This window comes from Ammospiza nelsoni, chromosome 4 (genome assembly GCF_027579445.1).
Source record: "Ammospiza nelsoni isolate bAmmNel1 chromosome 4, bAmmNel1.pri, whole genome shotgun sequence".
Classification (NCBI taxonomy): Eukaryota; Metazoa; Chordata; class Aves; order Passeriformes; family Passerellidae; genus Ammospiza; species Ammospiza nelsoni.
In genome coordinates, this window is record NC_080636.1 from 69,419,263 (window position 1) to 69,545,682 (window position 126,420).

General features: G+C 39.4%; 1 protein-coding gene across 1 annotated transcript; it reads right to left on the bottom strand.

The window, feature by feature from the left end:
- Window positions 1-2,950: 2,950 nt before the first annotated feature.
- On the bottom strand, window positions 2,951-107,728 carry DCHS2 (dachsous cadherin-related 2). Its single transcript, XM_059471223.1, has 20 exons — window positions 105,917-107,728; window positions 64,505-64,696; window positions 58,108-58,339; window positions 44,841-45,077; window positions 42,504-43,523; window positions 40,957-41,132; window positions 40,065-40,164; window positions 34,527-34,684; window positions 32,601-33,435; window positions 31,444-31,683; window positions 27,412-27,546; window positions 26,962-27,171; window positions 24,855-25,712; window positions 20,034-20,141; window positions 17,030-17,241; window positions 15,396-15,547; window positions 12,437-12,567; window positions 10,691-10,977; window positions 7,874-8,012; window positions 2,951-6,470 (listed from the first exon to the last, which is right to left on the bottom strand). Exons 1-20 carry the CDS (start codon window positions 107,726-107,728, stop codon window positions 3,844-3,846), a joined length of 9,861 nt encoding a protein of 3,286 aa, XP_059327206.1. The 3' UTR covers window positions 2,951-3,843.
- Between the last annotated feature and the right edge of the window lie 18,692 nt (window positions 107,729-126,420).

The window sequence follows — 126,420 nt, forward strand, 5'->3', positions numbered from 1 at the left end:
CCCTTTTCTTTTGCTTAGGCATCCACATTTTTTCCAGTGTTTTTTAAATGTTGTATGTATTTATGGAGGAATTTTCAAAGCCACCACAAGGATTTTGGTGTCAGACTGCAGCTTTTTGAATGAGTTCTGAACATACAAAGCCATGCACAGACTGAATATACATTAGGCTTTCCATACGTGCTAGCAAACAGCTAACAGAACTAGCAACTATGAGGCACCCAAATCTATACTCAATTTGATTCTGCAACACTTTATTTATTGCAACCAGATCATCTACAAGCAACTGAGCCACATATTGCCATGGTGAGTCCGTTCTGTTGTGACAGACATTAAGAGCAAGAAGCTCCAAAGTGATTTCACTTGCCAAGCAAGCCAAATCCTAAAAATAAACCTCCCACCACAGTATATTCAATTACAAAGTCACAACTGCCTCCTATTCCAATTAGTGCTTTTACAAGGTTTTAGGGAACACCCCCTTCCATTTGCAGCCAACCAGTGCAATTCCCTTCCTGCAAGGATTCAATTCCTCTGTGTTGTTCACCCCCAGAGGGCTGATTTTCAGGGAGCAATGTAGGCATCGCCATTGGAGGAGGTCTAATCCCACTGGCCTCACACATGCCTATGGTGGCCAACTGGATTGTCAACTGGTCTTTGTGCTGGAGAAGTATAAAGCTATAATATATTATTGGGCACAATTGTCAGTCTGGTACTAGCTGATGTTCTAGTAACTTTTTTTTTTGGTCAGGACAGCATGTTTGCAGTTAATAGATGTCCCAAAGAGAACAGTTAAATATAGTTTTCAGCAAGCTACATGTCAGTTATAGAAAAGAAGTGACATGCAGCACAGAGGATGGATGGCTACCAAATGTAAATGATACTGTTGTCAGTGCAATAGACTTAGCAACAAAGGTTCATTTTTATCACAACTATTTTAACCTAAAACTGCTTTAGAAATAATATTTGTCGCCAGCTGAAGATAAAATACAAAATAAATACAGACTTGTGTAGGTAACTGGTGTTTTTAGTATCATTTTAGAAAACAGGCCTACAATGTTATAATCTGTAAATAATGGGTTCCCCAAAAATATGAAGGTTTTTTCCCTTTGCACAGAAATCTGCTTGAATGTCTATAGAACAATTACTACCGGTAGATGGAATTTTTATATCCATTTGGTAGTGATTTACACCAGTGTTTTCAAGGCTGCCAACAAGCAAATCCAGAAGGCAGGCAGCCAAAATTCCAGAAGAGACAACAGTCTTTTATTTTATAGCTTATGCTTTTTGAGCTTAATATGATTTTCCACTAACAAGTTCTGTACCTTCTCCAAAGTGCTAAAACTGGTGTGCAGAATTGCAAAGTAACACAGCCTCTTCAAGGCAAGCTAATATTAAAGTCATGGTAAATTATAAAAGTTATACTGTTTACTTACGGAAAAAAACAGTAGGGTTAAAAGAACTGTGCATGGTTTATTGCAGGCACTTGTTTCAATGTTCAAGTTTTGGAGCTTGACTATATATGACAAAACAATATATCAGCTAAGCATTGTTTCCCATTCGATAAAAAAGAAAATCAATACATTCTTAAGAAACAATGAACAGATTGCTGTAACACTTAAATGGAGCACAAAGTTTTCATTGGTTATATCATGCGCTTGATAAATAGGATGCAAATCATATCTAATCTTCTTAGAAAGGCATCAAAAACAAGTTGAATTTGAAGGAGCTAAAAATGCACAAACAAAATTTTCTTGTTTTTCAAGAACTCTAGGAGGTGGGCACCCATTAGCAAGGTGAGGTCCAAATATTTTCCCCTAAATATGATTAGTGATGCTTTCTAATGATTTCTAATGCTAATAGCATTAGAACATTTGTAAGAGCCATATTAGCAAAGAAAAAGCTACTCATCCATTAGCCTAGACTGTATACATGAAATGAAGGCCTTGTTACCTGCTTCATATCCACCAATGTGAAGGATGAAACAATTTTGCCGTATAAAGCATTCATTCTTCCACTGATCCCATGCTGAAAAGGTGACCTCTCTAAGAATGGCACGTGCTCATTGCTCACCAGAGCAATAGCTGCCACTTGTCCATGACCATCTGAAACTAAAATCAAATTAGTGAAGTTGTTGACTTCACAGAAAAGGTAGCTCTGTGTGCCTCCTGATACTTTAACTGCACAGAAGTCAACAGCCAAAGGACACCTTTCAGTATATTAGAAATTACTTTACAACTTCACACATATAAGTTAAAGCCAATCAGGCTGTATACAACATAATGCCAACAGGCAGAGTGCTGACAGCAGAGAACAACATTCATTCTGAAATTATGTCCTTTAATTGAATCTCTGTGTTTAGATATGAACAGGTAATGAATTCCTCTTTTTTCTTTCTTCTCCCTAGCACAGTTTTTTGTCTGACTACAAAACTTACCATCCCATCTTCTTTCTTAGTAAAATTTGTCTGTCCTAATGAATTCCTAAGCTCATTGCCAACTCCATGGCAGTACAAAGAACAAATGCCAGCTTTAAAAGACACATAGCATCGTGGATCCTGTTGCGTGTGCAAGATGTACAGTGACAGTGTAGCCTCAGAAATAGGATCTTATTCAAAGACTGGTTATGAGCCCACAGGCTGCAATTGTTGACATGCATGCTTGAGGAAAAGCAGCCACACATGCTACTGATCCCACAAAATCACACAGCCTAACCACATTGCATGCTTTCCCTCCTCCTGTTATGACCTGTACAATATATAACTCTGTATACATCCAGCTTGTAGCAGCAGACTCCTATAGGTACCAATTACACACGTCTACGTGTGATGCAAAGGACATTGGAACATACATTGAAGAAAAACCAGAGTTATTCTAGATGTATTGTCTGTGTATTTTATTGATCAATATACAAGCATATACAGCACGTGTATGTGTCTGGATATACATACGTACACAAAATGCCATATGTATGATACATACAACAAACAAGGCCAGATTATCTGGTCTTGCAGAGATCTTTGGTCCAGCACAGAACCAAGACCAGGGTGGAGGCATACCCAACCTTCAGGACTGTAACACTGTTCTTACAGCTGCCTGAGCCCCAGGGTACCCCCTGTAATGCAACAAAATAGTAATAGAGAAGATGATTGCTTTTATCTTTTCACTGATTATTCTGTTTTCCAAAGGTCATCCATTATTCAGATTATTGTGACTTGCTGGCATTAAACCAGGAGATAAAACAAAAGGTGCACAGAACCTGGGTTCCACAAAGATAGCTAAGAAAGCCCACTGAGGAGCCATTGCCACACCAGACCAAACAGATCGTTGGGACCCACAGGCTGAAATGTGGGAAACCCGGGTAAACACTAGAGAAAGAGCTCAGTAGGTACCCAAGTTTTATCCTTTTTCCACCCCCACACCTGTACTGTACTTGCACATCCCTCCAGTACTCTCCTCTAACACCACCACAGAATCAGTCAGAACCCACCAGTATGCTAACAAATGCTTTCCACAATAGATAATTGCTTCCATTTGTTTGTTATTCATGTATTTTATAAGAAAAATGGTAAAATGGGTCAAATTGGTTATCAGGCACTTGGCTGTGTGTTTTACATAGAAACCACAGTTGTGAACTGAAAGAGAAGCCTCATGGTCTCTCAGCGTATTCTGGGAAGAACAAGAAGTATAGTTACCAAATTTCTGACTACTTTATATTTTAACTTTTTAGGCTCATGAAAACAGAAAGAATACTGGTGGTGAAGTTCTGACAGGCATATTTTGCTGTTAAAAAGTAACAAAATACATTTTAAGCCATATTTTTTACCATTAAATACTGTCAGTTAATAACCTAGACCTGAATTTCTTCTTCTGTTGCAAGTTCGTAGCTTGGATCAATAAGACATGTTCCTATAATTTTCCCATCAGACATTACTGGAGAAGCAGAAGGTGTCTGCATGGTAAGTAAAGAGAGAGTAGGAGAAAACCTGGGGGTCATGGTTGGTGGAGGGTATCCATGATAATGGATAATGGGAGAATAAGGGCATTTCTTAAAAGCTTGCCCTGATGTTATATTTGGCATTCTTGGTGGCACTGTCCTTATGCCAGGCTGTGCTACTGATGTTATCAAGGGAGGAGGGAAAACAAGAGATTTCTTCTCCTGAGAGAAGCTGTGAATATGAACATTTTCATCTTTCAGTTCTGCAATATCATTAAACACTGAAGCAAGAGGTTGAAATCTGGGTTCACAGCTGAGCACATAATCCCAGTTATAACCACCTCTGAGATCCTCATCTGAGGTGCCAACAGTTGCAAGCAAATCATACCCAGAGTCTTTCCTATCTGGCATGAGGACATAGTCTCTTGTGAGGTCTGTCATCGTGCCTTCCTCTTTTATTCCAATTTCCGTAAGTTTTTGAGACAAAATTTTGTGTGCATAGGCTGTGTCACAGGCTTCTTCTCTGCTTTCTCCTTCAATGGTCTGCACATTCTCCATGCTTTGCATGGTTGCTGTGACATCTGTTTCTCCAGAATGATAGGAGAACTGATCAGACTGCCTTGGGATCCCTGAATCTGGCATCTGCGAGCCGTGCTTGCTCAGTGCTGAGCCAATGCCTTTTCTGCAAGGACACTCAGAGATCCGTTTGATTTCCTCGTCCTCTGCAGTCTCTCCTTCAGCAGAACCATGGCCACTGGAGTCTGAATGCCTGCAGGAAACATCATCATCTTTCCCCTCTCCAAGTCCTGCTAGGCTCAGCCATTTTGCTATAGCACCCATGGGAAGCATACTGCTCTCCGTACTTTGGATTTTCTGGCAGTCCTCGTCTTCTCTTATTGAATTCACATCAGCAGCTGAGGAGGATACTGGGTTTCTTTTCACACAAGCATTCATCAGATCTTTCTGCTTAAGTCTCAGAGTAAGCGTGATAAGAGTGATGGCAAGCAGCAGAAACACCATCAGTGAGATGGAAACACTCACTGTCAGGCTGTGTGCTGACACTGTGGGATCACTCTCAGGAGAATTGGAAACATTCACAAAAACAGTGCATGCTGTGAACCTTGACACAATTTTAGGGCTATGAGCTCTTACCAACAATTTCAGAGTATCATCATTCCTTTTGATGCCATTTTTCCTTCTGTGAACAGTCTGAGTCAAATAAATATGGCCACTGGTTTGATTCACAGAAAAGAATGGAGAAGGTTTTAGAAGGGAGTAATGAACAACTCCATCCAGTCCACCATCACTGTCTGACGCTGTCACTCTACCGATCAACTGGCCTGCTTCATTCTTCTCAGGAAGATTAAAGAAATAATGTTCTTGTGTAAACACTGGATCAAATTCATCTCTCCCCTCAATATCTACCTGAACTGTAGTGGTAGCCAGTGCATCACCTTTGTCTTTTGCTTGGATTATGAGACAGTACGTATTTTGACTTTCATAGTCAAACATTTGCTTTGTATGAATATCTCCTGTTAAAGGATCAATGAAGAACATGTCATGGTCTCCAGCAGCTTCACGATGAGTCAAACATGAAGACTGAATGGAGTAGGTAAGGTGCCCATAGGAGCCTTTATCAAAATCCAATGCACAAACAGCACACACAAAAGAAAAGGTAGGCAGATTTTCACTGACAGTGCAGCTCAGACTGGGAAACAAAAAAAGCGGGGCATAATCATTGTCATCTAGGACACTAACAAGAATGACAGCAAAAGCCATATTTTTTACATCAGTTCCTCCATCTGTGGCTTGGATAACCAAAGTGAATTTCACGGTATCCTCATAATCCAGCGTTTTTGTCAAATTTACAGATCCTGTTCTACCATCCAAGTAAAAATGCCCTCTGTCATTTCCAGAGATGATAGCATAAGTGATTTCTGCATTAGTGCCTGCATCAGAGTCTTCTGCTGAAACTTCCATGATATGACTGCCTATGGGGATGCTTTCTTTGACATGAACATGATACTCTGGGCTGCTAAATACTGGAGGGTTATCATTAATATCCAGCACAGTTATTAGCACTGTAGCAGTTGAATTCAAGGAGGGTGTTCCACGATCAGAGGCAAGGAGAACCAACTGGTGACAAGCAGCTGTTTCCCTGTCAAGAGCACTGCTCAAAACAAGACTGCCGACAAGTTTGTAGGATGTTTCTGACCCCATGACACTTGTTTCTACGGAGAATAAATTCTCAGCATTGCCACCAATAATAGAATATTCAACAAACGTGTTGTCACGTGTCCAGTCGCAGTCGATGGCTGAGAACAGGAGGACACTTTCTCCAACTGAGGCATTCTCACTCACACTGAGATTGTACAGAGCCTTTGTGAAGCGAGGGGCACAGTTATTGACATCTTCTACCTGCACTTCTATGGAGGTAAGTGCACTCAGAGGGGGACTGCCACCATCTGTGGCCTCTATCAGGAGATGAATAATGGAAATATTTTTCAGCTGCATAATTAGTTCCGTGGAAAACAGTGAACCTGAAAATAAAACAGAATTAACAAAAGCCCACACTTCACAGGCAAATAAATGAGATTCCAGAAGCTGATTCTAAACAGTCATATTTGAAAATGACCCCAGCTGTAATGGCTGTACACAACAAAATTACTCTCTTGCATCTGGAGAGTAGTGGGTCAATGTCTGGATGAACATCAGTGACAAGTGGCATACCCCAGGGGTCTGAGACCAGTACTGTTTAATACCAGTGACACAGACAGTGGGGATAGAGTGCATCCTCAGCAAGTTTGCAGATTACACCAAGTGAGTGCTGCAGCTGACATGCTTGAGGGATGGGATGCCATCCAGGTGGACCTGGACAAGCTGCGGAAGTTGGTCCATGAACCTCATGAAGTTTAATAAAGATGAGTGTAAGGTCCTGCACATGAATCAAGGCAACTTTTGACTTTTGATATTGACAGGGGGTGGGGGAGGAAGGGATTGAGAGCAGGCATGTGAACAAGGACTTGAAGGTACCAGTAGGTGGAAAACTGGACACGACCCATCAATGTGCACTTACAGCCCAGAAAGCCAATTGTATCCTGGGCTGTACCAAAAGCAGTGTGGGCAGCAGGGAGGAGGACATGATTCAATCCCTCTGCTCTTGTTAAAGTCCAGCTGGAGTGCTCCATCCAGCTATGGAGTTCTCAGCAAACAAAACACATGGACCTGTTGGAGCAAGTCCAGAGGAGAGCCATAAAAATGATCAGAGGACTGGATCTCCTCTCCTGAGAAAAGGCTGAGATAGTTCAGCCCAGAGAAGGCTCCAGAGAGACCTTATTTTGGCCCTAAAGGGGGTTTGTAAGGATGGGAACAGACATTTTAGTAAGGCCTTTCATGATAGGACTAAAGATAATGGTTTTCAACCAAAAGAGTGTAAATTCACATCAGATCTGAGGAACATTTTTTTTTGATGAGGATGATGAAACACTGGAACAGATTGCCCAGAAAGGTGGTAGATGCCTCATCCCCAGAAACATTCAAGGTCAGGTTGGACAGGACACTGAGCAACCTGGCCTATTTGAAGATGTCTCTGCTCATTGTAGGGGGGTTGAACTAGATGACAATTAAAGATCATGTCCAAACTATTTGATGATTCTAAGAAATCACAATGCTGTGAAGGCAAGATCTCTCCTCAATGATGCAGTATCAAATACACATACTGCATTTAGACCAGAAAAAATATGCATGGTTTGGGGACAAACTGAGAACTCCAGTCTTTGATGCAATAGTCCCCCACTGATAATGGCAGATTTAGCAAAAACACAATGGACTTCGGCCACCACAAATTCCCAGAACTCAAGTAACCACTGGCAACAGGTGAGAAAGGAATAGGACTCTTTGATTTATACTTAAAAAGCTGAAATAATATACCATGCAGACTCACCATTCTTGTGATCAATGGAAAATCCCTCACAGGAAGAGAGGATTTTGTAGGAAATCATTCCATTATGTTCAGAATCCCTGTCTATGGCAGAGAGTGTCAGAACAGTAGCATTCATAGAAATGAGCTCTGGCAAGTTCACCTGATACAAAAAGCAAAAATAGAGCTTAATAGAAGATTTTAAATATTAAAAGAATTTGCCTTTATTTGAGCTTATCAGTAAAACCTACACAGTTCCCAGCTTTGGAAGAAGTTTTACCTACCCATTTTCTTCTGGGACAAAACCAGAAAGAGTTGAGATATTGAAAACTATGCCTTCATTATGGCCAAAATTCATAGTAAGCTTTTAACAGTAGTAAAATCCATCTAGTTCATTATGACAGCAAGTTCAGAAAATAAATGAATCACTTTTTTCAAGAGTACACTTATGGACTGCAACTAAAAGCTTTTCCCTTTGCTTTCAAAACCCCCTTCATTTCCATACATGGAATACAGTCTGCAGTATATGACTGAATGCTAAAAAAGTCAATATGTGCACCCTGAAAAGTCCAGCACTAGACCACTTAATTACCACTGGATTATTTCTAGAATTTGACTTTTCAAAATACTTCCTTTTTTTTCTTCTAGGAAACCAAGAAAATCCATTCCCTTTTTAAGAATTTTCATTGTTTCAAGTTTCATACAGCACTTTTGTGACCAAAGTTTCCTTCCACCTTATAAATCAAATTTCAAATTAACAGTATGCTATAGCAGCTACCTCTGTCATAACTCGAAGAGTTAGTTTAATTTAAACAGAGAGATTATATGTATATAATAATCACATACATATATTAAGCTATATATGAGGAGCATAAATATGAAAACATTTGAAGGAACAATAAAAGGGTAAAAATACAGGATGATGAATATGGAATTACACACATCATCAACCAAAAAAGAAGCAGTGTATCTTACTTGCCAAGCAACACATCAAAATATCAGGACTGTGGAAAGAGAAGCTCAGCAGTTTACATTAAAATAGTAAATAAAGCTACACAGTTTTGAATCAATTAATAATGCTCCCTACAAGGTCTGCTCCAATCTACAAAAAAAAAAAATTCTGGCACTTGCACAAGCAAGTACTTGCCTAAACTACTCTCCAAAATTAGACACATATGAGGATTGAGGAAAATAAAAGTCTAAATATCATTGAGTAACTAATAATGCATTTTTTCCAGAATGTGGATTTATGATTTTTAGTGGAAAATTTACACAAATTCTGTCCACTCAGGCACCCAAAAGTTTCACAGGTGTCTACAATTTGTCACAGAGGTATCGAAGTGACTAAACTACTGTGCCTGCAAATGCTCAGAGGTAGAAAAATTCTTTACTAGGCCAAATGTTTAGACTTGTTTCTTTACTCAAACTGTCTGAGACTTACAAATGGAGCATTATTAAAACCAAGTCTTCTGTGGTGCCTCATATTTTTGGCTCTGAGGACATCTACCACACACAAAAAGCACCAAGTCAAACAGCTCAGTTCCAGAATGGCCGGGGTTGTTGGGTACCTGCAAGGTGTAATCCTTGGTCAGAGTAGGGTCACCTGAAACAGGGTGCCCACGACTACATACTGCTGAGTTTTGAATCTCTCCAGAGATAGAGATGCCCCAACCTCTCTGGACAACCTGTGCCAATGCTTAATCACTGTCGAGTTTGAAGGAAAAAAAAAAAGTTTCCTGATGTTTAAACAGAACTTCTTGTGCATCCATTTGAGCCCACTGCCTCCTGTCCTTCAACAGAGAAGACTTTAGTTTGCCCATCTTTACTTGCCCACACTAGTATTTAAACAGATTGGTAAAACTGAGCCTCCTCTTCCTGAGGCTGAAATATTTCTTTACAGAGAGGGTGGTCAAGCACAGGAACAGGTTTCCTCAAGAGGTGGTCAATGCCTCAAGCCTGTCCTTGTTTAAGAGGCATTTGGCCAATGCCCTTAACAGCATGCTTCAGCTTTTGGTCAGCCCCGAAGCAGTCAGGCACTTGGACTAGATAATGTTTGTAGATGCCATGCATCCCAAACTATTCTACGATTCAATGATTCTATTTTATATATGCTCCACTTTCTTTAATCTGCACTTTTCTTTATGGCCCACAGCCATCCATAGTCACAAAAAGATTTGCTTTCACTGTTGCACAGTCTCACTTCTACAACAGTACCAGTTCAAATGCTTGTCCAGGAGTCCAAAAGCAGAGCTCTGTACCCTCCTCAGTCTCAAGGGATGTTGGGGAGGTCAAAACTCATATCCTTCACTCCCTAGGTGAGTGCCATAGCCATAAGACAGCATTACACATTGCAAACTTGACATGCATCATCTACCACAAAGGCAATTACTACACCTGTGGAGCTGTGTAACTGAAAATGAAGAAATTCATGCCCTAGTAAGTGGGCCGGTATAAAGGTACCAAATTGATTAGCATTCTCTCAGAAGAAAGAAGTTCTGAACACTGGACTCTGCTCCCCAAACTGGATTGGGTTGTATCCAGTAACTCCTACTGATTAATGCATGGTTTATGAGCTAGCATTCACACCAATTGCCTTCTGAAGACAGAGACCACAAACATTGAAACTAAGCAGTTTCCTCAGTGCTTTTAGCAGAATTCTTAGGAAGGGGCTGGAGGTCCCTAAAAGAGCTCTGCTCTGTTTCTGCTCAGTAATAGTTTGCAGAGACCTTTATTCTCAGTGCTCACATGCATTCAAAGACAAATATGAACAAGCACTCCTACTATTTATCATCCTATATGGAAAGATACCACATGCAGATTGTTCATTTGCCATGTTCCCACCTGATAAAAATCTTGAATAAACACTGGAGGGTTATCATTGATGTCCAAAACAAGGATGGTGAGTTCTGCTTCTGTTTGATGCACAGAATCTGAAACTATGATATGCAGCGTATACACAGCAGTTTCTTCAAAATCTAATGGTTCCACCACTATGATGACACCAGTATGCTGATCGATGGCAAATTTCATTTCAGGACTCTTATCATAAATAAAACCAAACTGAAGTGCTGGCCTGGAGTCTGCATCACTTGCTGACACTTGAGTCACTATAAAACCAGGCAGGGCATCTGAAACAATCATTTTGAGAATAAGTCAGAGTTAAAAGATAATGTTACCATTTCTGAAGATTTTGCCTATTTCAATATTGGATCTTGGATAGATTTAATTTTTCTGTATAGCTTATGGTATATTCCGACTTTGTGTATTACAATAATCACAGTATCCAGAAAAGCCATGGAAACAGTAGTGTATTTCTTCAAAGATATGCACTGTATCCCAATTTTAATTTGGATTTACTTTAGACTTTCCCAGATCCAGTGTAGTCATAACAGTTTTTTCACCAGGAGCAGGAACTTAGATGGTTTTCCACAAGCATTTACGTGACATGTATTTACTGAACAACGCCACAAGAATATTTAACTGAGGCATTAGACACACTGATCTGTGTAGAACCAGCAAATGCAATTCTGGAGCTTTTCCAAATGAAGAGAAGGCCACTAGAGAGAAACAAGGCCTTCAGACAGACCTACATGGCACAAAAATATGAAGAGATCAAGGTATAATCCTACAAGATTGAGAAACTGGATACAGACAGCTTTTGTCATGGGCCAATTTGACAGTACCAGAGATTGCAAACTGAACATATTAGTGATCATTTCATAAAGCCTGGAACTAACAGAAGCAAAACCATTTCTCATTTACATGCCTTGGGCATGAAGCCTCAAAAATACTGTGCCATGTCCTAAAGCAAGTTCTTATGTGGAATACAAAATATTAATTAAGTAACCTGTAGTTTAGAGCTGCTGTGCATCTATGAATTCTGTACTTGTCATTACCACTGGCAGGTAAACTTAGGAAAGACTAATATATCAGAAAAGACAAACTTGATATCATTTGTTAAGAGGAGTACTGTTGTTTATAATTTTTCTGCTGTGTATCTTAATGCATTCACTTGTAAGATGCCTGTATTTGAAAATTACAGGCCCAGGACTCAAGCTGTGCAGATTTGAGCTAATGTCACACAACACACAAGATGCATGCTGGGTTGAGAACTCAGGAGGTTCTGAGTCCTTCTCTTAATGATCATCAATTGGACTTAGCTATAGAGCTTATGTAACACTACATTCAAATTTATAGGAAGTATTTTTTCGTAACAGTGAAGTTCAAAACGTCTCATTTCTAGCAATGCTGGTTTTAACACCAAACATTTTTAGTGGAGAAGAGCAGAAATCAAAGACATACGAAGAATACAATAATGAAAATTAACAGATTCAAGTTGTATTTCTGCAGATTTTTCACTCCTTTTAAATAGCCTATGGTTTTATTCCAAACTATCCACAATATATAAAGATTAAAAATAATGACTCTGAGAATAAAAGCAGATCAAAATTTGCTTTGATATTTCAGCTTTAATATAATTTTTACTGCAGTTGTTTGGTTACACAAATCACCAAAAGCACTAAATCACTATCTGAGAATTCCTAGCCATAGGAGTTAGGAAGGAAACAGCTGTACATTCACACTTACTTTCTGGGACCTCGACTTCACCTAGTGGTTGTACAACTGGAGCATTGTCATTAACATCTAACACTTGTATCCTCACAATAGTTGTAGAAGAGAGTCTGGGGTTTCCTTTATCAGCAGCTTGTACAACCAACCTACAATTAAAGGAGGCACTAATTGTCACTTTTGATCAGAAATCACTGAATTATGCACCACTATTATAAGCACGGGAAGTTTTAAACCCAAAAAGAATAGTCACTTCTGTTCCTCACTGCAACTCTTAAATTCCATCTTTATTTCTTTCTGTAAGGTTGACTGTGCACCATTTTACGTTTTGGTTTTGCAGGAAAAATGTCCAGGAGATTCTACATGGAAAAAGAATAATAAAATCATACAAAGAAAAGGAAGTGTTTGTCTGTACTAATTTAATCCAGTTTCATACCAAATGTAAGTGGCTGAGCAACTCTTTCAAATAAGACACAGTTCTTCCATTGGTAATTCAGAGCAGGAATTAAAACCTTAGTACTAACTTATCATTTGCAACAACTTGACTCTCTTTGTTGTTTATAAAGGGGCAAAAGGGATGTGGAAATTGGAAAATACAAAAACATCCAAAATGGTATTCAGCCAGAATGCCTGCAGACACAGAGTAGCCCTTCAATTACATTATAAATGCAAGTGATAAAGTGAAAACCCTGAATACGTGCACCATTTGACAATGGCAAAGTTCCCACTGATTTTAATGGGATCAGAATCATGCTGTCAGATTAGAAGAGTTTTGACTTTAAACTTCCATTTCACATCTAAATAAGGATGGGTTGTGTATTCTGTAAACAACCTTTCCACAAAAAATGAAGCAAATAAATGGTGAACAGCAACATGATAAACATGGATAAAATGTTTACTCTTTATGGAAAGCAGCTTCTGAACAATAAAAAGCAAATGTAAACTGAGATTATTTGGAAGACTTTACCACTTCCTAGTGGGGGAGATTCCAGAAATGAATTCAAAATTAAATCTAACTCAAGAGGTGATCTTAAAAAGAAAAAAGAAAAAAAGGAAACAATGAGTTAGGCTAAAGGATATACAGGTCAAAGTTGAGCATCTTAATTAAATGTTTTATGTACTAACAACTGTTTTCATGTTGCACCACTTTTTTTTTTTTTTGCCTCCCCAAACCTCTTCTGAACATCTTATTTCTCCATCTTTCTTCTAAGTAACAATTAAAAAGTGTCAAAGAGATATTTTACTTCCTAAATGTTCACTTGACAATACAGAATGCCAAGGCTGTAACTCAAACTGTGGCTTACAGGATTTCCATTCCTTGACCACACCACCACTACTCTGGGTATCCTTGTGGTTTCTGATCCAACAGAAGATAACTTAAATTGCAGGCTAGTATTCAATCAGTGACCATGCATAATTCCATATAGAAAGTGTAGTTTTTCTAGAATGAAAATTGGTAGGTATACATATGGAAATATTTTACTAAAAATAATCACTTTCTAAGGTTTCAGGAAAAAAAGCCTCTCATAAAAACATTTTAGCCATGGCATTAAAATTAAGGTTCTGTCAACACTTTCATTATAAACCATGTTGTAAGGGACTTAGAACTTCTGGGGATGAAAATGTTCAATTCAGATATATAAACAACCCCTTGCAAATTGGAAAAAAACAGTAACATTTTGACATCAAACAGGAAATACTTTTGAAAGTTTCTTTTGCTATTCACTTTTCACCTAACAATGTCCAGATTAATAACTTGTTTTAGAGAGAAGGAATATGAAGCCACAGATTCCCTGAACAAACTGTCAAACTGACAGTCTAGAATTTTAACATAGATAGGGAAATAAATCAGGCTCCCACTTAAAGTGAGATATGAGAATTATTATGCTCCCATGTTGAACATTTCACCAACAGTAAACATCCTTCATTTGAAGGACTTAATCCAGGTGTTCTTTTAAAGTATTAGTTACAAATAAAATGCATTAAGTTTATGAAAATCAGGTTTGATGTATTTGATTCAGTGAAAAACTGAAAAAAATCCTCCAAAATAAGTGTCCTTTGTATTAAGTTAAAACAAAGTATTTTGGGGACATTCTTATCAAATCAGCCTGATACTAAAAAAACCCCCACATACTCTATCAATATTCTTGAATGTGGTTTTCTACAAGTTATTCTCATTCATAAGAATTCTTACTTATGAATTATGAGTTTAAAACTTTGAGGTCCCACAGGACAGGAAAACGTGCAAATATTTTAATTGATACCAGATGGGAAAAAAAAAATAATTTTTACTGACATATACACAGAAATACTACTTTTTGTGGAGACTGCAGTACTTAAAATCAGTCTGTTAATGAATCTTCATAGTAATATTTTCTCTTCAAGGCATTATTTATTTGCTTTCTGATTCCAACCATGGCGTGACCCATAAAGGAAATTTGTCATGTCCACTTGGCCATATTTATTCAGAGTTTCAGAAAAACTGGAAAAAGTTAATACTTAGTGCAGGACAGGTTATAGATAGAAATAGTTTAAAAAGAGTCTTTATCACATTATTGAATAGAAACTTTTAACTCTCTATCAAATAAAAATGAGAAAATATCCCTATTTCTTGGATTTGATTTGAGTGTTTTCACTGTGTCTTTATAAAGTACATTTCCAGAGAGGGAATGGTTGTATAGTTATTAATAAACTAAAATCCAGGAACTGTCATTGTTCCTATAGTGAATAATCACACTTAATCATACGTGTTGTCATTGATTAAACTAGACTATATTTCTTTCTCTAAATTTGGTAACTACACAAGAATCTATAGTACAAATAGGCAGCTTTAGAGCTGTTCTCAGTGCTGTCTGGCTTTCACCCAGGTTCTGTGGGTAATGGATATCAACAGGAAACTTTGAAATATGTAACATTAATATTCTCAAATTAGACTAGACAAAAAAAATACATTTTTATGGGAACCTTAAATACAAACCTGTAAGATGAAGCGTTTTCATAATCTAGGCCTGTATTAGTTGCTAGAATTCCTCGTGCTGAATCAATTAGAAATGTCGCATTTTCATTACCAGATACAATTGAGTATTCAGTTTCTCCATTCAGCCCACTGTCAAGGTCAGTTGCAAATACCTGTTTGTGAGCAAACCTGAGGCTTAATTAAAAACAGTAGAACATGATTTCAGAAGGAAAACCCTTATACTACAGTCAGATATTTCTGATTACTTTCCTTTCAACTGCAAGTATTTAAATAAATTATCTTTGTCCCCAGTTTGAGTGTTGTGTAAGGTCACAAAATCTGCTTGTGAACTGCAATGGGCTGCACATGAATGAATAATTTGAAATTCAGCTACATAAAGCATTAGGGCTGAATGCAATCATTTTACTATTAGGTTGCTGTTAGAATGCTCTCCCTGCTGAGCACATAAAAATGCACTTTTCTCAGTGGTACAGAACTGACCTTTAAAGTATTGCTGCTATGCAAACAGACAAAGGATAAAATAATTAAACTACTATATTTTCAGAGATTTCATAGAATAGTTCAATAATTACCTCTTAAAAATACCAACCAGAAAATGTAAAAAGGGCAGAGGCAATCTGTAAAGATTTGCCAACAGAATAAGGAACATTCAGCAGCAGTGAACAGGTTACTCAGAGTCCTCTTATTCTTTGAAGAGTCATCTTTGTATTTTTTTGTTGCTGAACAAGCATTATAATGAGTCTGGGATCCAAAACATAGCAGAGGCAACAAGTCAGATTGAATAAAAGAAACATAATAGAATGTATTCTGTCATAAAATTTTGATTACACATCTGGCTTGACTGCCTTTCAATTTTTCTCCATTCCTGGACATATGTTTCTCTGAATAGAATGTCCATCAGTTTCTAATCACTTTGCCCTGGAGGCATTTGTAGCTTTTCATTTATTTATTCTCTAGAGAGGGAATATCTTTAGTACCTAACATGACCCTCACCGTGACCTGACTTGCAATGCAAGAACACGTACTGAGGAAATTATATGTTCTTCTAGTCCAACTGATGTCTTCTTTTGCCTTAACACAGCCAGCTGGAAACATTTTGGGAGAATGGACCCATTCAGAGGAAGAAGTGTTTGCACATTTAAATTAAGACAAGCTGCTCTTTAGGCAGCAGATTTCAAATTGAACACTTGGGTTTGACTCTACTAGTCTGATGAGTAGAAAGTATTCTTTTTATTGCTATAGTCCTTTCAGTAGAGGCATTAATACAAGACCCAGCCTATATTGTAACCAGAACCACAGATTTGAATGGTATTTTTCAATTGCTTGAAGATAGAAACAGAATTTTTTTAAAAAGAGAATTTAAATTCCAGGTGCACAGTTGCCCAGAAGATACAGAATTCTCTTTCAGCTCAACAGACCTGATTGAATTATCTGATCTGAAATATAGTCTAGAAGAAAGAATCATGTAATATTTTAGATATCCAAGCAGACTAGTAGCAACACCAAGATCCTTACTCCCAGTTTTTAAGACAGAATGGTCCAAGACAGAGCTAACAGGATTGTAGTGATTAACAGATCAGCCAAACTTCTTTTGAACTACAGCACTGTGCTTGGGAAGATATACTTTCACTTACCTGTATGATGTCTGTTTTAGGACTCTGGCCTTCCCATACTGATGCTTTGTAATAGCTTTGCTCAAATTTAGGTGTATTGTCATTCACATCTTGAATCAAAACTGTCACTCCACAGAACACTGAACGGAAGCTATTTTCAGCCACAACTGTAAGATGTATTTTACATTTATCTTCATAATCAAGGTACTTTGGGTCTTTTACTGTGATTGTGCCTGGTTTATTATAAGAAGAAAAAAATCTCAAAATGTGACATACTCATTCAGGAAAAAACATGTACAAATGCAGTTATGTCCAAACATACATGGTCATGGTCACAGGACAGAATTCCAGCAAGCTTGCCATTGTGTCCTTTTTCTACCTACTATCACCCCAACATCCTAGGAACTGAATAAATCTTGGATAGCTAAATTTTTACCAACCACTGCTACAATGGCATTTTCCAAAAACTAAGCCAATTTGCTAGCAGAAGAATAGAGACAAAGTGTCTGCATGATGTTTCCTCCTCAGCACACGACAGTGAGACAGTCACATCAGGAGAGACTCTTGTCCTTCATCTGACAGTGGCTACATCTTGTCCTCCACCAAAATCCACATCAGGCAACAGCTGTAGCAATTTCTGTATCTGACTGACACACAGGCAAAACACTCACTCCTTCTGAAGCAGTGAGCCTCCTTCCCCTGAGCTGTTACTCCATCAAAAATAAACAAAGAATGAGATTTATTGAGATGACAAGCACAACTGGCCACCTCCACGTTAAACATGAAATGTTTTTGGAAATCCATAGACAGTTTCAGTGTTCTAGAAACATACTCATAATTCTCCATTACATCTAAGCATAAAACATACTTCATTTGTATATTAATTTTAATTAGAATTCAAATTCAGTTTTGCATGACTTTCAGTAATGATGTCATGAATCTTGTTATCCCAAACTTCGGCTATCTTAAGAATGTATCAACTGTGGCTCCCCAAACTAGTGCATTTTATTTTTTATTTTCTAGGATAAGTAAACATTAACTATTGTTTATAGACCTGTGTCTTGAACATAAAGATTTCAAAGGTGTTTTATTTTCAGCACAACACTTCAAAATATCACATTCTGTTTACAGAGATAAGAAAACAGACAGTGGTAGAAGAAATACATTTCCAGATGACAGAGAACAAACTGAAAGGCTCTAGTGAAGACTGAAACAAATAATCAGTTTATCAAGTTTGAGGTACACCACCTAGGAGGAACATGTGAAAGAACCAGAACATTCTTCAGAAGTGCACTTGAAGAAAAAACAGCGTAACAATCTTAAAATATGCAAATAAAAGGGGGGTTGCCTTTGTCTTAGGTCTACTCTTACTAGATTAAGAAGTAACAAGTTTAAAACATTTCAGCAAACATTCAGACAAATATGAATAAAAACTTTCCAATTGTCAAGACTTTTGCAGACTTTTGAGAGGGTTTGCAGAATCACTGTCCCTGATGGTTTTTAAGGACAGTACAAATTCCTGTCATATTTTGGCACAATCGATTCCCCTCCTGCATCGGAGGGACAGACTAGTTCATGTCTTTGAGTCATCTCCTACTCTTTCTACAACTCTACATCATAATAAAAAATTTGAAAATGGTATAGAGTCTTCTCCAAAGTGTGGTTAATTAACATCAGTGCTAGAAAAGGCAAGTAGAGCAGATCTTTGGCTGTTCAGAATATGAATTACAGACAGGGAAAAATTTTGGTACGGCTCATAATACTTCTGCTGTAGAAGCAAGAGGTAGAGAATTACTGGCGTCAAAATTATGTTATGCAAGCACTGCTCTTCAAAAGTCCTTAAAGGTTGAACTTCAACTAATTTTTTCTAAGAAACACAAGAAAGGCTTCAGAGGAAAAGAAACAGAAGAAACCACAATGGATCAAAGGTCTCAAAAGAAGGCTTGTGACATTCACTGCTATAGAAATTCCACTCCTGTTGGTGAAGACAGTGCTTATGAGACCCTTCAAAGCATCACATAACCATTTTTCAGCCCAGCTTGATAAAAAAAGAGAAAATACCATTTGAATTTTCTTTTTTTTTGAGGTGATATTGGAAAAGATCCACTTCCTCAGTAAAAAGCCTGTCTGGGTCTAAGATGTTCTTTAAGGCCAATCTCTCTAGTTTTATTTCAGTGAAATAAGAAAGACTTGAAAATCAAAAGTATGCACTTCAAGCACCCCTCATCTAAAAAAATTATTCTAGTGGTACGCCATTTGTTGCCTGGAGAAATCATGATAATCAGAGGTAAAGTCTTCAGAATCTCAGGGATAAAGCTATTTATTAAGGGTACAAGTATTTACACTGTTTCTGAGGAAAAGTGCTTACACTGTCTATATGCCATCCAAAAAAGAGAGACTGCAACTATTCAGAAGGCAAACATATTGCAGATGTTTAGGAGCTGAGAGGTAACCAGGGTAGCTGTGCCCTCTTAGGAGTCTTAGAGGAGAAAATATAAATGCACACGGGGAACACGTCACCCTCCTGCACCTGGAATTCCTGACAAAAGAGCAGGTGAAAGCAGAACTGCTGCAGAACACAAGTACAATCACAAAAAAAAATAAACAGGCTTGACTTTAAAACATGTTGATGTTTGCCTGAAACAAAGAGCATTAAAATCAACAAGAGTCTAATGCTTCTACTTTAGAAGTGTTTTGAAGGATTTTGTTTATTGAGTTTTTGGGAAACTGTATGATGAGAAACAAGTTAGAATCTCAGCTTGAATGACAAAGCAGTAGTTTATCAACTCCCAACACTTGGTGATCAAGAGTAAATCAGAACTGAGTGTTTTAAACAGGTATACTGGTGCTCAATTCCTTTTTACCTCAAGTCTACAATAGTGCCTGGATTTATTAATGACCTGCTCATTGCTACAGAATTATTACTAGGGAGTACTTTTACGATATCTAGCCCTTGATCTTGTGGTAGGAACTTGCTAATGCTCCAAAATACACACAGACACTCAAAACAAATTATAAAATGTACCTGTAACAGGGTGTATGGAAAATATTTCCTGGTCATTGAAGATGATATATTTTATGTCTTCTCCTGTAAATTTGTGTTCATAGGCTTCTACTGTTAGAAGTGATGTACCTATGGAAGCAATAAGACATTTTCATAGTGCTAACCTAGAAGGTTTTGTTCTAATATTATAGTGTTGATATAAATAGCAGAAACACAACTTCGTACTAGGTTAGGTGCTCATTCATTAGTTTAGTAGACAATAAGTCTCCATTATTTTTCCTATATAACAAATTCATAGACAAAGCACTGTCTATACCTTCTTCCTCAGTAAATTACACATCTGATAACAACTTTACCTGCCTAAATAAAATTATGAGATTTAACTTTTCCTAATTGCAAACTCACAGGAATCATTTTCTCTCTTACCTGAAGTCATATCTAATTCTTTTTTGGTTTGTGGTGCATCATGTCACCCACAAATAACAATGTTTATTTTTTTTTCTCCATTTATCAGGATTCAATTTGGCTTTTTAAACAGTACCTTAAATTAAATATCCTTCAGAATTTTAATTAGCCACCTTTTGATCAAGAGAAAGAAAAGATGAAACTATGTGCGTAGCTATGTGTCAATTCACAGATAATCCAAATTCCATTAAAAGACCAATAATTTAACATAGAATGCAGGAGACATGATTTAGAAATCCTGTTTGGAGTAAAATAAAAGGGGAAACGTGGAACTCAAATTATCCTGCTCAGAACCAACACATTTAACAAAAATATAGTAAATTCAAAAGGCATTATCACAACTTCCAAATAATTATTATTTTCAAGTGATTTTAAAAATTGTCTAGCATATATGGCCATTGATTTTAATGTTTTTAATTATTTAATTAAATTGTAATTGTTTCCATGCAGCTGTAATGGAACGAGGCATCATGAGCTCTTTCAAAATGCATTAGAGGTAACTAGTTATTTTATTGTATCACAAAGGTCATAGTCAGTGTTCGGGATGCCACAGGAAAAGACTTTAGTATAAAAAATGAGAGGAAACCTTGCTATTACAATAATCTGATACCTTTTTTACTTCAGCAGTTACATATTATATTTTAGAAACCAAAATTTTTCTATTAAGGGTTTACTATTTGCTTTCAAAATCTGTCTGCCGAAAGAAAAAGCATGCCAATTTTGACATGTGATTTTCTGTACTTGTCAATATACTTGTAAGATATTTACTAGAAAAGCTCTGGAATCAACATCTATCTGTTCAATATGTAAAGAGAGATATATGAATGCTGGCCTAGAGCTTTTTAGGAACTAAAAAAAGGGCCTGTAGGTTGAATTTTCATTGCCAAGCAACTTGGGTTTACTACAGAAAGCTGCAAGGACAATCATTCACACCATCCTCACAGCAGAGTTAGAGATAAAAAACCCCAAGGTCTGAAGAATATCCCTCTTTATCTTTTAACACTCTCCGCATCTTTTTGTTTGTTTGTGTGTTTAAGAATAAATACTATCAGAAACAAAGGAAGCAGCAGCATTTCTACTTGTATCCTTGTTTTTCAGAGGTTAGGTTAATAAACTCTTTGTCTGAGTCCTCCTATCCTAATCTTTAAGCTCCACATTTTTCAGGCAGATAGAATTGTTTACAGCTTCTTTTTAGCAGAGTACAAATCTCTTGCTCTGATACCCTTCACAGAAAACAATTACTCCCAACAGTGAATTTTTACAGTTCATTGTCAGAAAAATATGACCAAAGTGTGAGGTCAGCTGTGGCATAAACAGGCCCTATACAGATAAAGAGCAATAGAAAATGTCCATCTGCTGAACCTGCCATTCCAATCACACCCAATTCAGACATTGCCTCAAGCAGAGGTCACATCATGTAACTCTTAACAGAGAGAAATCAGTGAAAGGGAGCTTTCTCTCTGCAAAACACATTCAGCACTGAAGATAGAGCAAGGCAGCACGAAGATCAGGTCTGAAAGCAAAAGCAGTCAGATTGGCCTGAAAAGCTAGGCAATTGACCTCTGAATTAGTAAAAAATATTGAAAGACATGAAGAGTGATGTAAAATATGTAAAATCCAGGGTTTTTTCAATGTTTTTTTTCTGCATACCTTCTGACTGCATATGGAAGTATCTCAAACTGTTTTATACAGCCTAGATCCCACCATTACGCCTGCAGACTCAAACCCAAAATATGGCAGAGTGAACAGCATTTGCCTACCTGGCCAAATCAGCTCCAAAACACTTGCTGAATTCTTTGTTAGGGCATATATGTTTTATATATAGGGCTTTTTTTATATATATGTCCTAACACCAGCATCACACAGAGCTGCTGTATCACTGTAGCACTTTCTTCATTCCTCATTATAGTAGTCTCTTTTCACTGTCCTCTGCCATCTAACCTGTGTTCATCCTTGCCATTATTTCTTCAGACCTCTTAATTGCCATGAAATGAAAAGCTGAGCACGGAGATAACAATTCAAGAACCGTCTGGACACAATCCTGTGCCATGCGCTCTGTGATAACCCTGCTTGAGCAGGGAGGTGGCACCAGATGACCCTTTTGGTCCCTAACCCTAACCCAACCTCAGCCATTCTGTGATTCTTTGACTTAAAGAATGAGAGGATACATATCTGATATCTAATAGAAAAAGAAAATAGAGGAGTCAAGAAGTTTTACTGGTGAATCCATCTCCAAGTGTTATGCAAACAACCATTCAACTAAAAGTTGGGTAAATAATAAAGGTTTTTTACCCTCTGAAGAGCACAGTCACTTGATTATTTATTGATTAGCTTCTAAGTGCCTGCTGTAGAACAATTTATAGTATTTAAAGACATTAAATATTCAATATTAAACAAAAAAATATTAGAAAAGTGGGGTTTTCTAAAGGTCATTAAACTTGGAAGTTAAACACTTAAAGAAAATGTGACCACAAGGACCAGTTCCTGAGGCACTTGCCCATTTGATGGGTTTAGACTAAATTAAAACTAAGGACCCTTGGCTTTGGTTTTTTGTTGTTTAAATTATTCACATTTTTTATTCTTTTTAAAATAAACGTAGCATTTTTCCCCTCCATCAGTTAAGGCAGAAATAAAATTATGAAGAGAAGCCACATTTATTAATACCAGTTCTACAAATAATCAGTATGTAATGTAAATCTTCCCTGGACTGAATACACTGGTACCATTCACGTTTGTAGGGGTCCCAGGATCACGTCTATCCTATAAGCTAACTTCTATGAGAGTTTTAATTACAATCATACTTTTCTTCCCCACTGAAATGTAAAATATTTGATATTTATTTATACTTATGAAAAAAGGAAAATAGTATAAACAAAGACAAGCGGTACTAGTATTTGGTAAAATCTCTTATATTCTTAGAAGAGTTTGATCTTCTTAGCAAATAAGAGTATTATTAAACACAAACTAACATTTTGTGATCAAATCCGCCTGTTTACCCTGAAGCTTTGCTAAATTTCCGTTAATCAAAACAACTTAAATTGAATCTTAATTATATTTCTATAGATTGAATGGGAGAACACATTGGCATTCTGATACCACAGTTCCTTGGGGCATTTCTCTGATTTCAGGCTGGCTTTTTAGCCTGATCCAGGAACACATCTACACTTAAAAAAATCTAGGATCAGAGCAGTTTATCTATTGCCATAAAGCTCTGATCTTTATTTTCTTTCATTAAATGTAACAATTAAAAAATTTGGCTTGTAGTCCCAAACAAGCACAGAGGAAGGAATGGCTGAATAATCACAGCAGTAATTACTGCAACCATCAGTTGCATGAAGCCATTTTCACCCTTCACTCTCTCTTCTGTTTGTAATCATCCAACAATATTGATTGGTTTTCCAAAATTACTAACACACTTCTTATTTACTGATTCATAATCCAATATATAGGCTGTTACTCAAGATCTAGGAATCCACTAGTCTCACAAAACCTTTAGGATATAAGGGAATACTGCTTTTGTTTTACTGAGTGAAGTTTGAATTATAAAAGAGAAATTACTTGTTCAAGGTGAATCTCATGGGCTGTTTTAATTGAGAATATAGTGCAAGTCAGATCTTTAAATACATCTGGCCAGTTATATAGTGAGATTTGTGGACAGAAATACGCAAAAGCCATTCCTTTCTGCCCCTCATCGGGACAGAGCCAATCCCTGATGCAGGAGAAGATACCACATCTAATTGTCTGGAGGGATAACTATTAATGTTCTTTGAATGATAAAAAGTAGCGCAGTAATTGTCATCAATATCCAGAACAAATCCAAATAAATCTGTAAGCACCTTGTGACTGAAGCTGGTTGGTCTGTAGGTGGCATTCCATAGTGCAGTCTCTACCTAGAGAGACACTGTAGAAGCATGTCCAAGTGACCACGTATCAATAGCCTCCGACCTTCTCTACCCCATCCTACTCCCCTTTCTCCTTCTTCTGCAAAGTCTAAAACTTCAGCAAGGTATTTATGAAAGCTACAGTTTGTGAAGGGTTTTGTGAAAACAAGAAATGTCAGGTTGCAACTGGTTCCCAACACCCAGCTCCTCTGAGCTTGTGTGCACTGCCCAGCAAAACAACAAGTAAATGCTGTCCACCCATCATTAAAGCAATTTTGCTAAATGAATGAACCCACTGATGATGAGACAATGCCTCCTCCATTGCATCTTTTTCATGCTGGTGCATTTGAAAGGGGCAAACGGGTATTGGCTACATCCACATTAACTTTTCCCTGCTGCTGCACATAAAAAAAGGTTTCCCTATACTATTCATTACAATTTCAATTCCAAAAAGAGAGGAGATTGGCGACTACAAGAAGACAGATTTCATGCCCACCTGCTGCACTGTTCTCAGGCACACTTGCTTCATACAGGCTGTGGCTGAATGAGATCAACTCCTCTTGCTCTTCTGTAAAGATAATGACCACAGCTGTGGCTGTTCGAGGTGTGATGCCTTGATCTGAAGCTGTCACTAGCAGCTGGGTACTGAAGTTCTTGGAAGCCAAGGGCTCCCGAAGAATGATGTCACCTGTCTTCACATCGACCTGAAATACAGTTTCTGCCATCATCAAATTAAAAACAACAGCTCCATTTGATCCCAGATCCACATCCTCTGCTCTCACAGTGGCAACTGTCTCATTCACAGCAGTTTCAGCAGGCACAAAGACCCTGATCGGATTCTGCAAAAAGACAGGATTGTTGTCATTGACATCATTAACATGCACCACAACACTGACAGTGGTGCTCCTCGGAAAATGGGGGCTGCAGTCACTTGCCACAGCCCTAAAAGTGTACTGGGACTTGGTCTCCCTGTCCAGTGCCTTTGTAGTAACAATGGATCCTGTGGCACTATTGATGGCAAATGCTCCATAGGTGTCATCAATAAGGGAGTACATAACTTCACCATTCAGGCCAGCGTCTTCATCAGAAGCAGACAGGTCCAGGATGGCTGAGCCTTCCTCCAGGTCTTCTGTCACAGAGATTTGATACTGGGTCTTCGCAAACAAGGGGCTGTGATCATTTTCATCCAAGACTGTTAGATAGAGCTGTGCAGTGGAGCTTCTCGAGGGACTGCCTAGGTCATGGCACTCAATTACAAGAGTGAAATTGCTGATGTCTTCTCTGTCTAAGCTACGAGTGACCAGCAGCTTGCCCGATGTGTTATTTAGTGTGAAGTATTCTCCAACATTTCCACCTTTCAAACACATAAAAAAAGAAATTATCACTAACAACTACTTTTAAAAAAGAACCCCTTGTGAATGCTCTATACTAATTGCAATAACAAGGTCCAATGCTCATACAGCTGGTGAGCTCATGTGCCTTTCACATATTATATTTCTCATACAAATTAAAACCTGTATTTCATTTAAATCAGTGAGAGGCAATGATAGCAAATGCAGAAAGTCATAACAATTTACAGACGGGCCTTTTGGCCAGCTGCATATCTTTTTTTCCCAAACCAGACTACCTTATAAAAGGTCATGCGTCTAGGCTGCTCCATGAAGTGACCTCTTCCCAACCTTAGTTACAAATTCCACAAATCTATGAAGCATTGCTGACAATTGTAATTGCTTGCTCCTAATTCTCTTCTACAAACCTATCTCTTGGAATTCAAGAGCTGGGCAAGGTCACGATTCGGGAGCACTGGGAATAAATATGAAGCAGTCAACTGAAAAGTCAGCAATTTTAGTAACAGTGAATGGCTTACATACTTTATAACATGCAAAAAGACCAAAGGTAACGAAATTAAATGTCATAGAGATCACAACATCAAAACCAAGGAAAAAAAGGAATTCATAACTGATTCTTCAAAGAAAAATGTGTTGGTTTTTACCACAGTAGCTCTCTGCCTACATTTGAGCTATTGCTGAGAGCCACAAACCAAAGTAAGCACAGCAAACTTAGCAAACTAAGCACAGCAAAGTATCCAAAGATACTACAGGAGGCTTTGAACAGCTGTGGAGCTTACATTGGCATAGTGGACTCAGGGAGAGTTTGGCAAGATGGAAGCCAAGTATGACATTATTAATTGCTGGGTGAAAGAAGCTCTCACAAAATAAAATTTAATAAATAGCATTAAATAAATAAATTTAAATTAATTCTTGGGTATATTTTCAAGGGAATATTTACATTCAGACTTCTACAACTATAACAAAAAGGACAAAAATTATGCCTTCATGATTAATGCCTCGTTCCAGCATTTGGTATTTTTTTTTGTTTCACTGTTCTGCACTATTTCAAATCCAGAACGCAGAATGAAAGTATGCCTGGGTAGTGCTTATGAGTGTTGACAAAAGGGTGAAAGATCTCTCTTTTCTTTTCCACTAAAAAAGAAGCATGGGAACTCAGGAGGCCTGGTAAAGTCAAGACTAGCCTAAAACTTGGATGCTGCTGTTTAAATATTTCCCTGATTTATACTAACAAAATGATGGAATATAACTTACCAGTTATTTTGTATCTTAGAGCTCCATTATTGCCAGCATCCATATCTACAGCCCGGATAATGTAAACAACAGAAAGCTGTTGGTTCTCTGGAATAAATATCTCAGAGGGAGGAAGAAGAAATGTGGGAGAGTGATCATTTTCATCCAGCACTGTGCAGATTACTGTCACTGTGCTTGACAGCAACGGAGTTCCACTGTCCCGAACCAAAACTAAGATCAATAAAAAGAAAGCAATTTTCATTCAGTGGTTGTAACAATAGATGTTCTTTAATAATATCAGAGTAGAAGAGTTATTTGTGCTATGCAAAAAAGCATATGCTCTTCTGTACTGGAAAATCCTACCACATGCATTGAATTCAGAAGGCATGAAAAAAAGTAATGCTGATAGTAACACCTCACTCACTCTCACTTCCCACTCTAGAGGCATTCACAGATATTTCACACTGCTACCTTTAATACTGAAAACCTCCTGGGTTTCCCTGTCCAATGATGCAGCTGTTACGAGCTCTCCACTGTCCAAGTTCATCTTGAATTTCTCATAACCAGCTCCTGGTAAGATTTCATACTGAAGCAAGGAATTCAGCCCTTTAAAACAGAATAGAAACCTTAGTAAAATACGGCAACTCTCCTCACATTCAGGTATACTTATTTCTCTCTTTCTTTCCCCTCAAGATTCTTCTGAATGACAATTCTATACAGTTCCTGATCAGACCTACCAGTTGCATATAGTGCAGGGATATTAGCCTTCCCATCTTCCTCTAGGGAATAGGTTAAAACTTTTAAACGTTTTAGAAACCTTTCTTTCAAAGTTGCCCACCTTAGTGAACAGGAAATGAGACTCAACATTCTTACCTATTATGGTTGTAAGATAATTCATTTCATATTTCTTTTCATTTCAATATCCTCCCAAGGAAAGTATAATGTCATCTCCATCACACCTATATTATTGCCTTTAATTAGTTTAATCCTACGTTATACCTGAAGGATTTGACTATTGTACCCTAATTTTTTTTCTTTTTTGCAATTTTCTTACATTCCAATCAACCGTTCTGTGTTTTTCCCACACAGAATTAGTGCTTGAGTAGGGCAGGGACAGTTGGTACACCTGAAAAATTACATGACACTTCTAGTCATTTGAAAACACTGCCTGCCTGTTCTCATCTGCTCCAGTCAAGCACAAGACAATCTGCACTGGAGCTGATGGAGAAATACAATGTGAGAGAAGAAACAGAGTCTACAGGTTTTAACATACTCGACTTCATTTACTTTTGAATAGCTTTGTTAGGTGGCTGACAGTGCTACTGAAATTTGATTAAGAGAATGCATTAACACCTAAACTAAGGCAAGGGAGGGAGGTATACAATACACAGCAGGAGGAAAAATGACTTACAGAAATCCTTTCAGCTTTACAGAAGAAGGAAGAAAAATCACATCAGTGAGGACAAGTCAAGGTAAATGTCTTCAAAGTCTCAGGTTACTAAAATATATTTACCTGATCTGCCCATATCAGATAACATTCAACTAAAATTTAAAAGCTATTCACAGTTCTGCTTGTATTTATCTATCCTTTATCACCAATATGCTACAGATGAAAAAACAGAGACACAAAGCTGCAAGTCTGATAATATTAGCTTCTTGCCTCCTGCAATTGAGCTGCTTCAACCCAGTTCCTTCTCCAACAGATTCCACAATGGACACTATTCACAACCAGGGCTGAAAAAACATGGGTGCCATCCAAGCTGACTGTTCACACAATGCTGAAGTCAAAACTTTTAACCCTTAAAAAACACAGATATGTGACATCTTGATTACATTTATTTACCAAAGATTTACTGACTCCTTTCCCATATCCAACTGCTAGGAGTGTAAAGTAGCATTAGGAAAAAGCTGCACACCCTGCCCAGGAGAGGAGCATGATGACTCTACATGTGAACACAGCACAGCACAGCAGCTAGCACATTTGCACTCAATCCAACCTGCTGGTTAATTATTCAGTAGCACTGGTCACACTTTAGGAGATGAAATTGCAAACTGAAATAAAAAATGTCCCCCCTGCCCCAAATCCAGATTCAAGATCCAGATTTCATCTTTATAGGACTTTACAATAATGTCTAATGGATGGCAGTAAGCCCTGTCTCATAACTCAAAGTCAATGGTTTCTATTAACCTTTTAAGATTTTTTTCCTAAGGCTCCAGACATAAATATTGAACCACAGAGGTGCACATCAGATTAAAAGGAGACCTTGCCAAATGCTAGTTTGGTTTGCTAGTTTAGTCTTCTGCAAAGACCTACCTCAAGAAAAAACCCTGACCTATCTTAAATATGCTGCTGGTATCTTTGCTTTGTCATGTGTATTTTTCCAACATGCATATTTTCAAATGTTATTATCTTTTGCACTTCCATTTCCTGATGTTGAGCGTTCAGATGTCAGCTGGGTAGGGATAAGGGCATGGCAGGATCCCTAAAGGCTCCCAAATTAAGGCAACATAGAAATGCAGTAAGTGCAGGTGTTGTAATGTCCAGGGGGGAGGTAGCTGAACAAAAGTTTTCAGGGATATTCATGTGAAAGAAAACCATTCCAAAGTCAGAAGTTTTACTTGTGATTTCCTCAAAAAAAGACCCTCTTCCAGTCACAGAGAATGAAGAAGAAAGGAAAAGAAAAAAAGTTGATAATGACTGGTTCCTCCCAGTGGTCACTCAGGGAACATACAAAGAGAACAAAAAAGTGTGATGGGAGAAAGTTCTCCACTGAGACTATGCAAATATTAATGGGATGTGAACTGCAATTCAGAGTATGGAAAAACAAAAAAAAGGGACACCATGACAGGAGTCATTTTATTCCAAAACTGTGTTCCAAAAATGTAAGAAAATTGAGTAGCATTATATTTATATGACTCCTATACAAATCAAATTTTCTTACATTAGGAACATCACTTCAATATTAATTCGAAACAATAGTATGACACACCCACGACATGGGGCCAAATCATGCAAATGTAAGAAAAAGACCCAACAGAAGGACTGTGGTTACTGGAAAATGTACTTCAAAAAACTAGCAGGAAGGAACAATCAGCCACAACAGTGCTCCAGCCCAAAGTGTCTGCACAGGCAGGCACACACTGTGCCACCCAGTACACTTGGAATGCCCTTCCTCTCCACACTGCCAAGCCACCCTGACTCCCTCCCACTAGCTGCTCTGGAAAGCTCCTTTCTGCTGTATTTCCCACAAGATGTGAAGAAAATATAAGGGATGGAGAAGGAGGGAGAAGAATTCAAGTAAATTCTCAGTTGCCTCCTTTATCTTAGAACCTTTCTTCAAGTATCACCTTTTTTGTGATCCACAAAAGAAAGAAAATATTTGAAGAGTGAGATACAGAGGCAGACTACAGTACAGCTCAGCTGTTTTGGAGATCATAATAGACAGGGATACCTACACATTCCTAATTTCTAAATATTTTACATACTTGTGGGTAAATGCCTTTTTTATATAATACCTCTACTGAGCCCACATCAGCCTTTTGTAATCAATATGTATTCTACATTAAAATTACCAATCTTACTGAATGCATAAGATTATTTTGCTAACAAGTTCCATTATTTGTTTTTAAGATAGCACAATCTGACACAATTCTAAAGAAAGTACAGAAAGTGAACCCACAGTAAAAATTAGGTCATTCACAGAGCTGAGACTACCTTTGGGCCAAAGATGGCAGTATTGTAATATTTAACTCTCTTTCCAGATTTTATTATTTATCAAATAGACCTTGTATAAGTGCTCCAGCACACGGACTAACTAACATCATATGCTGTGCATTTTAGACAGTTCAAAAGAGCAGGTAGTTGAAGAACTGGAGGGAATTTTTTGTTGCTTAGCAGACTCTCTCAAGTTTAGTCCTTACATGTGATTCACTGAGGAGATGAACCATCCCCACATCTTATTTCTCCATTCTGTGTACTTTTGAAATGTATTGCATTAACACTCTATAGCATGTAAAAAGGCTCTTTAAAACCCGGAGCAGCTTCCACTATCCCTTCACAGCTCAAGCAGCTTGAAAATCTTGGATGACAGTGCCCCTCTCTGGTCAGAAAAGATAAGCGCACATTTGCAGGCTCTGTTACAAAACCAGGACTCTAGACTAACTGCTTTAAAACTATCCAAAATATTCAGATATTAACTTTGAGTTGAATATTGTTTGCTGATTTATAACCAGAGAACATTGTCTTTCTTCATGTGAAATCTACAATATGCTGTGTCACACAAGAACACATTTTACATTTAATATATCCATCAGAGCTGAAGCTACCCAAAAGTGCAAGTCAGAATAGCTCCAAGCTCTAACTGAAGATTGAGAGTCTGAACCAAAACTCATATTTGGAAACTCAAAAGACATACATTACCTTGGGAAAAGCACAGCAGCTGTACACACAAGGCATCAAGATTCGATTGGTCTGTAAATTATGAGCAGGAGGACACAAATTACCTGCATCTCGGTCCACAGCCTCCACTCTTATGACAAACTCCCCTGGATCTCGGTTTTCAGGAACTGCAGTCTCATAAAGTTGCTTCAGGAATCCCGGGGCCTCATCATTCACATCAAGAACAATGATGGTTAGAACTTGTGTGGCAGAGAGAGCTGGGCTGCCATCATCAAGAGCCATGACTGTCAAACTGTAGCGCTCCTGAACCTCGCGGTCTAGAAACTGGGCTGTAGTTAAGAGTCCTAGTTTAAAGAAGAAAAGGTTTTTAAAAAGTATCCTGCTCCAGGTTAGGATCCTAGCTGTTCCAGCACTCACAGCTCCAATGTAGCATCACTATGCCACTACTGCAAGGCTTCTGGACTTGCAGTCATTCATTACCTTTGATTCCCTCTACAGTGCTAATTGGCCCAGAAATACTGCCTTTGATATCCAGGGAAATTGGGATTCATGGAAAATTCAATAAGTTCAGAGATTGCTTTTTATTTAACTTTGGGCTTAACTTCTAAACTATATTTAACTTAAATATTTGTCTTCTTTTGCACATAAGTTATGCAGTTAGGAGCTCCACAAACCAGTGCAAGCTGCATCACCTAATAGATTCAAAATCAGAATGAGAACCAGAAAATACTACAAAAATTAAAGTGATATTAGCATTTGTGAGAGCATAGTATAATAGTTAGAAAGCAGAGAATTACAGAGAGCTGAAGAATGAAATTCATCAGCACTTTGAGCCTCCACTGAATATATTCCATCCACAGTATAATGCAGACTCTCTGATCTTAACTTTGCCTTTCTGCATGTGCATATATCGTAACGTACATGTGTGCACATGCTTTAAGTATGCATCATGCCAAAATCAGAATGAAGTATTTCACTGCTGCATTTTCTTCCCACCTTCCTCAATACACCATTGGAAGATGCCCCAGTACACCTACACAAGACAGTAACAGTGTTATGCCAAAATTTTTGAGCTGAGTCTCACAGTGCTTGACAACTGTGCTCTGCACTGCTCTGCTCAAGGCAATTACCCCTGAGGACAATAAGTCACCCAGGCAGAGTGGCACACTAATGTGGTATTTCACCATTGTATGGTATGCACTCCCAAATGTTACTGTGAGAATCACAACACAAGGAACCCCAGAGAAGAGAAGTCATGTACCTGTGATTTTATCCAGTACAAATGCTTTGTTTTCATTGCCTGAAAGAATGTGATAAGTAACCTGTCCATTTGTTCCCTCATCAGGATCCTTTGCAACTATGTGGTGTACAAGGAAGCCCACCTCCACATCCTCCATGACATAGGAAAGAGGTGAAGACGTAAAACTGGGACTGTTGTCATTGATATCTAAAATAACAATTTTGACAGCCAGGGAATCCAGCCGACGATCAGTCAGGTTTATTGCCTGATCTTCTGCAAACACCGTCAAGATCACAGAACGAGTAATCTCCCTGTCCAGTGGAGAAGCTGTGGTCAAGGTGCCATACAAAGGGTGAATAAGAAATGGATTTTCACCTGTGTTACTTATTTCTAAGGAATACTCTATTTTGCTGTTCAGAAAACTGCCATCTCCATCCTTTGCATTGAATGTGTAAACTAGAGTGCCAACAGGTACATTTTCTTCTATGCCAATCACTACAAAGTCATCTTGAAAATGTGGGGAATGATCATTTTTATCTTCCACATCAATACTTAGGAAGACTGTGCTATTTTGTGGAGGATTATTATAATCCTTTATAATAACTTGCAAAAGAAAGTGTGAATCTGTTTCATAGTCGAGCTCCTTGGAAAGATAAAGGTCTCCTGTTAAGCTGTCTACTTCAAAATGAACATTATCATCTTTAGCAATACTGAAATGCAGTTTCCTGTTAAGTGCTAGATGGTTACTCAATGCCTTCAGAGAATCCAACACTTGTGCAGGTTTAAAATTTTCAGGTACGACAAAGTGCTTGAAGTTCTGAAAGAAGCCAGATCTCCCGTTGGGAAGTGGGATCACCTGCAAGCAAAACACAAGGATTGCAATATTTTCCCACTGTTATTATTAATATTGTAATGTGTAGTGGGCTGACCCTGGCTGGATGCCAGGTACCAGCAAAGCTGCTTTTTCACTCCTCTCTGCCACTGGACAGGGGACAGGAAACATAATGAAAGTTCATGAGCTGAGCTAAGGACCAGGAGAGGTCACTCAGCAAATACCATCACAGCCAAAACAGACTAGAAATAGAGATATTAACTAAACTTATTGCTAACAAAATCAGAGCAGGATGAGAAGTACAATAAGAGCTTAAAATATATACCTTCTCTCCATCCCTCCCTCCTCCTCCAGGGGTGCAGGGAGACAGGGAATGGGGTTTACAATCAGTTCATCACCCGGTGTTTCTCCCGTTGCTCAGGGAGAGGAGTCCTTTAACTCTCTTTAATTGTAGGAACAGCATTTGCCTTGCCCGGACTGAAGCTACAAGCTATCCAAAATTAACCATCTTTAGGGTGACTTGAAAATAGCAGCCTCAATAACATTCAGCCTCTGACAGAGGAGTGCACAGTCGGCCTGGACAAAGCAGCTCCACTGTGGCTCAATGAACAGCAGGTGGCTGGCTATGGAATGAGCACATGCTGCATTTCACACTCCCATGAGGAGCCTGCCCCATATAAATCACCACAAAGAAATAAGATATCCTTATACAAAGTTCTAGAGACAGAATTTAGAAAAGAGAGCAACTTAGTGAAGGGAACAAATCTACTCTCTTCCCACTTTCAGTCCCACTTGATATTTTTCTCTCTGCCTACCTGGATATTTTCCTCCTATTTCCCAGTGTTTCCAATGCTGTCCTAAAGCACAAGCATCATCTATTTGCAAGATGATCCCGAATGCTGCTGTGCATTCTTAACAAATCAAAATGATGTGCCCTCTCATTTCCTCCCTCAACAGAAAAACAGCTAAAGAAAATTACCATGAGACAAGGTGCTTACAATTTTGACCTTCTTCCTTTTTTCTGTCTATTTCCCAACCTTCTTCCAATTTTTTTTTTCTTCAAAGAAACTAAGCATTTAACATAATTGCTCTATCTGCACAAGGTAAATAAGTACCTGGATGTAAACAGCAGCATGGCCTTGAAGCGAAGGCATCCCCTGGTCCTTGGCTATCACCATCATTCTGTAGTCAGATCTCTCAGCATGTGACAGAGGCCGGGTTGTTCTTAACTCTCCACTGACAGCATCAATCTGGAAGTATCCTATATCCTCTTCTGTGGGGTAAAAATGGACATGTGTTATTGAAAATCAGTAACAGCTTGCCTCCATAGTACTGAACATTGTAATGAACAGTGAAAAAGAGCAGGACCCAGAGGATAGGAACTTGCAGCGCTCATTTGGATCTCTCTGGCTTTTTTGGTTCACCTCCTCTTCCTTCATTGAGTACTTACTTATTATAAACCACTTAATGTGGATTTAGAAAAATATGGAGAGAAACTCCATAGAGTACTAAAGCAACTGCCCAGTTTTGTACCAACTTTACTCACGCCAGCGGTGTGTGCATCAGGAGCGTGACAGACAGCCCAGGCCTGGTCCTCCTATTTCTAATCTTGCCAGACAGGGCCAGAGAAAGAATTAAGTCTTAGTCTCCAAAACTGGCATGAAGGGTAAAGTATTTCCTGTGACTCACAGATTACAGGGCCAGCAAAGAGCACTGTTGACCCCTATGATACGCCGTGACTGCAGCCATGCCACCTGCCCTCCCTGTGCTCTGTACCAGCAGCCAGATGGGGATAGCCACAATCTTACAGCAAGCTGTTGCAGAGCAACATGTGAATATTGGAAATTATGCTCATATCTTTCACCGAGGACTGGTGACACTCTAATAATAAGTGGCTTTTAATTAAAGTTATTACTTGCAGCCACATCATTTATTTGAGAGTTGCAAAGAATAATTTTACCACAGATTAATAAATAGCTCTTCTTGACTTAGAATTAGAGAATCATTTAAGTTGAAGAAAAGATCCTTAAGATGATCAAGTGGAACCTTTAACCCAATACTGCCAAATTCCCAAAACCAAGTCCCTAAGTACCTACATGTATTTTAAATACCTTTGGGGATGATGACTCCACTACCTCCCTAGGAAGCCTGCTCCAATGCTTGGCAAACAATTAAGTAAAGAAATTTTTCCAATCTAAACCTCCCTTGGGAAAAGAGACTGATACATAGCTCCCCCATGTTCAAGAAATAGAATACAAATTACTTTCAAATTTTAGTGGGAAATATCTACTACTCTGTATACATAACCAGAAACTGAGAAAATCACAATTGTTGTAAGTACTTCTCTCTTAGAATACTATCCAAACAGCTTTCTGTTATGTGAATTTTCAGTAAGGTGCGCTAGCAGGTTAAATAAAGTCCTGCAGCATAACAGCCACTACTACGTAAGCAACTGTGGAAAAATAAATTCAGTGCAGATGTAGCACACAAAACACACATAGCTATAGTTCCATAGACACCTAAGTGAGCATGAAGCTGTTTACGTTCTCCAAATCTGCACACTCAAATTAGTTAACTGCACATATAGATGTTCACTTTTGTATCCAATTATATCATCTGCAACTGTAAAATATTTGCACCTGTAACATTTGAAGAAAAAAAAACATTTAGCAAACAAATTGGAAAACTGGGTTTTCACAACCAATAAATAGGAGTTTTTTCAACATTGTTCTGCTATTTTTGCATGAATATAGCTTTCTAATTCTCCATCAGTCCCTTCCGAGTTGAGTCTTGCTGTCTGGAACGTTACCACGGAAATTGCCAACAAAAGGAAACAATATATAAAGACAATTATATTGAATGAGACAGTCTTGCATTTTTCATTTTTCATGGTAGTTTCAAAATATTAATGCTATATCACTCTTTTCATAAATAGCTTTTGGTTTACTTTCCTGGTGTAGGTCCCAACAAGATGTCTACAGTCATAGATCTGCTACTTTGCTCCATACAATGTTTAATGACACAAAATCCCAGCTAGGCAAAAGTCATAGGACATATGAGAAACAGAACACAATGTGAATTGCATGCATATATTTTCAGTATTTTGCTAAAACTTGGAGTTACACTAAAAATCAGATATTGCATGAAATAGTTTTGTGCATATTTTGGTGGTAAAAAGTCTGAAAATATTGGAAAGAGACACTGTACAGAAGAAAAACCCCTTGGGACTTCCATTTTTTAAGTGTTTCATGTTTTCATTTTTTAATCTGATTACACATTATAAAGACAGTCAAAACTGAAATGCCTCATGTCTGGTTTTTTTGGTATTTTTGTCAATATATTTTTAAAATACTTTTATTTAATATTCCAAGTGTAGCCATTTGATTGAAATTCAGAAAAAACTTTTACACTGGGAAAAAAGTTTAACACCTACACAGCATGTCAGTCATTGGTCTAAAAGCTCATGCTTGCTGCACTTCCACAAATATTTCCTTAGCTCTCATCTCCATAAGTTACCTGAATTAGACAACTGCTGCTTATATCGAACACTCTAAATATGTCCTTTTGCATCTGAGGGGAAAATGAAGGAAGTATATGAGAAATGGATAAGAAATAAGGAAAGTGGAAAGAGCAGATGAAGCATGGAACAGAAGAAAATTGACTCTCTCAAAAACTAGACTCCAATGGCTCCAGCCTCTTCTTGAGCTTGCAAAAGTAACCTGCCAATAAATATATATATTTTTACAATTAAATTTTTCAACTCTGCCTTGTCCAACTGTTGGCCAGACTTTCATTTACATGAGGTTCTCCAAAACTCAGACACTCTTTCAGCTCTGTGGTCTCAAAGATGTTCAGAGAAATTGTAGTTTAGAACCAATAAGAAAAAACCAATGGTGCCCTGAGAAATACCAAGCAATGCATTGGTCTGAATTTTGGCTGGCTGAACATTCAGGCCTTACAGAAACTGGCATTTAGGCAAAATGGCCCAGAAAGCAGACAGAAAATAACACTAAAGATTTCTCAGAGATTAGTGACCTCAGCACACAGTCATAGTTAGCTATATGTATTTTTGAACAACTATTTCTTTCCTAGGCGTTAAAATACTTAGTGCCCGGACCATGTCCTTCTCCTTTGAGATCATGGACAAGTTGTTTCCTTTAATGGAAAAGAGGAGGGCAAGGCCATGGCGCCCAAAGAACCTGAACATGATGAGGGCTTGTGCAGAAATGCAGCCCTCTGCAAGTCTGTGAATGCTCCCTGCACGCTGCTTGCAAGTCATTCTGGAGAACAAGGACTTCTTCACAGACACGTAGACAGCACTTGCCAATTTGTGCATGTTAGCAGTGTAACTAGGCCTCTCTTGGCACTTGTGTAGTCAAGGGCTAATGTTGCATTCACATAATTGCTCCAAATATAACTGTAAAAGCCTCTGTCAATGCTAGACTCAACACACAAGGCAGTAGTTCCAGATGCCCTATAAACACACACTAATTTCTGTTATAAATGCTATACTATATCCTATTGATAGTCATAAAGAAGACCAGGCAACTAACTTTCTGACTGCCAGCATCACTAAGGAATAAAGAATACACACAGCTGGGATTAACTCCAAGTTAGTGATAACACAGAAGTGGAAGAAGGGTCATATGACCATCCACTTTGACGTATATACATTTTTAAAGCATGGTTTGCTTTGATTTTCTAGGAAGAGGAAGGGGCATTTTGAAGGAAACACTTCCCTCTAACCTAAAATTTAACTGGTGCATAAACCTCATAGTTCTTTTACAGATTTGCTCTCATGTATTTTGTTGGCATTTATCATTAACATTTCTACATAGCTCAATATATATTGCTCCTATCTTGAAATTTCTTTAAGATCTCAAGAACACTAAAAGTTACCCAGCAACATGTACAAGCTTAACAGCTGACACTGACACTCGCAGCTCTCCATGTTGCGTCAGCCCCATGACTGAAGAAGAGAGCACTGATCTGCATGGAGTTCTCTAATTAATCTGCTGTCTCTCTGTTTAACAAACATGGCTGTAAATCAGATCATGTTTCTTCTTCGTATTTAAGTGCTGAACAGTGTCCCAGAACAAGAAAATACTATTTTAAATATAAACCAGGCAAAAACTTCACCATGAAACAGAAGACCAGATGTTAAAGGTTGTGAGCCAACTAACAACAACAAAAATTAGTATCAGAGAAGCTCAGCTGTTTCTGGATTTGTTTATCAGAAAAATATCTAGTTCCAAGGCTGGGAGGGATTTTTAGTGGTGTTTTGCATTTGATGCAAAATGGGGGAGATGGAGTGTGTTTGCTGCTGTTTTTATGTTTTTGGTCTTTCCAGAGACAGCTTTTGCAAGACCAGTCATACTTTGTGTTGCTAGTAATTTTTATAATTTGAACTCTTACTTACTCCCCTCTGGGGGCTCTACAGTGAAGCCAGTAAAAAAATCCATTGTGCTGTTTGAAGGAAGGGGATATAGTTAGATACATGAACAGGCAGAGACCCCTGAAAAACACTTACTATTGCCTGGCCATCACTCTTCAAACAAAGGGTTGCACACTGCTCATCCCCTTTTCACAAGGGGGAACTTTTTTTGTGCAAAATATTCTTACTCACTATGCAGAAGTCTAAGATACCATCCAATTCCCTCTGGAATAGGCAGTCATTTCTATTCAAATTAAGGGAATGATGTTTTCTTGCTCCGATGAAACTGTAAAATCTACATGCAAATTACCATAGATTACGAATCCCAAGCTTAAAAAGTATCGATTACATAAAACTGGTAGAATAGAACAGAAACCAAACAAAAAAGAAATAGTCCTGTTCCTGGGAACTCTTACTGTTTTGAAGCAATAGTGAAGGAAAGCAGGAGGAACAGACCTGTTTTCCTTCCTGGTTATAGATGGAGTTCTCACATTTATGGAAGCATAGCAAGTGGTATGCAGCAAATCCAGACATCACATCTATGTCTCCTACAGTATTAATGTCCCAGTCCCACTCATGTTCTAACTTGGGACTGCTCTGTTATTAATTTCACTGCAAACAAAACTGGATCCTACCACTTACCCCAGAAGTGAACTATCATGCAGGAATTATAGGGAAAACTAAAGGGAAGTGTTTTTAAGGGGCCAGGCTATGTCAGGTTAACACACTGTTTAACAAAGGGTGAAACCCGAAATAAAAACCACAAACTTCATTGTTTGTCCAGATTATCTGCTGATCCCTCTGATCCCCGTCTCAGACCGTCACAAACTGTTATTTTAGCAGGAAAATTTTCAAATGGTCATGAGAAAAGGGAGTTCATTTTTCCTTTAAGATGTTAAACCGACTGAAATACTAAACTGTACAATAAAAGATCAGGGTCCTAGTCTTTTCTGAGAGCTGCTTGAACACTTTCTGGCCAACCACAGAAGCAACCAAACCACATGAAAGATGGGGCAGAGGGCAAAGGGAGGAAACTCAGCTGCTTACACTTCCTTAAATACTTTGTAAGACACATGGTGGTGCTGATTCCTATTTACAAAGGCAGCTTTATTCTACCTGACACAAAATAAACATAAAATCTTGTATGATACATGGCTTTTCCAAAATGCTAGTTATTTTAATGTACCTTTTTGTATTAATTAACCCTTGAAATTCTTACCTGATTCTATTGAATATAAGACAACACTGTTGTTTCCAGAATCGAAGTCTTTTGCAAAGATGGTGGCAACAAGTGTCCCCGATGGCTGCCCTTCCAAAACCTGTCACCAAGCAGTTCATATATGATTTGAAATTATACACGGATAAAGTAATCTTAAAACAAATCCCTTGCCATAACACAAGAGTTTAGCTGCTGCACTACTTTCCATTTCAGTAATATTTAGAGTGTGCAATGAGCATTTCAGGAGATAGTTAAACAACAGAGTTCCAGCAACCCTCTGTCACAGTCTGCATAGAACACTAACTCGAACATCTTTACTATGGCAAACTCAGAGATCAGAAACCAAAAGGGATTCCAGTGCACACGTGAACAGAGTTAGGCTCGTGCAACCCTTTAGATCTGGCAGCGTGCAGCGCCCCGGTTTTGGAGGACCCGCAGTGCGCAGTGCGGCCGCGGGGTGGCGCTGCACGGTGCCCTGCCCCACCTGCCAGCACAGCGCCCCCTGCGGGAAGCGCGGTGCTGTGCCCCGCCCCACCTGCCAGCACAGCGCCCCCTGCGGGAAGCGCGGTGCTGTGCCCCGCCCCACCTGCCAGCACAGCGCCCCCTGCGGGAAGCGCGGTGCTGTGCCCCGCCCCACCTGTCGGCGCAGCGCCCCCTGCGGGAAGCGCGGTGCTGTGCCCCGCCCCACCTGTCGGCGCAGCGCCCCCTGCGGGAAGCGCGGTGCTGTGCCCCGCCCCACCTGTCGGCGCAGCGCCCCCTGCGGGAAGCGCGGTGCTGTGCCCCGCCCCACCTGCCAGCACAGCGCCCCCTGCGGGAAGCGCGGTGCTGTGCCCCGCCCCACCTGTCGGCGCAGCGCCCCCTGTGGGAAGCGCGGTGCTGTGCCCCGCCCCACCTGTCGGCGCAGCGCCCCCTGCGGGAAGCGCGGTGCGTGGTCATTGCGGTCGCGCACGGTGATGTGCACAGCGGCCGTGGCACTGCGCCGGGGCCGCCCCGCGTCCGTCACCAGCACCCGCAGCTCGTGGTGCACCTGCTCCTCGTGGTCCAGCGCCACCCAGTTTATTATTTCACCTGACGGCCAAAGAAAAGAGGGGAGAAATAGAGTTAGGTGTTTACTGTGTGCTAGCACTCGTCTTAGTGTGTCCAATTATGATTTAATGTGAAATAATGATAAGTGCCCTCTGATACACCTGATCATCGACATGAAAACCTCAGCTTTCCAAACCCCATCCTGCAGAAACGTTCTGTCAATCACAGTTTTGCATATGCACTTCAGTGTCCTATTGACACATTTTACTGTACACTGTGTGCCTCAGAGCAAAGGCATCAAACAGTATGAACCAAAGTGCTGACCTTCCAAAGAAATCCATCTGGCCTTCACCACACTCCAGGACAGATAATACATGAGCACAGGGGTTTAAGTGCTGACAAGGGGCCTTTATTAATTATGTGCATTAATCATAAACACGTCTCCCATACATTCTGGTAAACCCAGCAAATAAATCTGACCAATATTCTCCCTGTCTGCTTAGCCATACCCAATACAGCCAGAGATTTGTGGTTGACCAAAGCTTATCACACAGGTAACCACATGGTTTTTAAAACGTTCTTGGTTAACTCCTAGTATTCTGCTTGCCTGTAAAGTTCCATAAGTGTACTCAAAAGCTGTTTTTATTTTGAGGTTCATACAGAGAAATTCTGGAAAAGCCTTTTCACTCCCCATGGGGACTGGACATCTGGAAATAGGAATTTTAAACAGCAGATCATCGCTTCCTACATAGCATTTTGCAAAACTGGATTATTTACGGTGCCTGTATCCCTTGAAGAATTCCCTTCCTTTAGGCTCTCCATGTTCTGGTCTCTGGTGTTATACTGTGTAGACATAACCCCTCTTACTTGAGGCATTTGGGACTCACTGCAGAGTACATCCTATGCTGTGAAAATTTTCTCTTAGCCAATTTGACTTCTTTGATGCCATGTACAACATGAACTCAGTTTTGATGTCAGTTACAGAACCATTCACAAGTATTTTAAATCACTTTGTCTAACTTCATAAGTACATTTATAGTTACTTATGGCTGATTTGTACTTTTCAACTTTTCAACTCTACTTGATCACAGGCAAAAATTTTTCTCATATGAACTATTGAAGCTATAACTTAAAACTTCTTCTTTTAATTTGTTTCAGCCAAACACCAAAACTTATGACCAAGTGACCTGAACAAATTCATGAAAAAAATTCCTAAGGGCCAGTCCATTCTTCATGAAAATATATTGGGTTTATTTCATTCCCCAAATTGTGACACTCTGAGTTAAAATATTCATATATCAAACCAAAAGATCCACAGCAGTTTCTGGAAGCTTTATACTTTACTTCCATACCCTTAGGGAAGGCTGCTTTCCAAAAGCAATATTAGGCAGATTACAAATCATAAAATGCTACCTGTGTTGGAATTCATCTTGAAATACTTTCCATCAGACAAGAGGAAATAGGAAAGCTGTCCATTTCTTCCTGAGTCTTTGTCAACAGCTCTAATGGTGCCAACCACACCACTGGGAATCAGATTTTCTTCAATTTCAAAGAAGTAGCTCTCACGCAAAAACATGGGAGAATGATCATTTTCATCCAGGACGTTAACTATTATAGATGTACTTGCATTTTGCCTAAGGTTTGCATCCTCAGACGTGCTGACCAAGGCTCTAAAACTCAGCATCTGTGCGCATTCATAGTTCAAGTGTTTCCGAAGATAAATCCAGCCAGTATCAGAGCTGATTCCAAATGCAACGGAATCAGTGCTAGGCTCTAAGGAATACGTCAGATTGGAGGTATCACTGTGTGTATCAAGGGAGTGGGCTTGAACCTGAAGGATTTGGGCACCTGGAGATGTAGCTTCACTGACTTCTACTTGATATACCAAGCTTTGGAAGACCAAAGTAGGGCCCATCTTCTGCTCTTCAATAACCACTGTCAACATAAGCAAGGAAGTCAGAGGAGGACTCCCGCCGTCTTCGGCTGCTATGTGTAGAGTATATTCCTGCTGCTTTTCTGCCACCACTCTCCTGGTAAGGTTTACCACTCCGAGACTTGGATCAATGCTAAATGCATCTGACTGCTTGTTTGCAATACTGTATTTGATTGCCCCATTTAGGCCACTGTCTTTGTCTTCTGCATGAGCAATGTAGACAGCAGTGCCAGGAGGCTGGGTATGTGAGATGGTTACCTTATCAGATTTGGAAAGAAACACAGGGGGGTTGTCATTGATGTCTGTCACAGATATGTTGACTTGAGTGCTGCTGTAGATGGGGGAGTCACCCAGCTGAGATTGAACAGTGAGCACCACAACAGACTGAGCTTCATGGTCAAGCTGTTTCTTGGTGCGGATAATGCCAAACTGGGGGTCGATAGAGAACTTCCCATGCGGATCACCGGAGCAAATTCTGTAAGAAACCCCTTCTATAGAATCTAGAAATGGAAACAGCAACAAAAAGTGTAACAAAAAAAAAATGGAAGTGATAACATAAACATTGGCAAGAACATCTGGGGAGAATGCATGCTGTTAAATTCAATGGAATAAATGTAAGCTACACAGATGTTTGACATTCTTGAACTTTTTATGCTTCCTTCTTCCCATCCCTGGAGCCCTTCAGTAAAATATGAATCCACACGGTTTGTCCACTTCTGCACTCTTTGATTTTCATCACACTGGTATTATAAAACTCCATAGAGAAAAATCACATAATAGCCTCTTGTTTCTCCCTGATCTAAAATACAGAAAAAACACACCTATAAATTAGTCTTGTGGCAGCAATTTCACTACACACAGGCATTCATTACAGCAAGAAACGAAACAGGTGGCAGTTCCCTGAAAAAAAATGTATTTTAACAAACTTGCTGTTCATGGGTGACCATCAGATGCTACCTTAAGAACAAGCTGTCTAAAGATTCAGGCTTTCTATCAAGGCCACACAGTGGGTGCTATCTCCACTCTGAGGACAGTTCTTCCCAAAAGAAAGAAATGGGAGGACCTAACTAATGACGCTTGTACGAAACCTTGCCATCTAGCACCTTACATTTAGAGATGCATCATCAGGCTGTTATGTGGACTCACAGTCCCACTGCTCTGCATAGGAACCAAGTATGTACAGCTCTCAGGACAGGGCTCTTTATGACCAAGGACTGTCAGGAGCTAATCCATTTCCATTTAGAAATGATAACAAAACCAGATGGATTAAATATATTTTCCAAAGGTCCTGCAAACATTCATCTGGACTTCTTCACTTCATTTGAGACAATGTGGGGTTGTGTTTGGTTGGTTGGTTCTGGTTTAGTTTTTTGAGGGGTGGCCAGGAGCACTTCTTGCAGATCCTCAAAAACTCCTGAATACTCTCTGATTTTAAGTATTGCTCTGAAATTTGCCCTGCATGGCTAACACTTTAACCTGAGTTAAAGTCCGTCACACTTACTTAAACTTTCACAGCATGCTTCCTATCTCCTCATTTACAATTATAGAAATCCATCAGGAAGAAAATGGAGGCCATTGCCAATCTCTGTGGACCACCAAGGAGAGTACCAGAAATCTCCAACTGTTCTAAAGAGTATCCCAATAAATCAGCCATTACACCAGTTGCTGTAAATACCAAAGATAAATTCTATTTTATGCTTGACAAACTGAATTAATAACACAGAGGTTTATGGGAAAAAAAAAATAATCTACAGCTATTTCCAGTTAATGGCCACAACAAAAATACAATATAATCTCTGACTGAGAACGTGACTTACTTGGAGGCTCTCTGGCCTTTACAGTGCCAATCACGCTGTCTTCAGGTGCATCTTCTGGAACAGAAAAGCTATACCAGGATCTCTCAAATATGGCAGGGGCCAAAACAGTCTGAAGGACATTTACTGTGACAGCTGCATTGCTGGCAGAGGGAAGGCCACCCCCATCCCGTGCAGAAACAGTCAGGAAGAATGCAGAATGTGCCAGGTGGCCAAGAGCTGAGGTCAGGTAAATAATTCCTGAGAGTACACAGAAATAAAATAGCACTTAAGAGAGATGTAAGATAAAATTCAGCAGGTTGTCAAAATAGTTTCAACATGTATTGCTACTCTAAGAGAAGGTCAGACCATGTAGAAAAAAATCAGCACTCCCAATTCAACTTTTGAGAGCCAAGCTCTTTTCATACTATGTGATCTTTACCGTTCACTGAGCCACTGAAAGACAGCAAGTTCTGTTTCAAAACACCGTATCCATAATTGTAATTTAGAAACATTTTAGAAAATCTAATTTTAGACTCAGTTAAATCTTTAACAGTGCTAAATTTTACTACTACTACTTAGTCAATACCAATTTGGAAATGCATCAGGGTGGAAAACAAGTATTGTTTCAGAAGATTAATTTATCTCTGCAAATGGTAAAGTTAATGTTATTTCAAACATGATGTAGAGACACTCAAGTTAGTCATGAAATAAAACATACACACAAAAGGAGTCAAAGTTCCAAAATATACATCTTAGGAGCAGGGGCTCCGTGGAAAGTATTTGGAAAGAAATCGCCTGCAGTCTGATCACAATTTTCTGTCAAAATACCCCTTAATAGTGAATTCTAAGGTCCATTGAATTTGCAAGCTGCTAACAATTACATTTTATATGAACTTTATTAAGTAATTATTTGAAAAGAAAATACAATGTCCAGTCCCAAAATACAGCACTTTGGAAGTACATTCCTCAGAATAATCTATTTGTGAAGTAAATTTTTCAACATGAAAATGAAGATGAAAGGTTACCAAATGCAAGAAAATTTTTCTTAGCTATGAGTGTGTCAAACTAAATATACACTAAATGCTAGAATCACAGTGTGTTAAGTAGTAAAACTGCAGTAAACTCAAGTAATTCAACTAACAGGGACAATCTTTTTCATACCTATAGATATTTTTAAGAAATCACCTAGTTTTTTTGTAGAAGCTGGTGAAGACACAGAAGGTCTGGCAGTTCAGTAAAACCAAACCTTTAAACTTTGGGCTACCTTTATAATTTCCTGGCTGTCAAGACAAATTTAGTGGGGATGATATCTGCCATTCAAGTTGGCCATTTAGTGGTTAGACAGGGTAAAACTAGAGTTTGCTCAAAGTGCCTTAGGAGAATCAAGGGATGATTCAATAAGAATATATCTTCTCAGAATTTAGGGTGAATTTTCTACAATCCATTTTTAAACAGAATAATGGAAAAGAAATAAAATTCTTATAAATACTCAAATGTGCATGCAGTATACTTTCCAAATATACTGCCAGGACACTATAATAAACTGTCTTGACATGCTTAAAATGAAGTAAAAGGGTCTTCAGGATCAAGGGAAAACACTTTTCACCAACAAAAGGGAAGCTTATTCTAGTGTGACAAACCACACTAAAAGCTCAGCAGTGATACATACAGATAGATTCAGGGTTCAGTACTGATTCAGCTTCTTTGCTAATCAGATGCAACTTAGAATTACAACTGATGCAATTCTAAGAAACAACCTTATTTTGGCTTTTAAATTTTTTTTTCTTCTGATGGTTGAGTTCTATGATTACTTCAGCAGCTCAACAAAGTAGTCCTTCAAGGACATAGACTTCTGGTATTTCCTGAGGTAATCTGAGCAATAATAGCTTGGTGGAAAAAGGGGTTTAACTATATTTCTCCAGAGGATAAACATGTACACATGGATTTTTAACTTAATTTCTGCCCAATTAATTTAAACCAATCAAATGGGCTGCATGTTACCAATTTTCCAACCAGATATTTTTCTATTGACAAGGATATAAATATGTCCTTCTCATTTTAGATACTTCAAGAGTAATGTGGGAACTGGAAAACTTCTACAGAAAAGCATCAAACTGAAAATCTTACTCTCAGAGCAGAAACTAAAGACTCCAGAACATCCTTTAGCAAAGGGTGGAGCAAACAGAGCTCCACTCCAGGAGCTCTGAAGACCTGTTGAACAGAAATATTTCAGAATCAAAGCTCCTTCTCTGCTGAGCTAGACACATTGCAGCACACTCCATGCCAGTTCAGTCACAGAAAGCAAAAATAAAATTAATAAAAGATTTTGTTTTCCTTCTTCATTCTTTTGCTGTGTCATAGGGAAAAAGGGGAACAGGCAAGTATGTCTTGCCAATTCAGCTCTCTTTTGCAGGACTAGGGACACCATGAGAACAAGGGCAGAACCCAAGTAAAAAGTATGTGTTTTCCATATGGTTCCCTCCAACCCCAAAAACTGTAGTATGCAGAAATTTAATAACCCATTTTGACTTTTAACTGTGTGCATTTTGTTTCTTTCAGCATTTGTAGGACGGGGCATTAGCTTTGCATCTGCTGATACATAATCTACAGAGACATTTGAGATAGCTCAGCCATATGTTGGTGAGCATGCCTCATTAGGATCTATTACGGCACCACACGATGGGAAAGAAGCTGCAGAAGAAAGCAGCATCTGGGATTTCACTTTCTGTATGATTAGGTAAAACAGCACACTGTGACTGAAATGGACAGTCAGGACCACTTGGGCCAAAAGCAGCTGCCAGCACACGTGAGAGCAGGCTGGCTGGGTGCATTCCATCTGCTGCAGCACTGTACAGGAGGTGCCTGAGTACTACACTGCAAAGGCAGAAATATGGAGGAAATTTCAAGGAGCAGGAACTGTCAAAGTCACAGGTTCAGTGTGCAAAACTCAACAGAGGTATCTCTCATTCAGTAACTGGCTGAACATGAACCATGGTTTTCCTTTCTTCCCAATTTTGTAATTAAGATTGGAATTTTGTTATTGTTATTGCCACAATCATTTGCAGCCTGTAATTCAAGGCTTCAGAGAACTTGAAAGACAATCAGGTTGCTGCAGTACAGAATACGTTCTTCCATTATGAAAAATAGTTTCTATAAAAATTGACAATGAAAAGGGAGTAATGAGACAGCTCCTCATCAATGAATGTTTTACCAAAGCTCCCAACAGGGGACCACAAAGAGTGGGTCAACTTCAAGAAAAGGGACACATTTCTTGCAGCTTGACTCACCATATAAATGAATATCTGCTGCCTTTAAAAACATTTAATTTCCATTTATCAAATTAATATTTATATAACTGCAGTGCTTTGAAGATTTTATCCCTAGTTAATTCCTTATTCTGCATGAGAGAGAGCTGGAATCAATTCTGCTTCACAGGTGAACAATCCTATAATTACACACTGGAAGAAGCATTAACACCCAGCCTTATTCACACCTAGGCAATCTCATTTTTTTTACTAGATCCACATGAGCGTAACTGATTGGAGATCCTGACCCTTATAAATCAAAAGCATGACATACAGACTGCCTGCTGCCTGGATATGATCTGGATACAGATTTCAGGCAGAACCTGCAATGCTGGATGCATGTCAGCAACTGCCACTGCAGGTTGTGGTCTAGGAACAGCTCTGCTCCAAGGCAGGTCAGCACAGCCATGCTGGAATCCACAGATGTTTTGCTGCAGAACAATCTCTGCTCAGGGGCTAGCAGAAATCGTTACCATGGTTTGGAGCACTGAATGTATGGGGAGAAACAGTACTATTGAAGGCAAAATCATGACTGCCAGCTCTTTCACCTGCTTCATACTTCCTCGCTCACTGTACATGGTAGGGCAGGATCTTCCAGGAAGTCTTGCTCTTCACTTTGTGCCTATTTGCCAAGAAAGTGCAAATGCACTAATGAAGGACAGGACTCTGCCACCCCCCATCCTCTAGCAATGGCAAAATTTCTCACGGGATTTTATTGTTCTTATTTTTGTGGAGGTGCATCCTATTCCATGAGGGGGTTAACTGCCATTTCTCAACATTTGAAGGCAGGAGACAGGAACACACATGTAATGATTTTTTAAAATACTTTTTTTATTATATTCATGATCCTGTGTTCAGTCCTAATCTAACCACAGTATCCAGCACCAAAGTAGGCTCACTCACCAAAATAACTTTTTGTATGGGAAAATATCATACTGGTAAACCCAATAGGATTTCCACACACATCTCCATCTGAGCACTTTGAAAATCTGCTTTGCACAGGGTTCTCCCATAAACAAAACAAAAATCAGCCCTACATTTATAGGCATTTGTAGATAAACCAACTGTTTTCCTCATTTGGTCAAGTGCTGCAAAGACAAAAATCAGGATGCACTAACTTCAGCAACAAAGTCTGGATTGCATAAGCGTGCATACTTAAATAGCTTCTAATATTATATAATTGTTCATGAAATAAAAAAAACTTTAGAACATGATAAGAGGAATCAAATCAACAGTCACCAGTGATTTTACCTAAGCCCTTGAAACCAAACACCCTAACAAACTTGAAATGATGGCACTATTTCTTCAGCAAATAACCTAGGATGAGCCAGCTGGCATCACCTGACACAGCTCAGACAACAAGCAGATGGTCAAAAGGTTCAAACGGTTCCTCACCCCAGTTCACCTTCAAAGCTGGCCACTGTACCTGCTGTTCACTACTGTGCAGGTCAGAGCTGACCCACTGATCTGCTCAGAGCACCCACCCTAACTCAGCAGCTTCCCAGTGCAGGGGTGCATGCACAACTTTGCTTTTTAAATGTCAGAAAAAACTCCAATATGAGCACAGATAGGGTGATCCTCCAGAAGACCAATGCAGTTAGGAGGTGTAAATTTTGCATTAACATTAAAATTAGCATTTTTTAAAGGAACCATGATAGTGTTTCTGCTTGACATTTCTATTTAAATTTGTTCCACTCATTGCCTGTGCTGTCATCTTGGCACTGCATACAGGTTCCAGCTTTAGCATTTCACCTGTACTTAAAATGCACCTTTTTTAGTGAAGCTGCATTCTTGATAGTAACCATAGCAACACTGCCAAATACACTGAATAGCTGGTTTAACAATGGCCAGGGGAAGGAAGGAATTAAATTGTTATTTACAATCTACCTACTGTAATACACATAGCTTCACCTCACATGAAAAGTCTTTAAAAAACTTAATTTAATGGTTCTAATGCTGGTTTGCATTTCAGCAAAGAAGAGGACTTCTTCAGTTTGAAAATATTCATTGTTTGAATATTTTTGTGGTAAATAACTGATTGAACCTATAGCAATCATCTAGCTACATTTATACTTTACAGGTCTCATACCCCTGCACTGCAGATGCTTTCAACACCAGCCCCTCTGTAGAAAATTCTTGTGCTCAATTCATAGTTTGCCTCTTAGAAAGAGAAATAGCTATAAAAGGACTTAGTGTCTACAACCAATACTACACAAACATACTGTGTTTAATCACAAGAATTTGCTTAGCACATGAAAGTCTGGCCATGGAGTATGCACATAACAACCCAGTACCTGGATCTATAAACTAACATAGGCAGTTTTAACACTGCAGCTCCCCCAGAAGCATGACACTACTGTTTCAAATACTATAGGTTACAGAGAGTTTTAATGAGCTAAGAAGTATTCATCAACACATAAAATACAAATTTCTAATTACAGCAGTTCCATTAGTCACAAACAGAACACCCACCTGAGCATCAGCCTCTAATATCAAGTAAAAGAAAGCATGAGTTTAGCACTAGAATGGTTTTGTATCATCTAGGCTGTTTTCTTTTACACAAGTGCTTTTTAAACAAAGTCTTGTAATTAGGATGTAAAATTTTAGGATGTAAAATTTTACATCCCTAGAGACCACAGTTTGCCAGTTTAGAAGATCAGGTGCTTCCTAACTCTATTTTGTTTTGTTACATATTTAAATAATTATTCCCTTAAAAAAAAACACAAACAAACAAGCAACACCACAAAAACCCCTTCTGAAAATTCTACTTTTTCAGTAGAACAGATAACTGAAGAAATAGAATTCACTGTTACAAGGAGATTTCCTTTGTTTCTGCCCTGGTTTATTTCCTTTCACCTGACCTAATAGTAACTCAGAGTGTGTTTGCTGTCTGACTGTGTACAAAGCAAACACTCTCACACAAGCACGAGTCCATCCAGAAATCAAAGCTTGCATCAGTAAGCAGGCAGGACTTTGTCCTGGTGAATTGCTGTATTTCAAAGACAAAGGCAGAGACCTCCCCCCATAATCTGTTCAGCTCCAGCCCTGCCACACCTTCTCAACAGGTTCCCTTTCCTCACTTATCAAAGTTTTTCAAAAATGTCTATTTAGTCAGGGACCTTTTCAGTCAAGGACCTTTTCAATCAAGCTGCCAGCCTCTAGATCCAAAAAAAGCTCACTGCACAACCTGGTAACACAACTCAACTGCCATGGTAACCACAGATGGTTAAAATCTTTCTTTGAAGGTACTGTAGAAAAAACATCAGGACAGACACAGAATGAAGCCTGCTATAAGCTAAAGAAGATATATTTACTGTTCTTGTATTAAGAGCATTACAAAACATTCCAGATGCTGCCCTTCATTTACATGGGCTGATTTTCTGCTGCACACACTTCCCTGCTACATTCATTCTAACACTGTACCACAGCTGTCTGCTCCCTTGGTGTGACCTGCCACTTTCTTCTTTTCTTTAGGTTAACTGAGAACACAAAGTACAGTAAATATATCCTGTGCTCTGAGACCCATGCAGTCTCTAGCAAAGAAAAGGGTTGATCATCTAAATTTTAGTGAATAAATGTCACACTATTCACCTCCACAGAAATGGGCATAATTTTTTCCTTTTCACCACTTTTTTTTTAATCAGCCCACATCATTTGTATAATGCCAAGAAAGTTCACTCTTTGCCTCTTCTGGTGGGTTCTTCTGTTGACATTGGCTTAACCAGGACATAGGAGGGTGGGCTAGAGTATTTTTGTCAATACTTTGCATTCTTTCATGCACAAATAATCTCACATACATTCCACTATTGCATGGTTGAGTTTTTGGCACGTAGCTTGTAGGAATATTTCTCTTTGTAGATAGTTGATTCTATTGGCTTTTATACATAAAAGAAAAACAAAGAGACACATAAGGAGCTAGCAGTATGAATATTTTTTCATGCTGTTCTGCTACACACCATTCTTTCAGGGCCAAAATCTGCACCCTTACACTTACTACAGTGTGTGCTTCTAGGACAACATACTATTTTCTGCATTCTTTATGATAAATTTCTCATTAGGGAAGATCTCAGTGAAGGTAAATGCCCACAAATAACTCTATTTTTCCCTGTTTGATTTAACTCAAACAAAATTCTTCAAAGGTGAAAACTTACTGTGCTAAACAATGTCTCAGACATATTCCACTGATTTGCAGCATTCCAAATATCTTATGACAGATCAAAAAGACAGTAATTGAAGAAACTGCAGTTTAAAAAAAGAAGTGGCCTCAAAATGTTCCAAAATAAAGCACTCCTAATTTTAAATCTATTTATGTGAAGCTCTTCATATGTTTAGCAAATGTACTACATGCTGTAGGAAAATGCCAAAAGTAGTTTAAAAAGAAAGGTTTTTTTTCTACAATACCATACGAAAACATCATCAATCATCATAAATATGGGCCTTGTTTGCTTTAGAAAGGGTGCATCCCCATTTTACTTTGATGCCTAATACAATCTGTTATATATTAAACAGTGTACAATACATGGAGTTAAGCAAAGTTTTGGGGTTTTTCCCCCATAAAAATAAATGTTGGTATTTCAACATTACTTTTCAACCTGTATTGCAATAAAAATAAAGCAATTACAATTTCTGAAGATGCAGCTGTTAAGAAACAGTTCTATTTTTTAATAAAACAAATTTTTTCAGCATCCTTAACCTGAATGAATCTATTCTGAACCAAATCAAAGGTTATTATAAGTTAGTTTGCCATTAAATTGCATTTACACATGTGCAATTCCATAGTGTAGTAATTAAAGTAGTACAGCACTAAAATACACAAGGCCACAAGAAATATATACCAGTGAGGCACTATTCTGTACAAACTCTACACAACTCCTCTTCTTGTGGCCATTACTAGGCACTGTTAAAGTGATGAGACTCTGGAATACAATTTGGCCTTTGGATGAGGTACTTCATACATTCTTAAATTTGCATGATCTTTAGGTGTATTCATCCTTTTATTCTTTGCCAACAGACTAAGCTCCTAGACTGCTCTAAATCTTTTACAGGACATTTTAGTCACATGATGCCCTTTGCTGAAAAGAAATCAGAGTGCATCTTAAAGGGAGCATCTTAAAGTCAAAATTTCCACAAAAGAATGTTCATTTTGCAGGAGTTGCCCTTCTGTGCTGAATTTTTTTTTATGTTATGTTTTTGTTTTTTAAGTGTTCCACTACTAACCAGCTCTTGCAACAAGGCTTGTCTGCTCTCCTCACAATGTGGTTTTTGGCGTAAATAAGTAACAGAAAGTATTATAACAGAAGGGTAGTCCAAGTATCTTCAAGTCAATGGCAAGATCAAGTATCTCAGTGCACTGTGTTTATGTGGCAAGGGTTTGGCCGTGTGGGCCCTACAGGAGTGGCTGTGGCACTTTGGCCATGTGGCACTACAGCAGCTGTCCCTCTGCAGTCTATGGAGGTCCACAGGGGAGCAGAGATCCACCCTCAGCCCATGGAAGACCCTTCGCTGGAGCAGATGGACACCCAAAGAAGTCTGTGACTCCATGGGAAACTCATACTGGTGCAGGTTTGCTGGCAGGACTTGTGACCCCAGAGGAAACCCACATTGGATCATTCTGTTCCTGAAGGATTGGACCCTGCTGAAATGACCTATGCTGGAGCAGAAGACAAGTGTGAGGACGAAGGAGCAGCAGAGACAACCTGTGATGAACTGCCCCGTTCCCATTTCCCATCCTCCTGCACTGCTGGGGCCAGAGGACATAGAGAAAATTGGGAGTGAAGTTAAGTGCAGGAAAAGCGAGGGATGGGGGGGAATGTCTTATGATGTAGTTTTTATTTCTCATTACCCTCCTCTGATTTGATTGGCAATAAATTAAAGTCATTTCCTCAAATTGAGTCTCTTTTGCCAGTGACAGTAATTGCTGAGAGATTTCTCCCTGCGCTTTTCTTGACCCACAAGCCTTTTGTCATCATTTTCTTTCCCTGCACAACTGAGGAGGGGAGTAATAGAGTGACTTTGGTGGGCACCTGGCATCCAGCCCAGGTCCATCAGCCATATTGACAGACACATTCTCAATAAAATACACAAAAGAAAGGTCATAGCCTTTGTTCTAGGCACCTAATTTAGGTAGGAATCACAGAAACATGAGCCTAAGTATCTTATAGAATTGAAAGGAACAGAAGCTAAATTAAATGCTTATACTGCTGTAACATCCAATGAGTGAATGATACTTTCTCTACATGGCTTTCATGCTAGGTTCAAATAACAAATACATTCATCTGAAGACAAACCATAGCTGCTGCCTTTTGCTTAGCATCCATGGAAGTTTTCTCTGCACACAGGGACTAGCTAGGGGATTTGTTTTAAAATCTATGAACAATCTATTTACCTGATGACTGACACATGAAGTCACACTAGTCCAGAATAATTTTCAAGGATTACAATTTCATTGGTTTCAAACAACTTCTCTGAACCAGAACAATGATCATGATGATAACCATCTTTCTACCAATCTCTCAAAAAGGGTATCACTAAGATCAATGGTAAAATTAATTACATGCCCTTGGGTGAAGGTAGGTATTAAGGCAGTTATTGTAATGGAAGTTTACTAATTCAGTTGTTAATCATGAAGTCTTAAAGTCAAGCACTGCATAGGTTTTCTGCCACACTTATGATTGCATCCTGTGACTTACATTTTTAATTACCAGCTCAGCCATAACTATAAATACACTGTCTTTCAGATAGCTTTTTAGGTAACAATGGGAAAATAAACAAACATAGCTCAAACAGTTTCTTAGCCAGAAGAGCTCTTCAGCTTGCCCTGTTCTAATCAATTCACGAGTACTGTTCATAGATCATGCATGGATCAGATATCTACAAAAGGCAACATAATGAAGCCAAGATGTTGTTTACACCAACTCTAGAAACAAACGATAGCAAGAGTCACGAACCAGCAGAAGAGCTGGTTTACAGTTTCCTATCCATACATTTTTCTAGTTACACAGTTCTTAAAGTGGTTTTTCTTGTGGAAAGTCTATCATCAATCAAATGAAAAAGACTTCGACTTTCTCAAAAATGGAAACATAATAAATGTTATTTATGAGGACAAGAGCATATCAAAAACAATAAATGCAGCGTCTGAAAGCTAACATAGCAAACAAATATAACTAATAAAATCTTGTTTAGAATTGAAAAAGAATTCAGTGGAATGTCAGTCTGGTCAATGAAAGGATGTTCCTTCTCGCTCCAACTGAATTTATCTATTTACAACATCCACATGTGCCAGTGCTTGAAACAAAAGATGGAGCCCCTTCAAAGAGCCTGGATGTGCCTCAACCTCATAATATCTATGTATCAAAAGCAGTATTGTTATTTTGTATATAGTGAGGAGTTGACCAGCTGGTAGGATATTTTGAACACAGCTCACAGAAAAACTAAGAGCTTTAACAAACAAGAGCCAGAAGCAAGACATAGCAATGAAGAATTTGGTTTTCAATTGTTATTTTACTGTTTTATCCATTTATCTTCCAAAAATTCAAAAGTCAACTTTTAGTGAATATTCTAAGTGCAGCACTCAACAAACATCCCTGAAGAAAATTACAGTGAGAAATTTTCATGGCAAGAAAAAGGGAAAATGCAAAAAAAGAGAAAAATTACATACATCATGGACAACAGCATCATCTTGCATATTATGTTAATGTATCACAGTGTAATGTGACACACCATTTGCCACTAATTATTCTAAATTTCATAATACTGAGAATATCTCTGTCCACATAAAATATTAAGGGCTAAAATGAACATAGTAAGTCAAAATTACTAATGCACTGATTTTCATTTCTCCTTTCTAAATTCTCTATCAGCGAGAGAAAAAATTATTTGAAAAAATAAAACTTATCAGGCAGCCAAATCCACAGAATTCTCCAACACCATCATTGTCCTTCTGTTCAGGTCCTCTAATAATGAGAAGAGCAGATAAAACAGAATATGCCATACATACATAAAGTGGAAAAAATAAAGAACACAACAGAAACAGACTGCACATCCATAAAATCAGAAAAACAGAGGCCAAGCTGTAATATCTCATTTGGCTTTCTGGTTTGAGCACCCATCACCTGGAGAATGCCTATTCCTTCACATACTTGTCTGTTGCCCTCTGTCCACAAAATGCTGCCCAGCTAACTAGATGAAGTCCCCCACATAACCTTCAGACAGGCACAGCTAAACTAGGCTGTAAATCAGAGCATATAAAGACAGCTTTAGTACAATGAACACTGGAAAACGTCTCTGTTGTAACAAGAAGGAGGAAGAGCTCAAAATCTCTGTGCCCTAACAGTGTGCCACTTGTTTCATCTCTCTCTGAATACTGGACAGGTTTTCAAGCTTAAAGATGGCAAAATTTCTGTGTGACATATAGGCAATTTTAATGTTTTGGGGTTTTGGGGGCATTTTTTTGGGGGGGGTGGGGGTTGGGGCTTTTTTTTGTTTAAAATGTTTATTTTTTCTTATAGTTTAAAAATCATTTGCCTCACCAGTGACTGAGCATAAGCCCTTACTTTCAATAGGTGTGGAAGAATATAAATGGAAAAAATGTATTCAGAAAAAAAAGAGCCACAGCATTAATATTAATAAGTTAAAATTAGACACAGTCTGACCTTGTGAATTACCCACAAGATCTGATTAAGTGCAATCAGATTCCAAGCACTATAATGCTGGGAATAGTGTCTGACCTAAGAGCTTTTCTCATCATGAAATGTCAGCAATAATAACCTCAAGCAACTTCACCCTGAATTTGGTCTGCCTTTGATAAAATACCATGATAGATCCATGAGGTAATAGTAACTTACAAGCTTATAGAGTCTTCATCATTAAGCAAGACATTTTTCCTATACAAAGTGCCAAACTGGAAAGAGAGGCCAAAAGGTCACAATCCAAGGAAGAAACCTTTCAAAAGGCTTTCTTTCAGCAGAGGGTTGCTGCAAAGCCAGTGCTGCTAATGTGATCCACAGGGGCTCTCGTCAACAAGCCTGATGGGACAGTTTTAAAATGACCAGTTAAATGCCTGTGGAGATCCAGCTCCCTAATTATTGACTGACCTACGTATTTTTGACATCAGTTATGCCCCTGAGAACCTGACTTGACAGGTAGTTAAAAGTCCATAGTTAAATAAATTCTGAAATAGCCCAGACAAGCAGCCTAACTTCCTAAGAAGATTAGTTTTTCTGTTCATCAGAATGTTTTGGGAATTGTGTAAAAATAGACACCTATTAGAAAGAATAGAACCTTGCAAGATTTTGAATGCCAAAGACCTAATATATACACAAATGTAAATGTAAATGTAAATCAGAGCCTAAAAAGATCTTAAACATATAAATAATCTGTGTCATGACCATCTGTTGATCAGGATACATTCACATGCAAGGGCTGGCCCTCAAGAAAAATGGCAATTTCAGTTTAGTCAATAACTTATTGAAAAGCACAGTTATAAAGCTAAACATTGAATCAAACAGGGAGGCAAATATGCCTTGTAAGACTGAGCAGAATGAGGACTTATCCTTGCACAGTACAGAGGAAGATTAGAACAGAAATAGAAAAGAAATAAAAGGAGGAACATTGTGAAGGGTGTTTTATTCATCTTCAAGAGTAAGCCCTAAGAATTTTAGAAATGCAGATATTTTTGTAAAAAAGTAATATTTTATTATTTCTTACAATGATCTATAGATTTAGGGCTGAAAATAGTGGATATGTGGCATGCTGCTTGTCCTTCATTGTGCTGTCACGTACCATGCTTTCCATTTTCCTGCTTATTCCAGTAAATGCAAAAGTTTCACATTAAACCTAAATCCTCCATCTACCTCTAGAATTATCTTCCATCAGAATCTAAGTTTCACCCCTGTGACATAACTCCAAATACAAAAAAGCAAAATTAAGGAGAATATTTATCTTGTATAATTATAACCTTTCTGAATCATAGACACATACACTACCTGTGGATGAATCCACTGTGAAAAAAGAAGAAAATTCTCCCGGGACCAGTTCATATGTGACAATGCCAAATATTCCTGAATCTCTGTCTGTGGCAGCAACATTGATGATTTCTGCTCCTGGCTGTGTGTGACTGCTGATACTTGTCACATAGGTGTCTTGTTCAAACACAGGCTGATTGTCATTAACATCTTCTATTTCAATGCGAACAAAAGCTTGGGCACTCAGACCACCCTGTTGGATAAATAAGAAATAAAAGAATAAAAAACAAAAGAACTTTTAAAATAGGATGGTACACAGCTGGCTTCAGTCCGTCATTAGGAAGGGGAGCATGCTGCAACAATATGGATCAATGAAAATGTCCATTAAAAGCAAATTAGAGTATCTGCAATACCCCAAAACACTGCACAGAAGTAAGCTATGTTGCTCAGCACAACACCAAGGGCTGATGGAGTGCATAAAGAAATTCAGCTTCTCTACAACAGCAAGGCCTGAACACAAAAAGTCAGTTTAGGTAATGCTAATGACCAACACACATCAAAAACTTTACTAGTCTAACCTCACATGCTTCTGCTGACATCTCCAACACTCCACTTATTCCTTTACAGATAAAAATCAGGGCTTTATGCTCCAGGAAGACATGCCCCTCAGGTGACTGTGGTGCTCCAGCAAAGCAGGAATAACTTCTCTCTATGAGACTTTCAGATGTAAAAGCATGACTACCATAATGGTGAACATGAGGCTTTTTCAACCAGGGACACAAACAAAAAGCAGGACAGCCAAAACCTGACCTGTCAGGCTGCTGTCTGCAATACCTATGCTCAATTTACTGACAGATGCCCTACAAAAGCCCACTAGAATACCACATGGGACAACATTTAGCCTTGCTCTGGAGTGAAACTAGAGAAGAAAGGAGCAACTACAAGCTGGCTTATAATACCATACTACATAAAAATACTGATTTGCTATGACAAAGCACTGAATTTTCTGACAATCTGCAAAAAAGACAATTCTCTTGCTACTGAAGTACAGACCCCACAGGCACCTGAGTGAAACTAGTGGCAATTTACTTCTCAGAGGACTCCCCCCATTACTTTGGAGGGGTTCATTTTTCCAGGACTATTTTGTAGCCATAGGAAGTACAAGCATTTTTAAAAGAAAGCAGGTCCACTGTGGCAGAGATAACAGTGAATTCTGGGGCACTGGCATGCTCAGAGGCACAAAACAGCACAAGCATGTACAGTCTGCACATGCTTTAAGTGGTACATTAAAATACAGATGGTGGAAGAATCCTGAGCTCTTCAAAGTCCACTGAGCATGCTGTGCTTGTAGCAGTCACTTTGAGAAACTGCTGACACAGATCAGATGGTCATGCACACACAAACTATGCTGAGCTAGTGCAAACTTCATTTTGCAGCCACAGTAGCTGTGATACAGAGAAAACCACACCAACCCAAAACCAACTATGTTGCAAAATTCTGCAATCCAATTGTTCACATCAATTATTTTTAAACCTGACCTTCATTAAACTATCCAAGGATTCAGACTGGATATGACTCTTTTAGACTTACCCTACTATATAACAATTTCCCACAACACTATTTTTGAGTGTTTGCTTAGTGTGTCCTTAGGTTCAGACTTATTTTTTAATAAAAACAAATATTATCAGCATTTACCTTCATATTTTCATAGTGATTTTTTGGTTTAGCCTGGTTTGGCTTTTTTTCTGTGCTGTAAATGTTTCCTCTATTGGGTAAGGTGACATTCCCATAAAAGCTCAAGTCAGTGGAAAATTAAGATGATCTTATGCATCATGTGTCTGTGTTTCACCCACAAACAAAGAGATCTATCCCACATCCTCCTGGTGTTCTTCTGAAGAAAATAAGGCATGGCATGCTTCCAGGGCTCATGCTGCTGCACAGGCAGCCAGCAGCCAGGACTCTAAAGGACAGTCATCAATCAGCCTACAAATTACTGGGACTGCCATGAAACCCATGCCAATATGGAGAAATGGAAATGGCAGTGAGCCCAATGCCAACACCTCCATTTCAGGGCAAGCCCCTTCCCCAGTACCTTGATTTCCATGATTAGGGATGCACAGGAGCTAAAAAAGGAAAGCAGGGGAAGGGGAGGGAATGTGCTCTGCTCACTGTCAGAATATGCTCTGTGTGTTCACAGCTTTCAGGTACTTTAGAACAGAAATCAGAAGTATTTTAAGGGAAAAGGACTAGGGAAGAAGTGAAGTCAAGAATAAAAAGTATCTAAAAAAGATGGTTGGAACAGCATGAAACCAAACTCACAAGAGCTTGTGTTAAGCTGTTTCTTTCAAGCTTCATTATTGCTAAACAGACATGCAAAATCCCCAAACCTCATTCTTCAGCCAATTTGTATTTGTGCTACACAGTTATGTAAAGACTGAAAAGGCTTTTGAAATTGATTAACTGTAAGTATATAGGGAAATTTCTATTCTCTAAGAAAATTGACCAAATTTAATGATGGAGACAGAATCTTCCTTTCCTGAAGAAGCAGTGTATACTTTCACATGCCAAGTATGACATTTACTTAATAACTTAATGACATTAACTGGTTATGGCCCAATTCTTGTGCTGACATCTGAAAACAAAGCATCATTCCAATTGAGAAGGAACTAAAACTCCTATTTCTAATGATGTGGATATATTTCATCTGCTCAGAAGCAAGCAAAACATTTATCTTCCAAAACATGAAGGCTGACTTATATAAGATCTATTGCTGACAGAAAATTACACTTGTCAAAACATGTTAACAAGGAGCAGAAAGCCACAGCTGTTCATTTTAAAATCCCTTATCTCAAATATTCAAATACTTTTCACTACTGTTGTACTCTCTGGTGCAACAAAGTCACTTCTACAAACACCTGTCAGAGTCCTGAGGGTTGTGTACCTCGTGCAAGAGGTACAAAAGGGGACAAACTACCATCAAGTCAAAATAACAACAATTAATGTTTTCATTACTTCAGAAGGATCAAATGTATGTAAATAGCTAAAGCTAGTAGACCTCTTTATCAAGTCTTAAAAAAAAATCCTGCCTTGGGCAGGGGAAACTCTGTCTTAATAAGTAAAAAATTATGCTATTTTGAGCAGCTGTATTTCTTTATTTTGGTGCTGTAAAATGCTTAAAACTCTATCAAGATTTTCATCACAACCTTCCAAGTTTTTGTCAGTGAACCATGCTATCAAATTTTTGTTCCAAACTGAACTGTTAGATACAGCATCTCTGACATAATGACTTTTTTTTTTGTAAACCTAAAGGACATATCATCTTGAAGTAATGCTGTCAAAGTGGAGAGATGTCTGCAATTATTTCAAAAGCCTTAAGTTCTTCAGAAGCTTTGCCTGTGAATGTCCAGTGTTTATATCTAGATTTTAATTGCTCCAATGTAAAAGACAAAATTGGATAGGCAGGGTGGATTACCAAAAAGCAAGGGAAAAAGTGTCTCTCTGCAGAAAGGCAGTAAGGGAGTCACTAACACCCCTGCTGATGGTGTACTGAACCCTTTGCAGTGATGATGAAGCAGGTCAAAAACTGAAGATCTACAATTTCATATAAAAGAGACAAGGATACTTCTTTCCATCTTTGCTTAATCAGTGAGAGTGCTCCCACAAACTCTCACAGGATGTTTATTTAAAACCAGTTTAACAGAAGCTCTTTCCCACCTGCCTCTCCATGGGCTCTTGTGTACAATTCAAGTTCACTTCTTACATTTTCTACTCAATGCATTTAAGACATGACTGACAAGTTCTAAAGCCATGTAATGGAGTAGCCAGGAACAGGTGGAGGAAACTGATAGTTTAGCTGTAAGATAAATTGCACACCACCTGGAAAATACTTTATTTTCCTCCTCATTTCTAATTAACTGGGTTATTTTCTTTCCTTTTCATCTCTCTAACCTTCTTTGTCACAAGTGACCTTTCATCCTTCCTCTCTCTCTTTCTGTGTACATTTCTCCCCTGATCACAGCCTCCACTTTGAGCCCCATACCTAACATCTTTAATCCATCAAAATCAGCAGCAGAATGTCAGGAAATAGGATAAATATCCTACTACAATTCTGCTTTAAGGGTAGAGAGTTGGTCAACACAAGTTCAGATGCACTGAAAATTTGAAAAGCTGATATTGAATTTAGGTGCTTTAGTATTTAGGTCTCAGACAGGCAAACTTCTACAAAGTGCTGACTTCCAGTAAAAAGATCAAGCCTTGCCTGTCACAAACAAGGCAATAAAAAATTGAACCTTTCTCCCCATTACTGAACTTCTGAAAACACAAGGTCCATAAATGGAGATAAATGACAGAGCAATTTAAAAAATAATACCCTATCGTTTCAATGCATTGGCTATTTTCCTTTAAGTTAAGATTTATCAATAGAGCAGTAATTTAACTAAAAAAATTAAGGCATGAAGTTTTTGTTCAAGCAAACATATTTTCTTTCAGGTTTTCAAATTAATTTTCTATGGCTGACTGAGTATCTTAGAAAATTTTCAGAATTTCACTACTATTGTTCAGCTCTCACATACCCTTTATTAATGATTCATCTTGATATTCCAAACATGTGTATGTGTCCTTTACATTTATACAGCTCCAAAACATGTGAATGATAGGAAAAATGAAATTATGAAGTATAGCAGAATGCCCAATTTTATGCTGTTATACATTTCCATACAGACTGCTTTACTCTTCAAAATTTTTTTGGATATATGTATTCAAGTATAAATTTTGAAGGCAGAAATCCCATACAAGTGAAATTCCAAAATGGTCAGAGAGAACTGCCTCTGCTATAGACATTACAGGCACTGTCCTGGAAAAACCCACTCTTATATCCTTATATTAAAATCTTAGAATGGTTTGAGTAGGAAGAGACCTTTCAAAGAAAGTCATCTTTCAAAGACACCTTTCAAAGCCCCTGCAATAAGCAGGGTCAAGTTAATAGACATTAAAATCAGATGAGTATGGAAACAAATATACCAATATATTTATGTAATTTTTTTCTGCTCTAAAGAAATCTATGAGGAAGAAAAAGCACACTGCTAAAGGCAATATTAATTAAAGAATATTTCTGCAGCCTCTGAATTGAGCACTGAATTGGGACAGCTAAAGAAAAAAACATTGTTTAACTATTACACAAATATCTGAATTCAACAAAACAGATATACCCTCAATGGCTAAATTCTCAAAATGAAATAATTAATACTACCATCAACTGCAGCTGCTTAAGTGAACCTACTCATAGGTATAGAAATCATAGTTCACTAAGTTTCTTCAATGTACAATAAAACAACCCCACAGGCATTTTAATGAAAAATACAGCATTTCTAAGACAACTGCATTTTTTAAAAGTTATATTACATACATTTAGGACATGACCTTAAATGCAAATTTAATATTCAAAATAAGAAATAAAAACTGCTTAGTCTGAAATAATTTAATTTCAATGTTTTTTGGGACAAATTGTACCGCAAAATGTGACCTGAATAACATTTCAAAAAGTGTCCTTATGTTAAAATTAACATTTGAAGGCAACCAATAACCTTCTTCAGCTTCTTCACGATTTACCATTAAGCTGAAGAAGGTAAAGACAAGTACAAACTGGGCCTTATAAAGGAACAACCTCAGACTGCAAACCACAAAAATATTTCATAATGAAAATACAATTAATAGTTTTGTCCCATTATTTTTTGGAGCTTACTAGCAAAATATTTTGTTACATGGCATCAGGTGGGCAAGGCGTCCATCCCCAGACATCTTAATATGTTCACACCACAGAAATGTCTCCTCACCTTCCTTGCCAGGATCTGCTATGGACTATTTCAGGCACTACAACTACCCCGCCCTTGCTGTACCATGAATGCTCACTTCCAAGCACCAGATCTTGAGAAGTGGGAAAGCTTGCAGACATGCAGCTGCAGGGAGGCTGCACCCAGCCACAGTGGCAGCAATGGCACCAGACAGCTAGAAAGGACAAGGAACTTCCCCAGGAAAGTCACTGTCACCCACAGTAGCCATGCAATTCCAGCCCATGGTACTCTCTTATTACTGCTGCAGTGATCTTGAAAGCAGGGAGCAGAAGTAACTTGGAGTCCATTGGTTTCAATAGGAGGAGGAAAATTAGCAAGGACTAACATCCTAGAAACATTTTTCCAGACTTTATTTAGGAGTCATTGGGTATTTCCCAGCCAATTGTATTAGTTTGTGTAGAAATTCACAATTCATGAATAGAATTTTCTGCTCTCTTTAAAGACAAGACATTTTATTCAAATTCATGCAGTTTTTTACATAGTTGCTACATTCTCATTTAAAAGTATATCAGACATCCAAATTTGCAAATGCATTCACAAATCTGGCAGTGTAAAAAGGTGAAACTTACCCCATCTGTAGCTTTTGCTAAGAGATCATAAGTGGTTGGATCTCCTTCTCTGTCAATGTCTTGAGACACAAAGATCTGACCAGTGTGTGGGTCAATCTGGAAAGCTTTGGATTTTTCATAAAAATTAAATCCATCATAAAGAGAATACTCAATTTCTGCAAACTGGTCAGCATCTGCATCTGTTGCTTTGACCTGCAAGGAGACAAGAGATAAAAATGAAGCCAGTGAAACAATTACTCATTAAAACAAAGTGTCTGGGATTTTTGAACCCGTTTGTGTTGTAAAAGCAATTGTTTGTACCCAGAATAAATTCTGCTACCTAAGCTGGTTGCCAGCAGTTCATAAAATGTCTGAACTACTGACAGTGTAAATATCAATCCTCTTCATTTCCCAAGACTGGAAAAGCCATGCTCTTAAGCCATACCTAAACTATTTTCCCTTTATGTTTTTACCAGTGGAGGTAGCTCTTACAAAAAAATCAGAAAGCTCTTATGTCACATGTGGATCAGAAAAGTGCTGCAGGACATCCTTACCTAATGTATTCTATAAAAGACTTCCCAGATCTTAATTTAGTTTTCACTTGAAAGAGGGCTTGGTGGCACTCATGCTTTTTGACCCACAGGTGGTATTTGATAAACACATAAGTTTTGTACATTGCTCCTTCAATTTTATTCCCCTAAGATCTTTGATAACAAGTGTTTTGTGCTGAGTTTGGCTCTTCTCTGGCACGCTCCATTGTGATATTGTTATAAATTATTTTCTACCAAAATGTTTCTAAACTTAAGTGAAAGCTATGCATGCATTAAGAAAACCAGGATTTTCAGTTCTCTAACTTGCCATTATTGGAGATACATAAAGAATTTCTTCTTTGCAATTGGTTTCCTTTTCCCCTTTTTCTTTGAAAATGGTAATTTCCATGGGTTCTCCATCAGCCTGTCTGTACAAGCACAATGTAACAGAGAAGACCTTAACAGAGCTTTGGAAACGTTAGTATCACAAAGCCCAAGAGTTAGAGTTTGTGGGAGCCCAGAGAGACCTGTGCCAGTCAGTGCCTGCACCTGACACAGGCTGATGAGACCCACAGCAAGGTCAGAGGTGGAGATCTGCATGTGCCTGCCTGTACAGAAAACCATCTGGCACAATTTTAGGTACAGTTTCAAAATAAACAGTCCGGGCCAGGGAGTATTCCTGGAAGTAGGTTTGAATTAAGTCACCCTGCTAGGGTGATATAAATTAATTTAGTTGCATGGACACAAGCTGTGCCAGGTCATTTGACCATAGGACCCAGAAGAGCCTTTGGCTGCTGCTCCTACCAGGACAAATGTGGCCATAAAGACCAGTGAGTGCCTGCATCACAAGCTCCCTTCTTTGCCCACACAGGAATTGTTCTGGCACTGAGATACTTAGCTGGGACTGAATTAAAACCAAATGAACAAAGCATGTCTTGGGAAGCCTGGAAAGCATGGAAGTGGGGAAAAGGAAACCACATAAAAAGTGCCAATTCAAATCATAAAGCTAAAACTTACTCTAGAGAAGTTACATCAATCAGAATTTTAAAGTGACAGCCCAAAAGATATATGTGTTATTTCAATTATTATTTTTTTGCTTGTTGTGGATTGGTTTTTGCTTGTTTTTCAGACTTTTCCACTTCTTCATGGAAGCGCAAGATTTTTTGCATTTCAGAAGTATCACTGTGACTGCACCACATGCTCCACAACATTTTCCCTCCCATAGGAAGGTTTTCCGCAATGCCAAAGGCCATTATACCAGAGTTTACACAAAAAAAAAGCTCCTTTAGGGGAGCCCTGTGCTCGCAGAGCCCTTCGTGCCCTTTTCACACCCTTGCAGGTTTGCACCCCACAGCTGCAGCAGTGTGCAACGCACGGCCACTCCTGACCTGGGTCCAACTACTTGTTCTGGGCAATTTAAAGGCAAAAATCACAATCACACACAGCTAAACAAAGATCCAGTCCTAAAAATGCTTTACAGCTGTATGCAAATCAAATCTACAACATGCACATTTCTCCAGCCTCGTACTTTATTATTTCTGTCATAAAAAAAAGACCAGAACACACATCTAGTGAGCTCTTAGTAATCTACCACCCTAATGTTATGGAGCAATAATTCACTTCACCCTTATAAGAAAAGTATTTCAATTTGTTTCTTTTGCCTGAAATCCAACAGGGGTGACAGTACTGAAAGGTTCTGTCTGACTGTGCCTACATGCAGTTACATGTGTAAATGATAATATTTTTGTCTGCAACTGAGCATGAGTGATTGATTGCAGGTAAAATTTGAGGGTATTGTTAGAAGTTTAGCTCATGACGTTCGGTGACTTGTTTTCTTTGTTGTAAATTATGCAGTCTTCAGACTTTGAACAGTACATGTAAAGGCATAATGAGTGATGAATTTAAATAAAAATGCTTCAGTTCAAGGCTATGCAAATTTAAAGGTCTAATTGTGATCAACTTAAATTACTATAATCATCTTTCAGGCAGCAGAACTAAGTGGCATCCATTTTTTGAGAAAAAAATAATCTTTCTTCCTGTTCAAGCACCTCACATCCATTCAATTTCTACCCACTTAGTAGTCCTTTTGTTAATCACTCACCATGGAACCTTTGATCTGAAGAGGGAAGATCTGGAATTACAAGTGAATGAAAAATTTCCTGTAGCAGACAGATCTGACACAGAATGGCACTACAATTGAGGTAAGGGAAGCTATTAACTATATGATCATAGAATCATTGAGGCTGAAAAAAGATCCTTAAAATTAATAACTAAATGCAAGCTGATTTAGAAGGAGGAATTCAGTGAAAACATGCTAACAAATTCAAGTTTTTTGACACAATTAAGTGACTGCATTGTTAAAGATTTCAGGAATTAAAGCACACAGTGGTCACTGTCCAAAAAACATTGGGTTGTGATAGCCTACTGTGAGTACCAATCCTACAGAGTATTGCAGCAGTTAACTGCCCAAGAGCTGTGAGTTACAGCAGCCCAAACCGGAGGAAATGAAGGCAGCAGAAGGAATTTTCACAGTGGACTGATCAAGAGAGTTGTATGTTAGCAATATCACAAAGGTGATAGAGTTGAATGGATTTATGTGCCTTGAAGAAGTGGGAGGCAAGAGAGTACCAAATATGTAACACCTCTGACAAGCCTAATACAAGATTGGAATCTTGGAGAAAAATAAAGGGGAAGAAAAGGAACAGTTATGCTCCCAAGGTCTTTCTCCTTTTACTAAATTTGTTTTCAATGCAGTAAGTTGAACATCCAAGTTTTTAAGGAGTGCAAACTTGGGAATAAGTTCAGGACAAAGTATTTCCCCAAGAAACATTTTTAAAGCCAATAAGAGTCAATGTGTGCATAGCTCCCGGCTGGACTTCTCCTGTCAGTCATGCTTCCTGTAGCCTACATCCTGTGGTCAGCTTGTACAATGTCTAGACTAAAAATCTGTCAGAGAAAAAAAACCAGTTTGTTCTGTCCTGTTGACACTACCAATGAAGTGGTTAGACTTCAGATATTGTCTCAGGAGGAGAAAACAGGGGGACCTAGAGAAATGTTGTGCAGAACAAGTAAAAAAATCTGATCCACCTGTGTGATGTTCAGACAGATTAGTGCAAGAGGAAAATAAATGGTGTGAAGTGGTAGATACTAAAAAATGTAAGCAGATAAATAAAATTCAACAGTGTTGGAAGTGCAGAAATCATCTTATATTTGCATATGGAAAGAGGGGATGACCTTAAAGAATCCATCATTTTAGAGGTAACTGCCCTAATTTCCTCGCTCACATGTGCGCTTCAACCCTGTAACACATTTCCAGGTTTAAATGGAAAAAAAATTGCTGGCAGTACATGTAAATAAGAGGGAGCAAAACTATTTTAGCACTATGCTGAGAAAGCAAAGACTTCAGAGCTTACAGAAAGCAAACATCTGGCAGATCTTCAACTCCTTCCATTCACTTCAGTGGATTGATGACAACTCAGCAATGGGCAATGCCTCCATATTTTACAGGCATTGAACTAATCGTAAGCAAGATTATAGAGAAATAGATCTGCTACTAAATTCTACATTGCTTTAAACATAAAGTCATTTTAAGAGAAATCTCCCGTTATATATATATTTTTTTTCATTTCCACTCATTTTTATCCTCAAAAAATTAAAATAAAGTCCCTGTGGTTATGTTTACCTTTATTTTCCTTCCTAGATATTATTTCCTAACAAATGAACATAATTTGAAAAGCAGATTAAATATTTTACATTATATGCAAAATGGGGAAAGTGTCTTGTACTCACAAAACCACAACAAAAAAGACAATCCTATTACTTCTAGATCAAAGATTCAGAACCTATAAAAAAATAATTCTTAGGATTTAGAGTATGCAGCCTTAAAGATGACTGACTGGCAGTGCTGAGTTTCACATTTGAGTGGCCAGGATTAATTTCACATCTTTCAGATAGACCAGACCACTGGAAAGACCAGGCCATTCAGTCAAGTCATCACCATGGTCATCTGTGATAGCAATTAAATGAGACTAAGAAATATTAAATCAATTCTTCACAGCTTAAGAAACTACAAAAAAGAAAAATAAAAAAAAGACAAAATTACCAGGGAGCTGAGAAGGTTCAGTTAGACCAATGGTGTAAAATGGATCTATCCAGCATCCTTACATTTGACATACTGAAGGACAGCAGGCGTGTTCCAGGCAGTACAGCAATACCTGACGGCAAACCCTCACCAGAGAAGTGTTTTAATTCCTCATGTAGGCAACCCAAGCACCACTGGAATGGTTAGCTACTTGTGGAAGCATCTGCTCTGCCAGACCTTCATGTTGTCCACGACCACAGGGAAGGAGAGGAGCAGTCTGAGTTGGTGGCATGCTGTCAGCAACACGTGACCATAGAAATATTAGCAGTGAAGTTACTGGTAGAAGACATTTTTCAAGTTACTTGGGTGTATCTGTATGATAGATTAGCACGCATGCTGCCACAATCACACATCATCAAATGTCTTCAAGCCAGTGCTCTGACTTAGAACCCTGGTTAGTGAGAAAACAGCATATCAAACACAAACCAATGATCTCTACCTCACAGCTGCCTCAGGCAGTGCAGACAATAATGCTGACACCAAACCTAAAGAGTGCAATAAATACATTACTTTGGAATTTTATCTATCTGCCTCAGCACCCACGATTAGCCTGCTCCCTAGTGCAGCAGGTTTAACATATGGAAATGGGAATAAAGCTGCAGATCCACTTGAAGTCCTAAAAGCATGAGCCTTGACATCAAGAACAGGAACTTTTTGCCTGAGGCCTTAACAGCTGGTCCTTGACAATTGCACTGACAGCAGAAAAAGCCCCATTCTTCATTCTCAAACTGGGCTGCATCTGGAAAGCCACAAATCAAAATAAAAAATGAAATTTAAGCTGCTAATTCAACTGGTATTGATGCTTACTTTGTCAACCACCACAGTACCAGATACTCAAAAAATCCCCAACAAACAAGAAAATCCTTAGTCCTCATCCTTGCTCTGATACAAAAAAATTTCACTGTGCTGGTCAGGTCAGTGGACTTGACTAATGCCAATTTTTCTGCATTCCTTTGATCTGCTCTAGGAAGGAGATAACCACAACTGACAATAAGCACTGCACAGACACAACCTTGCTAATCTGTACTAAAGCCGATGCTGATACCTCCAGCCGATTTCTGATTCACTCTAGAAATTGCCATCAGTTTTATGAAGGTGCTAATAAGAAGCAAGTCCCATCAAAACACTCAATAATTCTCAATAGCCTTTCAAGTGAAAAGAGAAAAGCCTAAATGCAGAGACACAGGCCAGGCACACTCTCTGCTCAAGGACAGCATGTGAAATGTGGTATTCACTGTAACCTCAACTAAACATAACATTTCTTAATTATAAGGCTATTGATTTTGACTTTTCAAACAACTACATCTGTTTGGGTTTTTTTTTTCCACTTGTGCCCCCATGAGTTGTACAGAAATTCCAACTAACTACATGGTTTTAAAATAAAGTAAAACTAACCCTGCTTCACATATGAATCTCTCATTAAAAAAAAAATCACACTAATTTTTACCTTCTTTATAATACACCATTTTTACAATATTCTCCATCTACCCCACAACAAACAAATGAAAAGAAATTTAATTTACATGATGAACGATTATGAGATCTTAGTTTTTGCCTTCTCTGCTCTTCTGTGTATCTAACTGATGACTGTGAACAAACCTGCCAATAAAAAATATTGACAGATCTTTGATTTACTGCTTTCACTTAGTCTACAGAAAGCAAGAAAAATTAAAACCACTGGAGGAGAAAACAGCCTAAGTACATTACAGCATCACTCTTTCATTCTGAACACCAGACACTACTCAGCAAGTGAAGTCCAGATCCAGGAAGAACTAGGCATTTCGGACTGTATTGTAATCTGCAAATCCTGCTTTGATACTAGCCAGAGCCTGAATTCACTTCAGTTTAATGCAGCTATTCCTGACATGCCTTAAGTTTTGCTACCATGCCTTGTGTGAAACAGCACAGGCAGCTAGATCCCATTGAAGTGAGCCAGGATCCAAAGGTGTGGGAGGCAGGTCCAACCTGGAATGTCTGACCTTATCACTCTAATTACCCTGGTTGGATTCGACTGCTACAAAATACATTGTTAATGTCTGAATTCATAGCAAGCAGCTGTACTGCTAAATGCCTACTTATTACATGATAGAGCAGGGGTTAAAAAATGTCTTTTTGGGAGTACAAAGCCTGAGTTCCAACACAGAAAATGTCTGCTAAAAGCACCATCTACTCTGTCAGTCTGTTTGGTCTACATTGCCTTCCTTCTTATTGTGCAAATATAATCAAAACCAAAGTAACTTAATTTTATCATTAATGTAAATGTAAGCTGAAAGAACAGAAGTGAAAAGAAAGTATTTCTGAGGAAAGAAAAAGAAATTAACAGCAACTAGCAAATATTTGCATGACTAATGCCTTATTTAAAGACAAACCCCTACTTTTCAGTGAGAGCAGCTCCATCCATTTGCTAATTCTGTTCACATACTCTGCTATAATTTTAGATTTTATAACATGCTAAAACCTTGCTATGTGCACTCGAGGGTTTAAGTACAAATTCATTTTTATTCATTAGTAAGCTACAGAGCCCCAAGACTGAATACCTCTGTCAAGCAACAGCAGAGCACAAAAATTTCCTTATTCTGCACTAATTGCATAAAGCAAGGAGCAATGGGTTTTATAATTGAGAATATCTATCTCAAAAATAACTATTCATACTGAACATGCTATTTTAATAATTGTACACTGGAGCATGCTTTAACTTTTTGTGGCAGGATTATTTTAGAATTATATTTAGTAAGTTGTTTTAGAAAGCAAAAGTCAAGGTACTAGCTGTCTTGTTTAGGGCAACTTAGAATAAAAAGCAAATCAATAGTGTAACTTATTATGAGTAGCATGTATTATAGGATGAATAAAAAATTGTAATAATAATTCTATTGTTTTGCTTAGATCAATTAACTTCATTACTATACTCATAATAACAAGTATAGACTTATACAGCTGTAATGCGATCTATTATTTAACTGATTGAAGTGAATATCCTAAACTCAGCATATGTGCATGATCTTACAACACTAATGACAAAATCTTTTGATTATAGTCATATCTGTGATAGACAAACTGCAGAAGGATGCTACAAAGGAGAGAAAGAGCTCTAAGTAGAAAAGAAACCATGCACCCAACTGCATTCCTTTTGGCACAGTTTTATGCAAATGGATTTTGAGACAGGTCAAGAATATGATCCAATTAAAGGTCATCATAAAAACTTTGTAATTGGCGCAACATTTGATTTCAGCCAAGTCAGTTCCTGATACAACCAACCTGAGGCAAATGGTAAGAAGATGGTAGGAAAAGTTCAGTCCAGGTAGAATCTGAACTCTCTTTAAGCAGTGATATAGTCTTAAGAGAGGCTAAATCTGAACAATTACACACATTTGTGTAAACATTTTCCAAGCCCCAAAACCAGTCTGAGCTGCAAAATCATGCCTGCCAATCACAATGCTCTAACCAACATTCCTAACTGGACTGCTACAACAATTTATGGAGCTTTGTTGCAAACAAGATCACTAAGAGTAGTGGTCCATTTAAAGAAAAAGAAGACAGAATGAAACCCAAGAACCTTTATTTGTGTATAGTCAGATTACTGAAATTTTTTTTTCCTAGTTCTTTTCCAAGTCACATTAGCAAGTAGCAGTGAGCAGCCAAGATTAAAAGCTCAAACTTACTTTGCTGTCAGCCTGAAAGATTTGTATTGCACCTTTACAGTAAGCAAAGACTATATGTAGGCTACCTGAATGCCACTTACAAGTAGATTTGTAAATTTCTGCACTCCTTGGGTAGATCTGGTGGTTTAACACCAGGGAAAGAGTAGTATGGCAGGCCAGCAGGAGGCCTGCTGTCACTGGAGAAGAAACCTGTCCAAAAAGCCCTAGCAGAAGATTAACTCAGAAAACGTAGTTTTGCTCAGGTCCAAAGATGTCAGAGAGGGTCAATCCAGATACAGGTGTGGGTATTCCATGCAGTGTATGTGGGTGTTTGCCAGAGCAGTGAGCTGACTGGTCACCACCTTTCCATAAATCAGGAAGAAATCCTCATTTTAAAAAATAAAAATCCTCAGAAAAAGCAAGTTGATCAAAGTTAGACAAATTCTTTTGCTTTCCTCATGGCATCAGCTGTTTCAGTTTATTTCTTCAAATAGTGGTAGGCTTCCTACTGCCCACACACTTTTTTTACAGATCTTTATTTACCTTTCAGACTGCTACTTAAGTCAATGAGTTATACAACAATGGACTTGTTTACCTAATCATCCACACACACTTGAAAGGCAGGTATTTCTAGTTCATCCATGAAAAATCAGGGTTTAATTTTTGTCTTATATATCAAGAGTTGTATTATCATTATAGTACAAGGATTCCATATCACCAGAGTTTCATACCTCCTTGATGTTTCTCGCAGGCACCTCCTCTATGCACTGACTATTCCTGGTCCTCACAGTAGTCATCTGACTCCAGAGCCCACCAATCTACTCTTTTATAACACTTGTTCTTATTGGCTACTGGTGTGGCCTGTTAAGATCAGGCCTGCTCCTAATCTTTAGTAATTGGTCCAGCTGCAACTCATTGGGGGCCAAGATTACATTCTATACCACCTTCATTTACCCACACTGTATCCCCCTACATTTAATGACTACAGCAAGTGTACTAATGTAAGTTAGATAAACAGCAATATATCATCATCATCATCTGTCCCATTTTACTTTGATTGCCGTGGTGAGGCTCAACAACACCACTTCAAGGCAGGCTTTGCAGAATACATAAGTAAATGAAGGCAAAGGCTTCTATCACTTTGCATGTCTAATGCTCAGAATCTGAATGTTCATTTAAACGGACTGCCAAATATTAACAAATATGAAACTCCTTCCAGAATCCCTTCAGAAAGCTGGCCTCTTCTGTTCTGACTCCTGAGTATCTGCTAATGTGCTTATGTCCAAAATCACAGTATTAATAGCATATTCTAGCTTGGCTTTCAGAAATATGGCCTGCACTACTTTCAGTTATTGCCTGCAAAATGTTGTGTTCCTAAGTGTTAAAAGAAGAATAAACTCTCTTCTAAGGAAAGCATACATTTTGTGTAACTGGAGTCTTATAAATCATGTCTAATTTATATTTGGAAGTAAGCAGATGAGGCTCTCTTAGTTCATTTCAACTTTTATGAAAAATTTAAAACATGGCCAAACTCACAGCTTGAATATTGTATTCACAGCACTTGAGAAAAAATATTTTTATATTTTGTTCATTGTAGGCTAAAAATTAGCAAGGGATCTTATATATCTCCTAAAAATTGGTGCAAAAATGAAGCCTGACACAAAGTATTGAGACATTTCCCTTCTCCTTCCTTCTAAATCAATTTTTTCATAAACATACACCAATGTTGTTTTCTCTCTCTCCAACACTGCCTGTCTATATTTCTAGCTATTTTTGCTCTTCAAAGGCCTCACACTCACAGAATTTAGGGGCTAGCAGTAGACAAGGTGTAACTATAAACAATCCCCAGAAAGAATAAAAGTCAGAAGGTGCAAATGTTAACCTCAATTGCATGACATGAAGCAAAATCTGGGATAATGTCTAACAAAAAAAAAGAATCCTTTAGTAATTTATTTGGTTTGAAATACAAAACCCACTGAGTGCCCAATAAACGTAACTAAAGCAGCAAGATCTTCAATTTAAGTTAGCTGTACATTTTACAAACATGATTCAGATGGCCCAGCTTTAAATATGTGGAGGTGGCAGAGCCACTCCCAAAGAGTTAAAGGGTATCACCTATGATCCATGATGTTTGAACGATATGCAGAAGCATGACAAACTCACCACCACTCTAAATTTAACACAAGACACAGCTTTTAAACACTCTAAATACTTAAAACTCTTTTAAACACTCTCAATACTTAAAACTGAGCTTACCATAAAATAGTTCCCATTCCCAAACTAGAAGTCCTGATTAGTATTATGGGAATTACACTTACTCATACAACAGAAATTCTGTTTGGTGAAGGGCTAGTAAAATTTACCTGAAACACGTTATCATGCCAACTAAGTCATGCACATCAATAATAAAAATAGTTGAGTGTACACTCTCTTTCACAAGCTACAGATCTTCAAATGAACATAGTGACATCTATGTCATTCAGAATGACGGGGCCAGAATGACTCTGCCCTTTTCAGACCAGGCTACATGTCTGAATGAAACCACGAGATGCATCCTTTCCTTCTACATTCAGTCCCAGCTCATACAGCCTCCACACACAAACCCAACTACATGGTGGCCACAAGACCAGCATGTTATATGTGCACAAGTCAGGATACACATCCAGACTGTGCACTGAGTGAAAAATATTTCATTTGTCACTGTAAGGGATGCACATCCATCAGATGGAAACCCAGGCGAAGACTGTCCCGCCGAGCTGCACACACCACACAGAAATGCAAAGTTACAAAAGCTTCCAGGCCAGAACAGTCCTGAGCCAACTAACAGGGCCAAAGAGAAAGCATCATGAATCTGCAGCACAAGTAGACAACCCCCCTCCCACCCATCATTATAACAGATGCATTACATACTCCGATTTCTACATTAACCCTTTGTTCATGAGTTCAGAAGGAACATGCTGAATAGCATGATCCAGTACCTGACAAACCTTAAGACCTTTAGAAAATACACCCAAGCTACTACAGGAACTACAGAACATCATATGAGGGAACAGTTCAAGCAAATAGACAAGCACAGAAAGTAACTAAGTTTCATAGTGTAACATTTAAGGAAAGCACACTGTGTACTAGCAGCAATTTTTAATTTGCAAAAAACAGCAGATGTAGTAAGTTTGGGAAGGAAATGAGAGAGGCTGATGGTATAAATTGGCCGCATCAGTGATACAGACACAAGCACCCCTTTCATTTGACTAGGAATTCTCCTCCAAACAGGGACACTGAAGCCCTATACTGTTCCTATACTTCTTGCACACAAATCAGCTGTTTTGAAGTGGGAGATTAGGAAAATCAGATGGTTAGGTCCATTTGCTCAGCTCCAGAATTCTCCAAAGTCTTTTGTTTTCTCTTAGGAAAGGACGTACTCTGTTCTGGGAACTGGTTCTGAACATTTTGGATTTAGCCCCTTCAGTTATCAAAAGGGCTAACTGGAATGAATTTCAACCTCAGCAATCAGAAGAATGAGATCGCACTGGCAAGTAGAGAAATTCTTCAGTATTTGCTCTTCAGAAACAAAAATTAGAAACATAGCAACTCCAAAAAGAAGTGTCCAACTTGGTATATACAGAATTTATACATCCATAATCTTTGGGAGGATTGAGGCCTCCCTGAATATTCAGAGAGTATGTCTCTAATACTAAATCACTTTATCACATGTGCTGCTTTTAGACAACCCATTCCCTATTTCCTCATTACTTTGAGAAATTTTCTCAAACTAATGGATGAGACTATTTGAACCATGGTATTTAAAGTATAAACAGACCAGATATTCTGATTAAAACAGAAGGATCCCTGCAGTTTTGTCACATCTATGTGCTAAATTTGTAGCCCTTTAATTTCCATTGCTGTGTAAATGTTCCCCCATTTTCTGGAGAAGCTAAAAAGACATTAGAATAGCAAACTACTGAATAATGAGATTCTGCTCTCAATTGCTTCCATCCTTCTTGCATGTTATTGGTACCTGTCCACGATGTTAGCTATTCTCAGCTGCCTTTATTGGAACTTTTCACCATATGGCCAAAAAAAGTGGCTTGTTTTTCCTGTCCTTTGCCATACCTCCTCAGAGAGTGGCAGCTCTCCCTCACCAGCAGCTATACAGCAGACACATAGCAACAGTCTCTTAATTTAACTGTTTAAACAGTTTCTTGCTGAGACCTGGCTCCTGCTAAACAACAGAAATGGGAATCACAGCAACTAAAGTTTCACAGCAGAACTATTGTATGTCATCCACACAAGGGACCCTGGAGAGAGCACAGAAGAGAGATGGGAATATCTGGGCTCTGTGTGCTCTTTCCACTTTGCACCACTGGTTTCCACTTGGCTTGTAAATATACCACCATATTCTATTCTCAAGATCTCATTCCAGTACACAGAATCAGAGCTTATTTCCTAGTTTGTCTCACCACATTATGATCTCATTTCCCCCCGCTTCCTTCCCAAGTGAAGCTGCAGCTTTTGAAGGAACATTATAAAGATAGAAAAGTTCCAGACTGGAGCAGAGCAGCAGAACCTTTAGTGCAGGACCTGGTTACTGGACAATGGCCAGTGCCAGAGTCTGAAGAGCAAGATGCAAGAACTGCACAGTCAACTAAACTACTCTCTTCCCCTCTACCATGAAGTGTTCAATGTAAATATAATAGTTAAACAGGCTAATAACCAAAGGTCAGGCTTTTATTATTTCTTTAAACTCTTCTAAATGAACTGTCTTCACTTGTGTTAAATCCACAAATAAACAACTTTTCTCAAAAAAAAAAACCTTGCCAAGAAAATTCATGGCTACAAATCTTCTTCCCAGGAAGAATGTTCTCATAATTTTTTAATTTATGCCTTTTCAATATAATGAAGTATTTTCTATTTTTAGACAATGAGTGAAAATTTCCTAATATCTACACTGAAATATTCAATTATTTCATAATTCCATTACTCAGTGTCTCTTTACTCACTTTCTGGCCAAGACAAACAATACCAGTCTCTCTCTTCTCTTTCCCATCTCTGAAATAGGAAACACTTTACATCAGTCACAGCTTGTGTTGGGAAGCTGGGCTAATGTATCTGCAGAGTCCTATCAAAAAGCACTAAAAATTCCATCTCCTTAACAAGTGTGGAGCCAGCATTGTCCTAGAAAAATGATGGAACAGTACCAGTAAAGATCCTTTTCCACAGATAATGATCTACTACGGATTGCAGTAAGGTCCCTTTTGCCTGTGGGAATGTTGGCAATGACTAATAAATAATCGCTGCTAATGATCACTTAAATGAAAGTTGAAAAGTCACAAAGTGATCTCTTAAAGGAGTGACCTCAACCCATCACAGAATATTCTGAGTTGGGAGGAACCCACAAGAATCGAGTCCAACTCTTAAATGAATGGGATTATACCCATGGCCTTGGTGTCATCAGCACCATGCTCTGACTAAGTGAGCTACTCTAAGTTGACCCTGAATAATTCACCAATCCTCCATCAAGAAGGAGGATGGTATTGGTTGGTCTGCCTTTATCACTATTGGATCTGGCACCAACAGGCACCACTATGGAACACCTCCACAACAACTTCTGACATTTAGATGCACTTCACCACAAGTATAGAGCTTGCTTAATTGCTATACAGCATTTACTGTAGCACTTGAAGCCTTGAGTGTGCTAAGTGAAAGGTAGGATGCAATAATGGTGCATGGAGCAGGATGAAAATCAACTCATAGAAAGGCTAAAGAATAAAAACTGACATTATGGAATTAGAGAACAACTCATGCAGTCTAAAGTGAGCACAGCACCTCTGCAGCTCAAATTAACTCCAGCAGAAAAGCAATGGCAGGGAAAGGGTCATTCATTTGGAGGACATCCACTGTCTTAAATGAAAAAGTTGGAAAAAAACAACCTTGACATTTTGAAGAAGTCAGTTCCACAGATGGGGAAAATACCCAACCAAAACAAATAATCATGAATATACAAATGTGCTACTATCAAAGAACTACTTTCCAAAGTGGTGAAACCTAAAAGTGAAAACAGTAGTCTTCACAGGAAAACTAAATACAAGAGACTATTTTTAAATGCAATTTTTTTCTACAAGATGTTACAAAATACAATTCAGAAGTTTATGAAAGAATTAATTATGACAAGAGTGATGGAGCTTCGTGGGAAAGCAACTGCTCCATCACAACACAAAGTAGGCATACTCTTATGGCCCACCAGTTCTACACATGCACACTTGGAGAATTAAAGAAGCCTGAGCACTTTAATAGTCAGGTACTGTAAATGCAGATGCAGTTTTTTGAGACAGGAAACAGAAACATGATCTCCACATAGCCACCATGCTCACAATTCACAACTCTGTCATTTGAGCTGTTTTCACACCAGTAACCTAATGCCTCAGCCTGGACACACATCTGGTAATGTCATGCATGTAGCACGCACAGGGAGCACAGGTGGGCTCACATAAAAATGAGCATGTTTTGAAGCAAATGCAGAATGGATTGGAAGTATATCTAGAAATAATTGAATACAGTGACCATAACAGTAGCAACCAAAGCTCATGAACAGTGAGATGTCTTAAATAATTCCTGGTAGAGCTACTTTACCATTAACACACAAGTAGCCTACATTGAAGAAGAAAACTGCTTCTTCTTGACAGCAACAGAGCTAAACAGAACTACAAAGCAGGGGATTCTCGCCAACTACTTTATTATAATAGTTATCTGCTAGGCTGTGCAATTTGCTCAAAAATAAGCAAGTAAAAGTAAGCAAGGGAAACAGATTTATAGAAAAAATAAACAACAGAAATGATACTTTGTATTCTCATTATGGGCCAAAGCTTTCTGTGAAGTTACAATACATTCTCCGTCTGCCAGAGAGGCAATTTCCAAAGGCACCATAAGATGGAACAGTGAGATTTACATTTGTTTTACTCTCACTAATGGCAATTGAAAATGGCTTTACTGTCTCTGAAAACTGCCCAGTAGTGGTGTAGTATTCTTTACTCACAAAAGATTGTCATCACCAGGAGAAAATATCAGGCAAATAAAGCACTGCTGCAGACATGCACTGCAACTACTTCTCTATTATATGAAATCCATGCCATTAGGGCAAGGAAGTGTCTTTTGCATGTTATTGTGCTTGGAACACACAATTACAGAGAATGGGAGTTGATTTTATATACATATATTTCAGTGAAGTCAAAGGAGATAGATTCATGAGTTATGCATAATTTAATCCTTAAAAGACCCTTCCCATCCTCCTCTGATTCTATCACTTGTCCAAGGCCAACATCATGGTGTCATTTCCTGCAGCCTACTCCGCTGCAGGATTTGGTCTACTTCTGCAGTAAATTCAAAAAGCTGGAACTACAAACTGATCCTATACTAAATCCTGTGGCCATTCACCATGTTTTTGTTCTGTGAAGAAGTACTTACTTCATTTCCACTTGGTTCTATAGGCATCTTCCATAGGCACAACTTCAAAACCAGGAGCTGCTTAGTCATACTTTGCAGGACAGACCAAGATTTGGGTTACTACAATTAGTGATAATGAATACAAGCTATGGCAATATCAACTCATGGGCTGAGTACTATGATACAGTGCTGTGAAACTGAATTACAGAAGCAGGAAAGGAGCAGAGGGCAAACTCAGCACAAAACTCCTGGAAAGTGAGATGATGACAGAAATCCAAGTTTCCAGCTTTAAGAGAAAGAAGCAGGTGCACATCATGAGTACCAGGTTGTACAGTCCTTTGTGCTAAAGCTGCCCCCAACAGTAACACCCTACTGGCTACAGCATCTGACTTTTCACAGCCCACAATGCAAAAGTCTACTTTCTGATTCCTTGAAGATTCACTTCCAGCAAATTAGAGAAATTCTCCCATTCATAGCAAAGAACATGAATTCTCAAGATAATTTCAGAGCCAAAAACCACTCTCTCTGAAGTCACTGTGGTTCCTCCATGTCAGCCCACCACCAATTAAAAAAAAAAAAAAAGTTCAAGAGAAAAAGTAAGTTTAGGAACCTAATCTAATTACATTAGAAAGATACCTTTAAAAATTAGAGTAAATTAAAGAAATAAAAGGGCAAATTCCATTCAGATTTTGTTGTTGTATAAAGAAATAAAACAACTAAAGGGAAGAAGAATAAGCTTTCATGTAAAGACAGTGATACCAGCATTATGCATCATTCTTGCTTGTCACAGCTTTTCCAAGAAGAAGTGCAGCTTCACACAAAATTAAAATACCAAGAGCAAATTCCAGCTCATATTTATTTGGTAAACATACAGCCACAGGCAATTATCTCCTAAATAAAAGAAGGTAAAGGAAGGAGAGGATAAGACCAACTAAAGAACAGGAAAAAAAGAACTGTAGAAACTATCTGAAGAAAAAAAAAATAAAACACTTCATAAAACCATGAGACAAAATAGGAGAAAAATGCAGTTACAGGTGGGGGCTTTTTTCCTCAATTTTAAGAAAAGGCAGGAAAGTAGTTCTGAAATTCCACTGTGAAATTAATATGAAGTTATACTAGACAAATAAAATTGGCAAAACAAAATTACAGGTTCTATTACAAAGATTTTTTTTAAATGGCAACATTGCTGTGAATTGCAACTGTTCTGCAGCACAAGGAATTCAGGATTTTAATAACACTATCACATTAGCATGCAAAGGCATTTGCAAAATGTATGTCAAAATCAATTTCCCAGCACAGGCAGTATTCTCTATTACTGCATGAATTCCCGAGGGACTGGTTTGAACTGACCATGGCAGCATCCAACACATTCTGAAACCAACCCCGCTGTCAACACCTGTGGGTTCCAGACAAAAGAAAAGCCCTTTTTGCAGGCCAGCATGCAGAAAAAGATCTTTCTCAGCATCATTTTTTACCCTGCAAGTGTCTCCTTTCTGTACTGCCATCCAATCTACAATCTGATGAAAAATAACTATTTGCTCTAGCTTCCCTCCAGTCTAGATGACTCCTTTAGTTACAGAAATACATCTTCAGTGTTTGATTTAAAATTGTTAAACTAAGAATTTTCACAAATAAAATCTTATGCAATTTCTTCTTCATTCTGAAATTAATAAAAATAGATTTAATACCTAATTCAAACCAAATTGTGTCATGGCATATTTACCCTCCTTTAATAATATTTCCCCTTGCAAAGAATTCCACTACTTTTTAACGTGATAGCCATGGACTGGGAAATTTCAAAAATACTACCTTCAGCCTTATAACATTATCATTTTGACAATCAAAGGTGCAGACTTTGTGCTTTTATTAAGGCTCGTTTTACACCTAGTATAGAAAATAATGTCACTCTGTGGCAAGTAGTGCCAGTGACAAACTCTGAGCAAAGTCATGCTGGCATGTATTTATCTGCAACTTGCACATTGAGATAATGTACCCAAAGAAAATAAAAATAAATTGCTGATAAATATTGCCGATGTTTGGCAAAACAAAAAACAGGATAAAAACAAATTATAGGAAGACTTGAATGTTTGATCAGGTTTTTTGGACTGCAACTTCATGACAGCCCAGTGCTTCCAGCATGACTGTTCCTATAGATGGTAACACTACAAAGAGCCCTGCCCACAGCTCAGGCTGCCAATGCCAAAATATTGAATGCCACAAGGAGAAAAAATATACATTTCTGGATTAAACAGACTATACTGTTCATGCATTAAGTATGAAGTCTCCCACTGTGAAACTGAAATCAAAAGCAAAGATGGTATGTTATTAGTAAATGGGATAATTCCATGACAGAAGTGATGTCTCTTGCTGCAAAATACAGTGAAACAGTCTCTTCAAGCAAGTAATATTACAGCAGTCCTTAACAATATATTTAAATCCTTAATACCTGCTTATCATATAAGCAGGTTTTTCAGAGAGATCTCACCATGAAATCAAACTCATTAATGCAAAAATCAATAACTACATCTCCGAAAATGACATAACTCAAAAGATCAAATGTAGAAAGCCACACCCTTTAGTTAACAAATACTGTGGTGAGCATGCATGTACTATGCCTGTCTGTTTTACTTTATATGCAGCTCCTCTGCATTCTTTGAGGAATTATGCTAACTCTAAAGATCATCTGGCTTCATCCGTGGGCCTGCTGGTCATTGACAGACACACTGACAATTTTTAAAAGCTTCTCATCTTCACATCTGTTACCAGCAGCAGCTGGGAAAGTAAGCTGCTTCTGCTGCTTTGCAGATAACAAGGATTTACAGTTTTGAACTTTGAATGAGGGGGAATCAGAAAAACCTGCTTTTTTAGTGCCAAGACAAAGTTCTGAGGTGAAACAGGATTTTTCTACACAACTTTAAAGTATGAATAGTATTAGATCCTCTCTGGTGCATGCAAAAGCAGCTCATTATGTGGACATAGTCTCTGTATGAAGCTGTAGCAGCTGTCTCACATTAACATGCTTAGCAACATGAATACAGTTACAATATAAATGCAAAATTACAAATGTTGCATTAATTTTAAGCTAGTATATAGTTGATACTAGCCCCTTTTTTCAGCGAGTGTCAGAATCCCTAAATCTGAGCTACTGTTGAGGTCTTGGTCCTTATTTTCTTTGGCTGGGTTATAGCTAAACATATCTACTCTCCCTCTTTTTTGAGCTTTATTCACTCAGTAAAGCAACTATTATTATTTTGTCTATTGGGTTAACCTGTCCCAAATCACATACTATTTTTATCAAATTTGAAAGGTCACACAGCAGTCATTTTGTGTGCAACCAGATAATGTCATGTGAACAACTGCATTTGGACATGTTAATGTCAACAGGCTAATGAAACTATTAATTTTGTGGGAAACTCTCACATATTTCCTTAACATGCATTTGGTTCCCATAAAAGTCCCAAGCAGGCAGCCCTGGCAAAACAAAAGCCCTTCTCTACTCTGACAGGAGAAGTTCCTGTTGGAGTATATCAGCACCAACCACAAAGAAACCCACTTTTAGTTCAGAGATGTCACTATCTGTACAGCTTAGGGCTGTTTTGTTTCTCACTTGGCTGCCAAAAGGACTAGTTTCTTTCACAGTGTGTTGTGTAACAAATGAAGCAGCAGTAAAAAATCCCAGTCCCATTCATGAAGAATAAGACTGTACAAAAGTAAGACTGTTCATTTGTTACATGCTACAAAGCTCCTCCTAAGAATCTGGGTTTTTAAGATCAGGGTAAATTTAACTTTTCCCTCTTGTTTTTCAGTTATGTCATATTCCCTGTTAAAAATATTTTGAGAAGGATCTCCTTAAAAGCTCACAATATTTAGCTATCCATTTATTCAACTCACTTATTTACTTACTGTCTGTAAACTCCCAGTTCCCAAGGAAGCCAAGTGAAACATTTGACAAGAATTGCCTCCAAGTCTATTCAGGAGCTGCCAAGAAGTGAGATTCCCCCCAGCTGAGGATGTTACTGCCATAAACACCTCGCAGGGGTCACTGGGCTTGTGGTGAGCTGGTTTTAGAGCTCTTTTCAGAAAATAAAAGTGTTCCTGCTCCTCCTCGCCTCAAAACCACAGGGGAAAATGAAATATAATGGCTTACGTACTGCCAACATCCCTCTTCACTATGATATACAAGAGCATGATTTCACAGGTATCCAAGATGTAGGATATGCAGTGGACAGCTGATTGAACCCTAGCAATCCTAAGATTGCCCTAGTGGAAAAGGAGAGTTGTTATAAAACCCTAACACCTTTCAAGTATCCTTCACATCAAATGTAATCTCCCTACAGAACATTAGATTAACTGCTTTGGTATTCATCTGAATTTAACATCCTTCCCAAACTCTCAGAAAGCCAGAACACCTGCGGGGGAGGAGATGGGGGTGGGGTCCGTTCCTTCCACAGCTGGATTTCATCACAATGATCACAAGTTCTTCCACCTTTAGGCCTCACAAGTTTGACTGCAACAGAGCAGATAACTGAACAGACCACAGCCTCAAATCCTGGAAGGGCTCCTACCAGACTGAAAGGCAGCACAGCAGCTGCTCAGCAGTCACAGTCGCTCAGCACATTTATGTTTCTTTGACTAACTCCCCTCCCATTTAATAGCAGATCAAATATTAGGCTTGCAAGAACCGTGGCTAAAAGCACCACTAGATTCTGAATAAGATGTGTCCTTGAACAAAATCCTTCCCTTGAACAAAATGAAAGTGTTCCAGATGATTACTGAACTTCCCTTCTCAACAACGCAATGAACACTGAAACAGCTGTTCAGTGGGAAGAATGTTCAGCTGTGGTTCAGTCAGGTCCCACAGTGCAGGAATGAAGGCTTTCAGAAGCACTGGATTCTGGAGAGTCAGAAGGCCACTTGGTGATAACACAGTAACATAAACAAGGAGAGGGAAATGAAAGAACATAATCACTGGAGGGAAACTACAGTAAAAGAATTGCTATAATTTGGGGCTGAAAGAAAATATGTTGTTGACATCCATTACAGGAAGGAAATCTGACAAAATGTTGAGGAGGTGAAAGAGCATTCTCACATTTTCAACCCTATTTATACAATTCTATCTGTTAAGTTCAAATATTCTTGTCGACAAACATAAAAATCCTTTCACTTAAAAAACATATGAACGTAGTTGAAGAGGAGACCTTAAAAGTTATTAAGGTAATACTTCACACACCTTTTCAATATGGCCATTTCAACAGGCTAAGCAGTTATATAACTACTAAATGAAAACCACCCAAGGAGGGTTTATGAAAATAGTATTTTTATAGTATCATCCAATGTGCTTAAGAAAAATAGAATTCTTTTCTCACACTAACAAACCCCAGTGCATTAACAAGTTTTATAAATTAGACTTAATGGGCTCCTTTTCCAGTCATTAATGTCACACAGTAGTGCCTCGTTTTGCACTTTAATGACTTCTTTGCATATATCATCTGGCAGTGCTCAGCTTCCCATCCAAGGGTCTGAATAAGGAGGTAGCACCAGAGCTCTGTTCTATAAACTCTCAACTCCCAAGAAGCAGCATCTACAGTCCCTGCTTTTGTCCCAGAACATAATGCATACAACTCCTTTACTGTAACTGCATCTGCCCTGCTTATAGTTCCAGCATGAAAAAAAAAAAAGTACTTTTTACTGTTTATTTCGAGTTCTGCCCAGTGGACTTTCCTTCATGTGTTTGTTATGCAGCCATCAGAACAAAGTTATTTGTGAGAACAAGTCTACTCACACCTACTCATCCAGTCAAAGCTGAGGACAAACAGCCATGGAAAGAGTTATCACCCCAGCACAAAGAAGAATATCCAGGCAATGGAAGGAATGAGAGTATTTTCAAGCAGTTGGGATTTTTGCTGCCTAAAGACAACGACCACAAGCCTCATGGAGGCATGTGAGCCTTCTCAAGAGAAATTAAAAGCAGCTGTTAAATTTCTCACTCTCCTTTGAGCCCTGATTTCACCGTGAGGAGTCAGTATCCTGTTTTATAAAGGGAAGTGGGCTGCTGATTTCTTTTTCACAATAGAGCTGACCTGTTGGTTCTGGAGCTCCTCAGATGAAGGTAGTTGGACACACTACAGCTGCTCCACTCCGGAAGAAAGCAAATTTCAACCTGTAATAAAATACTGCCCATGGTCATCCTGAAGGTATAAAATGTATGGCTTTAAATTTGTTTTAGGACTGTTGTTGATAAACTGTATCTGAAAGATACATAGGCTATCTACACAGCTAGAGTGGAATTTTTCTGCAATAAAGACATCTGGAAATTCGACAACTACTGTCAACTAAAAAATCTCAAAGTTTTAAATTCCTGCTGATACACTGCTATCAAAGAATTCAAGCCTTGATTCTTATGTCAAGCATCTCTGGACTCAGCTGGTTTCAAGCAGCTCTTCATTTATAGATACATCTAAAGATGGACTGCAGAGAATCAGAAAATTTGTTCAAAGTTGTGATACTCTTCACAGTATCACAGAGATACAGAGAAAAAATTCACAATACAAAAAATTATTATGTAGAAAACATCAGACAAAACCTCAGAGAAAGTTAAATCTTGTCTTCCTTTTTATATTTACAAGCCAGGTGACCACCTAATTACAGGTACTTAAATGTCACAGTAAAGTCCTAGCTACTGGACATGTTCATGGGCATAAGACAGGAATAAGCTGAAAGACAGGGTTTTTTTCCATCGTGTCCAGAAACACAGGAGAAAAATTTACCTTTTGACAGAAAAAATAGTAACATTGACAGAACCAGAGAAGCTTGGCAGTTAATAATCTAATCTTTGAAGCTTGGAAAAGTTTGCTAATGTTTGTCAGCAATTCTCTACAGGAATGAAGCAGACTGACTACTATCTTGGGTAGGACTATTTGAGATTTATCAACCACAGCACACAAAGACAAGAAAGAAACCAAAACTGCATCTTCTGTTGACTTAATTAGAAAAAGAGAAACCCTGCCAACACAAAAAAAAAGCATGAGAGAACTAAGTGTTCTGCATTTGCCACATAGATATTACTAAAGTGTTCCTGATTGCTAAAACATGGAAATGCAAATACTGCTGACAAACATAAAAGCCAGCTGTATTATTAAAAGCATGTTTTTTATAGGAGAAAATTTTTAGCACACAAAACAAGTCACCATTCTGGTTCATGCTATGAAAGTTTCTAATGCTCTATTGCACTGATGACTATTATAACACAAAAGCTTAACACAAGCAATTGGAAACCCCATGTAATAATAAATAAAGTTTCTTTGTATACTTGGACAAGTTTTTCTACCACATTCAGTCTTCACAGTCTTTATGTCTCACTTTTCTATGCTACAGCTCACAACATGAAGAGTTTCACAGGATAAAGCACAGGGCAGCAAACTCTGTGTTTTATACAAATGAATTTGGGAGGAAAGTAGCTGTCCAGACAGATCACACAAGACACATGTAAGAAGTTGAAACAGCTTCAGTTACAAATCAAATAAGAAAAACAAACTAGTCACATGATCTAGGGTTTATATACTTGACACCTTGGTAAAAAAAACCCCTAAAAATACAGAAGAAACAAGACTAAGTTCTGCAGTTAAAGCAGAGGAGTGGGAGAAAAGTATCCTCCCTCCTATTCTGATTTAACCACTATCATTCAAGCTGCTCATTAATATAGTCGTACCTGAAAGCACAGCTGGAGAAGAGCCTCAGTAACCTGAGGCTTTAAAGGAAAAAAGCTTTACACAAGGCTAAACATGGTTTAGAGCTGGACCAGAGAGGGAAAGGTAGCTAATTACTTTTAACTCCCCTTATTACAAACATCAGCATCACCAAGAAAATTTAGTGCACTGTTTGGCACAACTCTGATAGAAAATTCTGATATCTAAAATTCACTAAGGACTTTTTTTAAAGTACCTGCTGGACTTTTAAAAGGCAATATGAGTACTACCTCCATTAAGGTGTTAAAAAACCCCTAATTTTTGCTGTGGAGGCTTACCACAACCTGGTATATATATGTAAAGGGGCCTTTCCAATCAAATAATAAAGCTTGTTGGTGGCAGAATAGTTGATTACTTTCATCTGGTATCAGGATAACTGTAACACATTGTCCTAATGATCTTCAGCCAGGGAGTTTTAAATTGGGCATGCCCTTACCACATCTCAGTTTCTTAACAATACCTTTCAGATACTAGGAAAATTAATAAAGACAACAAGATAACAAAGATATCTACTGTTACTTCTTAAACCCATCCATTTGTAATTGCAGGGAACAACAGCATAAACTCTAGTTAAGCAGAATTCACAAAAAGGCTGTATTTGTCAAAGAAAAACACAATCTGTGAGACTTTCAAACACCTAACATTAATAAAGACTTTTCCCAACATACAGCTACCAAAATGGAAAACTTTGTGACCAGTGGACATTCAGGATGCAGTCTACACTTACAGAGGTTCTAATTGCAACACAGAGGTTCTGTGTGTTGCAATTACTGTGTCCAGTAATCCATTTTTCCTGTTCACAGCACATAACCAGGGACAGACTAACACATAGGAAACAGGTCAGTGATAGAATAGTCCACTAAGTGGCGAGTGAAGGCAAGGGGTACATTAAATGCTGAACAGGTGAAATTTCTAGGGAATGGGAATGACTACATGAGTAATCTCTCCTGCAGAAATTAAATCTATTAGGCAATTAACTGCCTGAAGTGCTATATCCCCACTACAGGGATCACAGCTGAAACTGTCCCCCTTCAGATTGTTAACACCTGGACAAAGCCATTAGGCTTGGAAGTAAATCATTGCCTTTCCCTGCAGCTGAGCCTGCAGAAGCATTTCTGAAGACTTTCACGTATTTATATCCATTTCTACAACTTCCCTGCAGGTCCCTCAAAAGTCAATCACTGATATTCAGTGTTTTCCACTTTACATTGAACTAATTAATTCAAGATAATGAAGTCAGGCTTTCAGTATTAAAGAGGCCTCTGGGGGAAATAAACCAACAGCAATGGTAGGGCAAGAGCACAAAGAGAACTGAAATTTCACAGTAAATTCTCCTTTATGAGAGAGGACCTTGCTTTACTGTCCAGGACTTTTCTTTCTCTTTCTATTTTCTTCTCTTAAGTCTTATTTCCACAAAATGAATTTCACGTCCTGGATTTATTATAATCAGTTTCCTGGGAAACATCCTGGCATGCTACAGCATCTCACCAGATTATATCACAGTGATTCCAAGCACAGGTCTACAGCTGTGATTGTGGAAAACATATATGGAATTTTTTCTGGTTTTAATGAACAAGAAAAGCTTTCCCCTATACATATCACACACCCCTTTTCAGAAAAAGGAAAATGGGAGCTTGATTTCTGCCTCTGTCCCTTTATGAGTGAATTAAAAACTGAGCTATCAGAGGGGAAAAAAAAACGGAGAAAAAGAGATAGAACATTTACTTTACTAACTTCTTTGCTTCCTTAAGGATCAAAAATATACTTTATTTCCAATGGATGTCAACATTTTTTTCAGCCTGCAGCACCTTGTTAAATTCATATGTTCATATTTAATAGGAAATAGAAAAAAAAAAGCAGTGAAACAAGTTTCAGGATCATTCTAAGTGAAAGCTTGTATTAATTTTTCAGCTCAGAAAAGGCAGGATAAGATCTAAAGCACTGAACCAGAGTAAGTGTGATAAAAGAGCCAATATAAGTCATATCTCTGGGGATTTGAACCACAGAAGATAACAACAGCCTAATCTTGCTACTACTTATTTTGTGCTGCTGGTCTAAATGTCAAAACCATATTAACATCAAAAAAATCCACTGAAAAAAACTTCAGACTAATGGTACTGGAGTGACTGGAAATTGACAAAATACTCCAAAACGCAGATTGGAAGAGCAAATTAAGGACGGCTCCACCAAATCAATGTTAGTATTTTAAGGTTTTGAATAATATATCACATAAAAATCATCCATATTCATTGATGCTGCAGCTAGATGTGATCAATATACTTACAGCTTAGTAACCCTCTGAAGATATAAAATCCTTCTGCAATTGTCACAAATTGCACACAATGTTTCCAGAATCTAAATCTGTGTACTACATTACGGTTTCCAAGGCCAGCAATGACTGTACATATGAAGAGAATGTGAACTAATCCAGTGGGATGAATGATTCTAGAGGAGTTCTATGGAAAAAAACTGTTCTTAAAGTTCACATTTTAAATGAGAGTAGCCAAATAATTAGGACTCAACTTATGGTTCTGTATTATATTGAATCCCATTTTTATTATAATTTAAAGGATAAGAATTAACAGTACCACTTTATTGCTGCAAAAGGATATGGCAAGAATATTGAATGGCCTTAGTACTGTATACTTGGTAAAAAGCATTCAGATATCTGAAGAGAAATAATTATTCTAGATTTATTTGGTATTAAAGGGTGTTATCCACCATGATAATGACACAATGCCTCTTTTTTCCCAGCTGCTATGAAGGGCAGCTTAATATTCCAGTCTCATCTCTGTATTTTTTAGTCTGCCTCCTTCCTATTATCTTAAAACTGTTTTTAAAACCTTCCATCAGGACTTTAAATTACCTGTGTAATCTTTTCTCCCATTCCATACATGCAACAGCAAACCTATAAACAAAACTAGGCTGAATTATAACCACAATTATATTATGCATAAGAACTTCACAGATTCAAGAGGAATACAACTGAGATTTTTATTCTTCCAAGTCAGAGATCCTATCTCTTGTTTATAGTGATGTATCTTATTTAATTCAATGAATATTAATTTTGAAAAGGGATTACAGACATTCTAAATATTCAGAGGTCCTGAATTTTCTAGAGGATTTTTAAAAGCAGGGTGAGGAATATGACAGATGACTGTCTCTTGAGGCTCTGTGAAGGCTTCATTAACAATTCCACTCAAGAAAAGCAATATTAGTACAGCATGATAAGAATATCCACACTCACTGTGACAGTTCATTAATCCTCTCTGCAAACAATTCGTTAACTTTGTCTGACATTTGGAAATTTTTAAATAAATATTGTTTTTTTAATTGACTCTCATACACACTATTTCCAATCATACCACTCGAACCAGACAGAATGACTGGCCATTAAGAATAACAACAGCTTCATTGAGAGAGATTGATTAAAGTCAGTAAAGAGTTTTCTCCTGCTTGTCCACAAGGAGGAAGTGCAGAGAGCAGAGAACACCCAAGCAAGAAATATTCACTGAGCAGATAAAACATAAGCTTAAAAAGCTTTGAAAGAAAAGCCTGCAGAGGGGGCAATCTGAGACATTTTCAGAGAACAGAAAGAAGGTGGTCTTATTTAGTTGGAGACACATAAGTTCACGTGGGAACAAAATGTCAGAAAAGTTTTGTTATGAAGAAAAGCCGGAAAGTGCAGAAGCCAAGAGGAGCTGGGCTGAATCCCAATAGTCACATGAAAGATTTATGATATCTTCAGAAGGTGCTTAGAGACCCCACAGAGGTTCAGATTCCAGGGGCTCAAAGAATGAATGGCCTAATGAAATAAATCCCTAACACATAAGCCAGTGAAATGTCCCACCAGAGAAGGAACTCTACTGGCAACCCCAGTTAACCTGTATGTTATTAAAAAGAAAAAAAAACAGAATGAATTCATGTGCAAGTCCATGAGCCAAGAGAAACATAGATGGTTAGTCCTCAGAGCAAGAAGATGAGATTTTAACAGCTGCAACGCGTTGAGCTAATGCTTCAGAGGATATTCTGCTGTTTGGTGGATTCTTTCCCTCAGCATCACATGGAATAAAGCTGAGTATCTGCTCTAGGTCTCCTTGGCCCCAGGACTAGACTTGAAGATATACAGAGAGAATTACCATGCTCTTGGAGAAAGAATATCACCAGGAATCATTTCTTTATAAGAAGCTTTGACTTCTCAGAGACTCATAAGCCAATGAAAACAGCCAAGCCATTGGACTTGAATGTTTCAGACCATATAATTACCACTTAAGTTTAAATTAAATGGAGGAATGAACAACAGTTAGCCTGTATCTCAAAGTTTATGTGATAAATACATAATGTTCAAATGAGCAGTTAACACAGACCAAAAAATCCTGGAGGGTTTGAGAAATGTATGAGATATGAGAAAAGCCTAGCACTTCAATTAATCACTGAAGTGATATTTTTTTATATCAAAAAATATAGGTATTTCTGGACAGAAGAAAATGAAGAGAAATGTGTGTCTCAAGACGAAATGAGAGCATGCTGTTAAAACTGACCATTTTAATTGGCCATTGGGGAAGGAGTACCTTCCCCACTTCTGCTATCAGCAGTGACTGTGGCCAGCATAACTACAGTGAGGACACAACAGGTCCTCACAAATAAAATTCAAACAGCATTCCAAATGGGAGGACCCAATATAGAATGATTATAAAACAGACATATCAAACAGCAAGCCTGCAGCTGTAACCATTCTAGATCTTAACAAAACAATCTCTCTAAAAAAAATCAAATGGAGGGACGACTAGAAAAGGAGAAAAACTGAATGTGGCAACTACAATCCTATCAGCCTGACTTAAACAGACTATTAGAACAACTTTCAAGGAATAAAGACAGAAAGGAAGACAAAACATTTGTCAAGTACTTCAGTATCTTTCCAATAACAGATTTTCTCTAGGCACAGAAGAAAGCTGATTTGTATTTAATAAAACAACCAATAGAAATCACATTTCTTTACATACTACTTAGTAGAGACAGCACAACTTTTAGTCAAAGAGTTATATTTTATAAAACTAGGTAAAGAAGGAACCAAAACAAGTTGTCTCGAAAAAGGGAATTAACAAATATGTTGTATTGATAACCAGCTTGTTAAATCTATTAATTAACCAGAAAAAAAACCAGAACATAAGCAACTCAATTAACATTTGCTAATTCCTGAAACTAGAAAGCACTATCAGTGAAGGAGATCAAGAGGATCTTTATACAGAAGAACAAGAAGACTGAAGTAATAAATATAGAATGACAATATATGAAATTACATACCAACAAACAAACTAATATCTCTTGCTGTGACCTAGGAATTTATTCATTGAAAACTGAAAAATATAACCCTAAACATGGATGACTATAAGTTAAAGAGATCCAGCCTAAAAAAAGATAAATGCAAACTGATTTAGGTGAGATGTTACCCCTTAAGTACTAACCTTCCTCTGCAAATAACTTGTCCACGTAAAAAACGCTGAATATAGATGTTGGAGCAGAGAGGTCCTGATGCTGTTGAGTCAGGGAGGGAAAGAAAGACTCCAGTCTCCAGGTGGATCAGAAAGCAAAGGCATTTAATGAAAGCAGCGGGTCTTTTATAATGTGACTCACTAAGGTGATACTGGATTGGTCTCAAAGTAGAAACATCTCACACTGTTGGTGACTATAAATAGCACACTGGGGAGAACCATATCTATAAGCAATTGTTACAGAAAGAGAGATAATAATTGTTTTAATTATTTTCCTCTAAAATTTCCAGGCTCAGCCTGGGGAGAAATCATCTCTGTTCTTTCTTCGACTGAACTGAGAATATCCACAAGGTCCAGTGGTCTGACTAGAGCCAGTGACCCGATGAAAACACCTGCCTGACCATGCATTTCAGGAGGCACAGAAGTTCTGATATGTTTCCCAGAAATGTGGGGTAGGCAAGGGGAGGTTTAGTCACTGGGAGCCTCTGGGGATGGTGGGTACTGAGATTTGCACTTGATAATCCCTATCAATGTTTCTAATTTTCATCCATACTTTCAAGGAAAAATTACCATGATTAGTGCATGCTCATAGGCCTGAAACATGGTTTCCATTAGAAGCAATTAGCAAGAATGATGGCATAGCATGAAATCAAAATCTCAAAGAGTGCACGATAAATGGCCTCCAATAAGATGTAATAGACATAGAAAATATTTGTGCTTCCTGGCGATTTCTGAACATGGCATTTCAACAACGTTTACAAACCGAGGGATAACTTGTGTCCCACAACCACAATGTTCTGGAAATTTAACACATGGTCTAGTCTAACTCCCAAATACTGGCTAGAGTCTTCCTTTCAGACAAACATTTCTGAAAATTAAAAGCAGTTAGCCTTTCAAAAAGTCTGTTCCAACTGTCAGGTCTTTCCCCCATCCTCAGATACAGGCACAAGTGGATATTAAAATAAAATTTTAAAAACCCAACCAAAATTTTGATTAGTTTTGAGAAAATGTAAACATTACTTTTTGATTGAATATTATAAACCTAAGAGACCTAGGGTTTGTTTTTTACCAATGGAAAGTGAACACAAAAGCAGTCTGGTATCATAGCAAAATCATTATAAAGCTGTACCCCTGCCAAAATTATTGCTAAAGACACCAACTTCAAAGACAGCTAAAAAAGGAAAAGAAACAAATTCCAGGATATGGAATTTTACTTTCATAGTAACAAAAAAGAGCAAACAAACAAACAAGAGCCAAATACATGGGAGGTTGCCATTCTTCTTTCTTTTGAAAACCAGAATGAAATGCTCTCTCTTAGATCCTTTAAAAATACAAATACAAATCTAAAACTAAAGGAGAAAGAATTTTCTAACTTGTGACTTCATTTTCAATGTAATCTTTTGGGGAAAATAATTATTCTATTACTAGACACAGTAACACATTGTTTTGAAATGTGTTACATTAAGAAGGGGTTCTGGGCTCTGGGAAAGCAGGTCATATTTAGTTTGTTTAGTATTAGTTTGTTTCATCCCCTTGCTCCTACAGGGCATGCACACAGCATTCTCTTCCTCTCAGAAACCCACAGATACACATTAAACTAACTGGGATTTTAAAAATGCAGAAAACCTGAAAATCCCCCCAAAGCACAAGCTGTGGCTGATTTCATTGCAGAATATGTTCCTGAGCTCCCTGTATGTTTGAACAACTGAAGTTTTTTGAAAAGATGCTCCCAGTTCTCCCCACTGTCTCTCAACTTGTCCAGCCACCAGCTGGAGTGATGTTGTTGTATAGTCTTACTATAGATCTACACAAGCACAAGGCAGAGGCAGGAAACACCAGGTTTTGTCTATTTTAAAACCCATCATTACCAAACCTTGTGGTCTGATTCAAGAGACAATGTTCAATTCGAGTAATTTTTGCCCCATCCTTCTTTTGCACCATGAGCTGGAGACTAGATCCTGATGGGGCTCCAAACACCAAGTGACCCTTGGTACTACTGGTGCTGAACAGCTACCCCAGAGCTTCACTGGAATAACCACAAGTGTAAGCACAGTATGCTCCAAAACATCCAAAGTGATTTATTTTCTCAAAATGCTGTAAATCAGGTTCTCTTGCATGTCTTCATGAGCAGCAGCAGCAGTACAGTACACAAAACAGGTTTTGAGTGTTTTGTGTACTATACTGAGCAAGTGCTGAGTTGGTGCTTTAAGGTCACTGCTTCCCTTCCCCTGAATTTAACTGCAAATTCTAAAGTCTAAACCCTGATTGATACATGTATGTAGATGAATGTATTTTCCAGTGGTACACCAAAAACCCTGTCTATACCACATGCACTTATGGTCCCATGCATGGCTTAAATATTAACAGAGGGATAATCCCTCTCTCCTAGAGATTATTCTCTTCCATTTGGGAGCATCTTAAGACAATCTTTTCAGAAGAGAATAACAGACATGCTTTATTGAGTCCATGTCCATGTAAACACACATTAATCCTACAGAAATGTCAATTAAGCATCTTAGTGATCAAAGTACCAAACTGAAATGTATCTATAAAATGACCTAATTAATAAAAATGCAATAGCCTATCCAATGATTAATGAAACAACCCTAAGTAAAAATAATTAGGTGTCTATGTATCTATGCAGTGTTTAATATGTGACCTTACTGGTGTAAAGAAGCAGAGATGAAGCTATCAATGTATCTGTGACAGCCTATGAGAAAACAGTTTCATGCAAATGATAGGTTTAATATTAATGCCACAATAGAGAAGGACACATGGAAGAAAAGGCTTTTGTAAATCATTTCTCTGGTATGTCTGGACATGAGCTCAAAATCCAAAGCAGGAAAAACTGAATGTGTAGGATAAAATTCTATTCATTGGGGGTTTATGCAACTGAAAACAAAAGGTCATGTAGAAGGTAATGCACCAGAAGCAGAATGCAGTCATCTCCACAGTTTCTTTGATTGGTAAGATACATCCAGTTCCTTGGACACTGCATTAAACCATATGTGTTTGTTTATAACTGTTGAAAAAAGAGCATACACAAGTTGTTTGTCTCACATCTGTTTAGCCAGACATTAGCAAAAAACTGCCCTTCCTGTTGCCCTTTCCTAGTACCAGATGTAGGCACAAGTCAGTGGAAGTGGAGCAGACATAGGCATGGCAACCTAATTCGCTGCATGAAGGAAGTAGCTGGGGACAAGGAGGGGGAAGGGGAGACATAAACACTTTACACAAGGTCAGTGCAGGAGATTGAGACATCTGTCAGGGCTGGAAGTTAGTACATTTGCTTTTATTACAGCCAATAATGTTAGTACTGCAATAGTTTATGCTGAAAGCAGTGCAGCCTGTGAGCATAACTACACAGGCACAACTACCCTGATTTTTTATTTTAAATCATTTCCCCAGGAAAAGGAACTAGTAAAGTCTGGCATAAATGTAATGCTTGTTTTCATTTAGTTCAGAGAATAGGAAGAGAGAGAACCTAGAGCTGCGTCTCTAACATACTTTCAGTAATAGAATGAAAACCCACTTCTAAACAAAGCACTTCAAAGCATTTCAAAGTCCATAGATTTGACCCATCCAGAGTAACCCAAGTTATCAATGGGAAGCTTGTGGAAGTGAGGAAATAGGCACAAAAAAGGATTGCAACATAAGCATTGTCCGTCCCTTAAAACAACGTTCTGCTAACTCTCCCTGTCAGATGCTACAATGAAGCTTAGGTTGTACTGTCAAGTCCACCCACTTAAAGAAAGCCCAGTTAAAACTTTCTTTATCCTATTTCATTTAAATAGGATTAACTGAGGAATATGATTTGACTCCATACACAACACAACCAGTAACCCACCTACTTTGGTACATATTTCCTGCCTCCACCCTAAAAACACTTAACAAGTATTCAGAGGAGTCAGCAGAGATTTTATATCCGAGCATATCCAGCCATCACACAGGTCCTTACAAAGATCCCTTCTGCATTAGAGCGCACTAGTAGTTCCTGTAAATCCTTACAGTTACTACATTTGGTCAACCATGTGATAGAAAGAATACCGCTATTTAATCACCTGCAGATTATTTAAATATAATATAAAATTATATACACAAGTTTATATAGGAGAGTAGCTCAGTACAAAGAGGTGAGAAGTTGCTGCACATCTTCTGTTGCAGTGCTAAATATACCACCACTCTTCAGGCATGACAGAAATCCCTTGCAATTCAATATTCTGAGAAGAATTATTTCACCTAAGTGCCAATGAAATTAATGATTTTGTACAGCTTCTTATATACTTGTCTCAAAGAGCTTAGAACTGATTGAATGAACTGTGATTTATGAGCATCATTTTAAAAATCCATTTCTCCTCCTGAAAGAAGTGCCTTTTTACACAGATTAGTATGCTTTTCTCATAAACTGAGCAAGGCACTGTCTTCTATGAATTCTGTAACATGTGAACTTTCTTCTGCTACATTTCCTTCATAAACAACACTTAATTTTATATTTTCACCAGTGGCACGTTTCAGCATTTGGTGTTAAAGAGTAGCTGCTGGCCAGATGCTTTTTATTTTTTTCAGCTAACACGAAGGAGTACTGGAAACGAATGGAGAGGTGATACAGCAGATGTGAAATCAAAAGGAGTTGGACCAGCATCCTCTTTGTCTCTAGGTTGAGAGCAAAAGGTGCTTTCTCCTGGAGTAGGCAGCTGATTGACACATCCACCACCACCACATGTTAGGGTCAATGATACTTGGGAAATGCTGACGTGAGGGCTAGGTAATTTCATTAAAATTAAAATGAAAAAAATCCATTCAGGGTTACAAATGTGCACAAACTACCTTGCCTGGGATGTCCTGAGACCGAAAATGGTCAAACACCAAGAATCCATGAGGGAAAATGTCACATTTGCCCTGCTCTTGCACTCATCCAGGGTGTATGCTTTTAGCTTCTAAAACAAGAAGGATATGGGGCTAGATGGGAAATTTATTGGTCTGATACAATACATATAAAGACTGCTGCATATAACACCTGCCCCAAATGAGCTGTGTGATATTTTACCCCAAGAGTTTTGTTAGCTGATATCTCTGCTTCCATGCTGTTCACACCTGCAGCAGGATTTGAACAATCAGCTAGACAGAGAGCCCCATTCCTCACTACAGAAGTGTTCACAATAGTTTGACACTCAATGTGGAGTACAGATTGCTCAGACAAATTTAAAAGAAAAATGCAGACTCTGGAAATCATTGATTTTTTTTCAGCATGCAACTAGAAGTTTGTTTTCAGGAATGAAATGAGCCATGAAGTAAAATTAAAAGGCTCATCCTGCTGCATGTCAATCTGCTTGCATAGTAAGGTGGAATTTAGGGATTCCTAACTCATCTGTTTCCCAATGCTTTAAAGCTTTCCAGGAAAGACTGAGCATTCTGCTCACCCAGCAATTCATGAAAATCTGTGAGGACGATAAAATGCCATTAATATTTGATAAATTGACAGAACCAACCATATCCATCCATTTACAGATTTTTAATAATTTGCTCTAGTGTACTATAAGACAACTGCTGATGCCAATTCTTTGTATAAAAGTGAACGCCAGCAAAATCCATCCATTTCTGAATTGAGATGACTTCCATCTAAAAAAGTAGTTCAGGACCATTACTCCAGAAGGTCAGTGGCTATAAATGAACTCTTGCTGGACACTTAACAGAAATGTTATTCATTACGCTGCATAAAAATCTAAAAATTTAACAGCCAAAGGTATTCAAGAACTCTGTCTTTGCCACAGGTGCTCTGAGTAGGCTATTAGCTAATATTTTAATACACAGCTCTCTGCAATATAAAGTCTATGATTAAGACTTTTTAATATCATTACTCCTTTTCCATAGTTAGGGACACATCTAATTTCTCCAACAAGAATATTAGATATGCTCACATTCTATCACAGCTATAGACTGAAGTATGCAGAAAATTTTGGACTTACATAAACTTTCAAAACTTCCCTCTTTCCAGACCCAGTTTGCTGACATCAATTAAAAGATTTTCCTGAGAACTGGGAAAAAAAGGTAATTTACTGCCACAACTTTTTAAAAGTTTTTGTTCTTAAACTTTAACATAATTTTTAATTCTCAAATAAAAGCCAAATGTTTCCGTGTGAATGTGTTTTTGATGTTTCAATATTTCATATGTTCTCAAAATCATGGATTAAAGTAGCAAACAGCTGTAGATTTATTACACAAATGGGGGGCAATTACCTTTGGAGAACTGTTTTTTTGCAGGTGTTAGACACTGAAAATTTAACACTTGCCACATTTAAGAGTAACCACAAACTAAGTGAAGCAAAGTGAAAGGCTTCCAATACCAATTTCCCAGGATCAGAGCTTCTTAAATCTACAAAGCACCCATTTGATGTCAGATAAGGATTGCATCAAGGAGCAGAGTCTCATTCTTACAAATCCTTTAATTATTAAATGGAACAGTTTTTCTATTTTTAAAATGCTAAAAGGCCACCATAAGAGAATTCTTAAGCAAAAGTATTTGGAGAGTTCCAATTCACCTGAAGTTACCTAATGATTAAAATTATGTATTTTGGGGGTTGATTTTTTTTTTCTTCCTTCCTGCAATCAACTCAGCATGGCCATCTACTACCGCTGCACAGATTCAAAGAAACATCTATTTATCTTCGAGCCCAGACCACACACACTTCCTAAAGCTACATATTAACAGATCACAAAAAGCTGTGCATAGCTACAAAAACCGATTTTATATCCACAAAGCTATGACAATATACTGAGAATCTACTGAACAGCTTCTGGAGTGCAAAGAGATAGTTGTTGTGAATTCAGAAATAAATAATTGCTACAAAATTACACATCTAACCGATAAATAATGACATGTTAACTGCTTTCAGATTCAGTATAAGAATAGAAATTGGATGAACAAGTAAATAGTTTCGTGTTATAGTTACAGATTAGATGACAAATTTCTTTGCTGTTGCTGTAGTTTAGTCTGGGGTTTGGTCTCTCTGTTGTCAACTGCATTAGTCTTAAAACACAGTAGCATTTCAAGTCAACAAAAAAAATCTGTCTTTTTTGCAGCTGACTTTAAATTGAATACAGTGAAAATAGGACCTGGAGAACTCAAGAAGAAGAGGAATTCATGGCATGACATCTTTAGCTTCTTTCTGGCTTACCTCTAACAGGGATGAGTTGGATTTCATAACTCTTTAGAATTTGCATGAACCTTCTTTGCTGGCTTCATTTCTGCTTTTGGTAATTGCAGTGGGGCTTAAATGATCCAGAACCAAAACCAAGAGGGAAAGGACTGCCCTTTTAGCTCCTTGTTTCAACATTCAGGGAAAGAAAAGGAAGAAAAATGTGGTCTACAGCCAATGCTGGTGCTACCGTCTTAGTGTCTCAATGACAGATTATGATCTCTAAGTCTCCATCCCTCAAAGCAGGGACATATCCTCCATTCCTTTTTGTCCTCTTAGTTTTCTTTTTAATTTTGCAGAAGGTAGAGAAAAATTAGAGAAGATGCGTGTTATACTGTCTTTTTAGAATTCTCTCTTTCTGCAAGTAGCTCTTGGAAATGTGTATTTCAAGAAAGTACAAATAACAACTCTCAAATATACTAAGCACTTAAAAATCCTCAAACCACATGCATCCTTCTTACATATATTATACCTTTAAATAGTATTTTCTAAAGTCTCACTGATTTATTATTCCATAATTCCTGGCATACCTAGATTAGCTTTAAGAGCTTCAAACAAAATCCTTCTTTGATGTCATTGTATTTACAAACCTCCCACAATCTCAGCATCAGAAAGTCTATTATTTTTAAATAAAAGGAATAGAGAAACTACCCAGTAAGTTGAAACAGCCTCCTTAATGGATCAGAAAAGTACAAGTTCTCATAACACTGGAATGCATGTGATTCTCTATCATTTGCCAGATAACATATGTTTTTTCTCTTCCTCTGCTCTTTCAGCGATTACTCTAAAGCCAATAAACATGAATTTTCTAATACACCATAAAAGAAAATAAATTTACTAAAAAGTTACTGACATGGCTGTTACTAATTCATGACAATGTTCTCTTCAATATGCAATTACAGGTACATAACTTGTTAGACTTTTCATAAGAATGCACGTGCACTGTAAGAGAATGACCATCCCACATTTATACACTACAAGCTACAGCACACTCTGGCAGTGGAAGCAAGTTTAACCTACAAGCCCCAAACATATACAGAATGTACTGTGCTATATAACTCAAAACAAACACCTTCATTAAGTTCAAAATTTGAGTTGAACTGACAGCTGTCACCATCACCAAACTGTTAAGCTTTGCAGAAGCCAGTAAGGGAAATACTCTTTTATGTAGGAGTCCATGGAGGATAAGAAAGAGAATGTGGTGTTTCCGTCTCATCTAGGTAAAAAACACCAGGCAAATTGATGCCAACATGATGTGCTGATTTCTCCTAATTCAGATAATGTTGCAGCCTGCTCAGAGACAGAAAGAGAAAGAAATAATATTACCTTTCAATACTCTACTTCAGCTAGAAGACAGGAAATCCTGACAAATCTGGCAATATAGTACTATAATTACGAGATATATTGTGCTAAAGAGAACCTTAACAATGAGTATTGAGAAGCATTGCAATCACCAAAAAGAGCTTGAAAATAAAATTTGTAACCAGAATTAAACCTCTGTTATCAAGGCAGGTCTATGACAAAGCTTTATTTCTTAATTCAGGATAAGTAAATGGCTCAGAAGAGAGACATTTTGTCACACGCCCTTACCCTTAGGCCACAGAGGTGCAGTTATCAAAGAGTTACACATCATCAGATGCTAAATCTACCTAAAATTGTCAAGCTCACACCAAAGAGTGCAGAAATAGGACATAATCACCACCATCACTCAACAGTCGATGGACATTTGTAATCACACTGGTCTTTGAGAAGGTACAATAAGAAAGACAGGAGAGCACCCAATGAGTTCTCACTCGTTCCTCCATCTTATTCCATTTCTGGGTCATGCTGAAGATCTTCAGGAAAATAGATTCTTATTATGCTGAAAGATCATCATAATAACTGATTAAGGCCAGTGGCCACTCAAAATTAACATGCAGTACCTCTACATGAAGAAACCAGGATGTTGATATATCTGCAAAAATCAAAGCATTACTAAAATGTCTGCAGACATCACAAGACACAAAGAGTGCTTCTGCTGCTTCCCTTTTAGTTACCGCAAATTGCCTTGATCTACAATTTATTTCTGGTTGTGTTCACTTTTACCTTCCTGTACCTTTTTTTTAGGCATGCCACCAGTAATGCTTAAATTTTAACAAAGGTGTGTCTATAACAACTGATAACAAACCAGAAGTTCAGTAACAAAAATAGGCCAAAGTTAAACAAATGCTGTTAATGACTTCGAAATTCTACTTAGGTCTTTCACTGCATACATCTGCTCTACTTTCTAAAGTCTGATAACCCACTATTTTCCCACTGATTTTCCCTTTTCTTCATTTAACATTCTCCCATTTGTGGGCTCAGATTTCTGATCTCACCCTGCATTATCTACCCTGAGGATGCGATATTTTATATGCAATATATTAATTAATGGCAATAAATTCCATTTATTTGTCAGGATTCAGCTTCTCCCTTACTGGTCAATCTGCACTGGAAGGTTGAGTCTTTTGTTCACAAGGAAAAGCCCAGACACATGCCCAGAACAAAGCAGTACTTCCGGAAGTGGTTGAAAAATATGTCTTTTAAGTAGATGGTTAATTCTTCTAATTGGTAAATTCCTACAGACTAGGAGGAACCACTAATACAGACTTACATGCAAGTTGATCCTTTTCACAGGACTAGCCCCTGTTATGGGCTACATCTGTGGAGAGTAGGGGGGAAATGGAGATAACTTGAATGATCACCGTAGGAGTTCAAGATTTCCCAGAAGGAAAGAAATCCCCCATTATCCACATGCAGTCAAGAACATATGGGAACAAGTTGTGCAGCTATTTAATGGCTGGGCAGAGGCACAGCAAAGCACTAAGGCAGAAGGCTCTAGACAAACAGTGTACGAGGCAGTGCTTTGTCACCAGCTGGTCCCCAAACAAAGGTTACTGATGAACATGACTACTTCAGTAATGCCCTCTGCTTGCAGAGGGAAAAGACTAGAGGGTTTAGAAGACTTCTAGGTATCATGATTGTGACTCAAATATAAAACAAATGTTCATCACCACCTCCCAGGCTGTGGAACAGAGGCAGATGTGACATGAGTAGCCTCCTTCAATATCTTGGTTTGTTTCCTATTCTCCAGGAGCAGCAATAACACTACCATGGTTACCTCCTTCTCATGCTAGCTCTGAAGTTCATGAGCCCACCTGGAGCTGACTCATACCACAGACCCTGAAAAACAGCTTTGGCCAAACCAAAAACTATTTTCTACATTTTCATCACTCACTCCAACTCCTGGAGCAACATAAACGAAGCTGCCTGCTTCATGCTCACAATCTTTGAGCAGAAGATTTCCTTTCCTGGGGGAAAAGGTACAAGGATTATTGTAGAAGGTGGACATGTTTAAAGTTTAAGCCCATTACACAATGTAGAATTAAACTTGGACATCACTACAATGATCCTGGATTAAGCTGCAAGTAGAACCAGCTTTCTCTCCTGGCAGGCCATAGCATACTCACCTGCTATTCTTCCTGTGCATGCCTCTCATGCCTCCTTCTCAATCATGTTTGGCTTTATTACTCCTGGTTCAATCATCACCAAGACATGACTATTTCTTTCTACTCTCTAAACAGGATTATGGCAGCATGGTGACACTTCCAAAATTCAGTGCACCGTGAGTGATATCCACGCCCATGACATCACAGTGCATGACAGGTGCAGCCCTAGAAAATCTGCGCTATTAATGCACCAAAACATAAAAAAAAAAAAAAGTAAAATCACAATTACAAGTTATTCGCTTTGAAACACTCAGGAACCCTTCGGGAGGCTTCTACCCGCTCCAATCAGAAGCAAACAGCCGCTGTCCGCCAGCCGGGCCGCGGTGCGGGGCTGCGGCAGCGCTCCCTGCGGCCCCGCCGCCTTTCAGCACCACGGACGCCCGCGGCGGGGCCGGGGCTGCCGCACGCCCCGCACCGCACCGCACCGGGACATCGCCAGCTCCTAAAATTATATCGTTATTCTTCTCCTGGGCTTTTCTGGGGCCAGCGGTGAACGATGTTCTGGGGTCTTTTTGGGGTTTGGGTTTTTTATCTTTTTTTTCCTCCATGGTGTTGAAAGAAAAAGAAAGGGCAGTGATGGGATTTTCTTTCTAGCTTGGGATACCAAATGAAAAGCTCTATAAGCTCAACCTGCCCAAGGTTTTATAGATTAAATTGTATTAGGGCTGTAAAAATTGTGCCCTTTTTGAGCTCCGAGTACAATTTGGAAAAAAGAGAAAAAATGATATAGAGAAGGAAACGCCTTTTGTTCCAATCAGCTATTGTTGGACTCAAAATATCACCAATGACTCCTGACTTCAAAAGAAAAAAAATAATTTAGTAGGCCACCCGAAGATAAAGACAGATTGAAGATAAAGACAACCTGAAGATAAAGACAGATTGATTTTTCATCAAATGTACTGAGGAAACACATTGCAGTTCTCCCTAGGTTTCCTCTTTAAGTAATGGTTTTTCCCAAATTCATGTAAGCTCTCCACAAACTCAGAAGCATTCACAGGCCCAACTGCTGTGAATTTTCTTCTGATGGAAAAGACTTTGTTCATTTCTAAGGTATACATTCTGCAATGCTTTCCCAAGCTAAAAGCAAAAGGGCTCTCTGTCAATTTTGGCTCTCCAAAGCCTCCCTTCAACTTCACCTGCACAGACTAAAAAGGGGTTTTTATGAACAAGTAGAACTTTTTTCTCTATTAGAACTAATCAGTTTCTTCAAAGGCAGGGTGAGTTGATTCACATCGTTATCAGAAAGCTCAGGAACCATCACAAAGACCCTGAAGTGTATGTTAACTGTGTGTTACACTGGCTGCCCTTCTCTCTGGCTCAGTTTGGGTCATGCTGCCTTCGGGACGGGTCCTACCGGCTCTCTGAACACCATCTCAAGTCCTCAGAAGTATCCCAGCTGGTTTAACTCCCTCTGAGGTTTAACCAGAGCTGACACTTGACTCCCTCTGAAGACCTGAGCTGTGCTCATTACCCACGCTGCAAGTGTTACGGGACAAGGAACGCGTTCCTCAGAACGCTTGTGTGACTGGCGGTACGAGGGCCGCGCTGATTAGCTGCGCTCCACCTGCCGCGCTCCCTGCTTCCCGCGGAAGTGCTGGAGCGCGGCGGCGGTGCCACGGAGCGCCGGCGTTCCAGGGCAGCGGCCCCAGAGGCCGGGCCGTGCCGGGCCGAGCGGGGCCGTGTGGGGCCGGGCCGTGCCGGGCCGAGCGGGGCCGTGCGGGGCTCACCTGGAGGAGGCGGCGGCCGCGCGCGGCGTGCTCGGGCATGCGCGCTCGGTACACGGCGCGCTCAAAGCGCGGCTCGTTGTCGTTGGCGTCCTCCACGCGCACGCTGAGGCGGCACGCGGCGGCGCGCGGCGGGACGCCGCCGTCCCGCGCCACCACGCGCAGCTCCAGCGCCGCCTGCCGCTCCCGGTCCAGGCGCGCGCGGGTGCTGACGGCGCCGCTCCGCGCGTCGATGCGCAGCAGGGCCAGGGCGGCCGCGTCGCCCTCCAGCGCGTACCGCACCTCGGCGTTGGGCGAGCCCGGCTCGTCGGCGTCCGAGGCGCTGAGGCGGAGCACGGCGGTGCCGGGGGAGGCGGCCTCCGAGACGGCGGCGCGGTAGTGGGGCTGCGGGAACGCGGGCGTCTCGTCGTTGAGGTCGGCGACGCGCAGCAGCAGCGGCTCCTCCGCGGAGAGCGGCGGCGTGCCGCCGTCCGTGGCCACCAGCCGCAGCTCGTACAGGTCGCGGCTCTCGCGGTCCAGCGGCCCCGCCACGCAGAGGAAGAAGACGCCGGCCCCGGCCGTCCGCAAGGCGAAGGCGCCGTCGCCGCCCAGCAGGGCCAGCACGATGCCGCCGCCGTCGCCCTCCGCGCCCTCCTCGTCGGCGTCCGAGACGGAGACTCGGGCCACGTAGTCGCCGGGCCGCGCCCCTTCGGAGACCCGCGGGCCGCCGGTCTCGGTGAGGTAGAGCAGACGAATGGAGGGCCGGTTGTCGTTCACGTCCAGCACGGCCACAGAGACGAGGACGCTGGAGACCTCGGGCTGGGCGCCTCCGTCCCGCGCCTCCACGACCAGGCGGTGCAGGGCCCGCTCCTCGCGGTCCAGCGGGCGGCGGAGGCGCAGGACGCCGCTGCGCTCCTCCACCGCGAAGTAGCCGTCGGGGTCGCTCTGCCGGCGATTGATGGCGTACCGCACCTCGCCGTTGGCACCCAGGTCGGGGTCGGTGGCCCGCAGGCGGCAGACGGCGGTGCCCGGCGGCGCGTCCTCCCGCAGCCGCGACCGGTACTCGCCGCGGCTGAAGGCGGGCGCGTTGTCGTTCTCGTCCAGCACCCGCACCGACACCCGCAGGCGGCCGCGTCGCCGCGGGCTGCCGCCGTCCCACGCCTCCACCACCAGCCGGTGGACGTCCGCCCGTTCGCGGTCCAGCCGCCGCAGCAGCACCAGCTCCAGCGGCTCCGGCCGCACATAGCGCAGCTGGAACAGCGGCGGCTCCCCCGCCGCGCCGCCCTCCTCCAGCAGCGCGTAGCCCTGCGTGCCGAAGCCGCCCGCGTCGGGGTCGCGGGCAGCCGGCAGGCGGAAAGCGGTGCCGGGCGGGCTGAGCTCGGAGATGTTGAGCTGCAGACTGTCCTTCGGGAAGCGCGGCGGGTGGTCGTTCACGTCGGTGACAGCGATCTCCACCTGCACCACCTCGCCGCGCAGCGTGGCCGCCGCGAAGCTGTAGCGCGCCCGCCGCTCCCGGTCCAGCCGCCGCGCCGTGCGGATGATGCCCGTCTCCGGCTGGACGTGAAAGTCCGCCAGCACCGCCGACTCGCCGCTCCCCTCCGACAGCAGGAAGCCCCCGGGAGGGTCTGAGCCCGGCGGCAGTCCCGCGCGGATGTCACCCACCAGCGTCTCGGCCGGCAGCCCCTCGTCCACTGCCAGGCTGAGGTTATACACCGGCGCCGCGCCGCCGCCCGCCGCGCACAGCCACAGCGGCAGCAGCAGCGCCAGCGCCCGTCCCGTCGGGGGAGCGCCGCCCTGCCCGGCCCGGCACCTGCCCGCCCGCAGCCGCCGCGCCATGCTTGGCCGCTAAGCCGGCATCGCGGGCAGCCCGCGCCCTGCTGCTCGCCACACGCAGGTGCCTCCGCCTCGCCGCCGCGGGAGCGACTCGGAACGCCGCCGCCGGGGATGGGAAGGACGAGCGTGTGCGAGGAGGCGGGAGAGCGGTCCCGCCACCGCCGCCCCGCGCAGTCCCCGCCCCGCCGCGCCCCCGCAGCCCTGGGGGCCGCCGCCCGCCCACCCACCCACCCACCCAGCGCCCGGGGGGGCGGCCGCGTTCCCCGCGCACGGACGTGTCGGGATGGGTCGGGATGGTGTGGCGCTGCTCCGGTGCCGGCCAGGATCCGGAGAAGCCTTCGCCGAAACTGATTACTCGGGGAATCAGCTGGCTTCCTGCTGGTGGGACAAAGCATGAGTAGCGCGCGGGCTGCCTCTAGATGCAGAGGCATGGCTCGTGAAGGACAGGAATTTAAATGAAACAGAAATCTGCGAGGATAAACGAGTTTGCACAATTCAGCAAGGATTTGTCTTGCCTTAATATTCTGGTCCTCATTTTCCATTAAAAGGCTTGCTTGTTATCCTTGCACTGGGTCAGTAAATAGCAACTCAGCATGGCAGGGAAGCATTTACCAGAAGTAAAGCTTTAAGTAGAAACTTCTATCAGTTTCAGCAAGACTGGAACTTCTTTACTTTACCACTATTCCTGACTCCAGTATCTATCTCAGAATGGTCTAAGAATAAGTGTTTTTCAATTACACCAAGAATACACAGTGTCATATAAATGCTAAGTACCAGCCATCCATCTATCCATGAAAGCCAAGTACAATACTTTAGTGGTTACTCGTCTCTTGCTGTTCCCACTGATACTTTACAAACTTAACTTTAGCTTTCAGGCAAGATTTAACAGCTGTTTAGAGAAAAGTAAATTCATACCAGGACAGACAAGTAAAATCAGGGCAAAGACAGTAAGTAGCAGGAGTTACTGTAGCTTAGTCCTCTTCTATGAAGGGGCACTTGACAGGGCAGCTGTTCTACTATTTGCCTCTTTTCCAAGTCATGGAAGAACTACCCAAGTGCACTGCCAGAGCACTCTAAGGAGGGAGCAAACTCACTGCAAGTGAGGAGAAGATGAAGAGCATTTTTTCCCAACATTTTTGAAACCTACATAATACCACATATCTGGGTTAAGAGAGAGAACTAGGTTCTAAAGAAAGTTTAGAAGTCCTACTCCATATGTGTAGTTGCATGGACAGGAGGGGGAACACATGAGATCACATCCACTGTATCTGACTTGCCTCCTTACACAGAGAAACGGTTCAGAGCAAAGCTTAGGTCTTGTCAGATCTTCTTAGGCACATTCTGAGAAAGTCTCTGTATATTTATACACTGTGATAATTACAAGCATAGAAGCAAGAAGGAAATGCAGAGACCCTTGCCAGCTTAGTTCATATTCATTGAGAAAACACATGGATCCTCCCCAAGTCACAGATGTTCAATATGAAAATGCCTGAATTCCACTGAATCACAGCAAGTTTGGAAAAACGGCCATGTCCCTTGCAGCCCATACTGTCACTAAGAAAACATGTGAATCATGTTCAGTCAGGCACATTCACCAAAAAACTAAACAAAACCTGCTGTTGACACGGTCAGGCAGTGCCCAAAGAGCAAAATTCTGTCTTCAGATACAGCATGCATAAAGATAGCAGGGGAAAAATGAGACTGACGTAGTTATCTGTGGTTCTGGCAGCATCCATGTATTTTGTGAATCTAGGACACTTTAACAGTTTTATATGAAGTAAAGTCATATGAAAGCACTGCCCAACTACAGCATGTTTCCAGAACTACTACCTCTTTGGGACACTATAGATGTTTTGCCTACTGTGAGCATGAGCTTTACCTCTTAAGTGTTCCTCTACCCTCTTTGCATTTCTGCCTTCTCTAAGTCTATTCTTTCTTCCGTTCTTTTCTTAAACATTTTTCTTCCTCTCTTTTGCCATGTTCATGACCTCATTCTTTTCTTCCACAAATCACAAACAGAAGTTTCTAAATCTTAAGGAGATGTTTGCCATCTCCTGGATATATTTAGCTGCCCCTGCTGTTCCCCATCTTCTCAGTGACAGGCTGACCTACACAAAAAAGAGAACTGACAGTTCTAAGACATGATGGGAAGCTGCAACAATGACATTATCCCAGGGGAAGCAGGGTGTCAAAGTTCTAGTGCACTAGCCACCTCTGACATGCTCAATAGATCACTCTCATAGTGAAGACACTTGTCAGCTCCTCAGATCTACGAAGTATTCCACTGTAAAAGTTGAGCAGGAGGAGATGCATATTATTTGAAGATGAGTTGGTTAGAGTACACAAAATGCCAAAGCATTTCAGTTTAGAAGGGATTGCCTGTTGGTGAGCCAGCCTGCTCAGTTAGATAGAAGAAAGTTACTTCTCCTGCTCCTACTTCTCCATCCCATTCCTGGAGGTGGCCACCTCTGACTTTGTAGGCAGGTGAACAGCACAGGAATCCACTTTCAAGCCACAGAAGTTTTGAACTCCGTGTCTTCAGGCAACCCTACATGAGCATCCCTCTAATCCAGTATGCAAGGCAGTGAACTCTGGTGCTCCCAAGCAGCTCCACATGCCAAATTCAGCTGTCCTGTGGCAGGGACCCAACCTCCAGGAAAGGAGCAAGGAAGGAAGCTGGAAGGTGATAGCTGTATCAGCTGCTCAAATTAAATCAGCTCATATTTGCAAATCACAATTTACTATAGCTTAATCCTCCTTGGATTAATTGGAAATTCTTTTTCTTTCAAGGAGAATTAAACTATAGCAAACCAAAGTCGGGTATGACACTAGAGTGCAAAAGATCACTGAAACATAGATAGTGTTGCTACAGCCACGAAGGTCTATCAGTAACAGAGTTAATTCTGCCTACAAACATTGCCTCACCCACACAACAGCTGTGGCAGCTGAAGGTGTGACTCTCCCATGCTGAAGACGTGGCTGAGGTGGTAAAGCAGGATGACCACTTCCTTTCCTGCCACTCGCTGGCTCACTGCAAACCATCTTCAGCAGCAGCAGGAGTTTAAGCCAAGGCACCTGACTCGGGCTGACGCAGGGCGGGAGCGCTGCAGGATCCATTCCAGCGCTCATTAGATGGGCGGCAGCAGCCAGCTGAGGGCAGAGCGTGGCTGAACTGCTCCAGACAGAGCTGAAGCAAATAAAATAAAACCTGAAAAATTTTCCATGAAGTTATTTCCTGCTGTTTGAAAACAGCATGGTCTCAGCTGCTTGTTACTGCCTTTCAGCCAGTGGGCACCATGCTTCCATTTCTGCCTACCAGGTGGTGTTCCCTGATCCTCTGTGGGTTTAGTTTAAGGACAGAGATCAGTTTAAGCATTGCTGAAACAGTGATTTCCATTAACCCCAGTGATTTTTTTTTTCCTATGTTGGGTTACAGAACGCCCATATAAATCAGCTTTCTGGCAAAATGGTGGTGTGGGGAAGCAACTTCAACTATTGCAGCTGGATCTAAGAAAGGATGTTTGTCTCCAGCCTCACTGGCTGGGGTCACTATGGATATTCAGCCTCTAATATGTGATATATGGAGAAAGCATTAACTTTGCAGAGCATCAGGTGTTTCATTATTTATAGTTCCCCAGGCACACATATATTGATTTCAGCAACACCTCCTTGAAGGAGTGTCAGCTGCACAAAAGATTTTCTGGTGACCACATGGAGGCTGGTCACTGTTACTATAATAAAAAGCTATGTAGGCTCTGCTCTTCTTATAAATGCAGAGAAATGTAATTAAGATTATTTTTTTTCTGGTAGCCATCATTTAACTCTTACTCACACGCTAATTTGCTGAACTCCTTTTGCTGTGAAATAATAGATGCTTTGCCTTCTCTGTGGAAAAATCGTGTAGTTGCCAGAATCTGATTGAAAATAATATACCTGAGTTGGTCTTCAAAAGTAGGACAGACTTTATACAGATAGTAGTAGTAGGGTGTTTCAGTTTCATTCCAGATATACCACAATGCCTTCACTCCACCTGTAGAGCATGTTGCTGCTGCCTTCTGTGGGCAATTACTTCAGAATTTGTCACTCAGATATAACCATTTAAGGTAGGATTACTGAGATCAATATTTTCACATTAACTTTATTTCTAGTCCACTTATCTCATATGCTGTCAACTAGACTTAATCGTCTGTCCCAATTTTGTGTTTCCATTTTATGGATCTTCATTAATCTCTTTGCTGTCAATCCCATTCTGTTTCTACACACCTTCCCAGCTGCAAATCCAATCACTTTTCAAGATGATTGCTCAAATATACTTAGATTTGCCTGAAAAGATTGGTTTTGTCCTACACGTTAAATTTATCCCATTATCCACTACAGGATGAGGACATTTCTTGTTATGCACAATATATAACTGATCCTTTATTATGAGCAAAGTTTACAGGAAATATCAAATATTTATTAATTCATTTATTAATTAATTTAATTTTGTTAATATTTTAAAATATTAACATAATTAATTTAATTGTACTAGGTAGGTGTTCATTCAGATTTTGACATCCTAACTAATTTTATATCTATACCTATATTTAGTTTATAAACTTGGTCACTGATTTAATTAATCTAGCAATGAGATTTTATCCAAAAGTAAAAGACCCCATATTTGATAGCTGTTCACTGCCTCGTTTGTTATTAACATGATATGGGGTTATCTTTAAAACAGAAAAAAAAGGCTTATTTCTTTAGCTGCCTGTTATTCCAACAAGCTGATGCAGATTTGAAGAAATCTCTTTAGGATGACAAAGGGTTCACCCTTACAGGCCAGGAATAAACACGCAAGAGCTTCCCACTACATGGGTTGCAATCCACATAAAGCTGCCCTTTGCCATCTGCTTGCCACTGCTGAATCCAGACCTTGGTGGCCTCTCTAAAACCTGAAAGGTAGCTCCAGAAAGTGTGAAAAAATATATCCCAGGCTGGATTTAATACTCCTTGGATATAATATCTCCCTTGACCACTATGTTGAATTTTCACACAAAATTTATGAGATTATCTACATTACCAACTTTTCTCACACAGTAATAGATTACAACCTGCAATCAGATCCAGTAGTCAAATTCTATGTGTGTAGAAGAATGAAAGAAAAAAAGATGCAGATGTGAGAAACAAAATGGGACCAAATCCTGTTGTTGGGTGTGTTTGTCTGAGCTGCAGCTGATACTGAAAGTATGCAATGAGGAAACACATTTGCAGGAGCTCCAAATCCAGATAATCTTCACCTGAATGCAGCCTCTTAAATCAGCGATGTAAGTGCAGCATTATGAAAGTTATTCCATATCTACAGGAGATTATATCCTAGCACTTACTATGCTTCCCAATCTGTGTTTCTCTAAGCTTTGAAGCTTTAAAGATCAAGAACTGTCTGAGAGCATGCAAAACAAAACCATTATAACTGTATCTAAAGACCCAGAAGTCGTCAAGCAGAGGATTGCTCTGAATTAGCTCTTCCCAGATTTCCCTTCAGTGACGTCAGTTAGCTGATGTGAATGTTGGCCCCTGTGCACAGCACTAGTGGTGCCAGCAAGCCAAAATACAGTAGTTGGAAGTTAAAAGTCAGTTAGCAGAGTTCAAGCTGCAAACAAGATGCAAATAGCAAGAACGATTGCAATGGCATGCCATGGGATAGGATGCATTTTCTGTCCCTTGCAGTCTTTAAATCAAGGTTAGACAGCTAACAGACTTGTTCTATTTCAGCCACAAATGACAGGGCTTTAGGCAGGAATTACAGAGTAAAATGAAGTCAGGCTAAACGATTAGGCTGTTTCTTTCTGGCTTTTCCATCTATGAAAATCCAGCTTCCCCGGGCAGCTGCCCTGATCACAGAAGAGCAGCCCACACAGTGTGCTTGAGACTGGAAACCTGCTGCTATCACTTCATCAGCTGAGGTCCCCGCTGAGGACTTGTGGCACTGAGAGGAGGGAGGGTCTACACATAAAGCTGTATCTTAATATGCTAAGCCACTCTGCCAGCTGATTCCCTTGCTGCATTGAGCTAAGTAATTATTTTAAATAGCTGTAAATCAGAAAAGAGCTTTGCTTGTAAAAGTGAAATATACTATAATCCACGTGTGAATTAATGCCCCTGGCTACTTTCTCTCTCTCACATGTACAAACACTAAAAGCAATGAATTCACCAGCAATTTTGAGCCTTTGTATTCCTCTTCCAGATTATAATTTCATAAAGAGTTTTGATGCCTGAATTTTGGCTGCTGTGCTGCAACTGACACTACCACAATTGCATTCCTGAAAGGTTCACATGTTTTCTTAAACAGTCTTTTAAGACAAAGCTATAAATACACAAGAACAAAGCAGTTTTCCTTGTCCCACTCTAAGTGCCCTGACCTGCTGATTTTCAGGGCACACAGTATTATGCAGTACTACGTATTTCTTTGGGAGGTGACAGCTGGAGGTGTGGCTGGATGGGGTGAAAACACCCCAGCAGCCGTAGGGGAGCAGATGTTTGTGTTACCTCCTGTAGCAGGTTTGTTTCTATTGGCAACTGTAATACAAATGCCAATGTGTACAATTACTGGGTAATTCTGCTCATGGCACTTTGGTTGGTGGTAGTGGAGCACCCAGCACCTTCTCCATAGGGACTCATTTTTACTAGATGTGAAAACAAATTTATCCAAATCTTAATTAATAAATCCTATTTGATTGAAAGTACACCAGATGAGTGCTGGAGACAGATGATTGCCTGTTTTAATTTAGGTCATATAAGCTGCATCTAAAAGCAGCTCTTGACAGCTTCCTCGAGCCTCTTCATGTCAGCAGGGGGAAATCCTACTTTTACAGCGCTGTCACTGAATTATCCAAGATCTTATCATTATTTTTATAGGGTTTATCACTACAGAATCTTTATGGGGCTGAGAAGGCTCATAATCACCATTCCACAGAGGACTGCAGGCAGATGCTAAGATAAGGCACATTTACATCTTGCCATGGACAGAGACCCCTGAGGTGAAACTGAACCTGCTCTTCAGCTGGAGGTGTCACAGCACCACCCTAAAGGTCCCCAGCCTGAAAGAGCAGACCCAAGGTGGGGTTATATGCCAGAAAAGCCCCAACCATCTCACCATCACAGTTTCTAGTGCCAAACAGTCTTTGCAGTTTTGCAAAGACAGTGAATGCACTGGGGTGGGGAGCTCCCTGTGGAGCCCTCACTCCATGTGTGCATCAGCAATGCAACCTGCACTTCCTACATCCCAAGGCACTGGCTTTGGGCTTGTTCTTCCCTGCTTGCTTTTCCCAGCCTGTTCTAGCTGTATTTCACTGCTGACCTTTTTCTTTTTTTCTCTCTCTCTGTGTGTGTGTGTGTGTGTGTGTGTGTGCGTTCAAGAATAAAATAACACAGGCTTTTACCAATTTCAGCTATGTATTTTCTGCTCTGGTGGTGGGAATGTCAACTATGAGATGCTTGAGATCACAGCATCACAGCAGTGGTTTTAAAGCTTCAAACATGGACATCACACTGTTACCCACAACAGATTATTCCCCACCATAAAATAGTCAATAAAAATATATTTCTAAATGTTTTTTCATCACTCCTAGAATATTCACAAATATTCACATCTTTGACTATATTACCTTTAACTTAACCCTAGGCATCGGTTGCTATACTTCCATGTATCATACTGCAGTAAATACAGAAATCAGTGTGTTTCAGAGTGAACTCAGCCAAAAAGGATAGGAAGGAGAAGCTTCTTAAGCCTTTAAGTAAGGCATAAGATAAACTTCTGTAATGTATTTAGATGAAAAAGAAAGATTGCTAGGCATCTGTAAAAGGAATGCAGGACTTCTAAACCCATGTACATTCATGCACTAGAATATGACAACAGGAACAAGAAGATACCATGAAGAGACTAAATTCCTACAGCTAATTTTAGGCAAGAACTGTCTGTAGGCCCAGCTTACTATTTCAGTTACATTTGCCATGTGTTCATGCCTGACTTGACCACATTGTTTCTGAATTCCTGCATCAAAGGGTTTATGGCTGCTTCTTTCAAAATAACTCAATGTGCATCCCATCTCTGAACTGTGCTGAAAAATGCCATCAGGAAAATGAAACTGGATTCCTTAACATGTTTATCAGAGTAGGTGTCTTGGGTACAGCACAGCTGGGGTGGCCTCTCCCAGTGCCACAATGCCCCCAGCCACAGTCATACTCTAAAACTGGGTGCCAGCACTTTGGGGATTAGAAAAGTGCATCTATTTTTAAATACTTTTTTTTTCCTAACAATAGTTACTAGCTTTTTTTAAGTCACCCAGGAAAAGAATCAATGCTATGCTTTTCAGACTTTACCAATAAGAATGATATGACACTCTTGAAAAGAATTGTGAAGTGTTTAGCTCTAGAACAGGATATGCCTACATCTGCCTACCACCTCCCAAATGAAAACAGGCAAAATGCTCAGACCACCACACAAACCCAAGTAATCACACAGGGCAAAATGACATTGTCCCTTCAGTAAAACCTGCATGTGCTCTGACTCCATCTTCAGTTCATTGCTGCATGGTGGGGAGGGAAGGGGAGGAGGCCATTGAACTCACTGTGGCTGTAGGTATTTTTCTAGGTCTGGGAGCAGTTCACAACTTCCTCACTTATTCTAAAGAAAACAACACACGCAAAAGTGCTCCTGCAGGGCTGAATATGGAGTCTCTCTCAGGCTCAAATCTCAGTTTACACCCATAGAAAAAAACATATTGCCAGCATGAGCTCATGACAGGGTGATCTCTCTCTGAATGCTCATTTTGGCTTATGCACTTGGAACAGCTTGCTGTTTTCTCTGTAGCTCAGTCGTGCGATATTTCACCTCACTCTTCATCAAGAGCCAGGAGGGGTCTGTAGTGCAATGGAATGAAAAACTAACAGCAGTTTTAATTTAATGTGCATTTCTTTTATGAGAGGGCCTTTTGAAATGATAGACAAAATTTTTATTTTCATACACAAAGCCATTCTCTGCTAGGGGAAGAGTTTAGGTCTGAATTTTCTCTTTCTTTTTTCTCTCTGTCATGAATGAGCTTTCGGTTGTTGACACAGGCTGTCAGAATTTCATTGCACTAAACAGATTGTTGGCAGCTGGTGGGAAGGTAAAATGAATTCATCTACATTGAAATAATAGTTTGTACTTTAGAAAGTGGCATTCATTTACAAGCCTTAAAGCTCTCTACAGATGTGAATGAATGAATGAAGCTTTACAGTGATCCATTGGAGGGGTAAGCAGAACATGTACTTTTCAGTCCCAAGCACAGAAGGCACCTGACTTGTCCAAGGTTAGACTAAATGCACCTGAACCAAGATCTACTGAAATCAATAAAACATTTCCTGCAACTTCATGGCATGCTGAGCTGAGAGCTAAGCTAGTGACAGGAATAGAAAATAATTCATAACCCTCAAATCTCTCTTCTAATTGCTATTTTAGGCTACTTTTCTTCCTTCTGTTTTAGAACAGGCTTAAACCAGAACATCAGCCAAACCACGAAAATTTATTACATGATAATATGATACAAGAGAACTTGTGTTAAAGATTTCCAGAAAAAAAAAAAAACAACCACATTTCAAGGACAAATAATAGTATTTTGTGGCCAAGATAATATTTAAAGGAAATCAGAATGAGTTGAAATATTCCAAAAGGCTTCTTTGCTTGAACACTAAAGCCTTTATCTGAAATTTTTACTGCAACAACTTTATGCCATTACTGCCTAGGTTAAAGGCACAGGGCTATAGCAGAAGTACCAGCTAGAACTCAGGACTCAGTAGTATACCAGGGAATTGAAAAATCCAAACTTTATGCCATTACTGCCTAGGTTAAAGGCACAGGGCTATAGCAGAAGTACCAGCTAGAACTCAGGACTCAGTAGTATACCAGGGAATTGAAAAATTCAAACCACTCCAGACTGTGCGCTGTTAGGCTGCTAAACAGATGCAAGTCTTTAGCAATGACTTTAGCAATGACTAAAATAATCTTTTAATTTAAACCACACCTTTTTAATTGCAGTAATTGCCATGTAGTCACTGTAGGATCCACTTGGAAATACAGATGTCTTTTAACTACAGGGAAGGAAATTATTGTGGGTGGGATTAGTCATACCACAGCAACAGGAAGATACCCAGTTGCTCTGAAAAGACAAGCTTATTTACTTGCACACAATACCATCCAAACAGCTCTACTGCTTTCACACCCAAGCTGGGCAAAGCAGAACTGCCAGTAAAACTTTGGGACTTCTCTACTCTGCAGTCAACAGCATCACCAATATTTTTATCCTACCAATTATTTGTAATATCTGCTCCTGCCCTGATTTACATGGCCTTTATATTAGCTATGGTTTTATTTTCTCTAGGTGGTCACTTCACTGCATATTTAAGCTAAATGCAGTTACAGTAATGGAGGATTCCCCCAATTACCTGCTAACCAGAGTCCTGCAACAGAAAATATCATGGCACTAACTTCATCCTCTTTCTCTCCTTCCCCAAGTTCCAAATCACTTATTCATCCTCTGGAGATGTTCTGACCAGGACAAGAATGGAAGTTTCTTCCAGAAACAGAACAGAAATGGCTCTCCAGCTAGCCCTTTTCTCTCTTACATTAGCAGCCTTCCAGGCTGAGGGCCAGCCCTAACTGGTGGCTGAGCCAGGAAAGGACAAGATCCTTTGGACTGTTGGAACTTCCCAGGCCAAAACTAACATATTCCAATCAAGGCAAGAGGTGGCCAAAGCAGGCTGTGGAGCACAGGCACAGGGGATAAAACCAGCCCATAATGTCTGTGGGTATCAGTTTCTCATCAGGCAGAAGATGCATCTTCATAAGCAGCACGTTGAAGGAGCCTGATGCTGGGAGGCAGAAACCTGGCTGAAATGACAAGGTGTGTCTCCACAAGGATTCTTCAGAATCTCCCCACGCCAGGAAACAAACAAATAAACCCCCCAAAGATCTCCTGGCTACTAATGATTTCTTAAGCATTTAGAAATCCAGCCAGAATGAGGTTGGAAGCCCAACTAGGCCTTTGGATCATAGACTTGGAACAACCTAAGACAGACATCCTCAAAGGGCAAGACACTCTGCTTTCTCTGCTGATTACAACCCCCATCCAGAAAACTCACCTCAGCCTCCTTCAGATCTGGTTTCAAACATTTTCTTCCCATCTCTGCTCCTTTCTCAGCTAACTCTGTGCAATGCTGCTGTTGATGGATTACACAAAACAGAGATACAAGATCAAGTATGTATTGTTAATGTGGTAAAGACTCTCCCATCCATATTTATTTCCAAGGACCCCACTATAAATGAAGGCTGCTCCCCCTAAGCCAGAGAAGAACAATCCTTGTATATTCTCTGCAGGACTATTTTAGTTCATTCACGAATTATCATAACATATAAAAACATATGTAAAGAGTATCGGGTGAAACGCCTGCCTGACTGGAGTCAATGGCAAATCTCCCATTTACTCCAAAGGGACAAAATTTCATCCACTAAGTTCCAAAATGAACATTTTCTGCCTTTATTTTCTTGGATATAAATACTAGGCAGATGCTCTGTGTTTGCTCAACAGCTAAAGAAAGTAATTCTTTTCATGCAAAATGCAGTATTGTCTCCCCACTAGAAAATGCACTTTGAATAATTTCTTCAGAAAAGTATACCAAATTGTCAGGGTTTGTACTGTCTAATCTGGGTTTGGCATAACCAAGTGAATTTGCTGGCTGCTAGCCCTGCCATTAATAGTAACAGCACAGTTTGGGACTTCTCTTTTGGTTTTCCACTTGCACATGCCTCTGTGTCAAATTTCAAACACAGTTAATCATGAGGCAAGGAATAAATGGCCAAGTGGAAAGGTTGAGGATGGGGAAATGCATCTCAACTCCTCTCAGTGAGTAAAAGGGCAAAGACCTGAGCACCAGGGAGATTAAACTGGGGCAGAAAAATATGTTCAGAGAGGATGCCTGGCCATTCTGGCAGCAGTTATGACTTGCTTTCTGCTGCTTCTCCACACAGGTTGTTGCCCCTCAGCCACAGGACAAGATGCAGGCCAGCATTTCATCTGCTCCAGTTCACACCTCTGTGCGTTAACCTCAATTTGCTGCCTCAATTCGCACCAATAAACTGGGCAGTGAATCGCAACAGGCTGGGACATAGACAGGCTCCTGCCAAGGGCTGCCTCTGGCCCGACATGGAGGGCAGGCATGTACATGGGTGTTTATCCAGGGATTGCAGCCAGTTCTCCCATGCACTCAAGTCATGGACAGCAACATGGCATATCCAGGGACATCCAACTGCTGCTGATCACAGGTAAAAAACTCCCCAAGAGGTGAAGATACCTGGGAAAGAAACTGTCTTCTGGGGGAGGATGAAGAGTGTTGAAATTCCCTCTTGGGAGACTTTGATTTCCTACTAAATTACTCCGCTGTGAATTCATGCCTGCCTTTCCCTCTGCCCATCAATTAATGTATTAAAAAGCCTCACCAGAGTGCTGGGAGATGCAATTCCCTCTTCAAAACCTACATCTAAAGCAGCCATTCAATGCAGGGAGCTTTTGTATGCCCAATTTCAGAAGCCACTCCACATTTTTTCACCTGCTAGAGAGACAAAACTCTTTGACTAATATCTCCACCTGGGGGTTTTTTCCCTCTTTGAAGAAACAAAGAGAAAAGGCAAAGGCACAACAATGAGAAAATGGTTCAAACTGGAATTTTAAGTTGGTGGTTAGACAGAACAAACATTGATCCCTTGGTTCATCCCTTTCTGAGGTGGGAGAGGACATGAAAGAAAGAAGCAGTACATTAATGCAGTTAGAACATTTCAGAATTAATTGAAACACCCCATCCCAGCAAGCCCAGCACAGGCCCTCTGGCTGCCTTACCCCAATAAACATTTACTGATTGTAACTGATTATACTTTGAAATACAAAACCATTCAATGTGGTAAAAAACACTCCCCTGTTATGACTAGTAAAGACTGAGGGCATAAATGTGACTGCAGAATTTGCTGAAGAGGGCTTATGACCAAAAGTGCTGGCAGAGAAAAGACATTTTAGAAAATGCAGCCATGTAACTTGTAAATTTCTCTGCCAGTGTATGCTGGGTGGATTTATTTACCTTTGGTCTATGAGGCAAGAGTCAAGACTTATGTGTTGGCTTAAATCTCTACTTAAGGGGAAAGAGGAAAAATTAGGAAGCTTTATAGTATGAAGTTTGGGAGGTTTGATCCTATGGCCCTACTTCTGCGGTGGATTTATAGGACACAAAAAGCTTGTGAAAAATCTTACTTCAGTGTTCCTTCTCAATACTTATTCTCTTGTGCACTTTTTATTTCTACTTTCTTCTGTTAAAGGAGAAGAAGCCCAGAACAGATGTGGAAGATGTAGATAGATGGAAAGTGAATCAACCAGCCAAGAGAGACATTTCAAAAATGTTAGGGCTTCTTAAGCACACCTTGCTCTTTTCACCATCCCTGGTACCTCCAGCATCCTGTTCCCATCACACAGGTGAGGTGGGCAGAGTTCACAGCAGGTTTGGGCTCACACTGGGGGTTTCTGTGGGCAGTACCACACACATGAAAGCACATTAAATGATGTATGCATGAGCAAAGCTGGCTTAAAGATGTGAATCAAGGAGAAAAAGAAGGAAAATGAGTGAAAAGAAGGACAAGGCAAAGACAGCAAATAACACCAGTTTATCAGACCATTGAATGAGAGTGTTTTTTAATTTCAAATGCAGTATTTAAAAATAATAATAAAGAAACTCATCATATTAACTGAGGCAACTGATGGAAAACAAATGCATGGCTTCAATGAGCCAGATATGGAAAATATGCCAAAGACAAAATTTTGGCAAGACAAAGAAGACTTCAGAGCAGAGCAAATACAAGAACACTTCCTCTCCCTCCTCCTGTTATGGGATGCAACAGCAAGGATCACCATACACACGGAGTGCATATCACAACATTCACATCTTGATTTAAAAGGAGAAAGGAATGTGAAATAGGAACTGCAAATTTAGCTTCCCAAAATTTATTTCCTCAGCAATGTGCATACGTTTTATTTTCTCCAGCATGATAAGTAGATGGTTGTATGGGGTTTGCATGCCAGGTTTTGGTAGTGTGTGCTGGTGGGGATGGATGATCAGGCAGCAAACAGCCCAAGGAGCTGGGCACATTTCCAAATAGCTGACACTGGCCTGCTGAAGTTGCTGTCACTGCCACTAGTTCCAAGGAAAGGATGGCAAGAGGTGGGACATGTATGGAGCAGCACAGGCTGGATCTACCTCAGTATGTGTGTGAAAACCTCCAAACTGAGATGTGGCTGGTAGACTCACACCACCTTGAGCCCTGTAGGAAACATTTTGGATTTTAGTAGCAGAAATGCTTCAAAATTAATATTTGGACCAATGGCCTGAATGCAAAACTATCCTAGCAATCCCCAGAGATTTGTAAGAAACAAGCTTTGCAAGCAACTGCAGTCATCCAGCCCCTGAACAGGAACTAAGCATAGCACCATGGGGCAGGATCCATTTCTGTGCTATGCTTAGTTACTGCTCAGGCTGTGTATTTGTTAGGGACAATGATCACTGCAGGGAGGCAATGAGCAAAGCAGCTGTAGAATTTCTGTTTCCCAAACTGCATTGACCTTGCCAAACAAAATTTAGAAATCCAATGGAGCGAATCAGTGACACTTCTCAGTCCCATTTCAAATGCAAAAAAAAAAAAAAAAAAGCATTATAGTTGTGGCAAATTATAGATCACAACCATTATTCTTATTGTTGTGATGCTTTCAGACAGTAGAAACAACAAAGTTGTCAGCAAAACAGCTTTAGAGTCTCTTCAAACTCCAGAGTGTATTTTAGAAGACATGACCCTATAAACACAACTCCAGTGTTTCCAGCAGGTGATCCCTTTCTAACCTCTAGGCATCAAGAAACCCATTTCTTCTTCCCCTGTAATACACTCACTTTGCTGATGGTCTCTGATGCTCAGGAGGGAAAAAACAGATTATTATTTCATTCTGTTCATGAGCCAACAAGGAGGGTTTTGGTAGGAGTGGAAGAAGGGGCAGAGCTCTGGGATGGGAGGACAATGATGTGGCTGTATCTCTGCTCACCCCTCCATTCTGGAAGGGACAGACTGAGAAAGAGGAAGGTCAAGGTGTGCACAGGAAGGAGGAAAGCAGCATCTCACTATGCTGACCATAGTGAGATGCTGCTTTTTAAGATGTCTTAACCAGCCTCAGCACAGGGGGAAATTACAGCAGTCTAAGCAAAACTAAAAGCACTGAAAATGAATTTAGAACGCTGAGCATCAAACACATTTTTGCAGGAGGCTTAGCTGACTATAACTACTTATCATCAAAATGTAAGGCTAAGACATTTTAATTTTTTCCAGGGTAAGGTTCTCAGGGGACATTACCTTTATTCTCTCTTGCATAATACAAATTATATTCCCCTTTTACTGAAAGAGAGAAGTGATTTCATGTGAACTGCATGTGAGAACATACAGGAAAACCTTTCAGAAAATTTTAAAAAAGGGAGAAAAAAAAAGGAAAGAAGGAAAGAGGATGAGGAAAGTGTAAGTGTATTCTTTATACAGGAACATTTCTAAATTCAACCACATACTACCTTGGTCCTGTCTACACTAGAGAAAAACACCACATTAAAAAAAAGTGAGAACTGGCATGGCTTAAAGCAAGGAGAACAGTGTGAAAACACAGTATTGCCCTGAGGCAGGAGTGACAACAGCTGTGTTATTTTAAAACATGCTGGCTCCTAGTGGTTAACTGTGAGGTGTGTCCTGCAGAAAATCACTAGTTCTGTCACATCCCACACACCTCTCCACACAGGTATCAGTTATCACCAGAGTTGTTTCAAATTAACTGCTGCAGTATAAGCAGGGTGTAAGACACCCACTTACAGAACAGCACACAGACATTTATGTTCTGGCTGTTCATTTTATAAACACACCTCACCTCACCACCCTTTCTGTCTTCCCTTTGAACAGAGCAACAACATTTAGGCTTTTCTTTTTGGAAGATGTGTATGGAGATGCAATATCCTCCAGAGTAGAAAGTTCTCCCATTTTCTACTTGTGACCATTATTGGTAATGGCTCCTTGCCTGTGATTTTTTCTTTTATTTCTCTATAGGTACTGTGTTACCATGAGACTTGTATGTCCTGGAATATTCCTGAGTACAAAATTTTAGGACAATTTAGAAGTTTGACCACAATTTAAAGATCTTTATTACCTGCAATACTAGATCTGTTTACTATTCACAGCAAAAATTTATGAGGTTTAAGAAATTAGGGATTGTGAAACAGTAAAAAGCTAGACATTTTCTCATCACAAGGACAGCTTTTCACTCAAAGCCATTTTGGCATTTCTCCACCAGAATATCTCCTGCTCAGCTTCACCAATCCAAAGCAACTGCCAGGACAGTCAGCCAGGTTGGCCTGAATGTTTCTCAGTGGAATACTGGGGTTTAGCAACTATTACTGGGCACACTGCTGACCTGAATATGTTAAAAAGAGAAAAAAACCAGATGTGATTTACTTGAACATCTTCCTCACTTTGGTTTAGGTTTCCTTTGTGTGTGCCTCAGGCTTTACTGCTTGCCTATTTTCTGTTACAAATGTGAAAACTGTTGTCAGATTTTGTAATTAAAACCAGTGCGAGGCATTGTTAACAACCACTGGTACATCTTATACACAGTGTGCTGTACTACTATGATTTCTCAAGAAAAATCAAGTAAGGTGAGAGGAACTGTGAGGATGGAGGCAGAACAATTATCTATCAACATTGGGTTGCAGATCAGGTTATTCAGTCAGTATTTTCTGTCTCCAGGAACAACTTCCCACCACAAAACACTCCTCCTGCATAGTTCTGTCAGTGTTTGATGCAGCAAGGCTGAACCACACAGGGACCTGAAAGAGCACCTGATAGCACTGCTCACTGCACCTGGCCAACATGAAGCTCTCCAGAACAGCTGAGGATCTCACAGGCTCCTCAGGGATGTTGTTGATGGAAGAAGGCCAGGACAAGTTTGGGGGAAAAAGGAAAAAAGAAAGGAGTTATCAGATCATAATTAATCAGGCTGGAGATATGGGCTAAAGATAGCTTCCAATTTCTTAGCAGTGTTTTCACCATTAAAGTTTCCCAAGAACAAAAACTGAGAAATTGAAACCTGTGAGAGAATACAAAACTAAAATTGCACTGCCACAGGGGGTTATGTTATGGGCAGCGTGTGGACCTTCTCTTCAGTGTCTGAATCTTTGAAACTCACTGTGCCATTTTAAGCACAGTCTTTCTATTCTAATCACTCCAGAAAAACTGCATCACTGAACTGGCAACTGCATGGCAACTAAAACTGCACAAATTCCAGGAGCAGTTTCCTCTTATACAATTAATGGACATTTACAACCTCACCAAAAAATTAAAAAACAAGCAAACAAAATCTAACTAACAAAAAAATAATTCAAAAAACCCAAAAATAATCAATGAGGTTTGCCCAGGAAAACAAAAAAAAAAAAAAAATGCACTTCACTACAATAATTTATGTAAGCAGTAAGCAATTTTATCTATGCTTTCATTTAGCTGCTGTGATTAATTGCTAGTTACTTTCAAATTTCCTGTTGAAGTTTGATTTAGGGCAACACAAAACTCCTTCACTGGGATTTTCAGTTCCAAATAGAACAAAGTCATTAATAGAATTAATATATTCTGGCTGGTTTGCATTGCCAAGCTTTCTTTAAAAGAAACATGCTCATTACCATGTTGCATGGGAAGAAAAGACATTGAATGAGCAGGAAAGAATTAATACACCTACAGGACATGAAATGTGACTCATCTGGCAGCTGAAGCCATGCTCAAATTTTTGTATGGAGCTCTTACATTCATAATCTACACTGCTGCTTTACTGAGAGCAGAGCTCTAGTTGTCAGTGCAGGAAGTTGGCTTGTCAAGGGGATTTACTTGGAAATAGTTAAGCCACATTATGATTTGTAGTGTCTTTTCCCATAAAAAAAACAACAAAACAACCCAAAAAAACCCCATTTTTGGATGCAGCACAAAGGTTTTTCTGATTGCACAAGCTACATTCTTATCACAATAGTCTCCCAACAGCAATGCATCCTCTCAGCAGGATATTCTGTGGCTATAAACTCACTTCTCATTCCTCAGCTCACCACTTACCTGTCAGAAAAAAACAAACTCACTGTTGTAAGGCAATCCCTACATTCAATCAGCTGTAAAAAAATTATCCTATTTTTTTAAAGATATTCACCATACAAACTTTGGCTTCACTCTTCACACTTTACTTTTAAGCCTTGTTTAGAACTCTGCTTGCAAGCACTTCCTCAGTGAAAATCCCAGTGCAGCTGCAAATCTCTCCAGACTTATCATTCTGCAGTGGTCCACAATTTTTTACCTGCCACTGAATTTTTTGTAGTATACTGAGTTATAATTTGGAGCATGAGAGCACTGGAACATGCAGGTACATACGATACCTGCACTTTTCAGAAATACATTTATAGCTTGCTGTAAAAAGATTTGCATTTGCATCAAACTGCCCACATTTTCATTTCACCATTGGCTGCACCCACATTAACACACTCTTGCTCCTTCATTATTCCATTCTAATCCAGAAATGTCTCCCCCACTCCAG

What these genes read in the sequence shown, in the direction of transcription:
- DCHS2 (XM_059471223.1), bottom strand. Translation starts at nt 107,728, where the DNA reads ATGGCGCGGCGGCTGCGGGCGGGCAGGTGCCGGGCCGGGCAGGGCGGC. An exon ending in CACAGTGGATTCATCCACAG is followed by an intron (nt 45,078 to 58,107) that starts GTAGTGTATGTG and finishes GTGTACTCTCAG; the next exon opens with GAATTATTTACCTGACCTCA. An exon ending in CAAGATGAATTCCAACACAG is followed by an intron (nt 41,133 to 42,503) that starts GTAGCATTTTAT and finishes TTTGGCCGTCAG; the next exon opens with GTGAAATAATAAACTGGGTG.